The 144179-nt window shown below is 40.7% G+C and overlaps 4 protein-coding genes and 1 long non-coding RNA gene across 6 annotated transcripts; 3 read left to right on the forward strand and 2 right to left on the reverse strand.

Moving 5' to 3' along the window:
* Positions 1 to 16090: 16090 nt before the first annotated feature.
* Positions 16091 to 23375, forward strand: KLF11 (KLF transcription factor 11). Its single transcript, XM_053460806.1, has 4 exons — positions 16091 to 16300; positions 19449 to 19709; positions 21227 to 22178; positions 22996 to 23375. The coding sequence occupies exons 1-4, from the start codon at positions 16259 to 16261 to the stop codon at positions 23292 to 23294; spliced, it is 1554 nt and encodes a 517-aa protein (XP_053316781.1). The 5' UTR covers positions 16091 to 16258; the 3' UTR covers positions 23295 to 23375.
* Positions 23376 to 27390: 4015 nt separating this feature from the next.
* LOC128484434 (uncharacterized) lies at positions 27391 to 35643 on the reverse strand. 2 transcript variants are annotated; one of them, XM_053460810.1, is made up of 4 exons: positions 35493 to 35643; positions 34811 to 35405; positions 29805 to 29857; positions 27391 to 27828 (listed from the first exon to the last, which is right to left on the reverse strand). In XM_053460810.1, the coding sequence occupies exons 2-4, from the start codon at positions 35264 to 35266 to the stop codon at positions 27690 to 27692; spliced, it is 648 nt and encodes a 215-aa protein (XP_053316785.1). In that variant the 5' UTR covers positions 35267 to 35405; positions 35493 to 35643; the 3' UTR covers positions 27391 to 27689. The 2 variants fall into 2 exon arrangements, with proteins under 2 accessions (XP_053316785.1, XP_053316786.1); XM_053460811.1 differs by lacking the exon at positions 35493 to 35643 and having other exon boundaries at positions 34811 to 35485.
* A 4189-nt stretch (positions 35644 to 39832) lies between these two features.
* On the reverse strand, positions 39833 to 41757 carry LOC128484436 (uncharacterized). Its single transcript, XR_008351151.1, has 2 exons — positions 41028 to 41757; positions 39833 to 40490 (listed from the first exon to the last, which is right to left on the reverse strand). It is a non-coding gene; the product is annotated as an uncharacterized LOC128484436 (long non-coding RNA).
* Positions 41172 to 66252, forward strand: LOC128484433 (ribonucleoside-diphosphate reductase subunit M2-like). Its single transcript, XM_053460809.1, has 11 exons — positions 41172 to 41182; positions 62950 to 63113; positions 63216 to 63293; positions 63831 to 63971; positions 64054 to 64170; positions 64604 to 64737; positions 64832 to 64926; positions 65045 to 65178; positions 65258 to 65362; positions 65453 to 65566; positions 65737 to 66252. Exons 2-11 carry the CDS (start codon positions 63027 to 63029, stop codon positions 65887 to 65889), a joined length of 1158 nt encoding a protein of 385 aa, XP_053316784.1. The 5' UTR covers positions 41172 to 41182; positions 62950 to 63026; the 3' UTR covers positions 65890 to 66252.
* Positions 53784 to 56958, forward strand: LOC128484128 (ribonucleoside-diphosphate reductase subunit M2-like). The gene is made up of 10 exons (XM_053460447.1): positions 53784 to 53870; positions 53951 to 54028; positions 54916 to 55056; positions 55139 to 55255; positions 55606 to 55739; positions 55824 to 55918; positions 56034 to 56167; positions 56248 to 56352; positions 56443 to 56556; positions 56727 to 56958. Exons 1-10 carry the CDS (start codon positions 53784 to 53786, stop codon positions 56877 to 56879), a joined length of 1158 nt encoding a protein of 385 aa, XP_053316422.1. The 3' UTR covers positions 56880 to 56958.
* Positions 66253 to 144179: the final 77927 nt, after the last annotated feature.

Consider the following 144179-nt stretch of genomic DNA (forward strand, 5'->3'; position numbering starts at 1 on the left):
TAGGGTTTTATCTATTTCTTATCTGAACCCACTTCTTCCTGTGGTTGAGAAAGAATGGTCATGGGGCTTGATTCATGTATCTAGGGAGGAAAACGAAATAAATTATTTCGATAAATATTGTTTTAAAAATACTCATATCACATGGGGTAGGGATGAGAGGGGAGATAATTCACTCTGAAGATGAATCTTAAAATCGATAACTTGGGTACGGTCCGCCTTTAGTCTGAACTCAACTCTTCCTCTGATTCGGATGGAATGGCTTTGTGGCTTGATTCAAATAACTGATTAAAAAAAAACCAAAAGAAAATCTTTATTTCAAGTTATCCTGTTGCAGAATTAAAATTTTGAGGGTAAAAAACAAAACAAAACACAAAACAAAATGTTAATTACGGATGCATAAGACCTTCTTTTCTTACTTGTATTATAAGACAGGTTTAATTAGTCAAGGTCAGTTGATCTTTCTCTCTTATCTGTTGATCTGTTCTTTCAACCGGAACCAAAAACAGCATACCATTATTTTTCTAGGCATTGTATCTGGATGGTCCCAGGTTTTGATATCCCTTTAAAGAAATCATTTATACAGGTTTCCAGTTTGTCTGGTTACACGTTCTGGAATATTTCTGAATCTTAAATTATTTCTACGTGCTCAGTCTTCAATTTCATAGATTTTAAATTCAAAGTCTTCGATTTTCCTAAGCCCAGGGAATCAGAAAGTTCAAAGTATTTTTCATCACTTATTTTAACCCTATTTCCTAGGGATATGATCTTTTTTTTAATATCACCGGATGTTGCAAGTTTAGCATCTTGACATGCTTTTAAATACTTTGGGGTAATAGCATTTTACTCAGAGTCCCATGAAGTATCTAATTGATCTTCCGCCAATGCTTTGTTTATAAGTGAATTTGTCTCCACCAGTCTTTCAGGTACTGTGTTATGTTGTAGCTTTCAAATTGGATTAAGAAAAAATTGCCTATTAGAATTGCCTTTATCATCCAAAGTACTTGGCATTTGAAAGTTTTTTTTTTTGTTTGTTTTTTTTCCTTACTCGAAAATTAAATTACTCCTCAAAGTAGATAAGTTGTGAAATATCAAATATATTATCAAACATACCCATATTTTTGGTGCAACTGTTCGACTTTTACGGTGAGAAGGACATCAGTGTATATGGCCTGTACGACCTCCATGTAGTCCAAACGCAGAAATACATAAAAATGAGATTTCTTCCTCATTTTCCCTTCTAGTATGAAAATAACCATGGGGTGTAAGTGTTTATTCTTCCAGATACCAAAAATTACCTTCCCTGTTTACACCATCCAATATGATCTGATTCAGTCTACAGTCATACCTCAATACCCCTTCCCCTGAAATATGTAATTCATTTTCTTTTTTCACATTTTGTTTTGTAAATAATGCCCCCCCCCCTATTTTATGAATCAACCAAGAAGACTATTCTGTCTGATTCAGAGGAACGGGTGAGTTTAGATTAGAAACCCTAGATTCAAAGTTATTGGTTAAGATTCAGGTTAAAAGTAAATGAACTCCCTTGCAGCCCTTGCGATATTACTTATGCTGCACTGGCTTCAAAGTATTGATTACAGGCTGGGTGGCAACCCTAGCCTTATTAATGCTGTAATACCATAGGTGTACCCCCTCCCGAATTTGAAACCCCCATCTAAATGTTTGGGCACACTGGGCTCTGCGTTCTGGGGGACCCTTGGTGAATCACATTGCTGCCAGGAATGTGATTTACCACAAAGCCCCTAAAACGGTAGCGTATCTATAGGGGAGGGGCGAGCAGAGAGGCCACCTCCCCTGGGCCGGTCTTAAGGACTACGCCAAGGAAGGAGCAAAATTGCGATCTCTCCTACCAGCCCTACTCTGTGGGCACGGATGAGCAGGGCAGGTTGGGGAAATCACAATCTCCCTCCAGCCGGCCCAACATTAGGGAGCGTGTAAAGGCAGTGTATGGGTGCTAATGGGCAGGTGCGTGTAAGGGCAGTGTATGTGTGTTTACAGGCAAGTGTGTGTAAGGGCAGTGTATGGGTGTATATATGTGTTTATGGGAAAGAGTGTGTAAGGGGGGTGTATGTGCGTGTATATGGACAGGTTTGTGTATGTGTTTATTAGGTTTGTGTTAAGGCAATCTCTGTGTGGTGAGAACAAAAAAAGCTGGGGGCACAATTTTCTATTCTTGCCTCGGGCGCAAAAGGAGACAACTACAGCTCTGCTCAAAACAACCAGGCAGCGAGAGAGCCAGTTGCTCTGTCTCGGCACTTATTTGTAAGCTATGAAGAAAAGCTTTTGATAGTTTTTTTCTCTTTCTTAGGTCTGAAGCAATACCTAAGGAAGACAGAACATTTTTAAAAGATTGTCTTAAGTATTTATAGATATACCGTATTGGCTCGAATATAGGCCGCACTTTTTTCCCCCACTTTAAGTCTTTAAAGTGGGGGTGTGGCCTATATTCGGGGTCTAGCGCCCGACGCCGGGACATGCAGTCCCAAGCGCCGGGCAGGCAGCAGGTTTAGGATACAGATCCCCCGCAGCTGTGCAGGGGACCCGTATCCTACTCTCTAATACGCTCAGACAGCCTCCCCTGCCAGCACTTTCCACGGTGGGGGGGGGGGGGGCGGTGCCGGCACGGGAGGTTGTCTAAGTGCATCTTGCGAACGGTCACCGGCTGCGGCGATGCGGGTAAACAGGGCAGCGGAGGTTGTTTAGCCGCATCGCCGCAGCCGGTGACTGTCGTAGATGTCCCCCGTCGGCCCCGCAAGACACCCGGGAGTCTGCTCTGGTAAGTCGGGGGGGCAGAGTGGCAGCATATTTCGGGGGGGGGGACAGTGGCAGCATATCTCGGGGGAGAGAGGAGGACAGTGGCAGCATATCTCGGGGGGAGGAGGAGGAGGACAGTGGCAGCATATCTCGGGGGGGGTACAGTGGCAGCATATCTGGGGGGGGGGAGACAGAGTGGCAGCATGTTTTTTTGGTGCTTTTTTAAAGAAAAAAAACTTTTTAAAAAAGCACCAAACTTTTAGGGTGCGGCCGATATACGGGGGCGGCCTATATCCGAACCAATACGGTATATATATTTAGTTTTTTCAGTGGCATTATTTAGTGGTGGACGTTAATGCCCCCCAAGTTTTGACTGTGGTATTGTGTGCCCCCCTATATATTGTTCCTAGAGTCGCTACTGAGGATAATTTAATCTTCATAACCTAACTATGATTTGTAAAGTGCAGCTGCAAATAATTTGATATTATGCTGAGTTTATATGCGTGGGCACTATACTCACCTTAGCATTATGTAATTATTAACATCTTAGTAATGGAGACATTAAACACGCCTTAGGGAATTGATAAGCTCCGGTATACTGCCTCTCTGCGCTTTATCAATAGGTATATTATCACATGACTGTCATTTTATGGGTCTCCTTAAATCACAGCTCTAGTATTATGCACTTAGACATCAAACTTCTGTAGTTTAGGAGTTTCACAGATATTCACAGTATAAATCCTTCATAGGGCCGGGCCACCTTCAGAAGTCTTGGGGCCCAGTACAGGCTTAAAGTCGCGGACCCCTGTGCCCCTCTCAACACATATCCATTCCATTGCCTCAACTAATTTTTGTTGCACTCTGCCGCCCTCATAACTAACAAATACATACTAACAGGCAAACCCCACCCTAACACCATACACTTAAATATGCTTTGTTTCTTCAGCTCATCCTCTCCATTTCCCAGGTGCCATTACTGGCCTCATCCCTAAGGCTCCAACAGCATTCCCTGACACACACTCACGATAACAAAATTCATGGACACCCACACACACGTTAACACCAAATATTACACACTCGTGCTGCCACCATACAATAACATACACACACAGACACACAAATACCATATGCTCATACACTACACTCTTAGTCACACACACACACACTATCCATCAACATACACTATAACTGAATCAATTCTGTGCTCTTTATAGGTGCACTAATTTGGACAGCAATCTGCAGCGAGTATCTTGTCTGCCAAATGTGGTTGGGGTCATGTGGCTTGGCTTACCCTTACCAGCCCGCCTTTGTCAGGGTCAGGAGTGTGATATTATTGCACCTTTTCATGGGAAATGAATGTTGTAATAACATAACATAGTGCAGTGTTTAAAGAGTTAAACTCCATGTATTTGTTTTATCTACTTTCGTAGAACAAAACAGTAACAGTTGTACTATGCCCCCCCCCAAAAAAAATCCCCTTAATCTGTAAAGGGTAACCTTCACTGATAAATGGTAAACGTGTACTCTAGGTACTCAAACAAAAGCAAACACTGTGCACCCTATGAATTTTTCACAGAATTCTGCATGTTTGCACAGGGAAAAAATAAGTGCCAGTATCTGTAATAGATATTTTCTCATAATAAATGTATATACAATGTAACACTGGCTATACACCAACTGCCAGAACTCCTCATGCGTGTTCTCATATGCAAATAGGGAGGATATGTTTTGAGTATATTTGTAAACCAGAACAGCTATGCCTTCTTCATCCATTGAGTATTTATAACACAAACTAGCTTGTTTTATTACAGACACTGCTGGTCTTAAGAGTTGTCCGTAAAAAGATTCCTGGTATCAATATCAACGTTGGAAACCTCCTAGGGCTTTCCCCCTGGAGCCCTCCTCCTCTTCTCCATAGGTTCATGTGGGGTGGTAAGTAATAATAGCCACAAACTGGTCGGGGCCAGGCCGGCAGGCAAAGGCAAGTATGGGTAGAACAATGTTCCATCCCAACCAGACATCAAAGGCTTTACCCAGTTACTATGACTCTCAGATCCCCAGGGGCATGCCTGGTGAGTTCTCAGACAGACATACAACCCACATTTGAGTTGCCCAAATGAGGCCACCTTCATTGGGAGATGTGACTGGTAGTGGTGAGGGGTGGGACTGCCTATCTACCTTACCCAAAGAGTAAACAAAGTTCCTGTGTATTAGGAGACCCTGAGGTAGTAGGGGGGCGGCAGCAGCACATCAGCTAACAAGGATAGTGTGAAAACGTGTGAGCTGCATGGAGAACTGCAAAGAGTGTGTGTGTGTATATATTTCTATGGTGTTAACCGTTGGTAGGTGTGTGTGTGTATGTATATGTATGTATGTGTATATTGTTAGAGTAGCTGTGTGAATATCTGTAAATGAATGGTTTTAGAGCAGGCGTGTGTGTATATGTAAGTTTATGGTGTTAGAATAAGTTTGTGTGTGTATGGTGACAGTGTGTTAGTGTATGGTGTTAGCATGTGTGTTGTGTTAGTGGTATGTGGTAGGGGGAATTTAGGGCATCAAGCTTCACAGGACACTGCAGAGACTGGGACACTGGGTACTCCTGCAGGCTGCCTGTCACACAAGTATCACCTCTTTGATATGAGGAGGGAAGCCACAAGCAGGCAAGTAAGTTGAAAATCAGCTGGGTAAAGGTATATAGGGCCTAGGGAATATTTCTTCTGCTATCATTTTAGCTAGTTTAGTTTTACATGTAAAATTATTATGCAATATTTATTGAATATAATTTAACATTGCATGTATATATATATATATATATATATATATATATATATATATATATATATATATATATATATATATATATATATATATATATATATATATATATATATATATAGGAATTGCACAAAAGGAAAAGGAATTGCACAAAAGGTAGGTAAAAATATTGGTGTCCCCCAAACCGACCCCTCTCTGGATACAGGTCCAAACCTTGCTCACAATTTCTAGATCCCTGGACTTTTGTATTATCATGACTGCTTGCTAGTTGCACGAAGACAAATTGATAGCCAAAATAGCCTTAGCCACTAGATGTTCAATTTCTCTCTTCCAACTTTTTTCCTCCTCTTTTCTGTTACAAATATACACTTGGTGTCACACGGTCGAAAAGGTGATCTGGGATCCAGCAGTCAATGTATGTGAGCTAGATTATCAGCCTTACATGTTGTCCCTCTTTATGGACACATACAAAGTTAGATATCTAGAGATGTGGAACGATTTTTGCTTTATTTTATTACACATACAACACTTTTTGCGACAATGTATTAAGATCCTGAATTGTGATGTCAGAGAGACTTCTGATGGTATCCCTTGTGTATGCCTATTGTTACAATATAAAACAGTAAAAGAAAAAAAACAGATTAACGTGTTCGTTAGTTCCTTTTGGGCTTCGGCCCAGATCTTTTGGAACCTAGCAACTCCCTTGCCAAAACACCACACAACAGGAAATGATGTCATATTCTGCATATCCCTCAATGTTTCAGGAGTCCAAATTAGGACACCTGTGTTGGAGGTGTGACAAGGGGGAAGGAAGGACAGGGCCAGAACATGGGGTCAGTCCCAGAACTGAGCAGTGCAGGAAGTGCGCCCAACTGCCTTACACAAACCGCCATCTTGGAACAGGTTGCGGGAGGCAAAGCGGTAGCTGCAGTTTAGGCGTGAGCTGTGTGGGTGCCAGTCCCATATCTAGAATATTGGAAGGTATGGCTTCAACACATGAGCTGGGATATGGCTCTAATTTTACCATGTAACAAAGCGTACACTAGTCTATATACGTATATTAAGTTGATTTATATTGCACTATATAATTTATTTGACTATGCGGCACACACTGTTTCTAGAACAGCTACAAAAATATTTTCAACAAATAGACCAGATAACGTATGTCACATTTCCTAGAAGTAACTGCTCTGTGACTTCTCAAGCTAAAAGCACTAAATAACCCTTTTCATAACATGCAGAAATATGCAAGTTCAGCAAAACATGGCCTGAGCTGTTTTGTCTGACTTTGCTTGTTGACACTTAGTAATGGGAAGAGGCTGATCCTCATAGGATAATGTTTGCACACCCAGAAAAAAAAAGCCAGAGCTTACTTAACCACAAAAACCTGCTAGTTCAGGTTCAGGAGCAAATAACTGGTGCCCTGGAGTCGACTTGTATGTGCTAATACATTTGGGCAGGCTGTTCAGCTACTGTGACCTTTTACCCAAATAATCCCCGTCAACAAAAAAAAAAAAGAGATGTAACGTATTAGCTTTGGATGTACGGAATGCTTATATTACATTCATGTTCAACTGGTGGAGACCTAGACTCATTCCACAATAACCAAAAGCACTTGATATAATTGTAATGGTTTCCAACCACATACACGTTAGTTGGGGGCTTTTTACAGACACTTATTGTTGAAGGACAATTTAAGAAACACAAATCATTCAAACGTGAATTACGGTTTTTAAAGTTTTATTTTAAATACAGTGCTAGTTCCATCTTGAGTGGCGGAAGCTGTGTTTGGAAAATCACTGAACTCTGATACCAGGCGCTGCCATCTTCTGCTTGACAGCAATGTTGGAAGCCTAAAAATCAGGTAAGCTCAGTGCCTAACTAGGAGAACGTACACATATAAAGCCGATTCTAGGTGCAGAAAAACCCGCTATGTAAAATAAAGTTAACAGTTTTAAAATAAAAACTTTTAACAAGCAGTACAAATACAGTTGTGTATCTGTTCCTTAGTAGGTCTAAAAATTAGGTAACTACAACAGATGAACAACACATGGCATATTACACCATGTCATGATTTATGAAAGAAGAAAAAAAAGCCAAAAAGGAGAAGCCATGTGTGAAAACTAAGTACACCCTCACTGCCTCCATAGGCATTAAGATCCTAACTAGCAGACAGGTGCTGCTATTTGATTAACTGACCATCTCTATAAAAGTCAAAGTTTTAGCAGTTTGCTGGTCTGGAGCATGCAGGTAACACAATGCCAAGGACGAAAGACATCAGCAATGACCTTAGAGAAGCGGTTGTTTCTGCCCATCAATCTGGGAAGGGTTAAAAGGCCAATCTTCCCAGGAGTGGACGTCCTGGCAAATTCAACCCAAGATCAGACCGTGCAATACTCAGAGAAAGGCCTCAGTTAGCATGTTAAATGTTAAAGTTCATAACACCACAATCAGAAAGAGACAGGACAAGTATGGTTTGTTTGGAAGGGTGAGAGGGAGAAAGCCTCTTCTCTCTATAAAAGAACATGGCAGCATGGCTCAGAGGTTTGCAAAGTTGCATGTGAACAAACCACAAGACTTCTGGAACAATGTCCTTTGGACAGACGAGACCAAAGTAGAGATGTTTGGCTATAATGCGCAGCATCACGTTTGGTGAGAAACAAACACAGCATATCAGCACAAACACCTCACATCAACTGTCAAGCACGGTGGTGGAGGGGTGATAATTTCTAGAGTGAAACGTAAGGCCGTCTGCCGAACAGCAAAAACATGGCTGAAATTGAGTCATGCAATAGGACAATGATCCCAAGCATTCCAGCAAATCTACAACAGAATGCCTGACAAAGGTGTTGCAATGGCCCAGTCAAAGTCCAGACCACAATCTGATTGAAATGCTGTGGCGGGACCTTAAGAGTGCTGTGCATAAACAAACAAGAACAAACCTCAACGAACTGAAGCAACACTGCAAAGAAGAGTGGGCCAAAATTCCTCCATAACAGTTTGAGAGACTGATAAAGCCATAGAGAAAACAATTACTTCAAGTTGTTGCTGCTAAAGGTGGTTCTACAAGCAATTGAATCAAAGGGTGTATTTAGTTTTTCAAACATGGCTTCTCCATTTTGGCTTTATTTTTGTTGAATAAATCATGATACAGTGTACTATGTCATGTGTTTTTGTATTTACCTAATTTTTAGACCTGCTAAGGAACAGATGATTGTTATGTACTGATTTGTAAAACTATAGAATTCAAAGGCGGTGTACTTTCATTTTCATGTGACTGTATATAATAAAAAGTCTAACAAAAAGAATCAGTCCACAAAAACTTTAATTTAATTATGGCCAAAATCCATATGCACTATACATAATACAGCCCATCTGAGCACAAGAAAACCTGGTTAATGTCTACAAATGATAATTTTCATTGGTGGTGGTGACATTTAGGGCTACCAAACTGTAGCATTTTTACCTTTATTACTTATTTTGCTTTTGAAGACCACTTAAGGAATGAGATTCCTTAAGTGGTCTTCAAAAGCAAATTAAGTGATAAAGCTAAACTCTGTAAGGAGGGGAGAGTTGGGAAGCTTTCAGTCTGGAGGACAAGCCCAGGCAAATGCCCCTTAACTGTCCAAACCTGTCTGGCAGACAATGTGCCCAAATAATATCACCAAATCTGCCACCAACAAGGATCTAGCCAGGGTAAAAACACTGCCTACTGTTTGTAGAAATTTGGAAGTAAAGCACAAAACTGTTAAATTAGGGCATGCCCATGGGGCAATTTTGCTCTACCCTAACCAATTTGCACAATCCCTGATGAGCCCCTTAGAATAATTGGGGGCCCTAAGCAACTGCTTAATTGTTGTTATTGTAGCACCTCTTCTGCTTAGCTCCTTAGATCAAGGTTGGTGGTCTATCAATAAGGAAGGCCAAGTAGATATTATCGACAGGAAACTATTTTTCCTAGGGTGCTCATGGGCTTATGTGGTATTTCGTACCTTATTCGCAAATGTGATTGTGGCCCACAAAATTTGAGACCCACCAGTAGTATTTCCAAGAACACAAGTCGGTAACGTCACCTCCTCAGCCAAGTATGGTGGCAGGTGCTAGAAAACCAAATACACTCCCATGGGATATTCAGTATATGGCTGAAGACATTTACAGTGCTAGTGAACAAATGTAGCAATATCTTGTACCACAAAAACACACACACACAAAAAGCAAGGCGTGTTCAAAGCATGCAGTCTGCCACGTGATGCGTCAGTGCTTTGATATTGTTGCAGACAGGATTGGAAGGATTTGCTGACTGAACAGTCTAGACAATGCACGGTTATGAAAAAAAAGGTGTTAGTGCAAGGTATGGCATGTGATCACCCAGAATCAAAACAAGTCTGACTCATGATCATATTCCAGGACAGGGTGTCTGATTTTTATTTCTGTTTATTTCTCAGCTCTTGGCCTCGCTGCCTACCAAATTAATTCAACCTGCTGGAAATAAAGACTTCTACAGTTAAGCTAATTTACGACACATGCAAAACATATTTTTTTCCCAGCACTATTTCTATCAAAATCTGTTGCCTGATGGAAAAACAATATAAATAAGAATGTATCTATGATAAGTTCCACGATCACTAGTTCTGACTTATTTTGGAATGGAAGAGAAGTTTGACTAGGTCAGCACGCTCAGAGAGACATCAAGCTCTTCCAGGGATGTTTTGAGCTTCCCTGAAAAAGATCTTTGGATATGGCATCACATAAAGGCACGCACAATTTGCATACATGAAGTCTTGCCATGTATCACCCAGAGTTTAGAATGGTAGATAACATTCTCTTTCACGCTAAAAACATTTCCTATTTCCTCAAGTAAAGGCCTCCAGTTATTGATTAAGGAGAAAGGAAACGAGGGAAAACCCAACAAAACCAGAAACAGCCAACATATTGAATGTCCAGCAGTTCTACCCTCTGCTCATTCACAACAGGAATTAGACATTTCCTTTCAGGAACTTCGGTTCATTTAACAGGCCTTAAAGTGTCACACTAGTGTCGGGTGCTTTCAATGAGAGTGAAATTGCTGGGACACCAAAACATTTAAAAACAGTTCTCAGAGGATCCCTAGGAGGTCCATACGTTAGCATTATACACTGTAAGCCACAAGTCCATTAACATGGTCCATAATTAGATTGTTTTTTTATTTAGAAAAAAAGTGTACAGTATAAAGATATCTAGTGAATACTATTACGAGCATCTAAGAGACATCGTCCACATTCACATCAGGATGGTCAAGTTTTGTTTGCAGCTAAATCTTGTGGTTGCTTGGTGGTTGAAGGCTCGTCTAGGCTTTATGTGGCCAGATCCTCTACCTGAAGTTAACAGCAACATGGCTTTTGCCCTGATGGAGAGGGCACTGGTGATAGCCCTGCTATGTTTGCCCAATAAAAGGTATCAACTTTGTCTAAAGACTCCAGTTTCTCTTGGGCTAAGGTACACTATATGGACAAGAGAACCAGGACACCTTACCCAGCATATCAAGACATTTTGGACAATGCTAATCTTCCAACTTTGTGGGGACAATTTGAAGGTGGTCTTTTTCTATTCCATCATGACCGTGACCCAGTGCACAAAGATAGGTCAATAAAGACATGGTTGGATGAGTTCGGTTTGGAAGAAGGTGACTGGCAGCACAGAGCCTCGACCTCAGCCTCATTGAACACCTTTGGGATGAACTGGAACGGAAATTGCAAGCCAGACCTCCTCATTCAACATCCGTGTCCGACCTCACAAATGTTCTACTGGATGAATGGGCAAAAACTCGCAACAGAAACTCTCTTGAAGAAAACCTTCCCAGAAGAGCGGAAGCTGTTATAGCTGCAAAGAAAGGGCAACTACATATGTCTATGTATTTAGAATGTAATGTCACCAAACCCCCTGTTGGTGTAATGGCCAGACGTCACACTATACGGACAAAATTATTGGAACTACGTTTTACTCCTTTAGTAAAAATTGTGCGGACTATGACACGAAAACTGAAAAGGCTATGATAGCTAAGCGTGTTTAAGTGGGCAGATTATTTGCTTCAAGCACTTAAAGGCAGAATTTTCAATAAACAGGATACTTTATGTTCCGCATTTTTTTATAGAACGGAGCACATGGCCAACACAACTATGCCGCCAGCAATCTGCTATTCATTGCAACATCTCCTTTCAGGTTAAACGTGATCCTGGTTGCCAAACATAATATTGATTTCACTTATTTATTGCAAGAGACATTTTTGACCACTATTTTTCGAAGGCCTCGCCTCCTACAGTATGTAATGGAACAAGCCTTTGTACTCCCAAGTGTTTTTTGTAATGCCCACAGCCTGGGGCAGCTACAGATTTATAGAAATCCTATGAAGGTTATTTGGGACCGTAGCTTTCTAAATTCTCGGTTTATTGAGCAGGAAAACAATGTATGCATGTGCGTATGTACGGCAAATTTTTAACGGTCGTTACAACCATAACGTAGTTATCCCTGGAATACTTTAGGAATAGGGAGGGGATAAGAAAGGAAGTAGTAAAAGAAAGAGAACGGCAACGGGTCATAGTATAAAGGCATTATCAATAATCATTCCAGCATATATAATATAAAGTCATGTCAATTGATTTTTTATATGACAGTTATCATAAACAATGTTTTCGTAGCTATGTAATGGTTGGGACCAGCATGTGAGCTCCCAATCGCCCCAAAGCCAAGAAACTCAGTCCAGCAGAACCATTTCAGATCACAGAATTCAGCAGGGGGCGTGGCCTTCCTCTGCGTTCTCTTGTACTGCACAGAGGAAGCGGAACCCAGCAGTCACGTGAATGTATATGACTTGGCATGATTGGAGTGTGATTTCTAACAGTCCCATCATGCCTAGGTTCCAGCATTTACTGGTTGTCTGGGTATGATAAGAGTGTGATTGCTGTTAGTAATCACACTCCTATCATGCCAAGTCATATTGTTGAACTTTTTTGTCCAATTGTGGTGTGTTGCTTACTTTTAATAAAAAAAGTGTGGTTAACACCAAAATTGGACAAAAAAAAACAACAATATTAATTTATATATGATTGTTGACAGTATCATGTCCAGCCAACTAGTATCTGGAATCTGGGTGTAACACACATTATATATATATATATATATAAAACATTGTTATTACATTTTTTGTACAATTTTGGTGTGTAACTTAAAAGTGTGGGATTTTTTTTTATTATTTTTAAAGATGGGGCGGGGGTCATTTTTGGTTTTGAACCCTGACTTTTCAGTTTTTGTCCAGAATTTTCATTTTGGTGTATCCCTAGAATAAATAGAACTATTTCCTTTTTACTTATACAGAATCCTGAATCCTTTCTCGGCCCAGAAATCAGTGAGAGGAAAAGTGTAATTTACTTTATTTTAATCTGCATATTTTATTTAAAGGCCATATTTTCTCGCAGTGAAAAATGAGTGCGGCCCCCGAACATATATAAATGCTGATGAAGTGGCCCACTGCATAAACAACTTGGACACCCTTGTTATAGGAGGTTTCCTGTATCTTACTTTACATGGATACTTGAGATTAGGACTGAATGGGAGTCTCCATCAGGTCAGTTGTCAGCAGGGTAAGCACTGTTATTGTACCTCTGACTATGCCAGGCCCAGAATCTGGGTTGTGTGACAAAGGTAGGAGAGGGCTGAGGTAGGTCGATATGTGTCCCTTAGAAAGTTGTGTCTTCCAGACACGAAACGTGGGTATAACTGTTGGGTAGTGTCAGGTGGACCCCCTTTTACTGTCAGAGAGCCAGACTAAGTAACCCTCTTCAATGAAGATGTTTATTGGCAGGAACGGACCATTATACTATGTTAGATGCAATACCGTCCAGTACCGCTCGATGTCTGGAACCCCCGTCCCGACACAGGTACACAGTCAGGTAAGGCGTACATATGTCAGTCTTGTGTGCCTGCCATACCACATATAACAAGTAATAAGTCCCCTGCACTGCCTGAAGTGTGAACATGATTTAAAGATGGGGCTGGCCTATATCAGGTGAAGGAATCTAGACAAGATATTAATCTTCACCACACTGATTCTACCGGACCAATGAAAACAGGATATTACATCTAACGGGAGATGGATAGTCAAATACGTCAAAGACCTTTTACACCCTCGGAATGGGAAGTCCTATCAGGACCCTATCTTTAACACAATCAATAAAAACAAAATTATTAATAAAGGAATACAATATTTATGAAAACAAATTTATTTAGCAGAAAATCTATTAAGGATTTGGCCCTTAGACCACGAGCTACGGGTTCTTCCATCAGGCTGAGGCTATACTGGGACCACCAGAAGACTGCGTCTGGTGCATCCTACCTGGTAAGAAAGAACATTTTCATACCACAAACAATAAAGTGGGATATTTGGTCAATACAAAATACTGGAGATAAGTTCAATTAAAATGTAATAAGAGGTAAGTAATTAACCCGGACAAAAGATAATAACCGCTTCCTAAACAATAACCCACCCAAATTGTGTCCAGGCTCCAACCTCAGGCATGGCAAATTTTGCTGGGGTATTATCAGCAATGCATATAGGTTTTGTGCTGCCCTCAGGTTAAAGTCTTCTTCATCCACACTTACCCACCCCCCTCCTAAATCAGATTAATCAACCCCCCATCTCAAGTAGTTATTATATAGCTGCTGTTTACATACCACAGTTACAATGTGACACTCACAACCCACCCCTCCACTCCAGGACTGCTGGGTATATGGAGAAGTCAGCATCCATAGATGCGCCGACATGCAATAAATACCCCAGTATTAGACAGGCCTCAAACCAGCGGTGTTAGTAAGTGGAGCCTCTCTTCCTACAGAACATGAGAGAGGTTCAATCTAAAAAGATTCCCCCGTGACAACGTCCTGTTAATTATTACTCACTACACGACAAAGATGGACTCCTACTCCTCAAATCATTCTTACCTGGACGCTTCTCTAACGTTTGTTAATGATTATTCTCATGGAATGCGAGGACATAACATCTGACAAGCATTTGGTGTTTTCAGAAGTTACCCTGATTTGATTTACAGATCAGGTAGTAGAATGGATCAGCTCACATATTGTTTATATATATATATACCCCACTATAAGGACACTCGCAAGTAAGACACAGTTACAGCGCAACCATTCCTGCTACATACTCCGGCTTCGCAAGAACGGACACAACGGCGTCATGCCGGCACGTCCATCCGTCTTTCGAACGTTTCCTGGTGGAAATGACCTGATTTCCTTGCACGACATGCATTGATAAGTAAAAAAAAAAAGAAAAAAAGCAGTGCTTCCATTTCCGTACAGCTTCATTTTACATACATGCTCTGGACTCCATCGTATGCAGCATATGCATATCTGAGAGCTTCTGGAGCCAACCCTTGCGGGACGCAGCAAGAACTGCCCACTGACTTCAGTGGGCATTCCCGATGACATCATGGGAAACACCCCCATTTAGAGAGGCAATGGGCGGGGGCCTGTTAAGACCCCACCCCTGCACCCAGAGGATTCAGGAGTTGACCCGGTCAAACCCAGAGCGTTCCCAGGTACGCTTGTGTGGCACATGACAAAAAAAAATTGTTTTTCCTTCATAGACGGGTTTGTTGTGAAACTTTTGCCTGGACAACCTGCACAATGCTGTCTGCACAGACACAACAGGAAGTAGCCAAGTTTACCACAGAAAAACAGTGTGTGACAACAGATACAAACCATTAAACCCATCTAGACAGCCCTTTTTTTCCTGATGTAAAGACTCAAACCTTAGTCAGTCCATGGCCTCATCTTAGATTCAGGAGCCATATGGCTGTCCCACTCATGTTTAAATAACATTTCTGCTGGGAGGCTGCTCCACTTACTTAACACCCTCTCAGTAAAGTATATAGGATCGTTTAGTTATTTAGCAGTAGCAGACTTCTCAGCGCTGTACAGGGAGATTAAACGTAGAAATAATTGCTGAAGCCAGAACCGTATATAAACACGCTCGTCACGTACACAAACGCTTCTTATGGGAAAGCCTCTCACCGGTTACTAGTTACCGGTAAGTCCAATAAATACCACACCCACAGATACACATTAAAAGGCTATAATGTCCTGGTATATACCGTAATATAGGGGCACCCTGTGGCTTTGCATTACAGCTTTTAATATTTAGAGACTACAAAGGTTTTCTTGTATAACGCTCCCAACACCGTAAACAAGCGCACTCGTGGGCTGGCCGTGACAGGCGGGCCCCGGGCTCCCCGCCAAACTTGCCTCCTCAGCTGCACGACCTTTCCCCCAGTTTCCAGCTCTCGCAGTTCACCGAGGCCGTTGCACACTCAGCCGCCAAGTCACTGGTTACGTCTCAGCCCCGCCCACAACATGCTTCCTCCACGAGCTGATCACGTTCTCAACCTGTCCACCATTGGCTGCCGGAGAGGCCGGCTTCGCTGTGATTGGTCATTTTCTCTCCCTACCTCTTTTCCCTGGCTTGTAGCTGTTGCAGTAAGCGCTATGTCCTCACCTCGCCTCCTCCGCCCCCTCCATGCTTCTGAGTCCCTGCCCTCCCATGCAAGATGACGAAGTACATCCCCAACGCAAAGAAGGGAAGCTTGTTATTGCTGGTGAGCAGCCTGGCTCAGGCAGGCGGCATCTGGACGTGCTGCTGCTACCTTTGTTACATTAGACCGGCACAATGCTGAATGTGGCCCCTGCAGACAGGCAGCACCCAGGAGCTGTAAGTAAAGCTCATATAACCCGGCGTTTATCTTCATTTATTGGGTGCTATGGGCTTATGGCAGGACATACCCAGGGGGTGCTGGTTATATCGCGATATATATTGTACTGGTGAGCAGAAGAATTAGATCGTCCGCTAATGGGTGTGCATTTGGGTTCTGCAATGGAACGTTTCCAATTTTTCATGTAAAGAACTGTTATGATGATCAGAGAGAGGATTGCTTATATCCTGGTAATGGGAACTGGCTGCCCGTCTCCCTAGTATCTCTAGACATGTATCCTGATGTATCCTGTATCTTTACATATATGTCAGTATTGGCTGCATTGTGGGGGAAGGCATACCTGTCCATAGGTCCTTTTATCAGCATTGTATTGTGACATAGAATGTATCTATAGGATCATACTATCTGTGGTGTGTGGAGACAGTCGGGAGGGGGGTCAGTTCTGTTTTAAAGCCCCCTGTGTGTGCCGGCTGATGCATTGGATAATGCTGATATTAACACATTCATTGCCAGCCGCCCTGTATTTTTCGGGGGGGTTCTCCATGGATGTGCTTTTTGGATGGATTTTGAACCTAAACCCTGCCTCCTACATTATGATTCACACCCAGATGCTTCCTGCTCCTCCCCTGCCGGCCCATTCCACGCCCACCTCACATGGCTATTTTAATGCATGACGTCTTGAGAGCTATATTTAGAACCCTTAGCCCCGCCCTGTGGGAGGGTTTAGTCAGTAGGGGGCGTGGAGGCTAATGTTTTGTTAACCGGTTATATTAGGGTGGGGTAAATACCCTTAACAGCTTATTGTCCCTGAATCCCCACCCCCCGCCGAAACTGCAAAAACAACCACATCCTCCTGAGCAGAGAAAGGGGTGACTGCTGACCTCAGCCCAACATCACAGGGTGTGGCTTCTTTCATTAATGGCTATTCTACCTCCCCCAACCTTCCCTGCATCCCCTTTAGAAGTATAATGAGACCGTCCGCCCGCTGTTCTTTCTAGGAGCTTTCTAGCCTTAAGACTAGATTGCAAGCTTATGGGCACAGTCATCCATTCCTGTTATAACTGTATATGCTGTACTTGTTAACCACGCCTCTATGTATTCCGTACTGCGCTTTGGAATATGTTGGCGCTTAATAAATAAAGGTTAGTAATAAGCTATGGGTCTGAGATATAGACGGATTACGTGCATCCGCTCTTCATTTTTATCACTGTACTAAGGCAGCCCTCCTCACCTATTGATAAAAAATGCGCTACTTGTTACGTCGTGTTAACCCACTGTACAGGGCTATGGAATATGTTGGTGCCATATAACTCAATAAATAATGTCCTAGTTTACAGGTTGGGTATTATATCAGTCATTTCTCTATAACAACATGTATTTAGGAAGGGGTTAACATGAGTCTCTTTTGTCTGTACTCGGGTCTCAAAGGTCACATGAGGCCTTTCAGTGTTGGTGGCTTTCTAAGAAGGGGTCAAAGGTGCCAGAAATTCTTGTGTGTCTAAGGCTAGGTTCCAAGGATAACCGGGGCCATTCCAGGATAGCGAGTACCTCTGCGTTCATACAGTTCATGCCACAGTTCATGCCGTCCGTCGCGTTGCCTTCCAGGAAGCAGAGTTACATTTAAATTCTTGTTTGTGTTCATATGAGTAGGAATTGGCAGTCTTTTGGAACAATCTTTGTAGGCGATCCAGTCCTCTATGAGACATGGTAGATGAATGGATCCGCTTCCCAGCCGAAGTGGTTATTTTTTTAACACAATAATTTTTGTGGGATAGACATGTTGCTACCCTAAATCTAAGGCAAGGGCGGAAGGGGTGTTATCTGCCGTCTATGTTTCTATGGTGTCGTCGTATCGCTGTATCGTATGTAATACTTGCATGGAGTTAAAGGGTTGTTTATTAACACAATATGTGTCACACCAGAGGATGTCATTTCATTCAGAGGTATCGCTGCTTGTGTCATAAACACACGTGAAGCGAGCAAAGCCGTGTGAATCGTAGTGTCTGGCAGCGCCATGTTGGGGCAGGTCATCTGAGGACACGCAGCAGCGTGAGCCACAATCAATACTCGCCTGAGACCGCACCGAGCAGCTAGCCCCGTGCCGCCTGCTGCTTTCAGTTCTTTACTTGTTTCGCGGTTTCCGTTTGGCAGACGTGTGATCTGCGTTACTGCAAACATAAAGCTACTTAACATTTACGCAAGCAAAAAAAAGAGAATTTCATGGCAGATCGGCCCCGTTCGGCCCATCTAGTCTGCCTAATTTCCTTGAGACTCGTTAGTCTCGTCTTATATTCAACAGTCATTTGCCTTCCTCATACATGTTTAAATTCCCTTACTGTATTAGCCTCTACCGCTTCTGATGGGAGGCTGTTCCACTTATCTACCCCCCTCTCACTAAAGCAAAACTTCTTTACATTACATCTAAGCCTCCGATCCTTCATATCTCCTCTGCACTTTGTTAAATCCCTTTAAGTGTTTAAATGTTTCAATCGCTTCCGTCTCTCCTCTCATTTGCAGTGCCGTTTGTGTTTTGTTTTTTTATTGCGATATTTATTTATTTATAGTGATTGTCAGATTGATTTTATTGCTGCCATCTGTTTTTGCTTTCTGTGTAAACTGCAAAACAAACAATCCCGCCAGCCGAACGCCCGACTACGCGTGAAAAGCTGAAACAACAGGAACAAAGGATTTAATTAAGACCCTATAATTATGCTAATTTTAGAATGGCGTTTATGGTCGCAAAGGGGTAATCAGCAGGGCAATTTACCCCTTCAGGCTGGGTAATGGCGTGCAATTCGCGTGCTCTTGGAGTGAATTCGGAGCGCTTTGTATACATATAGATATTAAGTGACGTGCCGAAATTAACCAGAAGTTTGCGTTATCAAATTCCTCGACAGAAATCGGGTTTTTATTATCCATTTAGAACAAATGGTAATTATCAGTAATTAATAAGCTGTCACATGGCAGGAAAGTTCCTTGCTTGGCACAGACATCACCAGTAGCTATCTGCCCCTCCTTGGTAGATACGCTCATTGAAGCCTCTTCCAGTAAAACGCATCATTTGGTTGACATCATTTATGGCGTATAATATATATATAAATGTGGATATAGCCGCTCATTTGTACTCTTTGCCCCCCCCCCCCGTAGGTTGATTTCATAGACATGTGCGAGTCAATACTGGAGCGGAAAAGACACGACAGCGAGAGGTCCACCTGCAGCACCTTGGAGCAGAATGACTTCGAGGCGGTCGAGGCGCTGGTGTGCATGAGCTCGTGGGGGCAGAGGTGCCACAGGGGGGACACCCTGAAGATGAGACCCCTCACGCCTGCTTCAGACTCCTCAGATTTCTCCATGACGTGCGAATCGACTGTACAGATGCCGAAAGATTACCACTCGTTCTCTACACTGGTAAGTGTTGTTAACACTTCTTGAAATGACTTCTTGGAACTTTGATGCTACCATCAAGGATAGTCCAAAGCAGCTTGGATTACCTTTTAGTGGAACATGTTCATAGAAGCCCAGTGATCCCTTTTACATCTAAAAAAGAGCCCTCGTGACTTACTCCATGAACACTGGTCTACTAAACGGTGTCACAGACTGCTTTGGAGAGAACAAGGTAGACTAGGGCTTGGGGAACAAACATTTCCATATTGCAGACTCCGCTCTGTTCTAGGTCTGGCCCAGGGCAGCACCTCCAGCCACCTCCTTATATGCCAACTGGGCAAAGCCCCTCTATAGTGTAAAGAGTACAGATTGGGGAGAGCAGAGGAGCAGCGCATTAGGAGGGACTTTTCTTGGCCTAGGTCTAGAGTGGCAGGTCCATGGCGGTGGAACAAAACAGGGAGACAGCTTGTCCTCTTGGATGATCAAACCCCCTGGTATCCCGCTGCTCGATTGTCCGGTTGGATGTAAGTTCTTCTCCACCGTCCTATTTAAGTTACCTGTTGCCCTAGTCCAGGATACGTCACCAAAGCATTCATTCTTTTTGACAAATGGAGTGTTAATCATGCATACGCATTACATGTATGAACCTAGGTAGTTCTACATTTTATTTTATTTTTTATTGCAAAAATGAACGTTGGTATGAACAAATCAAGGTCTTCCTCCACAGTGACATCTTCTGCAAACATGTTTAAAATAACTAAGGTCTGCTTCATTGTTTCCTTCAGAATGGCCATTTAAAAGTCTTGCATTCCATTAAAATATAAATATTTTTAATCTTTGGAAACAGTTGATTTTTAAGCATGGACTTCTGACTGCAAACGCAGAATAAACAGTTGCTATGGCGAAGAATGTTAATTAATGTGTTAATGGCTTATTTTTAGCCCCTGCGTTGTATCCTTGCCTTAGTTACCTCCCTGCAGAGATAAGACCTGGGGGGGGGGGCATTGCATCAGATTATTGCGGGTCTGCTGTTTCACATTTGTTACCTAACCAACTTCTATGAGATATATGGCTGGCCAAGCGTTTCTCTTCTGGAATGCATTTCACTGTTGTGAAACGTGCTGTTGTATAAGCGGCATATAGGGCCCTGTTCTACTAAGGAGTGATAAGGCTTCGTTCGCCAAGGGAGATTTAATAATATGAGGCTAAAATAATCTTGGTAATGTTCCTCTGGGGCCATGAATAACAGATACTGTTAAGATTATCTGCAAAGCTAATGCTTATCACTATAATTATGGTCAGATCTCCCAAGATATAAGCAAAGTCTATTCATAAATATTTTTACAGTTAAAATGTATCCGTATAAAGAGCCGATCTTTGCCATCTCTGTTCAGCTTCTATATGTTTGATATAGCTGGTGAATAAAACAAATACCGTAATTGTATCCAGGAAATATAATTTTTTTGCTATGGTTGAACCTGTATCTGACGTGTGTGCGTTACAACTAAAGAAAAATGCTTAAAATGTGTTTGGTTTTCCAGTGCATGACTCCACCACACAGCCCGGATTTTGGAGAGCCCTCCACAACGCTCCCGCCTGCCTCCCAGGTGACGTATTCCAAAGCCGTCACGGTCACGTCGGGCAGCTTGGGCTGTACCGTCACCTCTTCGGATATTTTCAAGCCGTTGGCATCAGGTGTCCTCAGAGCGTCTTCTCACGGCCCAGAAATGCCAGAAAGTGCCCGGCCCTGCAGGGCAATGGCGACAAGCGTCATACGTCACACGGCGGACAGCCGCTTTTTCCAACACATTCCAGAGACTCCTGTGATAATAAAGGTAGAGTCGGATGAAAGCGCCCCCTGTGGACACCAACATTCCAGACCTTCCAAGGAGATACATGCCCCCGCGAGCCGTTCAAGGAACTCCCCACCACCGCACCTTCCTCGTCCTGATAATTCCTGTTCTAATAGAAACAGAGACAGCCAACAGCCGGTCAGTGCCGAGACACAACTACTAATAAAATGCGAACGTGATTACACGAGTGACACTCAGCCTTTGGTTTCTGTTCCTGTTTCTCACGCCCCGGTTCTCTGTCAGATGATTCCAGTCAGTGGACAAACGAGCGTCATTTCTGCTTTTATTAAGCCCCCTGCTCAGCATGTTTCTGGTGCTGTGAAGCCAATCCTACCCCAATCGACGCAGGTTCCTCCGCCGGTCCTCATGGGAGCTCCGGTGTCTCAGGGAGCTGTAATGTTCGTACTGCCCCAATCCCCCATCACACACCCGCCTCAGCAGTGTACACAGACTCTCATGACCGTAGGGAACACAAAATTGCTGCCTCTTGCACCGGCCCCGGTATTTATCACCGCTGGGCAAAGCAGCCCGCCACAGATGGACTTTTCCAGAAGACGGAATTACGTGTGCAACTTCACTGGCTGCAGGAAAACCTACTTCAAAAGCTCCCACCTCAAAGCACATCTCCGCACACATACAGGTGAGTTCCTCCGGGTGAAATCCTTTTTATTTATTATAATTATTTATTAAATTCCAACGACGCGGTCTGCTTCAGACACATAAATATACAGGTTTTAGTCCCCAACCCGGTCCTTGGCATAGATCAAATTATAAACTTTGTGAAGATTTCACTGAAGCGATGCTTCATGATGTTTGTGATTATATTAATTTTTTTTAATTTATTAAAAAGTAGCAAGTCAATAGTTATCCCCTCCCCCAGCTGCCTCAAGTGCAACCAGGAAGTGTAAGCAGGAAGCATACTTCAGTACACTTCTTAACTCCTTAATGACAAAGCCTGTACATGTACGGGCTCAAAATGCATTGTTTTCCATGGGTTTAGGGACCGCCCATTGTCCTTAAGGGGTTAATGTAATGTATTTGAGGTCAGTGAACCCTCCAAATGATGACGTGTAATGCGTTTAACATTAAAATTCCTTTAAACAGAACCGATCTGGCACACTATTTGCTGGTACATTCATCTTGCTTTAACGCATACACCAAAAGTACTCTCTTGTGGTTAGCTTCACTTTAATAAAAGAAAAGTATTTTAATGATATTTGTAAGATGGAAAGATAGGCTTGATTAGGCATGTGCAGTGTAACAGTTTTTTATATTTATATATTTTTTTTTGTTTAGTGAAGTCTACATAGTAAAAAAAAAAAAAAAAGTACATTTCAAATGTTTGCTTATTAAACATTTCAATCATTTTGGACAGTTAAATTGTGATAATCCTTTACTTAGAATAACAACTTGTTTGTTTTAATAGAGTATCTCTTTTTTTTTTTTCCACTTTGCAGGCGAAAAACCTTTTAGCTGTAACTGGGAAGGTTGCGATAAGAAATTTGCAAGGTCAGATGAACTCTCACGACACAGAAGGACCCACACGGGCGAAAAGAAATTTGCTTGCCCCGTGTGCGACCGTAGATTTATGCGTAGCGACCACCTAACGAAGCACGCCCGGCGGCACATGAGCACAAAGAAAGTTCCTACGTGGCAGGCGGACGTCGGTAAATTGAGCAAAATCGCTTCCCCCGACACATCTAGAAGCGGAGGCCCTTCCCTCGGCATGCTGGTGTCCATGCCTGCCTCCGTTTGAGAAGTGGGCGCATGTGGTTGCACTGGTCAAAAATGATCTTTTCGATACACGTTATGAAGAATTATTGACGTCGAAAGGAAAGATACGGGACTTTTTTTTGTAGTATGCTCATACCAAGGGCCGTAAGCCGTTTTCCACTGTGTTACAGGGAAAAAAATTTAAAATTCTAGATGATTGCAATGACTAAGCCTCTCGGTAAAAACAAGCCATGTGATTCTGGCTCTATACGAGGCTCCGTCACATACCAGCCTTTCAAAGTGTTAGTGTTGTGTATTGCCGTTGTATAGAGGTAACCAGCACAGAATACATGTGGTGACATATTTATTGTTTTATTCACTTTCTTTCAACCCTAGTGTGGATGTAAATTCCAAAAACCAATCCTACACTTTGTCTGTGGCTCACCTTGGACCCCCAAGGACCACCCAAACAATATTTTGATATCGGCGAGGTTCTAAACGCACGTAATAGCTAAAGGGATGCATTAGCAGCTTGTAAAACTGGTTTTCTAAAGGAAACCTGAACAAGTTGGGGCCTCACAAGCTTCCTGGAAATCGGCTAGTTTGTCAGCTCTTCTACAGCTAGAGAACCGAAGGCTGGCTTTACTGTCCCTTTTAATATAAAGCTTACTATAGATTAAAAACTATCACTTCTTGGTCCAGTTTTCCATCGTATGCACGTTTATTTCCGCAAAACCCCTTTTTCACTCTCTTGCACTTTGTATCCTTTTATGGATTAGCATTAAGGTCCTTTGGATCAGCGGTGGTCGGCATACCACGGTTCCCACCGGTATATGCAACGATCGAGGTTCTTGTGGCTGGACAATCATACAATGCAGTTCTGCCTTCTCCCTATCAGTCAGTGTTTACATTGTGATCCAATAGACAAAGCCAGATTTAAAAAAACGGAAATCACATCCTATCTAGGTTAAAAATCAAGTTATATGTTTATCAAAGGGAAATTTGATACAGCTTGTTTAATAAGTCTATTGCACTATTCCTTACATTAATGTTTTACTTTTGTTTTATTATCTTTATATATATTATATAATAAATTTGTATTTTTGACATGCATATCACAGGACTGCTATTATAATGACGTTCGTCTCAAGGCTGCACTCCTTCAGATTCAGAACATTTTCTTTCTTTTTTTTTTTTTGTTTTTTTTCCTTTATATTTCCTTTTTTTTTATTATTCTTTATTTTTCTTATGGAATATTGTATGAATAACCGGGGAAAGCTTGGTTACCGATGCATTTGTTGGCAGTTCCTACTTTAATAAGCACTGATTTCAGTACAATGAAAATGTCCGTTTACTTTACAAAAGAAACAGAAATGTAAGCAAATTGCCTTAAACTGTCCTTAAGGCTGTTCTGGGTAATCATACTACATAGGTGGATCCAGAGGGGGCAATGGGGCAGTTGTACTGAAATCTGTGTGACCATGCGGGTATCTGGCTCAGGATCTGCCCCTGAAAAGAGATTTGAAATACAACAACGTATGTAAAGACTCAAATTGCCAATCCTGCCTTAAAATGGAATATACATTTTATATCTTAAAAACACAAAATCTGAACTCTGCATAACCAACCAAGCTTTTCACCGATTAATCATGTCATCAATGTTGGGTCCTCTGCAGCCTTGTTGCGGCACGGCACGTAAGCTAAAATAAAAAGTTCACTTTAGTCTCACTGTACTTTATATCAGTGTTAATACCTCATTTTTTGACTTTCTTTAATTATGTTAAAAAATTTATGTTTTCCTTGAGACTTTTTTTTTCTTTTTTTTTCCCCACGATTTGAACCCCCACCCCCCCACTGGCCAATGATGCTGTATTACACGTGTTTACACATGTGATGCTGTATTACACGTGTTTGGCAACTTTTACGCAAGGATTCTTGGTATGGGTATTCTAGAACTCTTACATTATATCTCCCATAGACTGCAATAAAGAGAGCAAAAATTCTCAGGTTTAAAAAAACGTTTTTTTCTCAAATGAAATACATGTTTTTGCTTTCACAATACGTAGATTTCTCTCCTATATTAAATATAATGCTAGACTTATATGAGCCAAACACCATGTTTTATAGCTGTTTTTGTATTGAAACATTTAAACAGGAAATTAGGTACATGGCTAAAACATTTGGGGATTGTAAAGTTGGCAGACTCTTAACTCAGTCCCTGCTAGGATTTATCAGGCTTCGGAGGTTATTGGCTCATTCAATATCTTTTTGTATCTTCTACTTGTATACCTGTATACATCTCCCTGATAATGCCGGCTGCTATGACTTTATGTAGGCATATAGCTTGATGAATTATTCTCCCCACTGTGGGTTCTGAGATAAAAGCAGCTCCTATTCATGCACAGGGCTGTCCAACTGAAGGGCCGAATAAGCACCCCCAAAGGCTTTTCTGTAGACCCCAGTCTGCTCTGGTATGTTCCAGTTTGTTAATTTAATGGGTTCTGACAGATTTATTATGATTTCTTTCTTCCATGGTTCTTTGGAGAAGAATGGTTTTTCTGGTGATATGTCCTCCTGCAAAAGAATTATTGGCCACACAGATCTTAGTTGATGGTCGAAGACCTCCAGAGGTGAATTGAACCCACCGACCTAACAGATGCCATTTAAATGTTTGTATAAATGATTTAAAACCCTGACAATCCCCTCAGCACCTTCCATTCCAGAAGAGGCCATCTGGGCAGATGACAGCTGAGGTCACCATTGACCCCGGCCGTCGGTTAATGGTCCATTGAGCAGAGTGTGTTGTAGACAATAATAGCATTCAGGCCATGTAGCACGCTCAGCAAAGTACCTGCACTGCATTTGTTTTATAAACCTCTTTTGATTACGTTTTTTTTCTTTTTTCTTTTCTGTATGTTGAGCCTTTAACTATTTCCTTTTTATTATTAAATGTGTCATAAATGTGTGTTGATTTTGAATACAATTGTTTCATGTCACTTTGTCACTTTTCTGGAAATTATATAAAGTTTATGTTTGCATAAAAATACTTTTATTGTCTTTTTTCTTATTTGTATTATGTGTGGGATAGGAATATGATCCCGAATATAACACATAAGACCAGACCATTACAATAGGTAGATAAATGAGCGGGCCGTGTAAGCCCAAACGGCTTGTATTGGGGTGGAGCATAAAAGTGATTCTGATGCCACATTTGGCAACCGACTTTATCACCATGGTAACCAATAGACTGTTCCTTTTTTTCTTTTCTTTAGGTGAGGGGGGAGACATAATAAAAACCCACTTATACACCCAGAGGAAAAAAGTAAAATGTTTCATTCACGTTTATACTTTAGCAAAGTTATTTATTCTGTACAAATTAATTACAATGGGCAGTAAATAAATAAATGGAAAGTAGCAATCTTTCTAGTTTTGGGTAATTTTGCTTCAATGTAGATAAATGTACGATACGTATACTACCAAACTTCTTGTAGCCATATATGATACATATGGCACCTATTAATTCTGCTCAGTATATTATTATATTATTATTATTATTATATATATATAATATATAATAATATATATTATTATTATTATATATTATCAGCTAGTTTTCAAACAGCATCCATGGGTCGCTGATCTTTTTAAATTCTATACAGTCCAATGTCTACTTATGATAGGAGTACAAGTGCAATTACCGGTCATAACAAGACTTGGGCGCCGGCGGAAAGTTTGTGCTCATTTTTTCAGGGGGGCTATTTGTTTTCGACTAACTTTGTCCATGGGCGTCTTTGTATTAGACGAAATTGCCATGGAAACAAGAAACAAACGCGTAGAAGAACTCATTAAAATGGCGAGATTCCCCTACTCCGTGTTCTAAAAATGGTGGCCGTGGCAATGAATGAATGGACGATGATTTTGGTGTTGCGCACATTGGTTTCTTTTTCTTTGGTCCAATGTTGCGTTTTGCGGACGAATGGACGAAACTGCAAAATGTGGCACGAAAATGAATGCGCAAGTCTAGTTATAATCTCTGCAGCAAAACATTTTCTATCACCCAAAAACTTAATAATAATGATAATAAATAATAAAAAAACAGGACCTGGAAGTTAAATACATTTTTACATAAAACTACCAGAACTATTGCAGTGCACTTGTAATGCACAAGGTCTGTAAAAACAGGCAGGTAACTTAAATGGTGATTAAAATTCTCTGATTACCGGTACATTTTTTTTTTAATGCACATTTTATTTTTACCCTAACTTAAAATGTTTGCATCTTCAAAAATAGGATAGAGGCAAATCCCTTGTACAAGACTATTATATTAACTCCTGGGATGTTATCGGCTGCAACAGAAGTGACGCAGTGATAAGTGTTGAAGAATGCTGAAAATCTTTAAGTTTAATAAAGTGCATTTCTTCAGTGTCCTGCCTTTGGTTTACTTATCCCCGCTGCAGTGAGGCTGGACGTCTTGCTGAGAGTATTCCTCTTCGATACTGTCCATTAATGCTTCTTCGGAATCATCGTATCTTATGACAATCGTCTTTTCAATAGGATCTGTGCATAAGCTTGGAGGCCTGCGTGCCAGAAAACATATATACATTAAATGAGGAGAATATGGTGGTGTCGGGAATCATTAATTTGATTTAGGAACACATTCTCTGTTGTTTAAAGAAATATTGCATTGTGAGTACATCACGGTATTCTACAACCAGGGAAGGAGAGAGGGGCAAAAGGGATTTGAGTACCAAAAAGGGAGCTTCCTGGGGTAGATTTACAGTATAAGAAGGTGAGGCTAGTCCTGCATGGGGCAAGACTACCTCCAGATCACCTTAAGTGAACAGGAATCCGGAGTGGGAGTGGGAGTGGGTGGAGAGGTTGTGGCCAAAAGCTGCTCCCCCGCCTGGGGAAAGAGAGAACTGGCCCAGAGACCAAGGGAAGCACCTCTTGACGTGGTGATTCTGGGTTAATCTCAGGCATGTACATGTTTATTAAGAGCCAGGGCTGAATGTGGAGCAGTTTCCATGGAAACTATGTCCCTGCTGATTTGATCACATTTAGCACTACGTCACAGAACTGTTCTTTGTAAATGCGCTCTTTTGCGTATATCTAATTGGATTCAGGACTAAATGAAGTGTTTATAGCCAATTCAATTGCATTTTTAAATGAGTGTTTTATAGAGTTAATTAATGGCCCAAATCACAAGGAATGTTACCAGCCTGTGCTGGGTTCAAAGTATGGGTTATATGCAAAAGATGGTAATTTTAGTTAAAATTATACGTATGGTGCTCTACGATTAATTACATATGAACTAGACATTGCAGGTTCTTTGATGTAATTTGGGTTGGTCACGATAAAGGAACATACAATTATTTTTAACTATACCATTTAACTTTAAAGAAGTGCTTACTGCGGCATAATCAATGCATTTATTAAAACTATGTATAGCTTGTGCTTTTTGTTAGTCAGTTAGTGTAATTGTTTTATGTCTTATGCCACTGACACCTCCTCTAAATAACAATGCATATTAAAGCACTTTGTGAGCACTTTCATTTGCATTCTTCCAAAATGAATAAATAATACCTGACCATTATCCGACTATTCTTGGCACCGATTGGCAGCTTGATGCAGCCAATCAGTGGCAGGAAAATACTCCCATTAAAATCAATGGCAGCACTTTCTATACACACGCAACGGGGTCCGAACAGTCCCCTCCATGCAGCGTTCAACAAGTCAGCTCTGGAGCTGGCTGGAGGTAAGTATATCGGCTGCAGGGAGGTATGTTCGGCTGAGGGTGGTGGTTGTGGAAAGGTGCAAGTGCATATCACATGCATTAACGTGCATACGATGGCTCAACCACCCAATTGTTGATCTTAAAGGGTCACTACAGCTTTAAAAACATGTTAGAATCACCCACTAGGGTAAAGAAACCTTAATGGGGAGAAATGAGCATTCAGATCCTGAACACAGGACATCATGATGGCTGCCCACAGGGTATCCTGTATTGCTCGTTTTAACCCCTTTTGTGCCAGATACACACATCACAACACACCAGTGCTTAACATAAATCACTCCGGTGATTATGGAAGACTGTCATTGTCAGCGTTCTCTGCTTCTCTCTTCCACACTCCGAGTTGGAGTTAGGCAAAGAAAGTGCCGGGGATCGTCACATACGCATAACACGAACATGAAAGCCGGGCTGAAGACGCTTCCTTCTTTTTCACTCCACAAAATACAGTGATAAAGTCTTGCTACTTTTCCTATGGCTTATAGAATTTATATTAATAAATACATTTCCATGCTAACAGAAACTCAAAATGAATAAGACAGCAGGGTGTACAAATCCGTATATATATTTGCCTAGAGGATAGGTGCAAAGTGGAGAACCTGTTGGGATCCAGAAGATGTTGGGGGCATAAACATGACTTACATGGGGCTCCATTGCTAATACTTGACAGCGCTGCTCCATATTCTGTTGTTTTAGCTTTCTTGCATAGATACATTTTGCCATCTTTCCAGACCTCACTACATCCCACCAGTTAAAGGTACTTACTTGTAAGGCAGGTTATTGTTCTCGAAATCTAGGGGTCCTTTTGCCATTTCAACCTTAAAATACAAAGAAGCAAATGATTCAGATATTATTAGAGTCATATACTTTAATGGTTTTGTCAATAGAAAGAACAAAACATTTTAAAGGGACAGTTTAGGGTCTCTGACAGCCCTTCTAAAGAATAATGTATATTAAGATACTCGGTGAGAACTTTAATATGCCTTATTCAGAAACAACAAAAAAACGTGCTTTAGGTAGAAATTGCAACCCTGCAGCTGCCGTCGTCTGATGATCGGCTGCTCAAATAGGTGTGATGGTCAGGTGTCCGCGTTCTGTGGTCATATAGTGAGCATAAATCTTCTAGTGGCTCACTAAACCTTTTCTCTTTATGCTCAGTGACGAGTCCAGGCATACAAACAGGTACACACAAAAATATGAGCACACATGCATGAATTCACACTCTGGAGCTCATGGAGTAACGCAGCACACCCTCTACTGCAGACACCCCACCACAGGGCCTACACCAGAGGGGTACAACCGCAAGATACCCTCTAGGGGGGCTCAGACCCCTTATGGACCTGACCCAGCCTTATTCCTCTGTGACTCTCTTTCGTGATTGCCTCCAGCTCAGTGAGTAGATCCGTGTAGGAAGCACGAGGTAGAACATGTGATGTCTGCGCAGGGTCTTCAACCACACCATGCTGACATTACGCTGACATCACTCGCATTATCTTGTGCTTCCTGCTGCTGGATGATCATTATACTTGGAAACTCAGGGTCTCCGAGTAAAGGGGCAGATTCCTATTCTACACTGCTGTGATCATATAAAAGACTCCCAATTATAAATTTTGCTAGCAGTATGTTAGGGTTGATACCCCTGCTTGAATGCAGGAGATTCAATGAAGCAAATCTTTAAATACTATTAGGGACCAGTATTAGAGCCATTTGGGTAACATATTTGGTGAGTCACTAGAATCTTCACAACATGCCATTAAAGGGTTAACACGCAAAGAGTCTCTGGGTCAGGGAGTGTGAACAGAACCGCTCCTGGAAACTCAACTGTCAACTCCTGTTTTAGTGGATTAACGGGAACATTTTGTTTTGCTGCTTCCTATTAGTCCATGGACTCAACGGGAATGAATGGCTCCTATCCTATAATAACATAAAACCAGTTTTTTGTAGCATTTCATGTTAGTTATTCCTGTAGAAGACAAGTGCAGGCTGCTTAAACAAATGATATCGCAGACATGTACTATGTCTTAAGTCTTGGGTCAGGAGAAGCGTTATAATGAAAGTCAGTAGATCATCATTGGCAATAAAGCTACTTCCCAGTTCCGGGAGAGATCCGATCCTTTCAACTGGGGACATTCAATTAGGGTGCGAGACAGAATAAGGATCCAAGTTACTTTGTTACTGTTAATGTTGCCATGGAGATGTAAACCTGTTTACATTGTAAAAAGGATGGAAGGAATTTCTACAGCAGAAACACACTGGATGTTTTTCCTTCTACAAGTTCACCAGTTGGTTTTATGCTAGAGGTGTGTGTGTACATCTCAGCAGGGGCTTGCAGATGAGCGGTTATTAACTACATTGTCAGAATCAATAAAACACTGAACAGGAGCAACAGAAAAGCAAACCGAAGACTCATGGGGTAAGAAGAATCAGGTATGAAAGCAGGCCACAAACTGGATTTTTTTCTATAATTGAGCCCAGTGTCCCCATAGAGTCATTCTAGAAACGCAAACTAAAGTATGTTATAAGAACGGAACAGTAAACTGGCAGCCTGATCCGGTCTATTAGCGTTTAAGGATATTGTATCACGGGAGACATTATATTTTAATGGCAAAGTGGCACTGTAATCATCAGAAACACCAGCACGGTGATTGGTTGTGGATAAAAGCATTTGGAGTAAAAGAATCAGGTCTTACAATGGGTTTAAGGTCATCTATAAATTAGAGCGTCGATCTGGTAAGATATAAGCTCATTGAGTAGACCCTCACTCTGGCAGTGATCTTGGGCAAAGAGGACCACAGTCTGCCATAGACATAATGGTCTTTGAAGACATTGTATAGTTTGGGGTAAATGTCTAAGATCTAGAATCTTCAGATGGTGAGTATGGGTCAATGGGGGGGGCATTCCTCCCAAGTGTTGCTTTTTAGGAAGGACAGTATTAAGGACCTAAATCTTTCTGTCCTGATTTCCACCCACTTTGAGTCTGTGAAATGTTGGAGGTGGAATGGCGTCACAGCCCACATCATAAGTGCTAAAGTTCAATGAGACGAACAAAACAGGGAGGTGTTTCCAATACCAAACGGTCTAATTTCCGAGAATTCCCTATGCATAATAAAGAACTAAACCCAGTGAGCTTCTCCTGGAGAATGTCGGCAAAATGAATAGTTAAGCCGGGCCAACTTGGCCTTTCTTGAAGAAGAATGTCACTGAGGTCAGCTCTCTTATACATAAGACTGATGATGAGTTGAAATGTTCATGAAACGAAAGGAAATGCAAGGAAAGAAAAAAGAAACCTGTCAGCAACTTATGAGCTAAACCTCGATCTAGCTTCACTGTAACAAAACTTGGGTTCTTATGATTATTGATATAGCGCCATCATATTCCACAGCGCTGTACAATGAATAAACAGGACATAACAAGCAGCGCATAACATAACACTTTGACTTACAGAAACAAGTGGCCATTTTTTCCAACAACAGAAGAGTTAAAATTACTTTTAGCCGTCCATATTTCTAGAGTCCAGCAGTTAATCATAAAAAGCCGTCGGCTCATTGTATTGCACAGTGCGTTTATGAACACTAGGCTTCGTTTAACCACAAGGTGTTGCTGTTAGCCAGCGTATGCTAAAATGTTATACTTTCCAGTTTAATATTAATTGAATTATATATTTTTCTATTTTCTTCCTTATCTAGGAGATTTTATTCCTTCCTGGTAGAAAATAACGCTTTAACCAGAGATGCAGGTCATGTACAGATGAAGCCACCATCTCATCTCCAGTTGCCTTGTGCTCATAAGGGCACAAACACACATGAATGGGACTGCTGAGCATTCTTTCGTCTGTTTACAGAAGGGGAAGGGGGGGCTCGGCACATTCTTGCACCTAACGGCATGCACTAATAACATCGACTCTGTTGGTTTAGGAATTTAACTTCCTTTGCTAAACATTTACTCTATGGAGAAGGAGAGGGATATTTCACATGTACATATACGCCGTGGACATAACCTCCCAGCGAACGACTGACAAAACAACAGCGCTTCCGGTGACGTCCTTTCCCCTAAACGTTCAATCGTTCACACAAATTTATCGTAGCGCAAAATGGTGGAGCTTCCTGTGACATCGTGTTTCCGATTCTCCAAGAGGATGTCAACAGAAGCTCTGCCAGTTTGGCAGAAGTTCACACGAGGTTATCTTAGGCCAAAATGGCAGAGCTTCTGGTGGCGTCCTCTCAACGATCCTCAGGAGAGACTGTGCGAGAAAGAGCCCGCAAACTTCGGACGGAAATTTGTAGCTTTTTGTATTGACAAAATCTGCAAATTTTATTAAATTTGCAATTCGTACAAATCCAAATGCGCAAGTCTATTAATTAATACTTATGCAAAGGGCCGGCATAATAAGCATATTAAGGGGTTGTGTTAGATCATTAAGATATGGTGACACTGGATACAATATACACATATACGCACATGTTTTGCAGCCCTTGTGGACAAACTTTTTTTTTTGCCCCACCTCACCACACACCAACTGTGGTTGAGGTCCTCTATGCTGAGTGCCAGGATAGGATGTTATATCCCGTTGCCATACATTCAAAAATGCGTGGTCCTGAGTAACTAGAGGCTATGTGGGCCAGTTACAAGGAAGATGTCTGATCTACCCAACTGGTCCAGGGAGCTGTGGCCCATTGGGGAGGCTGATGGAAGAGTATGGCGATATGACCCTGATTATGTGGCAGTGGAGCTGCTGCCCTAGGCCATAATATACCACTGCCAAGAGGCTGGCTAGACTGCCAAGTCCTGTATAGAATTTGACACAATTAAAGCAGAACTCTATGTAGAAATAACATGGATTATGCAGATGGAGCACATCACAATTAACTGTAGTTAAGTATCAGCATCTATATTGTCACATGGCAATAAAACAGAATTTTTTGTCATTGGCACCCAGCGTACACTGCAAGGCAGATCTACCCCAGGATAGCGCCATCTGCTGCCCCAGTCCGCCTGAGGTTCCCTGTTATACGGCAGAGGTGCCCTAAACCTGCCGCCCTAAGCCAGAATATGTTCCTGGCTGATGCTATATATATATGTATCATCAGAACATCTACATTGTTTTCAAAGACAAGATTGTGGAGGAAAGTACAAGCGGTCCAGACGAGGTCTGTTCAGTCGTACCTCTCAACCTTTCAAATGGCCCAAAGGGGTGACTTTTGTTTTTTGGGGTGTGGATGGCAGGAGGGCTTTACGTGTATAATGTATTTCTTTCACACTATTTAATCTATAAACCAATATCTTGCTGTTTCTAAACACATTATTGTTATGTTTAGGTGTGTAAACCACTGTGAAACCATCCTACCCAGCAAACATTCTGACCTCAAAGAAGAGAGGACATCAGGGGAGGAAAGAAGAACATATGGATTTGGGTCGCAAAGAGGGCGCTTGGGAGGTAAGTGCTAAGCCCTACTCTTTCCTCTGCTTCCACTTCCCTCCCAGCCGGCAGACCATGGGACCATGACACAGGTAGTCCTGCTCTCTCAGGGCAGGATCGTCTTATACCTAGAGTACCCACATCACCCTGATTCTGTACAGTGGAAAGTAAAGATCATTACTAGCCTAACACCGGTAACGATAAAAAATCAGTACACCCAACATGATGTTACTGCCAGTTAGCCCATGGAATACACAGCTGTTGCTTTTTACAGTCCTATATAGAATGCAAAGTAAATGCATGTTAGTTTTAAGATATTTCCCCTTTAAACACGTGGAGCCAGCGTTTAACTTACTGTTTTGTTGCAGTTCTCTTTGACAGGGTGGTGTCTACATTGGGACTCTTCCAAACCAGAAGATGACGGCTGGAGCTCTGATGGTTTTTGGAGTTTTCTTTCAGGACCGAGCTTCGGGTCAGGACTTGAGTTGGCATTGTGCGACCTGGATACAGACGTACGCACTTCAGATGTAGGATCTTGCCAGGATAAACAGTCTTCGGACTCCGCCAAGATCTCGTCTAGGAGCTGGAGATCTTGATCTTTAGGCTTTGGTTTGCACCCACCTCTCCCTGTCACCTTACTCAGGTTGTCCTTCGTAATGCTTCTACCAAAGGGTTCCTGTTCTGCCCCCTGATCGTAGGTCCCACTTCTTCCTTCAATGTTTTCTCCTACTGGCACGTCTAGGGGGTTCGTAGGCTGGACAATGTTCACCTTAAGTACTCTTGTTCTGCTCTTACTACTGCAGCTGCCCATCACAGCGCATGAAGAGTATGTTGAATTTCCTTTAAAACATGTATGTCCTCATACCTGCACATTTGCCAGTCCTATACCGGTCTTCAGGCTTCAGAAATTCCACATCTCCATTGTGCATGCGCACTTTATAATATTCTTTCTGAAAAAGAATCACAGCCAACATTGTAATTTTTATTGGGATGTCACATTAGCGCACCGTCACATTTCCTTAAATGCCTTTTATTACCAAAGTCCTTCTCATTCTTTAGAAGCAATCTCACGGTGCAAATGACCTCTCTCTCCCGGTAGAGCCTTTTCAGTGCCGTGATGTTTTATTTGTGATCTCACCACCTCCCTTTCTCTCTCTCGCTCTCTGTGTCACCGGCTTCTCACTGTTAAATATTAAAAGCGTACTTAAACAAAAAAAAAAGAGCCCTTTGCTCTGGAGCCACAGTAAAAAGTTAACTGAGACACAGAGGAGTGTCATGCCTCGTAGAACCAATAAGCACAGCAGGAAAAATTGCCTAAAAAAACACGGCATGGAAAATCTGAAACCTAGGAATCTTGAAAAAGAAGGGAAACTGGGTGTAACCTGTGGTTTTCAACCAGAACAGTCCAGCTGAAGGAAGAATAAGAAAAAAACAAGAATCAGGAACGGTGTGAATTTATATATACTTGGAGAAACAGTGGTACCAAAGCACAACAAAATGAAATGTCTATCATGTCCCCAAACAGGTTTCCTCGTGCAGTTACTTGAGGGTGGCGAAATACATGATTTAAGACTATGCAATCCTCAAGACCCTTTTTTGCCTTAAAATGGTTGTTTTTGGAACACGTCATGTACTCAGTTTTTCATTTATCCATTTCCATAACGTCCTCTCTCACCCTGTCCAACCTTTCCGAAACTGTGTTTTTCTTTTGTTTGTTTTTTTAGCTTTGCACTACAACAATAGATATGACATCATCACCAAAGGCTGAGGAAATGCTTAGGTTCGGTTATGTAATAAGAGAACCCGACAAGGTTACTGCTACAATTTCACCACGGACTACAGTCAGACAGATGAAATGATTTTATATACACATCCAGCAGTTATAAGAGATAAGGTGGTTGAACAGTGAGGTTCCCCAAATACACCAACTTGTTCACTACAGATAATATGGCCACCGAGTCCGTGTGTGTCAACTGACGTTTGAAGGATTACAAGCATTCAAGACAACATAGGTCTCTTCTTCAGTCTGGTTGCCAAAAAGGTATTATCATTACCAAGTTTGCTCTTTCTCTGTCTATGGCACTCTATACCTTTAATGACAACGCCTGAAAATCATTGGCGCCAACAGGACATCAAGGGAAGTGTCTGCCACAAAGGCAGTGGCCACCTACCCGGCTATTACATTGTCCGTCCATCCAAAACAATGGCTGCTGGGTTAATTAAGATGCTGTTTATAGGGCAGTTTCGGTGTATTTTTAATATGTGGTTGACATGTTAGCATTAGTGGTTTTCTTAACAATGGAGAAAACAATCAATCCTTTATCCTAAACTCAGTGTTTGTTCACAGTCTATCAGTCATTTTGTAAGTCAGCCAGAACAAACAAACAAAAAAGACATAATAGTGCATTCATTCACCAGACGTATCATCAATCATTCCAGAGTACAGATGTAGAATTTAAGGAGAGGACAATCGATTCCAGTGCATTACTGGTGGTGTGTCGCTGTACGGTAACATGGAAAGATGGATAAAGCCGTCTCAGACCGAGCGAACAGAGTCTTCGCAAACAGAAGAAAATACCCTTTCAGGAGTTCAGAGGTCCTTCCTTCACACAGAATCTTTCACCTGAAGAAAGGACCCCCGGGCTCCCTAAATCTAAGGCGACTCTAGAGGCTTGTTAGAGTCTTTAAATCTTTTGATAACCCATTGGTGAGCCATTTATTTATTAACTAAAAATGCAATTTAGGAAAACCTGCAAAGAGGGAGGAAGGGTTCGGTCCTGATTTATTCCGCCTGATGTAGAACGAAGAACATTTTTTCACTGATATATGGAAACCCCTATTTGCTGTTTTCTCAGATGAACTAATTAACTAATTTGTCAGGCAGGGAGGGGAAAATAGAATGCATTTTTAATGAAGGTGAATTGGGGGGGGCAAAAGTTAACATTCTTTTGGGATACCTTAGCTAACTGGTTCTTACCCATTCCCCCACATAGTACACAATGGCGTAGTTGCCCCAAAGCTCCGCCCCTTTTAAATACCTAAAGGATGATGGAAGTAGAGGACTGCAATGGGATTGGGATCCCGCGGGACCCATCAAAAAACTGTAATCTGTGAGTGTTTTTTTTTTTGCTTCTTCACATGTTGCAGGAGTGGGCAGGATTGGACACACATGTTGCGGGAGCGGGCACGAGTGGAACACACATGTTGCAGGAGTGGGTGGTAATGGTCACAAATTCAGCGGGAGCGGGCGAGAACGGGAGGGAGCGGGAGGGAGCGAGTGGCAGCGGGATTATAAAAAACAGTCCCGCGCAGGGCTCTAGATGGCAAGAGATATGAACATTGAGACCTCCTTCACACACGCTCATTCTAACACCCCACATGGTCTATCATTGTACACTAACACACATACACTTCATCTCTCTTCTTTCGCTTTATCTCTCCTATTCTTTATCTATCCATATCTCTCTTATTATCTTCCCACCTTTCTTCTTTCTCATTATCTCTTCCTTTCCTCACTGTCTCTCTTCTTTCTCTTTATCTCTCCCCGCTCTCACTCTCATCTACCCCCTTTCTCCCCATCTCTTACCTTTCTCCTTCTGCTTTTTTCTTCATTAAGTGCTGTAGTGAGAGCGTGAGGTCTCTTTCTTCATATCTTGACGTTCAGCATAAATCGCCGGCACACAGTGACAGGGAGCTCTGAAGCAGAGGTCTAAAAAGAACAGACCTCGCGCTCCCTTCATTTTGGGCCGGTTAGAAATTATTACACACGCTACACATGCTTCAGATACTGAAACTGACTTAAGGTGGTTCTATAGAAACTTTACAAATATTTACAGTCTGGGGCCCATTAACAGAGGTTTGCCCAATTCTTTGCTAGTGTAAAAAAATATCTGAGCAACGGGGAAGAGTACCAGATCATGCCTTTAGTTTTCAGGAAAACACAACAGCACATTGCGCAATGGCTATACTTATTAGTCAGCGGCCCACCTGGGGGTTAGTTATACAAAAGAAGTTAATATTAACCAGCAATATGTTCCAGGGAATGTTTTGCTCAGTAAACACAGTTCAGTGAACTGAAACGTAGATCATGTAGACAGGGTTAGTGTTTGGTATGTGAATTTGGAGATACATTCATTTCTATTAGCAGATTGTTTGCTTTTACCCAGTCTATTACTGACATAGCACCTCGGGGCATTCGGACGGGAATGGGAATAATGCAAAGACCACGATTCCTAATTGTTCTTTTCATTTATATTTCAGAATAAGTCCCTTTGTTTCCACAATCATGTAAACAATGGAATTATATAATAGAAACACTTGATAATTATGGCTGGCTTCCAATAACTTGTGACGGCACAACTAGGTCAGAGGTTTCTCGAGGAACCTCGCTAAGGAAGCTGCCGCCATAAGTAAATTGCTTATGGTCACTGTTCCCTCTAAGCTGTGCGCTTGTGCGCGCGCACATAACTTTTCGAGGGAGCGCACACGTTCTAACATTGTGCACACAGTACCTAACGGGGAGCTGGGGGGGGGGCGGGCAGTCCATCCAGGGTGACGCTGGCACTCCTCCAGAGACGGACATTAATGTCTGCCGCTGGAGGAGCAAGCTCGGTTGGGGAGATCAAAAATCTCACCCCAACTGGCTTAAAATCAATCAAGGGAGCGGGAGGTCTGTTAATACAGACCTCCGATCCTGCTCCCTTGCTATGCGCACGGCAACTGATGCTGTGCGTCGGGATTTGATGTCAGATCCCGGCACACAGCACTGAAGCCACGCCCACCTTCTTTACTGCACCGGAAGGACACAGAAGAAGAAGAGTCAAGAGGAAGAACGAAGAGGAGGAGGAAAAGTAACTAACAGAGGAAAGGTAGGAAAACATTAAGTGAGAGTGGATTAGTAAGTGTGTGAGAGTGATGGGTGTTATGCTGTAGTTTATGCTGAATGTTTGTGAATGAGTGTGTGTGTGTGTGTGTGTGATAGCATGGATGTGTAAGGGGGGGGGGATAGCATGGCATAGGGAGGCTGTAATCACATTAATATGATGCCCAGGTTCCAGCATGTACTGGCTGCCTGGGCATGATAGGAGTGTGATTGCTGTTAGCAATTATATATGTATATGTATGTGTGTGTGTATATATATATATATATATGTATATGTATGTATATATAGGTATATGTATGTGTGTGTGTGTGTATATATATGTATGTGTGTGTATATATGTGTATATATGTATATATATATGTATATATGTGTATATATATATATATATATCTGTATATTGTGACAGAATACCCCTTCACTTTGGTACTCTGTCCGGGAATCTTTACTTACACACAGTCTATTAGGCTGCAGAGACGTCTCAAACACGAGGAGGGTAAAATAAAAGGCTGGGCCTGTTTTATTTCGTCGCCACAGGCATTACAGAAAATAAATAAACCAAAACAAAAAGCCTCGCTCTTGTGAGCACTAACTAATACAGGGTAATCCAACCTAACTGCAGTTGGACGGCTTATCCGTTCCAACAAAACAAAATAACACAATTGCAAATTATATTGGCAGCATTCAGTATGTTGGCAGCTCTCTCCCTCTCTCTCTCTGGGAGCCAAATGATCTCTCTTTTGCACTGAGACCAGAAGGCTACTTAACTGCCTCTCCCATTAATTAGTGGATGCAGGTGAGTGCTAGGAGAGTATCCGATAATCTCCGGACTGGATTCCCACCTGCTGGTCTTCGGCTGCTCATAAACTGTGGAGTGGAGCACTGGCCCGCCCTACTCTCCAAATGCTCCACCCCAGGGACCCAAAAACACACAAATAACAACAGACATTAATAATTACATTATTAACAATACATCTCCCTGGGGCTAGTAAACTATTGAGGGTAACCACCCTGCAAAATATAAGGTGAAATATACACTCCCTCCATTATCATTCCTTGCTTTCTGTCACACATCCTCCCCCCCAGCTCAGACCTGATGGGGTGAGCGACCATAGACATCAGCGAGTGCATTCTTGAGAGCCCATCAGCATTCCCCTGTTTGCATCCAGCCCTGTGTTCTACGGAAAAGTGATAGGGTTGCAAACTCAGAAACCAGCGTGTTACTCTACTATTTTTCTCTTTGTTCTGGCACATCCATGTAAGTGGTGCGTGGTCAGTTACCAGTCTAAACTTTCTCCCTAGCAGGTAATATTTAAGATGGTCTACCGCCCACTTTATAGCAAGGCACTCTTTCTCTACAATAGAGTAATTCCTTTCGTGTGGGTTAAGCTTCCTGCTTATGTACAAGATCGGGTGCTCTTCCCCTCGGCTTCCCTGAGAAAGGACTGCCCCCAGTCCAACATCAGATGCATCTGTCTGCAAAATGAATTCTTTGGAGAAGTCAGGGGTTACTAACACTGGTTGGGTACAGATGATTTCTTTCAACTTTTTGAATGCTTTCTCAGTTTCTGGGGACCATTTTACCAACACCGGGGCTTTTGCTTTTGTCAGGTCAATTAAAGGACTTGCAATTGTAGCAAATTCAGAGATGAACCTCCGGTAATAACCGATTAGACCAAGGAATGTTCTCACCTGTTTCTTAGTGGCTGGTTGTGGCCAATTGCGTATGGCTTCTATTTTTGCCTGCTGAGGTTTCACTAAACCCCTTCCAATAGAATACCCCAAGTATTTGGCTTCCTCTAGGCCAATTGTACATTTACTTGGGTTAGCCGTTAACCCAGCATCTCGAATTGAATTTAACACGGCTTGCACTTTTGGAAGGTGAGATTCCCAGTCTTCACTATGTATGACTACGTCATCCAAATATGCAGCTGCATAACGCATATGTGGTTTCAATATCCTGTCCATCATCCTTTGAAAGGTGGCAGGGGCCCCATGTAACCCAAAAGGTAAAACCTTATATTGAAAAACACCGTCGGGGGTAGAAAAAGCAGTTTTTTCTTTCGCTCGCTCTGTTAGTGGAACCTGCCAGTATCCCTTGGTTAAATCAAGTGTAGTGAGGTAACGGGCTTTCCCCAGTCTTTCTACTAGCTCATCAACTCTGGGCATGGGATATGAATCAAATTTTGAGATGGCATTCAATTTACGGTAATCATTACAAAATCTTATTGTACCATCCGGTTTTGGTACAAGTACAATAGGGCTACTCCAATCACTGCATGACTCTTCAATTACCCCAAGGTGTAGCATTTTTTTAACTTCTGCCCTAACTGCCTCCCTGCGAGCTTCAGGTATTCTATAAGGTTTGAGGTAGATCCTTTTACCTGGTTCTGTTATAATGTCATGTTTTATAACATTTGTTCTGCCTGGGTTTGGGGAAAACACATCTTTATTTAATCTAATAAATTCCTTCACCTCACGTGTCTGGTGTACGGACAGGGTTACTGGTATGTTAACCTCTGGTTCAACATTATCCTTTAGGGGAAAGGTAGAGGCTTCCACTGCAACTAAGACTTCCCTGTCCTTCCATGGCTTAAGTAGATTTACATGATAAATTTGCTCAGGCCTCCTTCTGCCTGGCTGTCTCACCCTGTAGTTTACTTCTCCTACCCTTTCAATAATTTCATATGGTCCATGCCAGGTTGCTAGGAATTTATTTTCTACGGTGGGGACAAGGACTAGGACTCTATCACCAGGCTGAAACACCCGAACCCTGGCGTTCCTGTTATAACTATTCTTCTGATCCTGTTGGGCCTTTTCCATGTGCTCTCGTACTATGGGCATAATGGCCTCCATACGTTCCTGCATTTGGTTTATGTGGGAAATGACACTACGATATGCAGTACCTTCTTGTTCCCAAGTTTCCTTAGCTATGTCAAGTAGCCCCCGGGGATGCCTACCATACAATAATTCAAATGGTGAAAACCCCGTAGAGGCTTGAGGCACTTCCCTAATGGCAAACATTAAATAGGGTAACAAGAAATCCCAATTTTTCCCATCTTTATCAATTACTCTCCTTAGCATTGCCTTTAAGGTTTTGTTAAACCGCTCTACCAAACCATCTGTTTGTGGGTGATACACAGACGTTTTCAGGTGCTTTATGTTAAGGAGCTTGCATAACTCTTTCGTGACATTAGACATGAATGGTGTTCCCTGGTCTGTCAAAATTTCTTTTGGGATCCCAACCCTGCTAAACATCATCCACAATTCTTTGGCAATAGACTTTGCAGAGGTTGTACGCATAGGTATCGCCTCGGGATATCGGGTGGCGTAATCCAATATTACTAATATATATTGGTGTCCTCTCGCAGATTTCACCAACGGGCCAACAAAGTCCATCGCAATACGTTCAAATGGGGTTTCAATGATGGGTAAGGGCACCAATGGACTACGGAATGCTTTAAATGGGGCAGTGAGCTGACAATCAGGACAGGATGCACAGTAATTTGTTATGTCTGCAATCACCCCTGGCCAATAGAATCTCCTGAGTATCCTTTCTCTCGTTTTGTCCACTCCTAGATGACCCCCTAAGACATGGCTATGTGCGAGATTTAACACTGTGCGCCTATAACTTTGTGGCACCAACAACTGTTTTGTCGCCTCTTTTTTATCAACTCGATATAATAAGTCATTGTCAATTTCAAAATACGGATAGGTAAGTGGTTTTCCTGGGTCAGTGGGTGCTCCGTTTCTTACTGCAATAGTGCTTCTAGCCACTGATAGAGTAGGATCTGACCACTGTGCACTATGAAAATTACCTGGGCTAACTTCTAAATCAATTAACCCCATGTCTTGATCCTGATTATTCAAAGAATCATGCTGTTCTGGATTATCGCCCACTAGTGTTTTAATGGGGCATGACAGCTTATTTCCAGGTTCCTCATTGCTATTCAGCTCATCTACCAATATGTCTGCAAAAGGAAAGTCATCCGATAAGCTAGATGCATTATTTTCAGAGGACTTCCACAATCCTAAAAAATGTGGGAAATCTCTACCGATTATCATATCGTGTGCTAATTTTGGTACCAGGCCAACTTGACAGTCTACTGTGCCACAATGCGTCTCGACCCGAACCATAGTAGTGGGATAATTATGTATGTCCCCATGTATACATGCGATATCCACCTTATTACAGTCATCAGTACAAATGTCGGGAACCAAAGACTTGTCCAGCAGAGTCACCATACTTCCAGAGTCTAGTAAGGCCTGCACTGTTTTCCCTTCCACTGTTACAGTACACCATGGATGATTTTTCCCACAACCACTTTTGTTTGCAGAACACACAGATCGCGAATATAATGAATAACCATCCCTATTATTACCCAAGTTACATTCCATTGGTTCGATATTATCAGGGCAGTCTTTTGCTATGTGTCCAAATGCCCGACATTTAAAACATTTTATCATTCTAGTGTCCCTTGTAGGTTCTTCCTGCATGAAAAAACCTCTTTCTCTCGGCGTTATGTCCCTGGAATTGTAAGAGCCCACTTGCTCTTCAAAAGTCCCCCTTTTCCCAGGAGCAGTCTTACCATATTTGCTGGGGTTTTTTAGGTTTCGAGGTCGCTCCGCTGCAGGATGTTGGATGACTTCCTCGGCTGCGATGTACCGCTCTACTAAAGCCACCAACTGGTCAGCTGTCTGGGGGTCGCTCTGACTGACCCACCGGCGGAGAGTAACTGGCAAACCTCTCAAAAATCGGTCCATCACTAGTTGTTCCACTATGAAGCTTGATGAATTGACCTCCGGCTGTAACCATTTCCTGGCGAGATGTATCAAATCAAACATCTGTGACCGAACTGCTTTTCCTGGGCTGTACATCCAGGCGTGAAATCTCTGTGCGCGGATAGCGGCTGTAACTCCCAAACGTGCCAGGATCTCCAATTTTAGCTTGTTATAATCCTTCGCTTGGTCTGGTTCCAGATCGTAGTATGCCTTTTGGGGTTCTCCACTTAGAAACGGTGCTATTAAGCTTGCCCATTCAGCCACAGGCCAGCCTTCTCTCTCCGCTGTTCGCTCAAATGCCATAAGGTAGGCCTCAACATCATCTGTAGGCACCATCTTTTGCAGATAGTTACTTGCCCTGATTACCTTGGGACCTTGCAGTCCTTCTGCAGTGTCCCTGGTAATCCTCTCAGATAGGACCTGGATCTCTTGCTGCATGGCACGAGTGGCATTGTGCTGCTCCTCTCTGAGCATTTGATGAGCTTCAGCTTGAGCTAATGCGGCTTGCCTGATCATAGCCTCTGTGTTTTCTTTTTGGGCTAGCACCAGTTGCTGTAGTGCAGCGATATTCTCCTGCTGTATGGTATTCGTCTCAGCTGCCCTTTTGTTAGTTTCCTGCTGCACTGTGGTGCACTGGATAAGTGCTTTAATGACATCCTCCATTTTCTTTAGTCTCTTTTGCACCTTACCGACTTGTTCGTGTGTTGCCCGCATTCTCCACCATATGTGACAGAATACCCCTTCACTTTGGTACTCTGTCCGGGAATCTTTACTTACACACAGTCTATTAGGCTGCAGAGACGTCTCAAACACGAGGAGGGTAAAATAAAAGGCTGGGCCTGTTTTATTTCGTCGCCACAGGCATTACAGAAAATAAATAAACCAAAACAAAAAGCCTCGCTCTTGTGAGCACTAACTAATACAGGGTAATCCAACCTAACTGCAGTTGGACGGCTTATCCGTTCCAACAAAACAAAATAACACAATTGCAAATTATATTGGCAGCATTCAGTATGTTGGCAGCTCTCTCCCTCTCTCTCTCTGGGAGCCAAATGATCTCTCTTTTGCACTGAGACCAGAAGGCTACTTAACTGCCTCTCCCATTAATTAGTGGATGCAGGTGAGTGCTAGGAGAGTATCCGATAATCTCCGGACTGGATTCCCACCTGCTGGTCTTCGGCTGCTCATAAACTGTGGAGTGGAGCACTGGCCCGCCCTACTCTCCAAATGCTCCACCCCAGGGACCCAAAAACACACAAATAACAACAGACATTAATAATTACATTATTAACAATACATCTCCCTGGGGCTAGTAAACTATTGAGGGTAACCACCCTGCAAAATATAAGGTGAAATATACACTCCCTCCATTATCATTCCTTGCTTTCTGTCACAATATATATATATGTGTGTGTATATATGTGTATATATATATATATGTGTGTATATATATATATATCTGTATATATGTGTATATATATATTTATAAATATATATATATATGTGTGTATATATATATATATATATATATATATATATGTGTATATATATATATATGTGTGTATGTATATATATAATATTGTTGTTGGGGGTGTGTTATTTTTAATAAAGTGGGTTTTCAGTTTCGGTCAAGTGATTGCTGAGTTTTCGGTCCAGAATTTTCATTTCGGTGCATCCCTATATACTAAGCCAGACACTGAAGCAGTAGGCCTACACCACATCAATGTTTGGCTTAGTATATAGTGATAGGGGTTATGCTACATTATTGGCAATGTCTGGCTCAATGTATAGTGACAGGTGTTATGCTGTACCCCAGTCAATGTGTGCCTCAGTATATAGTGATATGCTGTACCCCAGTTAATGTGTGCCTCAGTATATAGTGATAGGTGTTATGTTGTACCCCTGTCAATAGTATGCAGTTTTTCCCAATAAAAAAAAATAATATATATATATATTGATCCTTTATGCAGCCCGGAGCCTCCGCTCATGATTCGCTCATAATTAATTTTTGCGGTGAGAATTTCACCTTTAGAATAGACCATGGAGTCGAAAGGGTTGGAAATAAATAGCTCCACCCCCTTGCAATGTGATTTTTTTTTTCAGCTCCACCAACTTTATATGGACTGTAGAAGCATATTGTGCGCACAAAATTTTGGCTCTGGGAAAAATTTTGCACGACAGAAATTTTCTGCGCACATCACCCAAGAAAAATTAGAGGGAACATTGCTTATGGTACCTGATTTTAGAGCCAGTCCTAGCAAAGGGGAGCTGAACCTTTACAGTATCTAAGTACTAAGTACAAATTGCGAGATAACTTTGATTTAGTAAATAAGCCCCTTGATCATTTAAAACAAGTCTGTCCATACCACTGTCACTTGAAGGCCATTCCAGGTATCCATCATTCCAATCATTCCTTGCCATCCACCTACAATGCCTTTATATCAGCTCTTTCCCAAGATGAATCTGTGAATGATATGTTCATATTTCTTGGTGTTCTATCTGGCAAGCAATCCTCACTCACATTACACCTAAACACTTTGTGAGCCATCATCACTTTGTGAGCCATCAATCATCACTTTGTGAGCCATCACAGTTGTACATTGTCAGCCAGTCTGCTTTCAACATCCAAAACTACTGATCAGCCCTATTTTGTTGACCTATTACATCTTCCTGGGTTGCTGTACTCTGGGACATTGTCCACCTCTACTTTTAAACTTTTTACCAAAGAAAACACCAAAAACATACTCAGCACTAATGTATAAAGCTACCATCACCAAAAATGAAAAATTTGATTCATACAAACCAATCATTCTAAAGAAGGGGAAGCAATGAAATAGATATATTTCATTATAGACAAAATAAATGTATAAAAACAAAACGCTGCAGCTTATGTTTATTTTGTTGTATATTTTAGTTGCGGTCTTTTGTTTTTATGAATTTATTTTGTCTATAATAAAATATCTTTTATCGAATTTTTGTGTTAATTATTGAGAGCGCTGCCTTGTTTCTCTTGATTTATATTCTCTATTTTTAAAATATGTTACCCTACAAAAAAAATCTCAGGCTATTATTGATTATTAGCTATTATTAATTAATGACTGTTTCATAAGAAGAGTGAGTCCAATGCACTACTCCCGCAGAAAGGCAGGTAAAGGGTTACACACGTTATAAGGACTATAGGCACCGGAGGACAAAGGCTCCCCTTTTCTATTCTTTAGGTGTGTGAGGGTTGATTTGCTTAAACTATGCAGGGTAATGGGTGTGAAAATATCTTATTCCTCCCACGGGGTATCAAGTGGCCTAAAGCCAGCCATGAAAGCTGCCGTGTGCGTTACAGAAATAATACACAACTTACAGCAAAATGACATCATAAGAAGCCCAGGGCAGATACATTATTATTGGACAAAAGCAGATCTTCTTTTATCAAAACCTTGCAAGAGATCTGAAGACAATGTCTCGAGATATTAATATCTCGCAGAAAGATCACTTTCCAACTTTAAGGTTCTCTGATGACTATTTTAACTTCGGGAAGAATTCTTTATTACAGATAATTTTTAGTATTCCTATGTAACTCATCGTTTTATTGTAATCACAGTATAAATATTATTTTATAATATAGTGCCAACAATTTACGCAGCGCTTCTTACAGTCCATTCATTCAAGGGGTCTGACAAAACTAGAACTGACCGACTGAGACAAACCGGTTACATTAGGTAAAGAGAGCCCGGCTCGAAAGCTTGCAATCTAAATAGACTGTCTTTTTAGTGAAGTGCATTTTGTACTCAGTATCTTCATATATTGCATCTTGGAACTGGAAGATTATCCCCTGTGTGAGACAGAACATAAAACGTAAAAGCCAGAGTGGTGGACAATGTGTTGCGCACTATTCCAGACATCGAGGAGCTAGTGGCACGCATGCATTTAGTAAACATTAAATCTGTACACTATTTTAAAGTTGAGACTTGCTGCTCGTTAAACAAGAGCGCCCCATGCTGTACATGAATGGGAATAGAAGTTCATTATTCAAGCCGAGATGGCTTTTTTTCTTAATATTTGTTAAGGTAAAGGTATAAGTAAATGCAATGAACACATTGGTCGCCTGCAGGGGCCTCCTCTGGCATCAACCAATAAAGGGCAGCTGCCCTTCATTGGTTGATGGCAGAGGAGCTCCCTGCCAGCGACCAATAGAGTCGCTCGTACCGACCTTTAACTCTTGATGGCAAAACTTGGCTTGGGGAGGGAACCTGAGTTAAAGGTCCACGCAAGCAACTCTATTAGTCGCCGGCAGGGGCCTCCTCTAGCATCAACCAATGAAGGGCAGCTGCAGGGACTCCCCTGATGTCAGCAGGACCGTCCACTGAAGTTAGTGGCCGTGTCCCCCAGGAGCCCAGAAGTTCCCAGGCATGACAATTAGTACACACACTGATGTCAAGAATTTGGCCACATAACTAATAAATATAATATGTTCACACATTAGAACCACCAATGGCTTTGCTGCTTTTTATAGTCGCCATTTTTAACAGCCAGTACCTCTTGGACATCTAGTAAAAATATAAACCCAGTTTACTCAGTTTACCCTCATAGGATCTTTTCAATTTGATTTGGTAATGCATTTTATAAATGAAAATAAATGAATAACAGTTAAATGTGTTCTTGTTTCGGGATGGGCTGATGGTCTCACAGCAGATTCAAGCAAATTCTTCTGATAAAAAGATGTGGCTATTAAACATTCCAACCAACGTTAGCAGAGAGATCTGTCTAGCTAAATCTGAAATTTATACTTGATTTGATTGCCTAATAAGTTTGGTGCAAAGGTTCCATCAACATTCTTTTTTAGAGATGCGAATGAATTAATGTCATTTATTTTTACACTTAATTCACACACACAATAGGGCTGTTCTGGATGTGAAAAGCAGGCTGACTCACAATGTATAATTGTGCTATTGTGTCCTGAAGATGGATCAGAAAATATTTGGATGTGAAATGAGGATTTCTTGCCAGACTGTCATAAAATATCTCATTCACAGAATCATCTTCTGCTAGAGCTCTTGTTACTGTAGGTAGTTTGTCATACGTTAAGCAAATGCATAATACTGTCCTAGATAAACATGTGTATGTACAAATCTTATTCCGCATGAATCCAAAAATTCTCATATTTTAAGAAAAGGTGCATTGATTCCATTTTTTGTAACAGTTTATAAAACCAGATGTTTATGATAACGATTCACTTATAGATTGTAAGCTCTTAGGAGCAGATCCCTCTTCTCTTTCTGTACCAGTATGTCTTAATGTAAGTTTGTTATTGTTAATTTAATGGTTATTGATATTTTGGTTTTTTTTTGCCCTCATTGCAATAGTGCTCTTAATATGCACAATTATTTCTCCCCATTATGTTATCCTTTTCTCAACTAAATTGCTGACTGTGATTTATTGGATTAATCCGCCTTTGAGGGGTGAGGACCAGGGAAATAACTCCAGGACAGGAACTTGTTTAGATAATGACATGGATCTAAATTTATATTAAGCGAAGATTTAAAATAAATATTTTGAAAGCAAATACACTCATTGACAAACAAAAATAACAAGTTATAGGTGTTTTTAATTAAATACATTTATCAATTCTAAAAGCTGTGATAGCAACAGTTCCATGAGCCTTCCCCAAGGACCTGTACTTGGTCAGTAGTGATTAGGGTCAACTAGTGGTTGTGATGTGCTGTAAAAACCACTGCTTCTATTCACTCCTTCTGCCCACCTGGGCAAATTGTACAATCAGCTCTAAATGTTAATAAAATAAGTGGTCCTTAGTTATCTGATATATCCTCCATACACCTATATCTAATACAGGTATTTACTCTTTATCTAATGTATCGGTTTGTCTTAGTCGGTCAGTTCTAGTTTTGTCAGACCTTTTGACTATATGGGCTATAGGAAGCGCTGCGGAAATTATCGGCTCTATATAAATAAAATATACACTCTCTGTTGTACAATAAATGTTTTTTTTTCCGTTATAACAGGGCCCTCGTGTGGCCGTTCTTGGAATAGTGCTTATTAAGAGTCAGGTCAATTTTGAAAATGTTATTTAATGTGAGAATATTATTAACCGTCTCTCTTCTGCTCTTCAGGGTGATCGCTGAGCTGTTAGGTCCCTCTTTCTGCAGCATTGGAACTGCAGCTTCTGCGGCAGACGGGCATTTCTGGGTTCAATCGTGAACCAGAAGCATGGGGGAAATGTATAGATACCTAACCTATTCCCCAATATTCCAAATATTAAACATTATTAGCATTTATTAATGGGAATCCCCATATCACGATATTTCTGGAGACCACAGAAAGCTCATTAGGTAAGTACTGACAATGCCTCTGGTGAGCTGGCTGCAGGCAGATCATGTTCCTGTAGACACGTTAGTTCCCTTTTCATTCTTTTCTGTCCTCCAGGAACAGTTAGTTACCTGAAGCAGTCAGCGGACAGCACAATTTGTATCAATTTACTGATGAAAAATGAACTGAAACCTTTTCCTCTTCCAGCACTTGTTAAAATTGGCAGCGTGTGGCACTCGCGGTCTGCTGAGGCATCTACCACTCCTTCTGGAATCGCTCCAATATGGGCCCCGGTCTCTGCACACAGCAAATCTAATATTTGATTGAGGCGAAACACATTGCAGGGCAACTCCCTCCAGATGCCCCTACGCAGGAAGAGCAATTATCAGGATGAACTGCACTCCCTCTGTACATAATCCCAAAGTGTGATATTCACTTGCGCTCCAGTAGACTTGGCCTTGGGAATTGGTGTAGCTGAATGGACAGAGCACATGTATGAGTGGTGGTGGGCATATTTGGGGATATATAGATCTTGGGATATAGGGTGCCTATTGGGTGACCTGGGTCAGTGCCATTTTGAAAAGAGGTGCCACCACAAGCATCGGCATCACTGCAATGATTCCAGCTCCCCCAGAGTAAAGATGGGCAGGCACTGTCAGATAGCATACAAAAAGTGCTTCAATAAAGTAGATCAATAGTTTGCTCCAACTTTTTGGCAAAATGTGTAGGGTGACCTGAAGACCACCACCTCACAAACGGGATGTTCCTGACACAGCTCAACAGCTGCAGACCATTAACAGAGTCCCCAGATCTCCGCTCAGATCTCACAGAGCAGCAAAAAACAGCAGAGGAGAGAAGGTTTGTAAACATATCCAAATTATTCAAAACCCAATTTATTTCAAAGACAGCAAAATGCTCACTTTTACATAGACACCCAGACGCTCCGTTTGCCAGTGTTCACTTTGTGAACCACCGTCAGTCTTGCATTAGCGGGGAACACGTTCTTCTTGGTGTGAGTAATGACGTCTACACGCATGACGTGTTTCGCCCTATCACCATACCTGGGAACTTCTAGGCGCCGCCTACTCAGAGCCTTCCCTTGTGGGACGCGGCCAGGACTGCACACTGATGGCAGCGGTTGGTCCCGTGACATTGGTGGGAGTCCCCCTTGACATCAATGGGAGTTCCCCTGATGTTAGGGGGCGGTCCTGCTGCTGGCAGCGGGAAACACCCCCATTTTAAGGGGAAATGGGCGGGGCGTGGCAAGATCCTGCGACCCGGAGGATTTGGGTCTTGACCCGGAGAACCGGAGAAGAGGTGCTTCACCCGGCAATCTCCAGGTCCAACCAGGAGAGTTCCCAGGTATGCCTATCACAGGGCTTTAAGATGGCAGCAGATCTATGTTTGGGCCAGGAGAAGTTGTGGAAGACGATGGAAAGCCAACCCGTGCAGCAAAAATGGGTCTTACCCCTCCTTGTGCACAAGTGGAAAAGGATATGGGCATATGACAATATTGATGGCTTCCTGCTTTCAGTAATGGCAGGCAGGGAGACATAGACAATGAGTCTAATTTTCCAACTCCAATATGTTAAGAATGCCTTCACCAATTCCTACACATTCGCAATGGACTCCAATAGGCATTTTGCATGAATTAGGTGAGGAATGTTCTTTTACATTAAAAGCATTAATTGCAGTAGTACAGTAAAGCAGGAACACACTGCCAGCAAGACAAAGCAAGTGATCAGCATGAATGTACATTAAGGGACTTCGTAAGGGCTTTAATTCACACTTTTACCTACTACACCCGGGGAATCAGAGAATCCGAACAACCTTTAGTTAGGATTGAATTGTTTATACATTTGCATGCAAAAATGTTTTTAAAAAAATAGGTAAAATATAATGCGACGCTCATATGTAGTAAAATGCATAAACTGGCTGGAGTGTGTATTAAAAATAATATTTAATAGCGCTTAAATGAGAGTCCACTTACGATAAATGATCTAGATTGATACAACAAAAATAAATTGAAAGGATGAAATTTAAGGAATTAATGATGATTCCTCGGAACTCTCTGGGTTTCGCCCTGAAGACTATTGGGGAAGCTCCCCTTCTCCTGGACACCACAGAGAGACCCCACTCCCTGCCCTCTTCCCCTCCAAAAATGGCACATGTCCCGTGACATCAGAGAAACCACCCACGGTGCCCAGCGGTACCGCCCACTGAAGTAGCCAGACTTTCCAGGTATGTTAACCCTACATTCAGGGCCACACTGGTGACCCCACAGCGGTCCTGGCTCTATAAGCCCGGTGGCCCCATGATGAAGCTCGGCCAGCAGCACGATATGCATGGCCACAAGTTTTTATGCTAATTTGTGTGCCAGGTGGCCAGTCCAGGCCTGGCTACATTGTATTCTAATTTTTGTTTTTTTAGAATAGATACATGACCCCACGTGGGCTGGTGGCAGAGAAGCATGAGCTAGTTACAAGCAGGCCATGAGCCACCTGTCAATAAACCTGTGCAAATGCACAAGAATTATAGTGGAGCCCTGCACCAGATACAGACTGTACCATCAGGGGAGGGGGTGCACTTTTTAAAAGCTTGACAGCTAATGACAGCTGTTTGGGTGGTGGGGCTGGGGTTTTTGATGTTTTTCTGTCTTCATTTTTCCTTTATAATACACTATAGTGAACCCTCCAAATGTGGATGTCATGTATTGTATAACCCCTGTAATTAACCATCGTTTCCTGGGAAGCTTGTGTAATGATTTATGACCTGTGTGTCTGATACTGTTACACTTCTGGATATTGAAAATTAGCACATTTGTTGGGACGGACGCTTTACTGCAGGGGTTCTCAAACTGCGGCCCTCCAGCTGCTGCAGGACTACATCTCCCATAATGCTCCTTCAGCTAAGGGGCTGGCTGAGGATTATGGGAGATGTAGTCCTGCAGGAGCTGGAGGGCCGCAGTTTGAGAACCCCTGCTTTACTGCAATTGTAAATCAACAAACGGAAATTGCGTAATACGTTTGTTCTAACACAATTAGATTATAAAGCAGAGGCTGACACTTGCCACGCCTCTCATTGTTTGGTAACGCCCGTTTTATATTGAATTCAGTCCAATCACTGAAAGCCAACCTTAGGACTTCCCTCTCTTCTCATTTTGATTGGCTACAGTGCCCTAGTAGCGAATGCAAAAGTGCTATAAATTCCGCGGAGGCGAGCGCTCAGTCATCTTCCCCTGCTTAATCCAGCATCCTGTTACGGTGATAGCGGCTTCCGGTTAACGTTAGTTCCTGTGGTTTATTTTTTGCTCTCCGGTTCTGTGTTACCTGCCTACCCGGTCTAAACATGCTGTCTCCCCGCAAGCCCTTTGGAGTTGTGAGTGAGAACGTGTCCCCCACTAAGAGCCTGGCCTTGACTGACAAGGAGAGAACGGTAAATCCTCGTGTAACGTCGGGTCTACAGGGACCTTCCGCTCCTTCGTGTAACTAAACTCCCGCTTTTTTTCCTGGCAGCCGCCTTCCCGTAGCAATACCCGGTTCCTGGCAAGTAAAACCGCCCGCAAGATCTTCCAGGAGGCGGAGACCGATTCGGTAAGTCTGAGCTCTGATACTGTTTACTACTATGGAAAGTTGGGTCGGTGACGGCTTAATGTAACGTTAATACGGTGTGTCAATCTTCTCCCATCTATTTGCAGCGGGCCTTCAGTAAATTGTTAAAGGGCCCTCATATGCATTAAAGTACAGGTGATGCCTTTAGTGCCCCTTTAAACGTATTCATTAGACCTGCCTCCAGGAAAACATTCATAAACGTGTTGTGTGGGTGTCACTGTCTGCTTGTCTATGGACCTCTTTATCCTGGGGTTTGCTTTAGTTCATCTCCTTGCCTGTGGGTTAAATTTAAAAAATAAATTGGGAAATGCAAGTGCTGGGTTTGTAAATAAATCTGACTAGTAAAGGCATCTTGTTAACCCCTTAAGGATCAGGCTGTTTATTTTTTTTGTACCCTTTATGACCAAGGCTGTTAACACTTGTGGTAATTTCTTCCTTACCCATTTAGTGTGCCCCCCCAGAACTTATTTTCTTTTCTGGAGAGACTCTCCTGGCAACTAGGCTTTTTAAAATATTTTTTTGCCATCTTGTAAGTGGCATAATCTCATGCAGTGGCAGTTGTGACTGGCAAAAACATGTCCAGGTGTGGGTGTTGGCAGTTTCCGAATGCCTTGCTATCAAGGCATTTCAGCAACACTGTTTGAGTGAAGAAAGTGATCTTAGATCAATTTCTAAGCTTGTTTAATGCCATGATGTGCCAGGCATGTCATTGGTCGTTAACTTGCCATGTTTGTGTGATGTGGTCTTCATAGGTTAAGGGGTTAAAGGAATGCATTGCTTTGTCTCAACCAGGAATGTTGTGGTTCATGTGTCAATCGGTTTGCTTCTGATGCTTAAGTGTAGTACATCACTACTACTTATTCCCAAAGGTAAAAATCCAGGTCTCTTCAATTCATGAGGAGCCCCTCCTGAGGGACAACCCCCATCGCTTTGTCATCTTCCCTATTCGGTATCATGATATCTGGCAGATGTACAAGAAAGCAGAAGCCTCCTTCTGGACAGCAGAGGAGGTGAGTAACGTGGCTGAAGCTGCTCATGGACCTTTTCTTCTGGCACACAACCAGGTGCTTATACAGATTTTGCTTCTTGTAGGTGGATCTCTCCAAAGACCTTCAGCACTGGGAATCGCTGAAGCCAGAGGAGAAGCTCTTCATCTCTCGCGTATTGGCCTTCTTTGCTGCAAGTGATGGCATTGTTAATGAGAACTTGGTGCGTACAACAGTCGGTTCCAGGGCAGGCTAACCTGCACACACGCAGAAATGCATATAATATGTGTATCTGTTAAATATTTACTGATGAATATATATGCTACAATGTGTGGCACGCGTATGAACCGTGAAGAGACTTGAATGATGGCTCCATCTCATCCCAATCATCCATTAGGGTCTTGGGCTTGCTCCAAGAAAACTTCTTTGGTCAGACTCTTGAGTGGTCCTGTAGACAGCCTTGACATTTAGTCAGATAAATTTATAATTTATCAAATAAACAGAAAACGCATGCAGAAGATGGTCCTGTTTACAATCTACTAGGTGGGATTAAATCTTCCTGTGACCTTCTAGGTGGAACGGTTCAGTCGGGAAGTACAAGTAACAGAAGCCCGCTGTTTCTATGGATTCCAAATGGCAATGGAGAATATTCATTCAGAAATGTACAGCCTTCTCATAGACACTTACATTAAAGATCCCAAGGAGAGGTAAGCAAATACATTCTGATCCTTCCAAACTGAATTGTAACGTCAAGGGATTGATGGTAGCTAATATACTGTGTCGCTCATCAGGGAATTCCTCTTCAATGCTATTGAAACTTTGCCTTATGTGAAAAAGAAGGCTGTCTGGACCCTGCGCTGGATTAGTGACAGAGAAGCCTCATTTGGTAAGGATTGAACTACAGAAAACTACTACACTGCATTTAAACATTTTCAATTGAATGCTCCATGGAAACAATTTACTATGCAACATAAGAGTCCTAACACTAAATACATTTACAGGTGAGCGTGTAGTGGCCTTTGCTGCCGTGGAAGGCATCTTTTTCTCTGGCTCATTTGCATCTATATTCTGGCTGAAGAAACGCGGCCTGATGCCTGGGCTCACTTTCTCAAACGAACTCATTAGCCGTGATGAGGTTGGTACCTCCTGTATATTAATGGTCTCTGGTGCCGCTTGTCAATGTTCTGTCCCTCAACATGGCTTTTATTTCTGCAGGGATTACACACAGACTTCGCATGTCTCATGTTCAAGCATCTTGTGAACAAACCATCTGAGGCCCGTGTCAAGGAACTAATTACAGATGCCGTGAGAATTGAGCAGGTAAGCTTACTACTGTCACACTGCAGTGACTGTACCTATTAAACCAGTTAGGCCATATGCCAGTACATTAACACTCCTTTTCCACTACAGGAATTCCTGACGGATGCACTGCCTGTAAACCTGATTGGCATGAACTGCAAGCTGATGGCACAGTATATTGAATTTGTTGCTGATCGTCTGCTGCTTGAACTTGGCTTTAGCAAGGTAATTAACAAGTTCTTATCCAGCTGCGCTCAGACTATCCGCATTCACGATAACTGCAACAGAAAGCAATGCGGCTACATAACGCTTTGAAGCTGACATGGCTTGATTGGTGAATGTATCCACGGTATGTTCTGAAGCTGTTGTGCTAACAATGCCTTTCCTGTACACAGATCTACAGAGTAGAAAATCCTTTTGACTTCATGGAGAACATCTCACTGGAAGGAAAGACTAATTTCTTTGAGAAGAGAGTTGGTGAATATCAGAAGATGGGAGTCATGTCCAAGACATCAGACCACGCATTCACACTTGATGCAGATTTTTAACCCTTGTGGCTTTGATGGATGCAGACTTGGGTATAGTGACTTTTTTGTGTGCAGCTAGGTATCAAACATGAGTTAACTGGACAGTCCTAAAGCATGGATCTCCATTGGTAGCAGTGACTAACTTCTGAAATGTTATGCGTCCACTAGCTTAACCGTGCTCTGACAATGTCCCAGCTCATAGTATGAACCATGTATCATGTTACACTCATGGGTACCCTGTACAGCTTGGTGTGCATGTAGGAGAGGGTGCTGTGTATCCTGCAGGGGAAGCTAACTTGTATATTGGCAGTGTTTTGTCTTTTATATTTGTATGTTTGGATTGTCTATAAAATTCCCGCAGTTTAATTTAAAGAATCTTGTAATAAACTTGCCTCTTAATCATAAACCAGTCTCTGTGACTAAACCATGTTTCTACTGCCAAGTTGAGATGGGGCAGGTTAGATACAATCATGACATGGTTGCAAGAAAACATTATACTGAAGGCTAGCTAATGTTCCACTGGGGGGTTTATTGAAAACTTTAGGTATTTTGTGTATGTGGCTGAAAAGCATACTTTAAACGATTCACATTGGCCTAAGGGCGGGGGCTGACTTTATTATCTCAAATGTCTGAGCATATCATTTGCTTTGCATAAGTAGGCTTGACAACATGTTCTAATGGCAAATGAAATTGCCATAAATTAACATACAAATCCCCCTTAAATCTGATCTGGGAAGTGATCCACCATGATCTGTGGCCTTTGCACGCCACTGTAGTTGTTGGGTGATGTCATACTATGTTCACTATTCGGATGGTCTCTAACCTTCCTATGTCCCCTCAAGGTGCTGCATTTTAAACCAAATATATCTCCAGAACAAGCCGATTTGTCTTTAGAACAAATAGGGTTTTGGAGGAGGATCTACTTATCTAGGTAGGGCAGGGCATAACAAAAGTTTAGAAAACATTGTTTCCCCTGTGTTTTCCTGGTCCACTCTAGGTAGAAGGCCCACCCCTCATGCTCTTGGCGTTCTACATTGGGGGCTTTATTCAAGTCCTTACTACCAGAAGCCCTGTGGTTGGAGGGAACTCTGGGGATACCTGCCATTCCTCCCTTAATCTGTAGCCACATGGTCACAGCTCACGTGAGGCCTGTTTGCCTACTTAATCTTTGTTGGGGGATTGTGTCCACAAGGATGTGGTACTGAAGCCTTGCATTGTACCACTGGTAAACTTGCTTTTCAGCTCTGGTTTCCCTTTAGAATCGGAGGCATAAACAAAGCAGATAAAGACCTCCTCTCTACATGAGTAATGTGACAGTCTGTCTCACTTCTGACATGCTCCCCTTCATTATTGCTTCGGGCTCCCTGGAGAGCTGGGAGGGAAAAGTGAGTAAGTCACACAGCTAACTTGACTGTGTAGGGAAAAGTTCTGGTTCTGTGCAATGAGATTCTTCCAGTGCTGTAGTACAATGCTTAGGCATGGCCCCTGTTGGCTACAGTCAGTTGAGCCACCCCCCTAAGGATATTCATGCATGCTAGGGAACAGGAGATCCGTAGCTAGCTCCTTTTGCGCACAAGGGCGAAAATGGAAATTTGTGCCCCCCCGAGGCTATTTTATTTAAACTGCCTTTACACATGACTGCCCATAAACACACACATACACCGCTTTTACACACTACTGCTCACATACACTGGCTTTACACATACACTGCCCTTACACACACACTGCCTTTACACATACCTTCCCATAAACACACACATGCTGCCCTCACACACTGCCATTACACACGACTGCCAATAAACACACTTACACACTACTGCTCACACAGTTTACACACACCTGCCCATAAACACATATACACATACATTGCCCCTACACGCACCTGCCCATAAACACACATATACACGTACACTGCTCTTACACGCACCTTATACACACATCGTCACATAAAGATGTATATACGCTGACATCATATCCCAGTACTCGCCATCATTTGACTGCATGTAGAGACCACGGAAGTCGAGGTCTGAAGTGACAGACCTCAGGCTCCCTAATGTTGGGCCGGTTAGTGGTTTTGTGATCTCCCCAACGACTGCCCCTGCTGATCGGACGTCTATGAGCCCCCCTGCAGCTGTGCTTGAGGCGAGTGCCTCTCTCGCCTCACCCTTGCTATGGCCATGGTGCGATGTAGTAGAGGAGACTTTGTTGCAATCGTTCTGACAGTGTCCTATTGCACAGGCTAGCTTAGAGGGATTTTATTATTAGTGTGAATGTCGCGTTTACTACGTGTGCCTCAACCCCAAGAGTCATTCCTGCCAAAAACGTCACAACTTTTGCACCCCTGGAACTGTTTCAGATTTCTTACTCTTATGCTGTCTGTTGCTTCCTTACAGACTAAAGTTTAAATGATTGATGGGGCTCTGCTGCAACACACTAACATTCCAACAAATGTATAGGTGTTTTCATGTCTAAGATGAGCTTGTTTTTAATACCGACTTTATGCATGTTATGCCTATATATACTTAGTGAAGTTGTGTGCTCTGCGTCACAGCCTGCCTTGTATATGAAATGTTTGTTTTGTCAAAGAATAAAACTTAATTAAACCCTGTCTAGGCCGAGGTAACAAGCCAGGTGGGTCGCATTGTTTCTTAGCACTCATTAAACCCGACTGTAAGGTGCCTGAAAGCTCTGCCCCTTCATGTTTGCCAAAATCAGGTTAGAAGATGACTCTCAGGGATCCTAACAAGAAGCTTTGCACTTCCTGTTCCAAAGTTAGGTGAAATTTATGAACTGGTTCCAGTCCACTTCTGATTTATTTGGGATCCAAGCTGTTACTTAAGTGACTGCAGCTCCTCCACCAACGGCTTATTTCTCCAAGGAAGAAGCACTTTTTTCTACTTCAAACCCTCAGATACCTTCTTATGATGGCCCTTTGGTTGAGCATTTTATAGGTTGCTGATCTCTGCAGTTTTTTGCGCCTTAGAATTGGAGGACAAGAATATTGATAAAAAGCCAGACCTCTTCCACTGCCATGCCAGGAGGCGTACGATTTCCAGGGCAGCGATAAGATGCTTTTATGGTGTAATGCAACCTCTTTTTTAGTTAACATACTATTTTGCTAAGATGTGCAAGATGAAGCTGGATGCTTCTAAAACTAAATCTACTAGAAAGACAATTATTCCTCTGGAATATGGCTCCAACCTGGTTTGGAAGAGTCATCTAGAATACTCGTTTTGCTGTTGACTTTTTTTGGTGCTACCACTGAATCACGCCTTTGCTTTGCAGTTTGCTGCAAGGCTGTATGGTTAAATTCATGGGCAGCAAATAATGCCTCTATGTGACCTTCACTTCAAGGGGAGTGAACCTTTTTTGCAATGAACTGGAAAACACTTTTGAACAGTTGATAAGAACTTTCTTCCCCAGTCCATTTTAAACCAGGCTCATTTCAAAACTCCAGAGGTCAAGAATCCTCTAAGATCCCATCCAGTAAAAACCCTTCTTAAGAGAAGAGACTGCAGCAAAGAAGGAAAAGTCTACACAAAAATCCCTACACCAGGATGCTTCTTCCCCAAGTTGAGGAAGAGGTAACTTCAGTCACCTGGATCTTAAGGGTGACAATTACTTGCTATATTTAAAGTGTTGTGCAAAACCTTCTTATATCTTTTTGTGAGTGTTGTGGGTAATGCCATGTATGTTTTTGCTGCATCGTTAATATTGTTCCTGCGGGATACTAAATCATTCTAACGCCATTTACTATTGTTGCTGTATTTAGTCATTGGCCAGTGTCATGTCTACAAGCGTACATTAATACTTGTTTGAGAACTCGTGTCTAGGGGTAAAGGTTTTGTGGAAGTTCACAGGAGGCCATGTCCACGGAGAAGAGGACGAAGACAGAAAAATAAGACGGAGGAGAAGGAAACAATTCCTTCTCCAAAAATTAAACAAAAAAATTGCCTGAATAGTTTTTGCACAACTCTATTAAGAACCACATACCAATAAGACTTGCACAATTATCAACCAGTGCCGCAACTTTTCATTGTTCTCAGACTTGGGTGAAGCAACCGCTCCGTTGCACACAACACCTGGAGGCAAAGTTTGAAGATCCACAACTGTGCTTTAAGGGTTATATCCATAATGAAGAGTTGGAGAAAAAGAATCACATCACAAAGCGTTTAATTATGTAAATGTTCCAAAATGAAATTCACAATGAATTGAATAAATTGCTCAAAGCCAAGTAAAAGTAGACACTCAAATACAAAAACATCTGAAAAAAAAACCAGAAGACTGTTACCCCAAAAAATCCTTCACATGCTTCTTACTGGTGAACATGTGTGGTATCACATGTATGTAAAGGAGTATCCGTGTTTAGAATCAGACAACAATGCAAACAAAGAAATATGGCACATGAACAGGAGACTTCTGGTGAAACTGCACCCCTTTGTATTTAGTGAGTCGGCAGATTTTGTAGGGGAGAGTGAGGATGAATAACATTAACACACACATATACATCGTAATAAAGAATATAATATTGTATGCTATAAAGTTTCTGGTATAAATATTAATTAGCAGATATTGGTAAATATTTTTTATTGACAATTTAGATGTGAATCGTGCAAAATCCACGAGTTTTTTTTCCATATCCATTATGCCAAATCTTCGCATAGCGAGCAGTTGCATAAGGGTACTACTGTACACCGCTGCGGAATACGATTGCGCTATATAAATACACACTATTAACAACAAAATACATCTAAGCTAGAATAATAAATAAAATAAAGACTTATTATTCATACTTGAACCGGTTGTGAAATTACTTGCTTTATTTCCACTTCCAAACAAGCGGGAGAACGACACCCTTCCTCATCAAAAATTAGTCATTAAAGAGCAGACGAGGCTTGGAACACATGCTCGACTCCTATTGGTCAATATGTTACCGAGGTTTAACCCACCAGCCAATGAGCGCAGACCACAGCCCCACTAGCTGTTGTTATTGTACCTTTCATACATTTGGCGCGCCAAAAACCCTGCAGTGACAAGCGTTCCCTCATCTGACTTGAGGCGGGAGACCGGTTAACTCTTTGAGTGCCGGCGGTGCTGCATCATTGTAGACAATTTTATTGATTAAATTGTAGCAAAAATACTAAATTAGATTTATCATGATCAAAAAGAAATCTAAACCTGTTTATTGGCCAACACTGACAGTAACTACAGCCAGAACGCTGCATCAGATTTATGCAATTTCTAGTATGTAATACTATACCAAGCCTGCAACTTGCAATCGGGCTAATATGGCCGCTAGTGGGATAATAAAGTACATGTTTCTTCCTCACAGAAAAATAACTCATATAACCCAATATTACCACCACCGTGACATTACTTTGAGTATCATTGCAATTATGTCCTGATTATAAAACGAGGAAAACCCATGGTTGTGTAAGGGACATCTCAACACCGCACATACACTCAGCTGCTTGGACATTATATATATATATATATATATATATATATATATATATATATATATATATATCAAAAACCACTGGACTAATACGGCTACAATATACATATACATACACACAAACTGCTAATGTATATTCGGTTTATTTTATTAGCAAATCAATAGTCCCTCCCATGCAAGAAAATAGGTTTCATAACAGGCGTAAATCTGGTTGTGTAACATGCAGACCCCCTCCCCCCACTCCTATTCAGGTTATAGGAATATCATATTTTAAACGCACTCCGGCTTTGAGAGAGTGCCGATTTCATACACTGATATACTTAATCCAACATACATGTCTTTATATTTATTTTAATACTAACTCCGTCGTGCGATATAAAATGCCGGTATTGTGTTAAAAAAGGCGCCTTTTTTTGGGGGGGGGGTAACAGCTGGTCTTCTTTGGAGGCCTCTGATTGGCTGCGAGATATTTCCAAGTACGCTTCTAGTTGAGCCCCATCCAATCACGATACGACTGACCTCTCCCTCTTGCGATTCTGATTGGTTTAAGTTTCCCGGCGCCAAATGCAAAAAGAATATAAATTGCGCGGACGCCCACAGTCTCTCGTCTTCCCCTGCTTGGTTCAGCATTTGTCTTGTAGGCTTAGCTGCCTCTAGCGGTTAACTTTTTTGCGCTCTTTTTCTGTGTCGCTTGCCTATCCCGCCTAAACATGCTGTCTCCCCGTAAGCCCTTTGGAGTTGTGGGTGAGAACGTGTCCCCCATGAAGAACCTGACCCTGACTGACAAGGAGAACACGGTGAGTCCTCGTGTAACGTTGGTGCTCGGTCTGGGGGTTCGCATTAAATTCCTCTCTCCTTCATGTGACTAACCCCCCCTTTTTCTTTTTTTGTCCTGGCAGCCGCCTTCCCTTAGCAACACCCGGATCCTTGCGAGTAAAGCCGCCCGTAAGATCTTTCAGGACGTTGAGACTGATTCGGTAAGTCAGAGCTCCCAGACTCGCTTTCCACGGTAGTAAGCAGTATCTCATTCATCTAAGCCTCAGCTATTCCAGTATTTTATCTTCTGTGCAACCGGTAATAACGCGTTTCTAGTCCACATATGATCCCGGTGTTTATATTCGAATGTAGAGCGTTCTTGCTGCCGGTTTCTAGTCGGGTTTCGTTAAAGTGCCTTTTCGTCATGCTAGGCGCCAAAAGCAGTCAGACTGATGGGGGATGGGAGCTGCCGGCCCTGACATGCTGGCTGCAAGGCAGTTTGTCTCTAGAGCTGCGCTCCGTTGGGAAGGGCTGGGTGACTGGCGCTTTAAGGACTGAGGTTACATATGTTGGTAACTTCTTGCCAACTCGTGGATTGCAGAATTCTCTCCCCCCCCCCCCGTAATTACATGGGGCCCACTGCTTCCCGTCTTCATATGCAGTTATGTTCTTAATGGTTGAACTAGCTCTGAGTATCCGAGGGTTTTCTTTGCCTTCACTGACTACGCTATAACGGGATTCTATTCTTATATCTAAAGGTGAAACACAAAGATTCTTCAATTCACCAGGAGCCCCTCCTGAGGGACAACCCCCATCGCTTTGTCATCTTCCCTATTCAGTATCACGATATCTGGCAGATGTACAAGAAAGCAGAAGCCTCCTTCTGGACAGCAGAGGAGGTGAGTAACGTGGCTGAAGCTGCTCATGGAGCTTTTCTTCTGGCACACAACCAGGTGCTTATACAGATTTTGCTTCTTGTAGGTCGATCTCTCCAAAGACCTTCAGCACTGGGAATCGCTGAAGCCAGAGGAGAAGTTCTTCATCTCTCATGTTCTGGCCTTCTTTGCTGCAAGTGATGGCATTGTTAATGAGAACTTGGTAAGTAGGACTGCTCCTTGTAATAGAATACTAAGCAGCATTGCTAGCACAGACTGCTAATCTACTGTGTGAATTTATACTATATTTTAAAAGTGTTTGCACCATGCAGAGCTATTTGTGCCCCTATCTCATCAAGAAATCTACCAAAAGATTAATTTGCCTAATTTATTGGCCTTCATCGTATGGCTCTGGCCATTGTGGACTGTCATGCAACATTTTGGTTCACCGTTCATGTTAACAATTGCTAGCAAAATGCTTTTGTAGTACCCTAACCAGACTCTATTGTGTAAGTACTTTAGGCAGTGAAAGGCTTAATAGACTCCCTAACTTGACAGAACTAGAGGGTCCTGCTATTACGAGTTTTGCCTTCTAGCAGGTGAGTTAGGGAGTGTTTAGATTTAAGAAAAGGTACTAACTTCTTGTGACCTTCTAGGTTGAAAGGTTCAGTCAGGAAGTACAAGTAACAGAAGCCCGCTGTTTCTATGGATTCCAAATTGCAATGGAAAACATTCATTCAGAAATGTACAGCCTTCTCATAGACACTTACATTAAAGATCCCAAGGAAAGGTAAGCAAATAGATTCTGATCCCTCCAAACTGCATCTGCTCCTTGAAGCATAATGTGGCTGAAAGACAAGCTAACATGTTGTATCCATCTTCAGGGAATTTCTCTTCAATGCTATTGAAACTTTACCTTGTGTGAAAAAGAAGGCTGACTGGGCACTGCGCTGGATTGGTGACAGAGGTGCAACCTTCGGTAAGAATATGATGCTCTAAAGTGCTCCATAATGCATAGTTGCACTTAATGTATTTCTAGTAGAATGAAAGCATCTGCATCGGTTCTAACCAATTCCTAACACTAAATACATTTACAGGTGAGCGTGTAGTGGCCTTTGCTGCCGTGGAAGGCATCTTTTTCTCTGGCTCATTTGCATCTATATTCTGGCTGAAGAAACGTGGCCTGATGCCTGGGCTCACTTTCTCAAACGAACTCATTAGCCGTGATGAGGTTGGTACCTTCCTATATTAATGGTCTCTGGTGCCTCTTGTGAATGTTCTGTCCCTCAACATGGCTTTTATTTCTGCAGGGATTACACACAGACTTCGCATGTCTCATGTTCAAGCATCTTGTGAACAAACCATCTGAGGCTCGTGTCAAGGAACTAATTACAGATGCAGTGAGAATTGAGCAGGTAAGCTTACTACTGTCATACTGCAGTGACTGTACCTATTAAACCAGTTGGGCCATATGCCAGTACATTAACACTCCTTCTCCACTACAGGAATTCCTGACGGATGCACTGCCTGTAAACCTGATTGGCATGAACTGCAAACTGATGGCACAGTATATTGAATTTGTTGCTGATCGTCTGCTGCTTGAACTTGGCTTTAGCAAGGTAATTAACAAGTTCTTATCCAGCTACCCTCAGACTATCCGCTTTCATGATAACTTCAACAGAAAGCAATTCGGCTACATAACATTTTGAAGCTGACGTGGCTTGATTGGTGAATGTATCCACGGTATGTTCTGAAGCTGTTGTGCTAACAATGCCTTTCCTGTACGCAGATCTACAGAGTAGAAAATCCATTTGACTTCATGGAGAACATCTCACTGGAAGGAAAGACTAATTTCTTTGAGAAGAGAGTTGGTGAATATCAGAAGATGGGAGTCATGTCAAAGACATCAGACCACGCGTTCACACTTGATGCAGATTTTTAAACTTTGACTCTGGATGCAGTAGGACTGGTGTATGACTTGTTTTATTGTGCAGCTAAGTCTCAAATGTGAGACAAGCCTACCAAAGCAGATATTGGTGGTGGTGGCGACTAGAATTAATGAAATGTCCCTGATTCAAGCACATCCACTAGCTTAGCCACTCTGCCAATGTCCTAGCTCATGGTAGGAATCATGTTACACTCATGGGTACCCTGTACAGCTTGGTGTGCATGTAAGAAAGGGTGCTGTGTACCCTGCAGGGGAAGCTAACTGCTATAGCAGTATTTTATTTAGTTTACTTTTTATATTTGTCTTTTAGTCTGTAAATGTTGCACTTTAACTTATAATAAACAATCTTGTAATGAATTTGTGTTTGTAATTCAGTTATGAGTTTACAGCCACTAGCATATGCCTTGCATAAAGTATCTTTTGCTTTCGTAAACCGGTTTAACCCCGTGGCTTGAAGGGCATCAGTTTTTGTGGTTCAGAGTTTATACTGGGGTGAAGTGGAGCAAAAAAAACTAAGGAGGCAAGAGAAGCAGCAGTAGTACCCCATTTTGTATTCAAACTGCTGCAGAACCAAACAAAAGTGTGTGTGTGGGGGGGGGGGCAATCTAATAATTATGGCAGCTGCTGGGTCCCTGGATGACCTCTCCCTAGGAAGAGTGGACATCTAAATAAAAAAAAATTTACCTGATCACTTGTCAGTGACATTTTAGGGCAAAACCTGGTCAATGTCAGTGACGTGAACTTGTCACTGACAAGTAATCTGATAATAAGCTATAAAAAAAATCAAAATAGTTAATAAAATGCTTTGACTATTGATTAATGACCTTTTTGGTCACTAAATTGATCCATCTCACTTCAATAGCCAGGAATGGCGAAGGATCACTGACAACGTATCCTTATTTTCCTGCCATACAGTGGCAGTACGACTGGGGTAGTGTTCTCTTCCTAGTGGATAAGAAGCTAAAAGGATTTAAAGGGTTAAGTCACGGAGAACTCCTCCTACTTACCCATAAAAACCGGCTTCCCCTGAACAGCCCCAGTTTTCTTCTTGTCCCATACAGGGATGGACTTGAAGCTATGCTGGGGAATTTCCCCCCGAAGATCAGAAGTCTGGTGAGGCACATGGGTTGTTGGCTGGGGGTTTGCAGCCTCCGATTGCTCCCCGGGTGGTGAGCAGAGCGAGGTCCCCACCGTAACGTTGGACGTTACGGAGGGTTGTGTCAGTTTTTTCTTCGCGGCTGGCAGAGGAGCGTGCGCAGTAGGTGGAACGCACGCCTGGGTGGCGTTGCGTTCCACTGAAGATCCGATCGTGCTACTGAGGGCGCCAAATTCAAACATTTCTCAGCACAGGATACCGTGTCACCAGCCCCCCCCACACGGTTCTGAGGATTTGGAGGTAAGATTTTTATCTTTTCCTTCAATATTCTCTTCCTCCAGAAGATTAAAAAAAAAAAAAATTATATAAAATTTTTATTTATGCTTGTATTTTGTCTTTAACCAGATGTCTAGTCCGGTGTCACCTGGAGATAAAGACAAGAAATCTGCTCCCATTCCTAGAAAGTCCACTTTTAAATCAAAGCATGTGGCTTGCTCTGAGTGTGCTACTCCTCTGCCGGATGGATGCAGAAAAAAAGATGTGTAATGCCTGCTCGGCAGAGCAACTCACTAAAGACAAACAAAAGGACTTGCAATCCTTCCTGGGATGGTTTCAGGAAAACCTAGCACAGACCTTTGAGGCGTTCCAGGTCTCTGTGGCTCAAGCTCAGTCGAGGGTTTCGGGTAAATCAAGGGTTTTACTATACTTCCCAAGTTGAGACAGCTAATGGAAAGAGAATGGAAATACCCAGGGAAGAGGGCTTTTCTCTCCAGGCATTTTAAGCATCTCTTCCGGCTTCAAAGTGAAGAGCATTGGGATGAACCCCCCAAGATGGACGTTCACATAGCCCAGCTGTTGAAAAAGACGACCATTCCCATTGGAGGTGTCTCAGGTCTGAAGGACTCAATGGATAGAAGAGTCGAGACTTCTTGCCGGCGCATATTTCAGGCAGCAGGTGCACAATGCAGAGCGGCAGTGGCCAGTGCAGCAGTGTCTAGAGCACAGAGTTGTTGGATACAGGCCCTGGAGGATTGTTTACCGGATGATCAAGATTCCGAAATCTCCAGACTACTAAAACATTTCCGATTATCCAACAGTTTTCTTACAGATTCCTCTCAAGTGTTGGTGAAGATATCCGCTAAGAATATGGGGTTATCGTCTGTGGCTCGTAGATCCTTATGGTTGAGATCCTGGACGGCGGATACAGCCTCCAAAGCATCTCTATGTGACTTACCTTTTGAGGGGAGTAAATTGTTCGGAGCACCATTGGAAGATTTAATCAAACAAATGTCGGAGACCAAGAGGGCTCTTCCTCAGGATAGACGTCCTAGATGGAATAGGAGAAATCCGTACAAGACAACCAGGCCTTTCCAGACGTCTTCCAAATCGCAGAATTTTCAGAATTTCTATGGAGACAGAAAGTTCCAGGACCGTCCCAAAAAGCAAGAGAAAAGAAAGTTCTGACAAAGTGGGAGGAAGGCTGCAGCAGTTCAAGCATATTTGGGAACAGACTACACACAACAGTTGGATTCGGAAAATCCTTTCAGAGGGGTACAGGATCGGTTTCTTCTCCCTTCCCAGAAGTCAGTTCCTGATCTCTTTATATCCTTCCTCGGTGAAAAATTTAGCTCTACATTCGGCGAGCCTATCTCTCCTATCAAAAGGGGTTATAGAGAGAGTTCTGATTTCGCAACGCTTCCAAGGAGTCTATTCCAGACTGTTTCTAGTCTCAAAGCCGGACGGATCCTTTCGACCCGTTTTGGATCTAAAAAGAGTCAACAGCTGCATCCAGTATCGCCACTTTCGTATGGAGAACATTTCTTCAGTCACCCACCTTCTTCAGAAGGGAGACGTCATGGCTACTTTTGACCTGAAGGACGCTTACCTTCACGTCCCAATTGAGGAGATTTCCAGAAAGTTTCTCAGGTTTGCAATCCATATAAAAGGAAAAATTCATCATTTCCAGTTCAAGGCCCTTCCGTTCGGTCTGTCGTCGGCCCCAAGGATCTTCACAAAGATTTTGTGTCCCTTGACGGCTTCTCTACGGGAAAAAGGGATTTCCATCGTTCCTTACCTGGACGACTGGCTCATCAAGGCCGAAGCTTCAAGGGAGCTCCGGGCGGATCTAGTCACCACAATGCACTTGCTGGAAGTGCACGGCTAGATTATCAACCGCAGCAAATCCAACTTCATACCTTCCACCAGGATCCAATTCCTAGGCCTAGAAGTGGATTCGATTTCCCAACGTATATATTTCTACCTTCCGAAAAGATCAGGAAAATCATGAGAGGTCAGATCGCTTCAATTACATCCGACTTGCTCTACCAGGAAGGCCATGAGCGTCTTAGGTCTACTGACAGCCTCCATCCCAGCGGTCAGGTGGGCAAGATCTCAACTACGTCCCCTTCAGTGGGATATTCTTCGGTGTTGGTCCAGGCGAGAGGACGACCTAGACCGGGACATAACTATCTCGAGTCAGGTCTTATCCCAACTTTCCTGGTGGAGGACCTCTTCTCATCTTTCAGAAGGCCTTTCTTTTCGTCCTTGCAATTGGATAACTCTTACCACGGATGCTTCCGGTATCTGTTGGGGCCCCATTTAAGTTATCACTTCAGGCAAGGAATCTGGTCTCCGGAAGATTTGCTTCGTTCGTCCAATTACCGGGAACTAAAAGCGGTTCTTCAAGCACTAGTAGCCTTCAGGCCCCAATTGGAAGGTCGTTCCGTGAAGATTCAGTCAGACAACGCTACAACAGTCGCGTATGTAAACAAACAAGGGGGTACACGAGTAAGGAGCCTGCAAGTTCTTTGTTCGGCCATAATGAGTTGGGCCCAGCTTCATCTGGAAGACTTATCGGCTACCCAGAGGCTGTGACAATTGCATTGCAGACGATCTAAGCAGGCTAAGATGGTCTCAAGCAGAGTGGTCCTTGACCGAAAGAGCCTTCACCTCCCTGGTGTCAAGATTTGGCCTTCCGGATATAGATTTGATGGCCTCCAGGCGAAACAGGAAGGTACCAATGTTTGCCTCAATCAACAGGCAGGATTCGCCCGACTTCCTGGACGGTCTGTCCATCAAGTGGAACTTCCATCTGGGATACGTGTTTCCGCCTGTCGCATTAATTCCCCGTGTCCTCCAGAAGATTCGTTCGGACGGGGCTCGGGTATTAGCCGTTATCCCATACTGGCCGAACCGCAGTTGGTTCTCCCTCCTAAGTCAACTGAGTCTAATGTATTGGGAACTACCTCCCTCAGATCAATTGTTGGACTTCGGCAATCTTCCTCCAGATCATCTCCAGATGTTCAAGTTGACGGCCTGGCTACTGCAAGGATGATTCTTCGTGATCAGGGTGTTACGGAGGATCTTTCTGACTTGCTGTTACGATCTGTCAGGGGCTCTACTTCAAGAATTTATTTTGGGGTCTGGAAGAAGTTCCTGCTCTGGTATGCCGCTAGGGATGTTTCGGTTTTTCCTCCTTCCATCAGCTCCATTTTGATGTTTTTAAAAGATGGTTTTTCTACGGGCCTTAGTGTCTCGACTCTAAAGGGTCAGATATCGGCTCTAAGTCATTTTTTTCTTGAAGACCTGGCTTCTCATGTACTGGTTAGACGTTTTTTTAAGGCCATTACAATTCAACGTCCTCCGAGAAGAACTCACTTCCCGTCCTGGGATCTTACCGTAGTAACGTCGTATGCTCTGCTCCGTTTGAACCTCTGGAAGAAGTGTTGTTGAAACTCATCTCGTTAAAGACTGTGTTCTTAGTGGCGATTACATCCGCCAAAGGTGTAGGTGAAATCCAAGCCCTCTCATCCTCGGACAAGTTTACCATCTTCCATCAGGATAAAGTTGTTCTTCACCTGCAGCCCTTCTTTCTTCCGAAGGTTTTGTCAAAATCCACTATTAATCAGCCCTTGGTGCTTCCATCATTTTTTTGTCTCCTTCCTCTTCAGATGAAGCTAAGTGGCACATGTTGGATGTTAAGAGAGCCCTGGAGTTATATATTGCTAGGACTTCCTCCATCCGTTCCACCGACCAGCTTTTCGTTTCGTGTTCGGGTAAGGCTGCCACTAAGGCTACCTTGTCAAGATGGATCATGGAAACAATTCACATGGGCTACCAAGTCTCTGACCTACCTTTGTTATCTCCGGTTATGGCCCACTCCACCAGGGCCGTGTCTGCTTCATGGGCTGAGAAGGCTTCCGCTTCTCCAGAGGACACTTGCAGGGCAGCTATGTGGTCATCATTCGATACATTCGTTCGTCACTACCGGCTAGACGTCTTCTCATCCTCGGCAGCAGATTTTGGGCGTAAGGTGCTCCAAGCTGTTGTTTCCTGAGGTTTTGGTTGCCCTCCCTTTCTTTCGGGATCTTGCTACATCCCAGTCTTACTGCCACTGTATGGCAGGAAAAATGGAAATTTTTTACTCACCGTAAATTCCTTTTTCCTTAATACAGTGGCAGTACGGATTTCCCTCCCTTTTTTACCTAATAATTTTTGCAAGCAAGTTGTGTGTTCTTGTTACTTACTGGGGCTGTTCAGGGGAAGCCGGTTTTTATGGGTAAGTAGGAGGAGTTCTCCGTGACTTAACCCTTTAAATCCTTTTAGCTTCTTGTCCACTAGGAAGAGAACACTACCCCAGTCGTACTGCCACTGTATTAAGGAAAAAGCAATTTACGGTGAGTAAAAAATTTCCTTTTTTACGGACTTACATCTCCTATATTTTCATGTTACCATGGAAGCAGATGTATTTGACCTTTATAATATAGCTTAATTATAACTGCAGAATATCACAGGAATTACATCAGATTTTTTCCGTAACGGGGGCACTGAAATAGTTTATTCCTCTTATGATACATTGGCTTTTTAAACATTTCCACTCTTCAAATAGATTTTTAATGAGGAGTCTTAGTTAATGCGTGTAGGGTATGCAAAACCTGAAGTTCATCTTGTTACCTAAGCACATCCACTTTGAAGCTAATATCCTTTCTTGTCATGTATCATGGTGTATCCATTTATTTGAAGTTAGAGATTTTGTATCACTCACACAGGATGTTGATAATCAAACTATGGATTTCAAAGTGTTCTCATTCCTGAGCATTATTACCCTAGTTTTGTTGATGATGGATTACAGAAGTGTTAGCAAGTGTGGATTATCTAACCCCAGACCCCTTTGCTATTTATGGGTATTGGTCTGGGTTTTACCAAATCCAAGAAGCTGTTATACTTTGTAAGTGAGAACTTTCTCCAAGGTTAGCTACAAGATCCTAGCAATAGGGGGGCTGGTCACATTTAAATATAGGTCTCTGTCTTTTCTGTGTTACTTGCAATTCCACATACGGCCACCAGGGCCTACAATAGCAAGGTTGCGTCTAAGGGTGAATTATTTTGTTCTGGACATGCACTGCATTATCATCGTTGGTCTGTGTGGGGTGTTTATAACTACTCCATGGCTTTCGGCAAGGATTTTATTAATCTATTTTTATCTAAGCATACAATTTACATAATAAAATCTCTCATGATTTTACCTTAATACTGCAACCTGTAAGCAGTGCATCGATTTCACGCCAGCGCTACAAATGGTATTAATGCAAACCTGGGTAAATTAAGCCCTGAATGTTAAATATGTACTTTATCAACTAGTTATCTGAATTTTCCAATTTTCCTTGTTAAGTGCCCTAAAGGTTCGTATTGGCAGATTGTGTCAGTGTATAATCTCATTTTGTTTTACTATCTCTTTTTTACTTGAAGTTGGTTGATGCTGTGTATTTTATTCCTCTGGTTGTCCACCCTGATGGGGAAAAGCATTATTAAATATACATTTGTATTTGCGAAGGTGTTAGCTCGTCATCTCCGAAGGCATCTTGACATGGACAGAAGGTGTTGACCACTGTGCGAATTTATTGCTCGTAGATATAAATAATTTAGGAACCAGCCAACTGTGAAATCCAAGTTGCTGTCTCTGAAAAGTGGCAATTATTTATACCATATAGCTAGTCTGTAAATATTTATTGGGGGCAGCTGGAGGTTAGTCAGGTATGGAATCTGAAAAGAGAAAACTATAAATATTTTTTTTATTCAGAAGCCAAAATCCTACTTGAGACCCTGACTGGGTAAACCCGCCAAATCGTGCTTCCTTCTGCCGAGACGCCAGTGGTTAACCCTTTCAGTGCTAGACTAGAGCTGGCGAGACAAAGCAGAGCAGCAATCTAATGGAGTCATGCTGGCACTGTAGCTAGCGAGACCTTGGCTACACAGTGCTAATACTGTCCTGAAAAGGACAATAAGTTGTCATAGCAGCCCACCCCAATCATCAGACATAACTAATACTGAGATGGAAAACACAAACTCAGTTTATTTGGAACAAGCACAGCTATTTATATACAAGAACATAATTAGATCAGGGGTATAATCCCATCACTTCCAGACAGCGCCTCCATACAGTTCTTTGCTGCTGTTGAAGGAGATGCTCCATGGCCAGCAATGCCCACCGGGCAAAGGGTCACTATTTCAGGGTGATCCCGAGGGAGTGGCATCAATTCCGAGGTACCAATGTAGAGCTCATGGTCTGAGGATGTTTTGTTCCAAAAGCTTCTTGATCCAAGTGATGACGGGGCCCTGAGCGATGGCGTCGGAAACGTTCCAGTAAATAGCTGAGTTCCATAGCCGCGGCTGGGTAAACTCCGGTCCTAAAGATGGGTAATAAAACAAGGGTTCTCAAAAAAGCTCCCTCTCCGTTACCAACTCAGAGAATTGCCCACCACGAGCATAGTGTCAGTACCAGCTGTTAAAGAATGGTGAGGAAGAAGAGGGAAGGTCTACTGTTGCCAGGGGCGGGCTGGGCCGGCGGGCTGGCTGGTCGGCCGGCAGACGAACATTCATGGCAGCCGCAGTTCAAAACTAAGCGGCTGCCACCGGGACTGGCCACCGTGCCGGTAGCGTACCTGGCGGGGGACGGTCCGTCTGGAGTGCCACTCACTGTCGGGTGCCGGCACGCCTCCAAAAACGATGCGCGCGGCAACTGTGGCTGTGTGTCGGGACTTGATGTCAAATCCCAGAGCACAACGCTGAAGCCACCGTCTTCCGCGCTCTCTGCACCGGAAGAACGGGACGAAGAAGAGGAAGAACAAAGAGGAGGAGGAAAAGTGACAGTGACAGAGGAAAGGTAGGACAATATTAGTAAGTGTGTGAGAGTGATGGGTATTATGCTGTAGTTTATGATGAATGTTTGTGAATGAGGGTTTCAGATTGCATGGAAGTGTGGGGGGATAGCATGGCAGAGGGAGGCTGTCTAGGCATGATAGGAGTGTAATTGCTGTTATCAATTTTTTTTTTCCGTCCATCTGTGGTGTGTTAACAACACTTTTATTAAAAGTAAATTACATACCAAAATTGGACAGAAAAATTCAATAACAGTATTAATATATATAAGATTGCAAACAGCAATCACACTCCTATCATGCTAAATCAGCCAGCACATGCTAGAACCTGGGCATGATAGGATTGTGATTGCTGTTAATTATATATATGTATATATATTAATATTGTTATTGATTTTTTTTTTGTCTAATTTTGGTGAGTTACTTTTAATAAAGTATTTTAAAAGGTTTTTTTTTTTTCGGTTTTGGCCAAATGCTGAATTTTCAGTTTCGGTCCAGAATTTTCATTTCGGTGCATCCCTACTATGTACTAAGCCAGTCACTGAAGAGTTAGGCCTACACCACATCAATGTTTGGCTTAGTATATAGTGATAGGGGTTGTAGTGCAGTATTGTCAGTGTCTGGCTCAATGTATAGTGATAGGCACACATTGACAGTGGTACCGCATAATCCCTAAGTATATAATGATAACAGTTATGCTGTACCACCGTCAATGTGTGCCTCAGTATAGAATGATAACAATTTTGCTGTACCCCTGTCAATGTTTGCCTAACCATAGAAACTATGCAGTTTTAAAGTGTGTGTGTGGGGGGGTGCCACACACAGGATCTGCCACAGGTGCCAAATACTCTAGGTACGCCCCTTGCATCGTGCGGCAGTCAGGCCCAATGGCCATTCTTCAGCTCTTCGTCCCACGTTTTAAAAGGGGTGGGATAAAGAGCTGAGGCACGGCTATTGGGCGGCACGGTGCGTGCACGCCAGCCGCTTTAATTTCATTAGGCACCGGTGGAGTGACTGCCGCACGATGGCCGCTTTCAATGTCGCTCGCAGACGCTTTGGTGGCGCAATGGGCCACTTGACTAGACTTGCCCCCCAGGCCTTAGGCTGTTGCAGCAGGAGTGGACCTTACTCCACCTTCTGCCCAGGTGGAAAAGAATATGGCCATCTTCAATGACTATGTTGTTGATGATGACAATGACCTGGACTTAGATATATGAACCAGACTTAGAGGACTCAAGCAACACATCTTACACCAATAATTTGTCTGTAAAATGTGTGGCTCCTTCCAATCTTCAGAAGCAGCAAACCTATGCCAAGGGTTCCCAACATAGACAATCATCATGAACACAATTATGGAAGAAAAAAGCCCTTATACCACTGTTACCTCATCTGGTGGGCAACGTCTTGGTAAAGTGTGGGAGTATTTTGAGGCTTGTGCAGTGCAATATGCAAGTTGTGGTGTAAAAGGTAGTAAGCAGGGGTAAAGTGAAAGGATATTTACCAACTCTGGGACGAATCAACACCTATGTACACAGCACAGTGCAGCTTTGCATCACGTGGAAACTAAAGGCATTGACGACAACAGCAAACCCAAAACAGCTGCCACCAGCAGCAGCTGCCAGGGCAAAGGGCTTGGTGCAACCTCAGCCTTCTTGAGGAATGTTACCGACTCCCAGAGACAGGTATAGACATTCACTTAGTTTCTGTTTGTATCAAGGGGATCTGGACACATTTGTAATGGCAATTTTTATTGTTTACTTTGAGGCGGTTTAGTCACTACGCATCCTTTACTATTTTAATCCAGCTGCAGCCTTTGTATTGTTTTCCTCTTTTTTATAATTCTTTTATAATTCGTGCTATTTCATACCACAGGGAAGAACCGTTCTCATCACTTGCATTTTCACGTCAGCACAGACAGATAAGAACATTGCATTTCTCTTATTTGCCAGAACATTGGCTTAGTATTACCCGCAGTCACTTGAGCCGCCTGTTTGACATTATCATTTGTCTAATTACCAGCTCTCTCCAAACAGCATCATTAAAAGGGAGAAGAGTCATGGTTATGTGTTCTGCAACCTCCAATTAGCAATGTGGAGTAATAAATACATTCTGTGTGTTGTTTTTCTGTTGTTGCTTTAGTTAGGTAAATATCCAACACAATATTACTGTACGCTGTATATTACAACATAAGGTTAATTTTATTGGGTGACTATGCCAACCCTATTTGGCACAGCTGCCTTAGAAATGGTACACAGAATGAAAGCACTTTTCTGTGATATAATTAGAGTTTGATGAAGCTTAGAGCGTATTCCTTTGCTGATGACTGCAGATAAGCCATGCCAGCGCCACACGTAGTAAAGCAACTTGTGCTACTCACTGAGAAGTTACTGCGGTTCATTCTTCTATAACCTGTTGTAATTTAGTTAAGGGTCTGGGAAAGAGGGTATAATCCATGAGAGTTGATAATAACCCCGTGTCTTCCAGTGCCAGGAAGGTACGTGTGATCATGACATCCCAAATTGTTGGCATTTTGGCTAATAATATCACTTCACAGGCAAGAATAGCTTTAGTAGAAAGAAACAGTGTAACGACTTCAATCAAAGTCTGTTTGGCATTATTTCATTAATAAGATTTATGTAATACCGGTGATATGTCGAGAAGTTTGTGTTTCTTTAACTTGTTGAGACATTTAGGATTTGACAGGAGGGTCTCCAAGAGAGTTTGCATAATCGTTGTGGACCAGCCAAGTTCTTCCTACAGCAGAGGTTTACTGGTGTAGAATGTATAGTTAAGTCAGGTAGATGCCTTCTCACTCATTTAATTATACATTATACAGGGCTATTATACAGGGCTAGCTCAGTTCTTCATGCTGTAGAAACTCACAAGTGTTGGCCGTTCTTAATGAATAGTGAAGTGAGAGAGTTGCAACCACAGCTATTATTCCAACTATCCTGCAGACTCTCATCACAAATCTGCCTTTAGTGAATAAACCTGCCTGCATTTCATGGCTATCCGAATAAAATATTAATGAGCGGAATGGAATTGAGATGTCACCACATTGCATGTCGACCAAAGCAACAGCTCTGTAAGAGTCGGTTATCACCGTGGGAATATCATCAGTCATTTATAGCCCTGAGCAACTAAACCAAAACATGATTAAATACTCACCCTTTCCACAAAGTTCCACAGTATGTTAAACAGTGTTAAAACTGGTACTGATGGAAAACACTTGAATTAATATACTGGAGTTAATCAGATTTCAAAGACAATGGATGAGAGCATCTGCAGCAACGAGGTTGTAGCTTCTAGGTCAGGTAAGTTCAGGTAAGTATTTCATTCATTTGCTCATTCATTCATTTTGAAGAATCCATATTACGGGACTCATAGAGGGTTAGGGTTACTTAAAGATTACTTTAATATTCTTTCATCTTTAATGGGGTGTCATTGACCAAACACTTAAAACTGGAGCATGTGTTAAATAGTGGATTTTTGGGGGGAATGAGTATTCATTTCTCGATAAAGATTAATGATACCTTTCAGTTTTTCTTTTCTTTTTTATTTAACCAAGGTTTTGTAGACCTTCTGAACATGAAAGTTCTTTATAAGTTTATCTAATATACCGATCTCTACCCTAATTTGTATTTTATGTAAATGATTTGCATGCAGTAAAGTGCACTAGAACTCCTGTATGCATTTAACATAGAAATAGAACTTGGGTGCTAAAGGGGAGCTCCAATATAGTCTCTTAAAAATATTACTTACAAAAAATCTAATTCCATCCTTTTCAACGCGTTTTCTCAAAAGAATGCGAGAAACAAATACAATTGAATAGAACATCTTATGAGCAAAAATGCCATTACTAGATATAAATATGATGTAAAAGATCTTTTTTTAACATCTTAAAAGATTCTAAGTGTGATGTAGCATCATCATGGGTTCATGGAAACATCTTTCATTTAATTTCTTAAAATAGCTATGTATATGAGTTAGGTCCTTAAACATTACATTATTAAAGGTGCTATTCCACTTTAACTGAACTCTAGCATAGAAGCACATTAACCTTAGCAGATGTGTATGATGACAATTATGTGCATGACTAATTTGTCACATTTGAATGAAACATTCCGTGAAAATGTATGAATGAGGAAAGGTACTGGGTGTTAAGCAGGTGCTAGGAATGATGCTTCATACAATACATATATTGAAGGGGTCTGACAAGACGAGAATTGACAGACTGATATAAACCGATATATTAGGTGGAGAGAGCCCCGCTCACAAGCTTACAATCTGGCAAATGCTGCATGGTGCACACTACTCTTAAAATGTGGGGCAGTACAGGGTGTAGAGGTGGCAGAAATGGCTGAAATGGGCATTGTCTGAGCCAGAGCCTGAGATAACACAGACTCATCCACCGACGACGCTGCCATGTCTCATACTGGACACGCATGAGGTTTCTCACCTGCTCAAGCATCTCTCGTTCCGATTGGCCAACACCAGCTTACATGTTGTAAGAATCTGTATTTTAGTATTATAACAATATATATTATTTTTCGTTAAGCTTATGATGAGACTTTAAAAGATCTTTAATTTAATGTTTAATTTTTATTATATGTTTTTCAAATTGTAGCGCAGATCATGTCATTTGAACCCAATAAGAACATGTTGTTACTGAGTTCAATGGGTCTAAAACGCTTAGTCACAACAGTCAAGTTCAGGCAAGCTTTACCTAATTCAAAGTATCTAAGCATGAATAAAGTTCAGATCTGGTCTGGCGAGTCTATATTTTACAATATATAATTTTAAGCATTCTCTTTACAATCCAATACGTTGTGTTCAAGGAAAGTCTATCTCTACACATTTTCGGGCCCCTTTATTTAACAGATGATCTTTGATGAGGTCTTGTATTAAAATTGAATCAAGAAATATTAGTCCTGGCATTTGGACAGGAGGCTGATCAATGGATGTAGTTATGTTTTAAATTTTAAGGATGCTATTTTTTATAACGCATTTTTTGAGAGGTTACGTGGGCAGGGAAAGTAGAGCGCCTGCTTCAAGTGTTTAAAATGAGCATTAAAAGGGTTTGTTCATTAAATAGGTAGTTGGCAGTAGAGTTTGCAGAATAGTTGTGGTTTCCAGTACTTGAATTCACTATGCATTAAAAAGGGCCATCATTAGGAAATTCTCTGCAAGAATGACTGGCTGGCCCTGTATAAGGCATTGTTCAATCAGCGAGGTTTCTGTAAGAAATCCCACTGATTTAAATGTGATTTAATGAGAAGCATACTCAATGTTCTTGGAGCTGAATCACACTCCGAGTGAAGTCAGGGAGATGAAACTACAACTTTCCTGCAAACTCAACTCCAACTCAACTCGCGAGTAAACCCCATAGACTTATTTAATAATCTTTTATGGGACTTAAAATATCATCACCACTAGGGGGCAGCAATACAACAAGCAACAAATAATGGTTTCAGAGAATCATTATAATAAATAGTTTTGAGGCTATGAAAGCACACCATATGTTCAAATTTAACAAAATCATTCTTTGTAGACAGCCATACAAATTCTTAAGTTAAACGATTGTTAAAAAAGTGCTAGGAATATATATATATATATATATATATATATATACCGTATTTGCTCGATTATAAGACGACCCTGATTATAAGACGACCCCCCAAAATCTGAATATTAACTTAGGAAAAAAAGAAAAAGCCTGAATATAAGACGACCCTAAAGGAAAAAAGTTTTACCAGTAAATGTTAATTCATGTAAACTATTTTTTTTAATAAAAGCTATGATTGAGAAAAATATTTTTTTTTTGTTTTTATTTCTTGTATTTTCCAACCTGTCCCCCAGTTACACACATCTGCCCCCAGGCTTGCCACACCAATATGGCACTGTGGCCCATGATATGCCTTTTAACCCTCTATATGCCACTGTGCCCCATGGTATGCCTTTTGACCCCCTATGTGCCACTCTGCCTCCAGAAATGCCTTATACCCCTATATCCCATTCTGGCATTTAGGGGGTTAAAATGCATATTATGGGGCAGAGTGGCATATAGGGAGGTATAAGGCATTCCAGGAGGCAGAGTGGCATTAAGGGAGTTAAAAGGCATTATATAGAGCACTCTGCCTCCAGAAATGCCTTATACCCCTATATGCCACTCTGGCATTTAGGGGGTTAAAAGGCATATTATGGGGCAGAGTGGCATATAGGGAGGTATAAGGCATTTCAGGAGGCAGATTAAATGCCCCCTTAACGCCACTCTGCCTCCTGAAATGCCTTATACCTCCCTATATGCCACTCTGCCCCATAATATGCCTTTTAACCCCCTAAGTGCCAGAGTGGCATATAGGGGTGTAAGGCATTCCAGAAATGCCCTACACACACACACACACACACACACACACACACACACACACACACACACACACACACACACACACACACACACACACACACACACACACACACACACACACACACACACACACACACACACTTACTTACTTACCGGTGCTTCCAATTTCCTGCTGTATTGCCGGGGCAGCGGGTTGACGTCTCATTCCGCGGCAGCCGGAAGGAGGTGGAGTTGGCAGCGGGGGTTTGTATGCGTCCGTCGCAAATACCTTCCCCGGCTGTCAGAGATCAGGAACTCTGGAACTCTGATCTCTGACAGTCGGGGAAGGTATTTGCGACGGACGCATACAAACCCCCGCTGCCAACTTCACCTCCGGAAGCACCGGTAAGTGTGTGTGTGTGGGGGGGGGCGACGACAGGAGGATCCAGGTCCCCTGCAGCGGTGCGGGGGATCTGGATCTTAGTCTCCTAATCAGACCTCTGTTTGAGGTCTGATTAGAAGACGACCCCGATTATAAGACGAGGGGTATTTTTCAGAGCATTTGCTCTGAAAAAAACCTCGTCTTATAATCGAGCAAATACGGTATATATATATATACACGGTATATATAATAGACATAACATCTTTGGTTAAATAACACTTTTCAGAGACAAAGTTTGAAAGGAGAAACTGATTGGTTTATTGTGTATCGGAATAAATCCAGTAGTTACCTTTGCCAATAAATGTACGCCACTTTTAGTCATCTATCTGACACTCTGGACTATTTTAAATATTCTACTTGAATAATTTATATTTTTCTATTTTTTTTTTCATTTAAGAAAATATTGTATGTGAACTAAATATAGATTATATTTACCTAGCATGGTTTTCACTAATATCTTAATTTGCTATTGGTTCTTGTTTTGTCTTGGAAACGCAGAACGCCCAGTCCCGCTGTAGTTTACCCCAATGTAATGCTTCAAACCATACATTAGATAAAGAATATTGAAGGCTTTGTAAGAGGAACATAGACAAAAATTACGGTGAGGGTGGAGAATACTTGGACAAGGTCCAAAAAAAGCTAATGTTAAAACTTTCTCTTTTTTGTTTTCCCTGTTGAGCCCACCCCCCAAAACAAATAAATTACATTCTAGACATATACCTACTTTGTGTTATGGGGAGCCCAGTCCTTTGCCCCAATGGCCTCCTATTATAATCAGGGGAAGATGAAGGTTGGGTGGCATCCTGGTGCAACACTGTTACACGGGGCTCCCTCCAGTATTATATATTAGACTTGTGCATTCGCATTTGTATGAATTTTGACAAAATTTGCAAATTTTATTGAGTTGTAGGAATGTTTGAAAATGAGAAAGAATAAGAAAAGGCAAGACAAGAAGAAGAGCCGTGTCAAAGGAGACGTGCAAGCGGAAGTGGCAGGCGGAGAAGTTATGGAGAAATTGCCTTTACAAGGCAATATGCATAAACACACATAGACATATTATTATGTATATATTATTATTATGTATTGTATTATATAGTAATATAGTAACCATAAAAACCAAAACATTGGACACCGGTCCTTAAAAAGGACATTATGGAATTAGAAAAAGTGCAAAGGAGGGCTATGAAATTACTAAGGGAATTGGGAGATACTGGTTATGAAGAGAGACTAAAAAAGTTAAAATTATATACTAGAAAAACGGCGTCTCAGAGGGGATATGATAACATTATACAAATATATGCAGGGCCAATATAATGAACTCTTCAGTGACCTGTTCAGTAACAGAAATGTACAAAGAACAAGAGGTCACCCTCTGAGACTGGAAGAGCGCAGGTTTCATAGACGACAAAGGAAGGGATTCTTTACAGTGAGGACAGGGGCGTACCTAGAGTATTTGGCACCCGGGGCGGATCCTGTATGTGGCAACCCCCCCACACACACTTTAAAACTACCTGGCCGAAACTGAATATGACCCCCCACACACACACCATAAAAACACTTTTATTTAAAGTAAGTAACACACCAAAAAAGGACAAAACAATTAAATAACAATATATATATATATATATATATAATTGTTAACAGCAATCACATTCCTATCATGCCCAGGCATACCCAGTTTCCAGGAGACACTCGCAGACTTGGCATGATAGGAGTATGATTGCCCTATCTACCCCTTCTCGCTCCCTTCTGCCCTATCTACCCCTTGTCACTCCCTATCTACCCCTCCTAACTATCTACCCTCTCCCTCTTTGAAGTTCACTTACCTTTCAGGAGTCCTGCGGTGGGGGTGCAAGGCCTCTGTCTCCCAGCTCTGCCACTGTACGGAACAGTATAGAGTGATGGGAGTTATGATGTACTTTAGAGCATAATTATATAATGAAAAATACATTGGAAATGGTACAGCATAACACCCATCACTCTCACACACTTACCAATCCACACGCATACCAATCCACACGCATACCAATCCACACGCATACCAATCCACACGCATACCAATCCACACATATACTAATCCACACACATACCAATCCACACACACATACCAATCCACACACACATACCAATCCACACACACATACCAATCCACACACACATACACCAATCCACACACATACACCAATCCACACACACATACCAATCCACACACATACCAATCCACACACATACCAATCCACACACATACCAATCCACACATATACCAATCCACACACATACACCAATCCACACACATACACCAATCCACACACATACACCAATCCACACACACATACCAATCCACACATACACCAATCCACACACACATACCAATCCACACATATACTAATCCACACACATACACCAATCCACACATATACCAATCCACACACATACCAATCCACACACATACACCAATCCACACACATACACCAATCCACACACATACCAATCCACACACATACCAATCCACACACATACCAATCCACACACATACCAATCCACACATACATACCAATCCACATACCAATCCACACATATACTAATCCACACATACATACCAATCCACACACATACACCAATCCCCACATATACCAATCCACACACATACCAATCCACACACATACCAATCCACACACACATACCAATCCACACACATACCAATCCACACACATATACCAATCCACACACATATACCAATCCACACACATACCAATCCACACACATACCAATCCACACACATATACCAATCCACACACATACCAATCCACACACATACCAATCCACACACATACACCAATCCACACACATACACCAATCCACATACCAATCCACACACACATACTAATCCACACACACATACTAATCCACACACACATACTAATCCACACACATACCAATCCACACATACCAATCCACACATACCAATCCACACATACATACCAATCCACACACATACACCAATCCACACACATACCAATCCACACACATACCAATCCACACACATACCAATCCACACACATACACTAATCCACGCACATACCAATCCATGCACATACCAATCCACACACATTCCAATCCACACACACATACCAATCCACACACACACATACCAATCCACACACATACACCAATCCACACAAATATACCAATCCACACATACCAATCCACACACACATATACTAATCCACACACATACCAATCCACACATACCAATCCACACACATACCAATCCACACACATACCAATCCACACACATACACCAATCCACACACACATACCAATCCACACACATACACCAATCCACACACATACACCAATCCACACACATACACCAATCCACACACATACACCAATCCACACACATACCAATCCACTCTCACTGTATGCTTTCCTACCTTTCCCCTTTTCTCCTTACAGCTCCTTTTCCTGCTCTTCGCTCCTCTTCTTCTTCAGTTCTTCTTCCGGGTCAGAGGGCACGGACAGCGGTGGGCGCAGCTTCAGTGTTGTGCGCCGGGATCTGACAACAAACTCCGGCGCACAACAGCTGTTGCCGCGTGGATCGCAAGGGAGCGGTATCGGAGGTCTTTAACAGACCTCTGGCTCCCTTGAGTGATGTTAAGCCGGGTTCAAGGGAGATCCTTGAACCGGCTTAAAATCACTCAAGGGAGCCGGTGGTCTGTTAAAGACCTCCGATACCGCTCCCTTGCGAGCCTGCTCCTCCAGCGGCGGACATTACTGTCCGTCTCTGGAGGGGTGCCGGGTGCCGGCAAGTTGGCACCCCCCTGATGAGCGGCACCCGGTGCGGACCGCCCCCCCCGCCCCCCACTAGGTACGCTACTGAGTGAGGATAATAAAGGTATGGAATTCACTGCCAAGGGAGGTGCTGTCATCAAATCCATTAGATGCCTTCAAAAGGGGTCTCGATATTTTCTTAGAAAGGCATGACATACAGTGATATAAATAGAATAACATTAATACTTTAGAGCTTCTTGATCCAGGTAGATACCCGATTGCCTCTTGGAGTCAAGAAGGAATTTTTTTCCCCTGATGGCAGAATTAGAAGTAGCTTAATTAGGGTTTTTTTGCCTTCTTTTGGAACAAGAATAGGAAGGTTAGGTAGAAGGGACTTAGGTCTTTTTTCAACCTTATGAACTATATATAGGGTAATATTGTTAATCAAATATACACAATAAAAGAGAATAAATGGTTAAACTCACAAAAACAGCTCCAGTTATAATGTGGAGCTGCGTGTTAAGGTGTTTAAAGGAAGATCGGATCTTCTTCAATCCATTGGATAAACAGCTTTAATCAAATCACATAAACACATACAATAGACCGCCAACTAGACTGTGAAAAAAGGCCTTCTGAGACGTCCGAATGCCGTTAGTAGCGTTTCTCGTGTAGTTTGGGTGCACGCCATCTTTGGACACCTTCGATATGCTGAATGGCCACAGCTCCTTGCTTGCTGCATTTGTTTTGTACCTTTTGCAGCATTTTGTGACACCCGTTGTGTTATTTCACAGGATGGGCTCCCCCACCAAGAAGAAACAAGGCCTTTTTAACACCCTCAGCGACAACCAGATTTAAAAAAAGTCCAAACCAAGCTCAGTGAGATGCACTCCATTTATGAAAAATAATCCCAGGACAAAAGCCTTCCAGTGCCAGATACCTGACATCCCATCACCTCCCATTACCTGGCATGGCGCTAGTTTGAGCCTGGGAACCCTTTCAGACCAAATTAACTTAACACCTGGAACCAACTCCAACAACCGACCCCCATCCCTCCTCATCCTCCATAACAGCTCCCACTGAGACGTATCCCCCATGTCATTAACCCTGGCATGAACAACCAACATAGACAGCACCCTCTAAACTCAGACGCCTTGTGACCGACAACAAAACTCCTTCCCACAACATGCCCCGCACAAGAAACCTTCTCACACAGACCAAGCCCATGGGGAAGCCCAGCTGCAGACTGTTGACCCTAAATGCAGCTCGCTGTTGGGCCCAGCATACATAAGAATGGCCGATAATCCAAACAAAGAAGCATGGCCCTGAATGAGTGGTGGTCATTACATTGCATCCATGTAATGCATAGGACACAATGGCTACTTTTCAGAATGCGGCAGAAATCAATACTCCCGTTTGGTCATCGATGGAGTCTCCGTTGAAACACATAATATAAAATATAACACACATGTAAAAAAACATGTCAAAATATCTGTATAATAATCTGCAACATATATCTATTTAACCTCGTGAACTAGATCACCAAGGAAACCATAGAGAAAATCCCAGCTAGAACTGGTATGTAAAAATGTTTTTCCAATCTACGCTTTTTTTTTTCCTGGAATAAGTTGAATAAAACAAGCTGCAGCCAAAACCTAAAGTTAATTAAAGTAATTTTATGATAAACAATTTGTTTATTTCCATCTGTGACTAGTCTGGGAAGGATCTAAAATCCCCATATAAAACTTCATTAAACGCTGCACAGAACGGAGAATTTCTTCCCAGTCATTTCTTTAGAGTATTTAATAAATCTGTGATCTAAATTGTTCCAATTATTTTATCCTTAAATGAATGTGCATCTAAAGGAACAGACTATAGAAGTGTTTCGTCTAGCAGGCATTCCTAAGGTTTGTGTCATTCTTGATTACTTTCATTATAAATAAATAAAATAAGAATATTAAACAGTTTCCTATCAAAATAGCTCTGCTTCGGAATCATTAATGTGCAAAAGAACTTCTTTCTTTGCCTCTTCCCGGATTAAGTGTTATTTGCTCAGTGGATTCAGTAATGTAATTAGGTATAAATTCTCCAAGACATTATTTTCTTAGTCTTTATTAGCATAACAATGTCATGTTTATGAGAATGTTTTCTGGCATGCCATTAAAATTTGCTTAAAAGTTTGATCTTTGGAGTAGTTTTCTCTAAAAAACAAAAAAGTTATATTTACCAAGATAAATAAAAACAACCATTCTCTTCGTATGTCTTTATAACAAATCAGGCAGATAATGTCTGTGTGTTGAGGCCCTATGGATACGTCCCTATTTACAATTACATGAAGTGCTATATTTTTTTGAGTGAGAATACTGATGATCAGTCACAAACTCTATCTGTAAGGATAAAAGTAAAGAAACAAAGTTGGTACATGGGTCAGGCAGCCTGATATGGCTGCTTGCTACCATGGTTACCTCTGTGTTTCCTGTTTATATTGTTTAGCTTACTTGTTATATGTCAGACTCGCTTGTGTCTTCTGTATATAATTCTAACTCTAAATGACCAGAGGGACAATCTTATTTCGGGGGGTGGCTTTGCTAGGGATAGGCTTTGTTCTGACTTTTTATATGCTGTTATGGCCTATTGATGTATTTTACACAATTTAATAAAAAGATTTCTGTACGGGCATGTACGGGCTCAAAGTGCATTACATTGATGCAAATGAAAAACAAATAAATCTTGTTATTCTTGCCAAAGCAAACCTCCCCATTTTTTGCAGTCTCACTAATAACATACACCGACGCACTTAATGTATCCGTATAAATGTATGAACTAGTGTACCAAGCGTGATTCAGAGCACAGCTGTTTTGTGGGATAAAGTGCTTATCCTGGAATAGATATTTTGACGGCAGAAAAATGAATAAATGCATTGCCTTTTTTTTTTTTTAAACTTAAGAAATAATAAAGTTCCCGTGGCACAAGAGAGATGTGGAATAGAAATCTGAAGGTCTGAATCACTCAGCGACCCAATTATTCTATTTTGCTTTAGTTAAATTTGCCTCCATTATTGCCGGTTGAGTGTATTTACTTCATTTTAATTAATTTGCTGTTAGTAAGCAGAACTAATAGCACAGAGAGGCACAAACAGCCCATTAAACAAAGGTTAAAATAGGTTATTTATAGGAAAGGAACATTTTCTATGTCTGTGATGGCAATAGGTAACGTCTGGAGCTGCGGGTCTTAATGACTGCAGCTCCCATGAAGGACCACTAGCTAACTAGTTACAGAGATTCAGAAGCGTTTTAACATAAAGCAGATTTTAATAACAGAATCACAAATGTATCAATATTTTAATATTTAATATTGGGGCTGTTTTTCAGATTTCTTGATATGAAGACCAAAATTGTCATCTAGCCACTCTAGTCACCAGAGGAAAATAATACTCTGGTAAAACCGTTATAGATTTATTTAACCAGTCACTATTGGCAGGAGTAGTTCCAGTAGAATGGAAGTTGGCAACCGCAGTACCACTTCACAAAAAAGGTAGCATGGAAAACTCAGCCAACAACAGACCAGTAAGACAGTAGTTGGGAAATTGAAATTGTTCCTCATAGAGAACTCCTAAATAAATTGCAGTGTTTAGTTTTGGATGTTAAAATAATTGAATGGTTGAAAGAAGATTGTAGTTAATGGTGTGTATTTAGAGGAAGGTCTTGTTACAGGGCTGGCCCAAGACGTTGTGCTGCCTTGGTCCCAGGATGACATGCTGCCCCCCCACCACAGCCGTACCCACCGAAACTACACCCACATCAATTATGTTATATTATTAATACATTTATCATGCTCTCTCATACTCTTACTCACACTCTCATTCATGCTCTCACTCTCATTCACCCTCACTCATACTCTCTCACAGTGTCTTCCTACCTTTTCCCCTGACAGCTTCCATGTCCCAGTCCCCTTAAAAAAAAAGCAAGGTACACATCCATACATACATACTCACTCACTCACTCACTCACTCACTCCCTTAGCTCAACCGCAACTTTCCTTCTGGCTGTGAGCAACCTTGCATTTAACCACTGCTCATGTAACCTTGTGTAACGTGACCTCACTATGGTCTGCATCTCTAGTTCCCCCCCGCAGTATGCCTGTGCTCCTGGTGCACTTCCGCAAAAGGGCGGAGCTTCCGGGCACACCCTCTTCCTGCCTAATGGAACTCGGAAAGGCTGTCCCTGTGGCTCGGCCTCTTTTGCAGAAATATACAAGAGCCCAGGATAATGTAGATAGATTTGCGAAGAAAGAGAGTTGCAGAAAAACCTTTATTTCTCTGCTAATCTATCTGGAAAGAACATGTCTTAGGGTGACAAATTGCCCCCCTAAAGTGCTAATGGGGTCCCATTCGCATTCATTTTTTTAAGGCATTGACATTGTCTCTCTACAAATTAGGCAGTGCCAGATAATTCAGCAACAAGCATAGTAAGGACACAATACTTTATTCTGTACATTGTATTTACAGCAGAAGAATGAATATTTTGCAAGTTTCATCTGAAAACAAATGTGTTCTTTTTCCAGTTTCTTTTTACCAGGTTGAGTAATGAAAAATGTCATGTAATGTTTTCTACTGTCTCTGTCACCTAAGGGGTTAAGTAGCTTTACATTGATATTACTGCATGTTTTACAAACGCTATCTCAAGGTTTACGATTAAAGAGAGAAAACAGCATCAAATGCAGCTCTTGTAACATTCATGAGTCAGCTTGGTCCCACCATCGTATGTTTCCAAGGGTTCTTCATTAGAAGGGCTGACAGCTTTTGCACAGTAATTGGAGACTGGAGCAAAGTGAAGAATGCTAAACTGTCACAAGTTGTCACCAGTACTTCGGATCATGATTTAATCAACTAGAAACCTTATAAATTATTGATGGCATGATGGTCAGCAATTCCTTCTTACAAATAATGTGATTATGTTCTTAGACCTGGGTTGACTCTTTCATTGGGTGGGGTGGCAGTGGGTATTGAAGCATGTACAGAAAAGGTAAAATTATACTATGAAGCTCACCATAACATTAATAAACAATAGAAAAAATACTTTTTGTTATGTAATTAAAGAACAAATAAATAAACAAAGCCATTTTTAAAGATACTTCTTTGTCTCCTGAAAGGGGCCATCACTATGGTGATCACATTAGAATTATTATTTCTTTATATTTTGTTTGCTATTTATGAAGCTTAACAAGGCTTACAGCAAACAGGGAATGGGGTACATGTGGAAAAAACAAGATTTAATGAGGGTTATCAGCCAATCTAACTTTCTGTGTTTGGCCTCTACCTAGTTATTTTATTGACATCAGCTGCAATAATATAATATTATTATCCGTATTATTTATAATAATTATATTGTAAACATTCTATAAAAGGCAGCAACAGTTCATGTGATGACCCTTAGGCACCATATCTTTAATTATTTCCAGTTTATTTGCTTATTAACAAATGGCAGACCACCGTATCCTTAAAATTACATTCATTTAAAATTAATCTGCAACCTGTGTTCTCCTACTTTGATTCTGACTCCAAAATGGCACAATGGTATAATTAAGTCTCACATTTTAGCAAATTAAAACCTATATTATGTTCAAGATGAAAGCTTCATCACGGCAGCCATTTAATTATACTTCATTGAAATTGAAACACACTAGAATTTTTCTGTCTATAGACCTATTCTGTAAAGGGACGGTTTACAGAAATGTATTTAGCACATAAAAACCTCTGATACACCTAATACCTCTGGGATGTAAATATTATTTAGAAATGAATTTGTATAACCAATGTACACCAAATAATGCATCAATTTAATCTCCTACTAGGTGGCATAGCGAGTTACAAAAAATAAAGAGAGGGCAGAAGAGTTGCTTGCCAGTAGCCGTACCTAATCATGGTCAGATTCAAATTTCAATTCTGCACCCCTTTATACAGCTACTACAAGTTTATTTTTTGATGCATGGGGTGGCCAAGCATTGTGTACCGGTCCATATCTCAGCTCCATGCCTGGTCACAGTATTTATAAGATCTTAGACCTTCTATTCCTTAGTAAGCGTTGACTCACCAGCATTAGTCTGTGTCTAACGCAAAAAGTCTAGAACTAGAATGTCTCGGCAAGCATATCTTGAATAATAAAATTATTATCATTATTATTCTCCCTTGACTACTGCACAGGGGACAGAAAAAGTGAGACAGTGAGAAGCCCAAACATTTTCTATCACAGGATTAATATAGGAGTTTGACTCTTAATCGAGGTTCACTGACTGTAGATGTGCAAATATATACCAAAACATGTATTTGTTTGTCACCGGAGGTAGTTGGATGATGAGTTCTAGCGTCCCCTCTAAGCATGTCTTACTTTATGACGATGGGGGCTGTCTTCTGCAAATTCCTTCATGTGAGTCAATGTAAGAGCAGGGATTAGTTGACCTTCACATGCCCTTGTTTACTTGCGGTAGAACTCAAACATGAACTTCCAAGATATGACAATTGGTGTTCTCCAACTACGCATGTACATGCCTTGTGATCGTCTTACAGTCAATCACGGTATCCGATAGGCCATGTGTATTAAGATACAGAGGTATATTTGGATGTTGTACTATCCATACCCAGTGACAGGACATGCTCTATATTATAATGACAGTATTGTATATTAATATGTTGGTCCTGATTATAATGACAGTATTGTATATTGATATGTTGGTCTTGATTAAAGATCTTCTCCCTATCCCGTGAAGGTCTACTGTACAGCCCTGGCCCTTTGGCTCACTACCAACAGATAAATCTAGAATAGCTGATTGATGTAAAGTGAGTTGTGATCAGCCCTCTTTATATTGAATTTTAATTTGGTTTGTATAATTCTCGTTCATTCAAAATAATGGACAAACTCAAGTGAATGTGTGTTCCCCTATCATAATGAACAGTGATGCCGCTAAAGTTTCTGGCTCCCTTGGTGAACTGTTTTCTGTATACATTTGCTGATATAGAAATGTTTCCCCCGATAGCTCAGCACCTTAGGCTACTACCTAGTTTGCCTATATCATAAAGTTGGCCCTGGAAGGGAAACCCTACAGTATGGAGCTGGACATTGCATATTTCATCCAACTTCTGTTCCTTTTACTTCGGGGAACATTAAAATCCGAAGAGTTTTAAGATCTTGCCATTGGCACAAATCTGTTTTTGAATACATTAAATTGTAACGCCAATTATTATTTATACAAAAAAATGGTTCAGCGCTGGGAGTAGTCTTTGAACGGAGGTGTAGGCGGCAACACAAACCGTGCCAGGAATCTCTCCTATCTGGCTTGAAGGTAGGATCTTTGGGATGGATGTGGCGGTCGCGCCTAAGGGTGTGATGGCTGTAAGCCATACCCTTAGGCGCAACCGCCAATCATTATTTGCTGTGTAAGTCGTACAGAGAAATGGTACATATGTCCTGTATAATATGATACTGAATTATCACCAATGACCCAATTCCACTTTCATCGTCCATTGAGCAAAAGGGGATCGTTAGCGCCTATTGAGTCTTTCCATGGTTTTCATTGAGAACTATTTGAATTATTTACAGGACAGATGGTCGCGCTGTATCTTATTTATTCCCCAGGAAAACATTATCATCAATTACAGCGACAGCTCACTGACACATTGCATAATCTAACATGCATTTTCATGCACCGGCTCTGTAACTCATCAGAACATTTTATGTGGATTGTATTGTGTGACCAGGAATTCCGGTGATCGGGACAGCATCGTAAGCAGGTGGTACAATTTATTCCACTTTTATACATACACTTACGCTTATTGAAATTTGAACATACACAGGAAAGCATTCCTTCAGATTTTTTTTATATATAAAATATAAATTACGCAAATCCACCACTTGTTCCTAACACTATTACTATCGGGACAGCTATTAAAAAAAGCAGGCGGGCATTTATACTCATTATTCAAGTGAAAATAACTTAAAAAGTGATGATATATTTAAGACTATCCTCTATGAAAGTCAGGGTTATTCATAACAAAATGATTTCATGTTTCAGTAATGCTTTTCTGCTTCCATTAAATCTAAATTCATCTCCTAAATTAAAACATCATTTCGCCCGAAATAAAATGGTATTTTTTTTCTTGTGAATTATCTCAATTATAACAATGTGTTATTATAGCATATCATTGCTGCCTAGGAGTTTGTTTAGACTCTAGTATTGTTTTGTACTTTGTTCAGTTACGTGTTCTCATACAAAAAGTTTTGTAAAATAATAATACCAGAAGTGTTCTGGAATATGAGGGGGCATCGCTGGAACATTGAGATATTTGGATAAATATTGATCGTATGGGCTGCCATACTACCGAAACACTTAACATTATGCTCAAAACTTTAGGTGCCAGCATCATCGACGTTTTAGAACGCATGGTTTCCTCACTCTTGGGATTTACTGGAGAGAACGAGAAAATTCAGTAACAGCGAAAAGTACTTTATCACTCTATTAGTGATGGAGAATCACTGAAACCAAGAATATAATGGGGGAAATACACGCGAGGGGAAATTTTAACGGTTAATATAACTTAGGAACACAAACGGGTAGGTTTTAGAACTTGCATTTAAAAAAAAAAACAACACAAACTTGACATTTTCTTTAAGTGAATAGGGATAGATGTACACCCTAGATTTACAAACCAAACATGGCTGCCTGGGCTGATCAGGGCACTAGCCCAACAATCACTTGTCAGGAGTGTCTCATTGCCAATATAGGGCAGGGCCAGACTGGGGATAACGAGGCGCCCCTGGCATCTTATTTAGCTACCGGCCACACACTGCAGCACCTGATGCTTGATAGCGCGTTGCTTGGTTGGCCAGATGATCAGGCTGGGCCTGGCCCAGGCTAACACTTGCAGGCGTCTGGCTTATCAATGCGGCGAGCATTTGTGAACTAACCCAACATACTGTATATTATATTTCATTACGCTCCTTTAAGTAGAGTAGTTGTTTTTTGGTGACTGATCTTTTTTAAGTCAGAAGTTTGGTCTGGTCTGGTACAAATTTCAGGTATTACACCGGAGAATTAAAAGCAAATAGAGACAAACACCGGTGTTCACTGAACTAGCACAATAAACAAAGTCAAAATGACACGGAGAGCGCCCAGTTATAGATCAGGGACCTTGGGAACGGCTAACTCCAACTCACAAGCTTCACGGAAAGTTGACATTTCCCAGTTATCATCCAAGTCATTTTTTACAACGGAAGAGATGAGTAACGGCTGAACGTCAGGTAATGCGATACAGACAAAATAAAAAAAGTATGTGGAAAGAAATCTGGTTTTCAGTTAAATGGTGCATTTTCCCGGCATTTCCCAGGCTAAATACAAGAAAATGATATCTGTGGTAAGGATTTTATTTAACCTTTTTGAAAAACAGTTTACCAGCAAACCAAACGCTGGCTGAGGAAGATACATGGTGTCAACCACTGCAACCAGAAAGCCAGAAGACACCATTTGCTTTAATCCATCCTGGGAACATGGGAACACTTAATTTCCAAAAGATGTTTCTGTGCTGAGAAGGAGGGCCTGTTCTAGAGCAATAACAAGTCCTTCTTCTAAATTGTTGGTGAACGGAGGTCTGATCTAAGCCAATCCTTCACCATTACAACGTGTCCAATTCCAGGCAGGGACACGTGCAGAATGTCCATGCAGAAAATATTCTCTTTAATGTATATCAGATGTGTTCCTTTCACAAATCGAGGAAGGCATACACTTGATTATGTAAAATTATATATATATATATTTACTGGTTATATCACTTTGAAAACAATTTTTAATTAGCATGAAATTAAAAACGAAAATAAAAATAAACGAGATGCTGATAAGAAGAACCTGATTTCAAAGAGATACTGTGATTATTAGTGTTCAAAGCCTTATCTTATCTCACCTACTCAATAACCGCATGGAAACTCAGTGGGCTAGTTCTTCACAAGTTCTTCGAAAAGCAAGAAACTTTCTATAAGGACTTAAGCCGAAGTCAATCCTACCATCTTGCCACCGATTTTTTAAATACATCATTAAGTGCGTAATCCATACTTTCAATTTGTTTTAAACCTTTGATTTCTTTTACCTTTTCGTAGGAACTCTTCAGTGTCTGTTCCTCACCCGGAAGCCTCCTGGAGCTCAGAACACTGCAGTGATGTCTTCTCATGCAACATAGCAGGCAATGCCTTTGTGTAAGTGTGGAGGTTGCGTTTTGTCACACATCATGGTTTTATTTTCAGCAATATGTGGCCTCTTGCAAGGGGTGCCTGATGTCACTTGCCACAAATATTGTCCGCATCCCATACAGAAGTCGCATTTTGACAAAAAAATCAGCAAACTGCGACGTTTTTTTCTGCAATATAAACATACCTGGGAACTCTCCGGGTTTAGCCCAGAGACTCCAGGTACTGCGTTGTGGTATGGCCCACTCTCCACCCACTTCACCTCAAACAATGGTGTGTGTCCCACGACATCAGTGGGATCGCCCACCGACATCAGCAGGACTGCCTGCAACACCAGCGGGACCTCCTACCCGCATCCCGCAATGGGGACTCCAGGTAGCCAGAACCAGAAAGTTCCCAGATATGAATACACGACATCATCAGAGGATGTCATCATCCTTCTTGGTCTTTGTATAGTGTATAGGAGAGATGACACTGAAGTGCCGGTGAAGGCTGTGACTAGCTAGCTGAGGACACAACACTCACTACTCTACTACCTACACCACTATACAGTCTGTCTGTAGAGGATAGCGTTATGTATCAATTTAAGCCAGGACCAGACTGACCACCTGGCACATCAGGCAAATACCTAGGGGCCAATTGGGCTGCATAATTAACAATACTGGTGCTCCAGCAGCAGACTGGGTCCTGCAGCGTGTGACCTCCGGTAGGACACGCGTGACCGCACGCTGCGACTGCATGAAAATGTAACGTTCAGCGGCGCATATCCAGCCTGCAGCCACACGAACCTCATTTGGCAGCCTCCGGCCTTAAAGTGCCAGCGACGCTTAGACATCCCCAGTGTAACCCCGATACACACCATTATTTCCTTAGCTAATTGGTTTATCTGTAAATGAAAAAGTAATATCCCAGACAGAACATTTATAACAATACCGAAAAGCCACCCAAACATATTATTTGTTTGCGTCTAGCCTGCCTGTGAATGCCTTGTTAACGTAGTATTTTCTCTCTAGTTTAGTAACATTCTTCCTGTAGTTGTATTAGTTTTTATTAGCAATTAGCCTTCTTTTAGAGAAAAGTAAAGACTTTCATACAGGCAACAGCCTGTTCTTATGATTACTAACCCTCAATTCGACCCCAGAATGCGGCTGTAATGCCAGCCATTAGACTAATGTGTGTTTTATTTATTACAGTGGATTGCTTTATAATGGCCTCATTCGCTGGAATTCAATAGCTGTATGAATTGTACTTTAATTTCATTCATTGACTGCACTCTGTGTCACATTTGTCCTGTAAACTATAGCAATAAAGTTGTTATCGAATTGGTTTCCCGACTACAAAGATATAAGTTCTCAAGAATGATTAGTTTTAGCTTTTCTTGCCTTTGATCATGGGACGACCCATGATATATTTTTCCTATAAATAATAATCAAAAAGTGTAAGTTTGTTGACAATTTCCTTTTGGTAATGTTTACCCAGTTATTTTATTGTTATTACGGTTATTTAGATATTTTATATTATATGATTTTACAGAGTTGCTGGGTAACGTGACTGTTATGTTAATATTATGGCTTTTTATACATTTTAGTATGAAAACAGGGGCTTTGCGGAGGGTTTACAGGAAAGATGCAGTTTCATTTCACTAAAAACTTTATATACGTTAATTGCCAACCCCAGTGAGCTTCAGCTTCAAGAATTGCTTAGATAGCCCTGTATAAAGTATATTTAAATCTGTGAGATATCTTATCAGTCTCCTCATTAGCAATCTACCACTTCTGCTTGGAGGCTGTTCCATTTATGTGCCACCCTCTCGGTAAAGTAAAACTTCCTTATATTACATGTTAACGTCTTATTGCTGGACATTTTCTCTTAAACTTTTTGTATCCTGTACGATCCTGTGAGAAATAGGAGGGTCCTGCCAAATCACCCTAAGAAATAGCGTGATGCATTCTGTCCCGGCACATAGATCTCCCGGAGACTCCCAGCCTGACCTGCAGTCCTCGTCTGCTGTGGATGATACCCTTTGTCTTGGTCTGGATTGCGTTTTCTGATTTAGGGCTGGTACAAAATACAATAATAACACATTCACAGATACATCTGGTTTAGCAACACCCACTAGTGAACGTCTATCTTCTGGTCCTCTTTTTTTTCCTTGAAGCCCGAAGAGGGAACCCACTCTAGTCTTCAAGGAGGGGTGGTGGCCAAAAGGCACAGCCTATTCTACCCACGAAAAACCAATTCTTCGGGGACCCTGCTCCATCACCTCTCAGTTAATTTATTTACAATAGCTTGGGTTGTCTTCTTACTAGTCCTGCTACTAGTGCAGGACACTTTACCAAGCACAATTTATACAGGCAATAAAACGGCATCAGTTAACAAAACATCTAAATCTGTGTACAAGTGATACAATTACTAAATGTTTACAGACTCGTTTACATCCCAGTGGTCAGCGACCAGCTTCCTAGTGAAAATGATTTTAGTGTAGTATCTGCATATCCAATTTTAAGATGAGTCCATGCACTGTTGTCTTTTAATGATAGGCTAGTAATCTGTGTGGTCCAGCTTGCAGAAAATGTCTTTACCTTCCATGTTATGCTTATTTTTTTTTAAAAAAATATTAAGTATGAGGAAAATCTAATTATCTTGTTTTTCAAGAGAATTTTCAATCAGCTGTTTTCATTAAAAATGTCATATACATAGGGAATCAGGGACACCAGTAGATGGTGGTAAGTGGCTCAGTAGGTAATCTGCTGTTCTGGAAGAAGGCTGATGGGGGCAAAGGTGCAGGAGAGTGTTAGATGTGCAGAGGAAGAGGTAAAAAAAAAAGTATACATACAAAGTGTACACATATATATATATACTCACCTTGCTAGTACCGGGTTGGACCCTCTTTTGCCTTCAGAACTGCCTTCATTCTTCGTGAAATACTTTCTACAAGGTGCTGGAAACATTCCTCAGAGATTTCTGTTCAGATGGCATCACGCAGTTGCTGCAGATTTGTCATCTGCACATCCATGATGTGAGTCTCCCGTTCCACCACATCCCAAAGGTGCTCTATTGGATTGAGGTCTGGTGACTGTGGAGGCCATTGGAGTCCCATGAACTCATCGTCATGTTTAAGAAACCAGTTTGAGATGATGGTTTGTGACATGGCGCATTATCCTGCTGGAAGTAGCCATCAGAAGATGGGTACACTGCAGTCATAAAAGGATTTACATGGTCAGCAACAATACTCAGGTAGGCTGCCAAGTTTAAACGATGCTCAATTGGTACTAAGGGGCCCAAAATGTGCCAAGAAAATGTCCCCCACACCATTACACCACCACCAGCCTGAACCGTTTATACAAGGCAGGATGGATCCATGTTTTCATGTTGTTTACGCCAAAGTCTGACCCTGCCATCTGTCACAGCTGGAATCGAGACTCATCAGACCAGGCAACGTTCTTCCAGTCTTCCATTGTCCAATTTTGGTGAGCCTGTGCGAATTGTAGCCTCAGGTTCCTGTTCTTAGCTGACAGGAGTGGCACCCGGTGGGATCTTCTGCTGCTGTAGCCCATCTGCTTCAAGGCTGGATATGTTGTGCGTTCAGAGATGGTATTTTGCATACCTTGGTTGGAACGAGCGGTTATTTGAGTTACTGTTCCCTTTCTGTCATCTCGAACCAGTCTGCCCATTCTCCTCTGACATCAACAAGGCATTTTCGTCACACAACTGCCGCTCACTGGATATTTTCTCTTTTTCGGACCGTTCTCTGTAAACCCTAGAGATGGTTGTGCGTGAAAATCCCAGTAGATCAGCAGCTTCTGAAATACTCAGATCAGCCCGTCTAGCACCAACAACCATGCCACGTTCAAAGTCGCTTAAATCCCCATTCCCCATTCTGAAGCTCGGTTTGCAAGTTGCCTTGACCACGTCTACATGCCTAAATGCATTGAGTTGCTGCCATGTGATTGGCTGATTAGCTATTTGTGTTAACAAGCAATTGAACAGGTGTACCAAATAAAGTGGCCAGCGAGTATATATAATTATTTTTTTCCTTGAAGGTTACACAGCCTACTAAACCTACCTATGATATGACAATCATGTCTGACTAGTATGGGGGATTTTTTTTTACATATCATTATAGTAATCACGCTTACCTTACATAACAAAATGATTATGTAACTGCTGTGTATATGATAGGCCAGAAAAGCTTTTATGATTAGCATCTGTATTAGATCAGGATTTAAAGTAATACTGAGTCAGTACTGGAGATAATATCACGCTGCAATAATCAGCCATCAGGATATTTTTGTTCTAGACACCAAATCATCCACAGCGGCTACTGGGCACATCATCGACTTCTTTGTGATTAAAGCTCACTGTAAAACATTGAGAACATGCAATAGAAAAACTGAAAGAGATTGCCTAAGGCGATCACTGCAGGGGCAATTAGTGGTTGTCGGATACCGGCGGATCATTGTCTCCCCGGGCAGGCAGTGCCAGTCACCTCGAGATTGCAGCTTCAAGTTTTAAAATAGAAGCTACTTTCTGAAAATGTTGGCAACGTCATAAAAAAGAGGCTTCTTCAAAAAGAAGTTATTTTTAACGTATAGCAGCACATTAAGTATGCATTATGCTTTATTTCATCCACGAAACTGTTCTACGTTAACATGATGACTTCTAGGACAGGGAGTCATAGCAAACAAGCTTCTAATGGAAGTCAGTTATCTTGTAGCTTAAGGCAAAAAGTCTGATTGACGCCAAAATCCTCCTTTTTGAAACTATTCAATATGAACTTCATGCCCTTTCCACTGGACAGTAACTCATTAGATCTTTTTAAAGGTCTTTTTCTCTAGTGTCGCGCAAACCAGGATGTTTCTGTTCTTTTTCCACTGACAGCTAGTGATGGAAATTCATTCTCTAATTATTTCTGTAATTTTAGAACATTATAATATCTCATAGCCTGGCGGAATATTGTCGGGATGGTAGGCATTCACAGCTCTTGTTTGCTTCGTTATACGGATATTTTTTTTTAAATCATTCTTACCATTGATGGATATGTGCCATTATTGCTGTAATTTCTAGCATTTTAGCCATAGTTACAAATGAAACTGACAATATCATTAAATAAAGAAGGTTCTTGTTTATGTTGTACATCTTTTATAGTGTTAAGATATTAAAAGCATTCTAGAATAGAATGATACTTTATGTCTTTCTTTTTCTTATACTTGTTTTTGGGAAAAAAAATGGAGACAGCTTTAAACTTCTTAAACATTGTGTAGGTGAGGTATAGGAAAAATGGATAGACTAGGAGGGATACCATAAATGTTTGTCCTCGCCTAGGCAGGGGTATAACCATTTGTCCCCTTATCTCTATAATTTATCCATACATACCAGTCTAAATAGTGAAATAAATATTTTCAGAATTGTGATGTCACATTGACGGATCTCTGTATGTTAGCAGGGATCAGATATGTTTTCTGCATGCTAGCCAGCTGATATACTGCGAGGGCATGCTACTGGCACTTTTTTTACCGTATGTTGTGATGGTGGTAAGTGGAAGTCTTGCATGATCATTACACTTAATAACACATCACTTCCACCCGAGGTAGTAAGACAAGACACTCCAGAAATTAGATGTGTGGTTGGCTCACAGGGTCCGCTTTGTCATGGTCAACAAGTGTAGTTAACTATTTATTTATTTTTTTCTAATGCATATAGGGATCCATTTTGTATGGTCTCCAACTCCAACCTTTCTGTCTCCGGCTACCCAGAGCCCCCTTGTGAGGTAGGAGGGCCAGCTGAGGTCGCGGGAAGTGCTGCTGATCCCAGTGGGCGATCGATGACGTGGCGGGACACACGCCATTCTTGGAGGGGCAGTGGTGGAGAGTGGGGCGCTCCTCTCGCGTGTTGGAGTTTCCCCATAGTGACCCAGACAATTCCCATGAATGCCAATGTAATGCATTCAGTTTGCATCCATTTGATTGGCTATTGTTACTCCATTCAGCGGGAGCTCAGCTGCTTATGTCCTTTGACCTTTTCAGAACCAACCAGCGGGTATAGGAGGAATTTCTAAGAGGAGAGGAGGAAAATGAGAGATAAATAACTCTGGTTAACTAAAGAATGCATGCACCGATTTGTATTCAGTGAAATGCATTGTACAGCATGCAAAATGAACGTAAATATGCACAAAAAAGAATTGTTTATTTAAAGAGCTAATTAAATCTCCCCAGGGTTGGGCAATCGCTTTCTTTACATGAATAAAGGTGGTTATCAACCGGCGAAAGTAGCTGGCTTAATGAAATGCATCGTATGGATCTGAGCTTAGAAAATCCGCCTCTGGATCATTTGTAGAATCTGTCAATTTTTCCTTGAGTTCCCCAATGGTTTCCTGGCAACCCTCTCTGATAAGTTCACTTGGTGACCTTTGACTTATTTAATGCGATTGCTGCTTGAGTAAGCATAGCAATTTTACTTCAAATGAGAAGTCAGAAGAGGACAGGTGCTCTACGTGAAACATATTACAGAAATATGTTTTAGAGTCACATTTCCGATGACCTGATGCTGTGAATTTCCCCCCCAAAGCTTTTATATTAAATAAACCACATAAATGGACTAAGGACTAAATATTCCTGAAAAAAAGTAAAAAAAAATAAATAATTTTTTGTTTCGAGTTTATACGTATGATCCTAATGTGTTAGTTTCAAAATAAGGTTGCTTCACTATGGAGAAGCCTCACATCTTAGAAGACAAGCAAGGGATTTGCTATTGCTTTCCAGAAGAAGCATGAAAGTCTTTGTTTAGTTCCGCAGCAGGACGTCCAGTGGGTCCCCAGCATGAACCCGTGGTTTACCAACAGACAAATCGTTTTTCACTTATGACATTTTTGGAACATTTCATTCTCTGTGTTCCGCATTCTTTAAAATTGTGTTACCTGTGAAATTATCTAATATATCAACACTACAACATTCTGGTACGGAGAAGCGATAGTTCGGCTGAGCGATGTAAGAATCTAATGAACAAGGACCCCCTTCCTGCGTTGGTAAATGGAGCGTGCACTTTTAGAAAACAACTTTGTTTGTTTACAGTTCTGTATTTCTATTCTATATCGTTAGATGTGTAACCAATCCCCCGCAATACTCTGCAGAGACCCAACTCGTACGAGACACACAAGGCTTCTTGGGTGGCTTAAAGGAACACTCCAGCCATCATAGTCACTTTCATGCATATGATAGCTAAGCGGTCCATTGGAATTTTAATTCTGCCCCTCTGCCTCCTTGTACCCCACTAATGTGATGCGATCTCAGTGGGAACGCTTTCCTTCCATTGATTGCCTGATTGCCTGCTTTAAAATGGGGGCAGTACAGCTCTGGAGCTACATTTATTTATTTATTTACAGGATGAAGGATGTTTATGAAATTACTTACTTTGTTAACGAGGTTTCCCATCGGCCAGTAATGAGTCGTCATGAGTTATAAAACCTTTTATTGCCAGGCATGCACATCATGAAAGATAGCATCCTGATCCAGCCCCTCTCTCTCTCTCTCTCTCTCTCTCTCTCTCTCTCTCTATATATATATATATATATATATATTCCCTAGTCATGAGATACTAGGGGTAAGGCCATCGCCCTAAGTTTGGTTTATTACTTTGTGTTACGTCTGTATTTATAGCAATACCAGCTGCGTTGGGTTTTCAGGTTTAACATTATATAAATGTACAGAAAAATCTAGACATGATAGTAAGAAACACAGCATTAAACATGTGTAACTATATCTTTTACAAAATACCTTTTGTAGGCACGGTAACTGAATGAATTATTATGGGTGAATTCGCAGAATTTCTTTCAATTATTTCCATGCTGCTTCTTTCTGATGTAACTCTTTTTTTTCCGATTCAATCCATTAGAAGTTTCTGTTTAACTCCAGAAATCATTGTGTGGCACGCTACAAGCTAAATAGAGTCACCACCACCATGTTATGCCACCACTATGCGACAGAGGTCTGACCGGGGATTTAAGTGGTTTTTTGGGAGATCTACATATAATACACCAAAAAGTTAGTTGCCACCATCAACACCCCCACTTGGGAGAGCTACATATTTAGGCTCACTCGTAATCCTGCCATCAAGGGCAGTCTAGAACTGAGACGCAAGGCAAACGACCCCAGGCATACTTTCCGGTAATGGTTTTAATGGTTCTTTGTCAGGGAGGTGCAGTTGGTGTCACTATAAGTACATTTAGTGAGAAAATGTCTCTGAGTTAGCTATAGAGCGGCATTTTTAGCAAAGATTGATAGTTTATTTCTACCTCCCTGTGAAATGTGCCAAGAATACGGTTACACTTCACAGTGACAGGCTTCTCACAACCCTTGGTCTCGATCCTCTCTCTTGTATGAAATACGTGGTGGAGACCCCCAGGCCATGATACCCACTTAACCCCTTAATGACAAAGCCTGTACATGTACGGGCTCAAAATGCATTGTTTTCAATGGGTTTAGGGACCGCCCATTGTCCTTAAGGGGTTAAAGTCCATGTCCTTAAGAGGTAGGGCATCCAGACATGACATTCTGTCCTGATCAGGGCCCGATTAAGGCATGGGCTGGTGGGGCTGCAGCCCACAGGCCTCGACCAGCTGAGGGGCCTCGACCCATCTAGGGTTGCCGTCCATACAATTAAAAAAGATATATCATTGAGAGCTGCTTCAAGTATGTCTTGTGCCCAAGACTTTTGCCCAATCCCATATTACTGGGGGGGCCTCACAGTACCTGTAGCCCACGGGTTTCCACTGTCTTAATCCGGCCCTGGGCCAGGCACAAGGCAGCGACCCCATTAAATGAAACCGCTGAACACATCCTATAGGAATTCTAGAAATGATTGATAAAACGATGGCGGTAGATTTCCCGTTTCAATATGCATTTCTTTTGAGATTATGAGAGCGACATGGTAATTATTCCAAATATAATTAAAGTGATGCTATAGTGCACTTAGAGATGCTTGAAATATAATAATGCCTTCAAGTTTTTGTAATTCTCTTTATGACAGTAGGCTTTAAGCCAAATTATATTAATGCTTTGTAAGGACACCATTCATACGTAAATCCGCTAAGTATTTTTAATCTTTTACTGGATCTGGTATTACATTCCAATCAAATGTAGTAGTTTTGCTACATTATAATTACATTTTCTGGTCTTCTGATTTTCTTCTCTTTGATTTTTTAATTTTTATTTTGCCAGGAGGAAGAAATGCCCCGGCAAAACCAATCTAAAGTAAATGTAAACTAAATAACGTGCTGCTACTTTTGTACAAAGGAAAAAGGAGGGAAATGTAATTTCGGCCCTGACTGATACACAATTCTCATCACACAGAGGTTCACAGCGCTCTGTCAGAGGTTTATCAATTAACTTATACATTTCCTCCCCGCTGCAATTTGGATTTAATTTCCTATTGCTGGCTTTGCACAAATGAAAATGTGCAGGTGGCTCGGGCATTAGTACAAATACCGCGTTCAGGACAGTGCGTCATTTATCATGTAAATGTGAGCGTTGCCTCTACAAGAAATGATGAAATAGCACGGCTTCGGCCGCTGGGCTGCCATTTCAAGAGAGGAGAGTTAAATAATTGACAATATGTGGGGATTATAAGTAGAATGTTAAAGGGACACTTCAGTCATCATATGCACTTAAATAGCTACGTTTAAACTTTCATGTGATCCTATTTGCAAATCCCCCAAATGCATTTGAATCTTTCCCTGCCGCACCCCCCGCTAAATGCAAGCGATGCATTTGCACCACAATTGCGGACATCTTTTACTCTACCCTCTTTCTCTCTTTTTTTTTCTTTTATCTTGCTTATCTGCCTTTACATTTTTCATCCTCTTTCTAACTTCTATTCTGCACCTCCTCACACATAAACACACACCTATAAACACACACACTCATACACACACGTACACACATATATACATAAATGTATACATACACAAGCACATATACTATATGTAGATATATCTGCACACATACAGACAGTACTTAACACATCCTCGGCTTCCCTCACCGTGCTGTGCACCCGGACATTACATTACTTCTCAGCACGCAGTGTCAGTGAGGGAGGATAATTCGCGGGACCGGATCTGGCTGCCGCTTCATCGGTCAAATAAGAGTCCGGCCCTGGGACAATTGCCATTAATCTGCCCTGGACCCACCAGTTTCCGTCAATTCTGCTTAGTAGCAAAAAGAGCGAGGTGGTCATACCATGTTACCAGTCTCTAGCCAGCCTTCACCTAGAGTATTGTGTACAGGTCTATAGACCCCCATCTCTAGAAGGATATTGACATTCTACAGAGAAGGACTACTAAAATGATGAAGGTGTGCGGGATAAAAAATATCAGGAAAGACAAAGGGAGCATTAAAGTAATAGAAGCATTTAAATACTTAAAGGGTTTTAACAAAGTACAGGAGGGCATTTTATTTTAGAGGAGGAGGAATGTTACGACCAGAAACCATAGTCGCAACCTAGAGGGTAAGGAGCTTATTTGCATTAACCTCAAAAACTTCTCCTGGCAGATTGTTCCTCTTATCTAACACCAGTACAGTAAAACTTTCTTATATCACATTTAAGCCTCTGACTCTCTAGTTTTAGTTTTGACCACTAAAAATGGATTTGAACTTACTATGACTTCTGGCATCATTTACATTATAGTCCAGACACTTCTAAATGATTTAATGTAATTAAAGGAATTACAAATTACAATTACAAACCCATCTTAGTTTTAGGATTTGTCAGTGTTACACGTATGTATGTATGCATATGTATATATATATATATATATCTTATGGGTTTGAATCTGGGGTAATTCAAAATAGATTTCACTTATCCAAAATGTGACATTTGGCAGTGTTTACAATGAGAGCGATTATTACAGACTTCTGATATGTGCCAGTCTAAGGCTTAAAATCATCAATAGTGGATAAATATTTAATGCAAGGCTAATTGTATTGATTTAACAACCATAACTTCTGTGCACATTTCATGGCAAGGCTACCCATTTCTAATTAGCTTGCCTCTAGGTACCGTGAGTCCAGGGTCATCCTTAAAGGGCTACTTAACTTTAAAAATGACTGGTTTCTTTTTAATAGATATACATACAATGACCCAATAATTTTTTTCTTAGCTCAATTCAAATATCCTTGAACAGGCAAGTTTCTTTGCTTTTCATATCAACTTGTTGTGAGTTGGAAGTCAATTCCACTCTAACCGTAAAGTTGGCTTTAGAATTTACTTTAATGACACTTTTTTAAAGCTAATTTTGTCAACACAACTTGAATATTGTCAGTTTTCTGCCTGGTTGGGTCAGGCTCAACAGAAGCGAAGTTCTGCTCAACAATTGTCTGATCATAAAGCCAGCCAGTCTAGTTGTTTTTACGGTTTGGGGGGGGTGAGTCTATATGTGTGTCTATCAGTCGGTGTCATCAATGATCCAGTTGGTGGTTGAGTTGATTATCAATTGGGGATTCCCTACTGAGTTTAATATTGTTCAGGGTCAACACTGAAGCCCTTCTTTTAGATTGGCTTCCAACTCAATTTACGTATCTACGTACTGATACTTTTTTAGTTGTAGTAGACTTGGCAGCAAAGTTCACATCTTAATTTTCAACCTATTCGACTTTGCTAATAAATCCCTAAGGTATTATTCCATCTGCTCTAGTGCAGAAATCCTTGTTAATAAGATCCCACTTTTAAATGTACAGCCAAATGATGAGAAAGGTCAAAAAGCCTCCCCCATGAGCTGAATCAATGCACTAAGCATTAACCGGATCACAATGATGCTCTGGTAGCGATGCAATGCAGCTGTTGGGTATGAGTAATTGTCAAGTGGCAGCAAATCTTCTTGTTATTAGTCAGCCGGTTAGCTTTTTTGTCAATATATATTCCTAGCTACTAAACGCTTCTTCAGGCATGTTTACCAAGGCTCAAATCTATACATATATAATATCATTGCATTTTAAAGTACATCTGAATGTCCTTCTATAACTATAAATGTTAAACATATGGACTAAATGCATAGTCTCATTGAAATAACAAAAGAATACAGAATAAATAAAAAAATAATAACAATATCACCATGCCAATAATTAAGTTCCAGATCTGTGGTTTACAGTAGTCGTTGGACAATTAAGTTGTTGTGTTATGTTCTCAATTCTTATTGCCATGGCCATAGCTTGGTATGGAGTCCTTGTTAAAGGATGGAGGCTGCCTTTGGGAAATAAAATTGGCTGGAGCAGCTGCTGATTTCCTCCCAGGATGCTGTCTCCATCAGCTACCTGCTGTGTTGATGTCCTCCTGTATAATGTTTACGTTGCAGGAACATAGTTTTCATTCACACTTGAAACCCATTGTAGAACACGCAGGCCAAGTAGCAGGATATTTAATCCCCTGACATCTCTTCCTTGGTTCTCAGTCATTTCTTGTTTCTCTGGCCCTGACTGTAGCCAGATCCCCTATCCTGCTACCCGTCGCAGCCCTTATACCCGCTCCTGCCTGATTCGTATCCCGTGTTACTTGACCTTCACACATCCTCAGTGTTCTTCTGGTTTAGACCTTTAACTGTTTCCCCAGTAGGATACACCTAGGTGACCGGAATCAAGCAGGGCGATATAGATTTTGTTATGGAACAACTTGAGTCACTCAATCAGAGAGAGATACTCATATTCCATCTGAACACCACTAGGTTCTTTCATCCAACAAAGAGCAGGCATACCCTGAAGCCCAAACATGATCTTCCGCCTCTAGTTTTGGTTCTTAACGTGGGCTCTAAAACTTTAGATTTTGTGAACAAAACCACTAAGAATTATACCTAGAATATGAAACTAAAATGTCTAATCTAAATACCCCCCCTCTCCACATGCTGCACTCATCACAGAACATCGGAAAAAAAAACCTAATAAATACTGCGTATATTTGATGATTAGGTACAAATAAGTAGTCCTTGACTGTCAAAATGAGTTTGTGAATATTTAAGATACAGTAAAAGAAAATCAGCGTATGTCATTTTCACATATTGAATTATGCATGAAACTTGATTTGTGAAATAGTAATGACATTTGGTAATTTTAAACCTAGCTTACTGCGATACATACTTAAGATTACAGTTTTTTTCTTTTCTTAATATATATATATATATATATATCATCCTGTGCTTCACATATTAACTCTTTCAGCAAATAGGGGATCCGCAGCTCACTTCCAAGCAGTTCCTCGCACATGCCTCTAAATCTCCAAGTGTTAATTTCATTTTCCATCTGCTGTTAATTAGGAAAAAGTCGCACCATAGATCCCTATCAGCTGGCACTAGACTCTGTATTAATGGTAAAACATCTCTTCACTTGGTCTCTCGTTTAGAGAACCTACCAAAGTGAAATGCATTCTAATAATGTATTAATTCCCACTATATATTCAAATACTGTCTGACATTTTGATGTTGGATTATTAACCTCTCGTATGATTCTCAAACAGCCCTTGACATAGAGATTTCAAGTTTTATAACACAAAAATAATATTCTGGAATTTCTTTTTGCCATCTACCAGTTACTAGATTTTAACACAAAAACTGGATAGTTGCTTCATACCAAGAAAATTAATTTTTATAGTATGGGTTTTTAGTAACATGAGGCTTGCATGGATTAGGGTACCAAACAACAATAGAAGTATATGATGTCATATCATAGTGATGTCATAGACTGGGTGAGTGACAGTAGAGGCACGGATATCCTGCTTTATCCCTGCCAGATATCAGCAGTAGGGGTGATTCTGCACCTGCGTATGTATGCATGTAGTTTAAAAAAATAAAATGTATAGTTGCAGTATTTGTGAGTCGGTATTCCTTAGTATTCTTAGTATTTTGATCAGCAGATAGGAGGCATTTGTCCTACTCCTACCCAGTCTTCCCATTTTCTTAATTTGCAAACAAACCTTAAATCTTGTCCTTGGAATCCTTGTTATTTATCCTCCTAAGGACAGAGGACATAAAATGACATCCCTGCAGAACCATCTCTTAAGTCCCAGGGATTTTATGATATATCCAACGATGTTCCGCATCAGTAGGGAGATCTCTCTGCTGATAAGCAGAGACCTATGAAAGATCTACAGTACGATAGTTCTTCTAAATTCAGACCTCATCCAGCACTCTTGGCCATTAGAGTTATATCAACTTACAACACGACAAAGAAAGTTACCCGCACATCACAATATTATTTATAAAAGAAGACCTTTGCCTTTTGGACCAATTCATGGAGAAATCAGTTAACCCAATGTTAACCATTGGCGATAGCCCATCTGCCGCATAACAGGGAACCAATAGCCGTCTCGGGAGATCAGGCTTCCTGTAGCAATGGGCCAATTAAAAGGAAGATCAGTGATCTGCTCAACTGACCCACTCAGACTATGGCGGATTGTGCCGAGTTGGTACGGTTTCCATAGCTCATTTCTGCCTGATGCTTAACAGGCAGGTATGACATCATATCCTGACACTTAACCATGGGGACGGCATCACGCAGGGGTCTGGTGGCAATGCCCTTGATTAAGCCTGGGGCAGTACCGGAGGTGCATACACCACTGATGTTACCTGTACCTTTATATACACTGACCAGCAGCTAAGGAGATCCAAATTCCCAGTACCCGGATCCTCCTTGGACTGTGTTGTAGCTGGACCCTATCCTTTACATTTACACGCCAGAAAAGTATATTTAGGGTTTCCTCAGTAAACAGCCACAAAAACTTTGCGCCCTTGTTCTATTTTACATTTTTGTCATTGTCAGTACTGACAGGTAAGTGACGATAACACATTTTACTGCTAGAATGAAAATGTCTCAGCTGTGCACGTTTTTAAACTTTAATGAAACTACCAAATATGTTTGCGAGAATCCAATTCATGCGCGGATATATAAAATAAACAATGAGTTTACACCGCCGCTGCCAAAATCCACGCAGCAAACTGAAATGGATGTATCTGTCAAACGACAAACTCTACAAATGAAAACCTTGAGGCTATAAATGTTTCTGGTAAGCAGACAATGCACCATCCTGTAGGAGTCACAGTCCGTCAAATAAATCACAGATTGCTTTGCTGCATATAATCCGTAACATCTGCACAATTCGTGTCCATTTTTTGGGAACAAGCTGCGCCGTAGATAAAAGAAAAATGCAATCAGCAATGAAATAGGAAGCTATGAATTGTATGAACCGATGCTACAGACGCCAACGTAAACGGCAAAAAGATCTATCAAGATAATTTTGATTTCAAGAGGATGTCCTTTAAGCAGGAAAGGGAAAGCAAATAGAACCTTGTGGACTGTGATATAAAAACGTATTAACGGATCAAGGGCCAAATAAGGCTGTCAAATTTTATGTTCCCTTCTGTAAAATTCTATCATGAGGGTGGTAGATAAACGGAACAGTCTCCCAGCAGAAGATGTAGAGGCTTATACAGTGAGGGAATTTATGGCTATCCCGCACCTAAGACAAGACCAAGGTCAGATTAAAGTCTGCGTCTGTATGTCAGGAACGATCGACAGACTGGATGGGCTGAATGGTTCTTCTCTGCCGTCAAATTCTGTTTCTATGTTAAGCTGTGAGGACTTTTAAGAAAGTAAATAGACGGGCTAGATGGGCTGAATGGCCAAATGGTTCTACTCTGCCATTAATTATTATTAACTATTTGACTTGTTTTCACATTGTTCTGCACAAACTCAGTGAAGAAATCATGTAACTGATGAAGACCCAGGAACTCTTTAATTAAAGTATACACGTGAACTTTCATAGCATTTCGGTCACAAAAACAAATATAGTAAGAAAGTCGGCAGTAAAACCGTATTGAATGCCACACATTTTTAAGATGAAAAGTGAAATTGGGAAAAAATAATGTATTTGATGTTTGGAAAATGTATTCTTTTTCAGACCTTTACAGACTCATTAGTGTCTTAGCAGAAAGAGGGGGTGTTTCTATAGATTATCACAGCGGGGATTGTGGTGTTTGCAATAATTTCAAAGAGACTGAGTATCAAACATGCAGGGAGTAAACATTTCTAGGGAAGCACATCTTGAATTCTAATTAATATGAATTTCCATACAAAACAGAATGTCTAAGATATCAGCATAAACTTGGAGATTACAGCCATTCGTTTTCTTAAAGGGAACTGTCACTTCTTGGAGAAATTCATAATTAAATTCAGCACGGAAAACTATCTATCACTTGGATTTACCTTTATTTCATGTACCATACGTCATTCATATGTATATTGTTCAGCTCTGACAACCATGGGATTTCATTCACGTTTTCCTTCATTAAAAACGAGCCTTCCTTTAAAACCTCCTTTAAGTCTTGCTGTCAGTGCAAGCAGGCAGTTGAGAAGATGACAAACAAGAAGATGTGGAAATGGAAGCAGAAGCGGAAGTGGTCGGGAAAACATTCAGGCAGGGAAACATTCAGAGAGCGTGAGAGAGTGAATGATAATGAGTGTGAGTGAATGAGGGTACCAGGCAACAAATTTAATTCCCAAATTAAAAATGCCCCCCTCCAATTTTTGTTGAAACCGAATGGGCAGAGAACCAAAATGTGTTGCCTGAAAAAGGAGGCCTAAAACAAACGTAAAAATTTGTGTGAATCGTTTTTGGCCCAGTTGCATACGTATAACTATTATGGCACGATTGTTTGGGCAAGGCTACAATTTAAAGGGAAACTCTGTCCAAGGCAGCCTCATGAACAAAGAAAGTACTTTAAAATTTATTCTTTAAACCTACAAATAATTTAATCTCACCTTAAAGAAAAGCTCCAGAGCTGCAGTGGATTCATCATCCATGGTCCTAATCCATGGTGGCAATCAGTGCCAGGAATGCGCTCCACTTGGTGACAGGAACGTGCCCCCATTAAAATTAATGGAAGCGCCTTGTGGTCATGGGTTTGGGGGTGCTCATTAGGCCACCACTAAATGCTTACAAAAACCATGAACAATTAAAGAGATCACTCAGATGTCAAATGCATTAAAGTACATGTAGAAAGAAACTCCATTCCCCAGAAGGGGCTCTATGGGCTTCCCAGAGGAACCTATTGAAGAATTCACTTTAATGAATTTAAGTATTATTTAATTTAATTTCCGCACATATTGTGGTGTCGTTTGTAAATTTTGCACAGCACTTTTTTTCTTTGTTTTGTGTATTATCTTTTACACACTTGTGGTCAGTGTGTTGGTTCTGCAGCACCAAGGTATTATAATTGTTTAAGTTGTGTCATTACACCAGATATCTGGCATTTTATTTTAAGCGCTGAATATCACTCTTTTCTTTTCATTAAAGTACATGTAATGGCTGGGGTGTCCCTTAAAAACACGTGTGGCAGTAACAATGTGGCACCTCTCACATCCAGCACAACGAAACAAATAACAAAGATGACTTAATAATTAACGTGCTGTGTATATGTACAGGTCTAAGGATTGGGGATAATCTTGAATGTGACAGCATCCCTTTAACCCCTTCATGACGCATTGTTTTTAATAGGTTTAAGGACGACTCATTGTCCTTAAGGGGTTAAAAATGTCACTAATTCTAAACATACTTTTTGGAAGAAGTAAGAGATTCAACAATAACAATGGAGTTGTTTCTTCCTAGAAAATGAGCTTGGGATACACAGTCGTTCGGAACACATTCTTTTTTTTTCCTTTATGAAAAGAACTACAACAAGCAATCATGTTCCTAAGCTGTGTGACTTGGTACCCATTCAACGCAAACTAATCTTTCCAAACCTAGCTGTGGTGCCAGTGGATTTAAATTTCTATGAATAATGATTTGTGATTGAAATGCAAACCATTACCTACCTGGCTTATCAAAACACTTTACATTTCATACTACATGGAAAAAGAAGGCGGATTCCTACAATTCCCGATCCATTGAAGTCTAATAGTTCAAAATAAAACCTTATAAAAGTAACTGCGGAGGATATAAGAGAAAAGCATAAAAAAATAAACATTTGTTATAAAGCAAAATCAAAGTATTTTCAGTTCTACTGCTGCTGAAACTACCAAGAGTGAAAGACTTTGGAAGTGCAAGAGAAAACAAACAGAAAAGAAGTGTTGGATGGGACAAAATCCACGGATTTTCATGCAAATTTTTCATTATTAACATAAGCAAATAAAATTCTATTCTATTAACATCGCATACAGAATAAATATTACTTTTTACCCACCTTCCCTCACTTTCCTGGTGTAAAAATATCAAATCACAGTGCTTAATTTTAATTGAATCCACAAGTCTATTCATTTGTCTTTTATACATGCTTTAAAAGTGACCACAAATGCCCCACAGGATTTTTATATAGGGAATATAAATTAGCATTAATAAGATCTGCATATCAGGCTTGTAGGTTTGATACACTTTACTTTCCAGCAGGAGCTTCCCTTTACTTTACGAAAAATACCCAGGATATAATTTACAATATCTTTATTTTATTTTCTAAAGAATATAATATTTTTACAAACCATATATTATAAATAAATATTATTGATACTTCTAAAGCTTTTTCCTTGTTGGTCCCGTTGAACGTCGTCTTGAAACACATTCCCTTTATATAAATGAAAATTCCAACGCTGTCCGTGGTACTGAAACTATAATTCTGTAGGTCAGATTCACGCAATGATACCATAAATACAATGGTTATTTTAAAATGGAAACACCATTACATATGTTTATGGAATTTACAAATCCGGAGAATGTAGTGACAGATCCACTGTAAATAAAATCAACCCATAAATATCTATCACTTAGCTTTACAACATTGGAACTGATATGCATTTCAGCACTTCCAGTAAGAGTGCCCAAAAGCAAGATATATCCCGTCACATATGGTGACCAATGTTATAAAATCTTCTTACAAGGTTGGCTAAGATGTTTCGCAGGCAACTTGCCACAAGCGTTTCATACATACAGTACATAGGCATTCTACAATTGTAGTACAGGTTGAGTATCCCATTTCTGAAATGATTGGGACCAGAAGTATTTTGGATAAGGGATACTTTTAGATAAGGGATCTGTCTTCTCTCCTATGTTCAGGCCGTTGCGCTGGGGAAGCCTGAGCAAGGAACCGGAAGCGCACTCGAACCTCGGGGAGTAGCCTGGACAATGGAGCGGACAGCAGGGAGAAGCCGAAAAGGAGCCAAGAAAGGATATACTGACTACAGGAGAGGTCAGAAAACTCAGGGATTTTTCCTTATATGAACAACCCTTATCTGAAAAAAATTCTGATCATTTTGGGTAAGAGATTTTTGGATAAGTGTAACGTTTCACCCTTTGCTGGCTGGACTTGTTCAAACTTTGTGTTGCTCATTTCCGTTTCCAACCACTAGTGGCCGCCCTTGCCACTCTGAACCACTCAGAGTGGTTATCATGTCCGGCTGTTGTTTATTACCTGATCAAGCCAGCCTATATAAACCTGTCCAGCCCTTCAGTCTGGGCCTTGACATTGACGTTATAGGACTGCCTGCTTTGGTTCCTGCTTTGGTTCCTGCTTTGGTTCCTGCTTTGGTTCCTGCTTTGGTTCCTGATCTGTTCCTGTGTTGCGGCCAGCACCCCACAAGTGGACACCCAAGTTGAATACCCTGCAAGAGGGCTTCCTGCCGTGTGTGCCCCATCCAGAGGGCTTCCTGCTGTGTGTGCCCCATCCAGAGGGCTTCCTGCCGTGTGTGCCCCATCCAGAGGGCTTCCTGCCAAGAGACTTTCTATAATTTTATGTTGTTGTACCATTTGCAATACAACTCTTATCAGCATCTTCTCTCTGTGGTTTATTTCCTCCGCCTGTCTGTAACAACCCCAAGCCATCATGCATCGTGGGGTACAGACAGAGCCCCTCGTTTCCCCTGCACCTGGGCTCCTATTAGACCTGCTCACCCGGTCCGTGACAATAAGAGATACTCAACCTGTAGTAATTTTTAGAATAACATAACTTATATGTAAGCCCATTTTACTCTTTGGATAACTACCAAAGTCATATCCAGCTTAAAAAAAAAAAAATTCAACTATCTAATCCTTTAAAATGAGTAACAGATGTAATTACATTAATGTAATGTTTGTAAAATAACATAAAATAACATTAGTTCCCCCAAAGCCATGGATTTCTTCTATCCATATGAAAGGCTCATTTTAAAGATAATGTCAAACAGCCACTGCACACTACTACTGGCATCTATATCAGCGCATTGAAGGCGTTATGGTTATAATTACAACAGTTTCCTAAATATAATATATCTTGTAAAATAGGCATTCATATCCAGAGAGGTTTATCAAGGCAGCTGACAAAATGAAAATTTGAAAGAATATTCGTCTTGGGTTATTTAGTAATGTTTTGAAGGAACTTGGTCCATCATGGGGCTACACCTGGAATTTCTCCAAGTTCCTACGAAGCTCTCCAAATTGTTTTAAACCTGAGTACAATTAATGGGTTTTTTTGTCCAAAAATGATGCTCTACTGTTTCCACGTAAAATCTTTACAGAGCCCCTTAAAAATATCCAAAACTGCACTGCTTCTTGAATCTGGTAGACGCTAATGGATACAGACAGACATGGCATTTTGCTAAATCGTCTGTATAGTAAATTTGTATTATTATATGGTTCCTCTCAAATAGGCTATGTCAGCATTTTTAGTTATGGTACTACTTATAATGTTATTTATTATTATTTGTTATTTTGCTTTGTTATTATCTTTAGATGCCTTGTGAAATATAATAATATTTATGCTGTATCTGTAATCATGGTTTCTTGCCATATTATTAAACACATATATAAAAAATATCCTACTTGAGACAAAGTGAAATCTCTCCCCTTCTTGCAGTCTACATTGGGCTTATATTTGTTTATCAGAAATCGTTTTTTCTACAGGTTTCTTAATGGTGGAAAACATTAGACATATTCTGTAAATACTCTCTCACTGTTGTTATTGGATTAATATATATAATATATGAGCTGCGAACAACAGCACATATGGAACGAGACATAACTGGCAAATTCTTATTATGTTTGCTTTTTGCTGTGTTTTTAATATTAGTTATATTATTATATCATGTAGAGATGTATTTATTTTAACTACTGTTGTAGTTATATATTTTATATTCATATAAGTTAACTGGAATTACCCACCACATATGCCTTAAGTGGGCAAATAAATCACATTTATCACAAATAGCCTCTTGACCAAAGCAAACTAATTTTATCAACTTTTCTTTGAATAAGACAGAAATTACCCCAACAAATCAATATAGAGTATACTTTTAATTAGAAATATCACATAGCTGAGAAACAGATAAACAGACTATATCTGAATCCTTCAATGATGGCTTGGTTTGTTGCCAACACTTGCTGGAACATTGAGAACAGTTTTACTCTGGAAAGACATGCAGTTCCCCTGATCCCGGAATGAAGCTTCAAACAGCTAGAACTCTTGGAGGACTCAACATTTTGTTTTTTCTATGTCTAGCTTTACAAAAACTGTTTCTGCAATATGTTTGGATCCAACAGGTGCTGTAACTTAAAATTTACATTACTTATATAATTAAATGTAAACAAAATGTGGTCAACTCAAAATGAGAGCAAAGAAATAGTACATATATATACAGTATATACAGCCATGAGAAAACGTACACCCTCTTTGAATTCTATGGTTTTGCATAATAACAATCATCTGCACCTTAGCAAGTCTAAAAATTAGGTAAATAAAACCTCAGTTGAACAACATGTGACATATTACTCAACAAAAATAAAGCCAAAATGAAGAAGCCATGTGTGAAAAGCTAAGTACACCTTATAATACAATAGCTTCTAGAGCCACCTTTAGTAACAATATCTTAAAGTAATCTTTTTGTAAGACTTTATCAATCTCTCACTTAATTGTAGAGGAAATTTGGCCCATTCTTCATTCATTGTTCATGCACAGCTCTCTCCTGCCACAGCATTTCAATTGTGTTGAGGTCTGGACTTTGACTGGGCTACTCTAAAATCTTGATTATTTTCTTTTTCAGCCATTCTGTTGTAGATTTTTCTGGTGTGCTTGGGTTTTTGTCCTGTTGCATGCCCCTATTCCAGTCAAGCTTTTGCTGTCAGACAGGTGGCCTCACATTTGACTCTAGAATACTTTGGTATATAGAGGAGTTCATGACTGCAAGGTTTGCAGGTCTTGTGGCTGCAAAACAAGCCCCTCCACCACTGTGCTTTATAGTTGGTATGTGGTGTTTGTGCTGATAAGCTGTGTTTGGTTTTTGACAAACCTGATGCTGTGCATTATGGCCAAACCTCTCTGCTGTGGTCTCATCTGTCTGAAGGTCATTGTTACAGAAGTCTTGTGGTTTGTTTAGATGCAACTTTGCAAACCTGAGCCATTCTTCCATGTTCCTTTTAGAATACTGTCATGAACTTTAACATTTAACATGCTAACTGAAGCCTGTAGAGTCTGAGATTTTTTTGGCAATTTCTCTGAGCATTGCAAAATCTGACCTTGGGGTGCATTTGGTGGGATGTCCACTCCTGGGAAGATTGGATTGTTTTTCACTTGTGAGTAATCTTTCTTACTGTAAAATGATAGAATTTAAATGGCTTGCAAATAGCCTTATAACCCTTCCCAAATTGATCGGCAGCAACCCTTCTATAAGAGCATTGCTTATATCTTTCCTCCTTGGCATTGTGTTAACAAACACACCTGAATGCTTCAGACCAGCAAACAGCTAAAACTTTGGCTTTTATAGAGATGGTCACCCTTGCGGATCACCATTTTGATTTGCAGCACCTGTCTGCTACTTCTTAATTCCTATGGAACCAGTAAGGGTGTAATTAGTTTTTCATAAATGGCTTCTCCATTTTGGCTTTATTTTTGTTGAATAAGTTATACCACAATGTTATATGTCATGTGTTGTTGTTCATGAAGTTGCATTTCTAGACCTACTAAGGAACAGATGATTGTTTTTATTGTTGATATGTAAAACTATAGAAATTAAAAAGGCTGTACTTTTTTTGCACAACTGTATGTTACAATATAGTTTTTATTTTCATAGAATAAAAAATAAAATGTAATAATTTAAAGTTGATAATACATCCAATATATATATATATATATATATATATATATATATATATATATATATATATATATATATATCTATATATAGATAGATAGATAGATATATATAGATATATATATATATATACACTGCGGCTTAATATTGAAGCGACACCAGCATTAATTACACATATAAACTCATGTTTTATTGGGAGAATTAAGAAATGTATGATATGCTGCCTGGGGGGATCAAAAACACCAGGGCCCCTTCTGTAAAATTATGCCAAAAGTATTATGTAGGTTGTGCCAAGCCTGTCCACTCAGGCTTCTGACAACTTCCACCTATGCCTTAGGAAAGCTTGCCATCTGCCTTAGTGATTAACATATGTTCAGCAATACTCTTTGGAGTTTTGTGGTTTTTTTTGTGGATAAATAACGTTTTTTTTAAATTCCACAATTAAAACTTTAATGGCATATTTGTATTCACTATATCTTGAGGGACTCCTCATGGCTCACGTTGAGTTTGACATTCTGTTGGTTAAGATTAAAAATTCTGTCCCATTAATATTTATCCTTATCTTATAAGCATATTCATACTTATATTTAAGATAAAATATAATTTTCAAGACATTTTAAAAGACACACAATTTATTCTATTCAGGAAAAGGTGATGGAATTCCATACTTCGCTACAATTAGTTTACAATTATTAGGTTGCTTACTTCTCTTGTACCCAGATAGTTACAAATGAATAGTATAATGTCAGCTTTAGCAGTCACCCAGAATGGGGGCGTAATGCAATTATAGTAGATGGCTGAATTATAGCAAGCTTGTTAGCTCCAACTGTCAACCTTTTGAAACTTAAAGAACATTGGGTGGAATGCATAATAAGAAAGCCAATTGTAACATTATACATTATCCCTTTAGTTCACTTTCTGTTGTCTGTGTGCCTGTATGATATGATCTGGCTTTAAGCCTTAAGTATTGCTGTTAAGTTGCGCTGGGTAAGCAGACTACTAAGTAATAATAGACTACTAATCGTTATCCACTACCCAAGTGAATGTTCAATATTAAAGCACATTAGGACATACTATTAGGGCTAATTCACTAAGGTGGGAGTTCTCAGGAGAGTTTTCTAACTCATTTTACTGTGCATTTTTGCCCTGTATAAACTATATTCAATATACATAAAGTGAGTTAATAGAACAAAAATGTAAATCAAAGCAATATTTGGCGTGACCACCCTTTGCCCTCAAAACAGCATCAATTTTTGTGATGTACACTCACACACACATGGAACTCAGCAGTTAGATTCTTCCAAACATCCTGGAGAACTGACCACAGTTCTTCTCATCTCGCTTCATGTAATCCCAGACTAGATGATGCTGAATTCAGGGCTCCGCGGGGGCCGTACCATTGTTTCCAGGACTCCTTGTTCTTCTTTACACTGAAGATAGTTAATACCTTTGGCTGTGCAGTAGGGGTCGTTGTCATGCTGCAGAATACATTTGGGGCAATCAGATGCCTCCCTGATGGTATTGCATGATGAATAAGTATCTGCCAGCATTGAGGAGACCATTAATTCTGACCAAATCCCCAGCTCAATATGCAGAAATGTACCCCCAAAATTGCAAGAAACCTCCACTTTTCTACATAGATAAACTGAGGCACCAAGAGTAGATTATCTCTGTTATCTTTACTGAGGTTCACAAAAATTGCCTTGTGGTTCATAAATCAAACATGAAAAATGCAGAGGACCTTCTGATAATAACACAATGCTGATTAATATCCATATAACAGAACTCTGTGTTCGCTGGGAAGTCAGTCAACTGAAGGTGCCATGTGTCAAAAAGCAATTGTCTTGATTAACTTTGTATTTAAACCCCAGCTAATGGAAGTTAGATAATTCTTCTCTGTGTTTTTCAGCAGTTACTAAAATGTGCCTATAAATATCTGACATATGCAGAGCTTCACGGAGGATTTTTTTTACATACAGTAATTTATCTATCTTGTTTGGAAAGAGGAGCAATATACAGAAAGAGCCTCATGATTGATATAGAAGTGAGGATCAGCAAATCGGAGATGGGGTTGAATCCTCAAGTGAGAAATGTGAGAAACAAAGAAAACAGAAACCCCATAGGTTCCGAGCCACAGGCCAGCTCTAAACTTGAACCAGGTCAAATTAGTTATTCCTAACCAAAAACCCACTCGACCACGTGACTTTACCAATCTAGCTCGGCCGCTGTAACAAAACGGGGGAAAAACAAACCAAAATGAATCAACGTAACAATAATGTCAGGTCTGGAAAACAGGTTTCTGAATCCACATGCAAAATGGCGCCCCTATATATTTTGGCCCATCTCCTTGCTCTGTCAAGGCCCATTCCATGGGCTACATTATCACCTAGTATTTCATATATTTCCAGCCTCAATGAAATTATTGTTCATGTGAACACCTGCATAAAACTAAATAATGGCTCGGAGGAAACATTCACCCCCCCAAGCATCCCATATTAAAGAGGTTTTGTGTTTCAGGTTTTAATGTCTGCTTTATTGTTGTGTAATGTGCTTCTGTGAGTTTATTTCATACACTGCTACGGATAACAATACATTGAATTAATAAACAATACTAAGCTCACCCAAGGTTTCTATAATTTATTATTAAATGTCTATTATATTCTACCATATGGGTAACTCAGCAAATTTATTAAAGTGGTTATTGGTTTAATTGTATGCGCTAATTAAATATTATTAGGCAATTAAATAGAAAGCCCTCCGTGATTCTGATATTACAAAATAAGAGCATTAACACTCCTCACAGGCTATTGCTCTTGCCCGCTATTTTTACTTCTCTTATAATTATACTGTTATTACCTAGAAACCCTTAGCGATATAGTCTTGGTCTTATCAACATAGCAACCTATTGAATGAATGTTCCTGATTATTGGACCATTCAACATACTTGTAAACTAGAACTAGAATAACATTTTATATGAAACCTCCACCATGTTTACAATGAAACTCGATGCTTAGAAACATTGGTGAACAGAACGGTCTTTCTGCATGACACCTGTTCCATTAGTGAGAAGGGCCATTATTGGTAAAGTGTAAGACTTCCCTTTGTCCGAGTCATTATTTTGTATCAAAATAATTCTGAGAGTTATGTTAAGAAAGGGCTTTTGGAAAATAATGGCTGATTAATGTAAGGTTGCTGTTAATGTAAGCCTACATGGGGCAGCTGTTGAAAAACACATTTCACAATGAGCTGAAAGGGTTTAGAAAAACAAAGCAAAAAAACCGTGCAGAAAGTTGTAAAAAGGGAAGTATTTTGAAGCTCAATAGTAGAAGACCTCTGATATCCTTCAAGAAAGCATCACTGTCAAGACCTGGGCAAGCAGGTTGGGTAGGAGCCCAGTTGCAGGGGATACCAGGAGCTCTGTCTGCACCCCTTGATACATCATAACTGGTAGGTAGGTACAGACAGGTACACAACAGACAGAAAAAGTAGGACTGGAATCGAAGAATAAAGGGGAACTGCGAGGACAGGGGAAGTGTAGCAAGGACAGGGAACTCAGACTAGCAGGTCCCACGGTTTAGAAGCCCTCAGACAGGGCACACAGCTCGGAAGCCCTTAGGCAGGACACACCGCTTGGAAATGGTTGGGCAGGTAGGTAAATCTGGGACACGCCAGGGTCTGGTACACGAATCTGGATCATGAACCTAGCCAAGGTCATACACAGGAGATCAGAATGAAGTACACAGAGCTATAGCTGCAAGCAGACTAAAAGGAACCCAATCCAAACAATGCAAAGGCCCAGACGGGTAGAGCAGGTATAAAAGGGCAGGGCTAAACTCAGATAACGTGGCTCAGCTGTCCCAAGTAATTAGAAACGGGTGCTGCTGAGAGGGAAGGGTGGCCACTAGTGGCTGCAGGTAGACATGACAATGAATAACTATCGCATAGTCCAGGCTGGCAGGGTAGAACCCTGACAACCTGTAGGAAGGAGAGCATCGGTGTGACATGACCTTCCGGTGCTCCATCGTAGAAGCCCCGGCAGAAGTGCCGGGCAGCACCAGCTGCCCCCACTAGACACCAGGGAGTCTGGAGCATGGGGGCAAGTCTAGGGATATATTGTTGAGTCTGGGGGGCACATAGGGTGGTATAAGACATATCTGGGGGCAGAGTGGCATATCAGGGGGTAGAGTGGCAGGCCTGGGGGCAGATGTGCATAACTGGGGGGAGCAGGTTGGCAAATAAAAGGAAATAAAAACAAGAAATGCATTTTTCTCAATCATAGTTTTTATTAAATATAAAAAATGTTTACATGTGAATTAATATTTACTATTAAAACTGTTTTCCTATAGGGTAGTCTTATATTCTGGGTTTTTCTTTTTTCCCAAATTAATATTCAAATTCAGGGGCGGTCATCTTATAATCGATCAAATACAGTAATATAATATACCTCCAAGTAATTGTTTTGGAGAGGACCATTATGAGATCCTTTTTGTTGCCACCATTAATAAGATTTTATGTTTTTAGTTCATGATTAAGGTCTCACATTTAAAGAGATTGTTTCCATGTCTAACATGCCATCCAACAAGCAGAGGCAACGGCAAGTGGCCCTGTGATGGTGTCTCTGCGGAACACGGGGAGACTGGGAGGACGTGTATTTCTCATTACATGGACCAGCCAGCGTGCCTTTAACCTGTCCATTCCATCTCCCAGTAATGAAAGGAAGCACACTGCTTCATGGTTATCAGACAGCGGCGGTGTGCGCTCTGAATTCTAACAGAGCATGTGAGTGAGATTTATAGTCCACAGCAGTGTTTGCCTTCGCAAACATTTGTAAATGATAAGGCAGATGAGATTTTTTTTTTCATTGAAGTTGACATTTAGAAGTAAAGCAAACGACAAATAATGTAGTCTGTTGTTTGCGCAGAAAGAAGGTGTCAGTCTTTAGGTTTTTAATTAGAAGCGACCCATCTCGTCTAATTGCACAGCTCAAGACTTCATAACTTATCCATGAGTGATTATGGGTTATTGTGTAATAAATGGCACGCAGTTATAATAAAGGGCAACTTTCATTAAAAATGCTACTTCTACCGTTGCTAGGCTAACATGGGATTTTATATAATTGTGGAAAGATACAATAAAAAAAACTGCTTTTTATGACAGGGTCTTTGAGGCTGGGTTTGCAACAAGGTAAGTAAATAATGATCACATATATAGATCTGAGACAAATTCTGACATTCTTTGGCCCAAGTTGGGCCTCCAATGAATTTGGTGGGACTCGTGTCCAACCTCTGCATCTGCTTTTAAAAAAAGTAGTTGACTGGAAATGTTTTCCCTGTGACTTTTGGGCGTCCTGGCTCTATTAGCAAAGCTTTCATATAGTACCCAACATGTTATAAAGAGGAATACAGACTCTTTCTATGTCAGACTACACTTGGGAGACAAGTTAAGGGAACAGAGGTGTACTTGAGTTCCAAAGTATATGTCCAGCTGGGCTGGTGACAGTAAAACTTTAATAACAGTGAACGGTGTTTGTGACTGGGAACCAGCTTATCTGGCCACTCCTTGGTAAACCAGGAAAAAATGATGTTTAGTATCACATAAAAAATATTAGGTTTTTGTTTGTTCTCTTTCATAATTCCTGTTGCTTCATTGTGGCTTAAAGGGATAGTAGACTAAAAATGACACTAGGTATCTCCCCACTGCCCTTAGAAAGCGGAGGGCCAGGATATGACATCATATCCTGGTGCTCAGCAGTAACGACGCCAGTTGGTGGCGCTGTTCTAGGTTAAGCCTTGGACCTTGCTAAACCATAAAGGATTTTTATATACATATATATATATTTACTCACCAGTACAATAGAGTGGTATGGGATTTAGATACTATCGCCTAAAATGAAATAGGCTATCATGTAATCCCCAACAGGAAAAATTGAATTCACTGTGGAATCGTTAAAAATCATTTTCTCAATAAGTGGTGTTTTGTCTCCAACAAGCAATACCTTGATAAACATGCTCACGCACAAAAGAATACGTTTTCTAACGAGTCCCTGGAGACGTTTAATCATCTTGTTAACTTGAAATTGACATTTTATGGGAAAAAAGAGTGATAAACCTGCTGAAAGCAACAGAAAATATGATTTAACAAGATCACTTTGGAAAGTGGTGAAGGTATAGTGTAACGTGTGTGTAAAAACGAGGGTTTCCTGCCAGGGACTGGAAAGAAAAGCTAGGCGAGGTATTATCGAGTAACAGCTTAGATAACCGCACTGCTACTATAATAAACATTTGTTACGGGTACAATGCAATACAAGAAATAGAAAGCAGTCTGATATAAAAATGTGAAAGAATAAATTGCTAGGGATGTATTAGCAATGAGGCAAATATGGTATTTGCCCCAGAGCCTCTGTTGGCAAGGAACCCAGCAAAAATTCCAATAGAAATATTTCAAAATCTTGTGGAAAACCTTTCCAGCAGAATGGAAGCTGTTATAGCTGCAAAAGAGGGGACCAACTACATATTGATGTTTAGAATGCAATGTCATAAAAGTCCTTGTTGGTGTAATGGTCAGGCGTCCCAATACTTTTGTCCATAAGGTGCATCTTTATCTATGCACCAAATATCTGTGATGTAAGTAAAGAGGCCATCTCTCATTGAGGCAGAAAACCTGTCAAATGGCTCACGCTACCTTTCACCCTGTTACATATTGGCCGTGTATGCCTATTAAAGTTTATTTAATTATAATCGTTAGACTTGTGCATTCGTATTTGAATACCGAATAAACTAATATGGCAGCGGGTAAACGTACACGAAGGCGAAAAAGCACAACACAAAGAATCTTCGTGTTCATTTCGTTAATATCTCCTACCTAATCTCCCTGGGCCCTTTCCGCTGCCTCTAGCCTACCTCGTCTACGTAGCATCGCAGGGAAACAGGAATCCGTAGGATCGCGCCCAGGAGTTAAAGGTCCGTGAGAGCGACTCTATTGGTTGCCGGCACAGGCCTCCTCTGGCACCAACCAATGAACAACAGCTGCCCTTCATTGGCTGATGCTAGAGTAAAAGGGTAGGGGTGTCCCCCTCTTCACCTTATAAACCCCTTAACTTAACATTGTTGAGCCCACCCAGCTGAAAGGGAAACTGCTGGCATGCCCACACTATGATCTAGACCAGCAGTCATATTCCCCATTGCCTAATGTCCAAGGGGGTCCTAGAATTCTCTCTTTAAAATTCTCTTCTTTAGTGAAAATGTCCAGCAGTCCAATTCACGGAGCCACACTGGGTTTCATAGGAAACCAACACAAGGTGAATAATTCATTAAGGATCCATTCATATGGTTATGAGGAAACCTTCTGTTCAATGTGTATGTAAAAAAAAGAAAATATCTGTAGACGGCCTACTGGGTTTACTTTCATCCTATGTTTGATATTTAAATGGTATGGTTTGTGTAAGACACTAATGTCATGTCTCAGGAGAAATGAAGCTAGAATAAAAGTATCTCATGCTCCATGCAGAATACTGGGGAGATTTATGGTCTAGCATTATACTTACTTAGTACAGAATATATCTTCTTAGATAAATTCACACAGAAATATGTATTTTTCCAATAGCTGTATTTTTTTCCCAGTAACATTTTTGACGCTTTAGTGTTAGAAACCCCTAGAGAATCTATAATAGTCACAGTATGTTTGGCAATAGCAGTTTGTTGCCTTTACATAGAAACTCCATTTACAGCACTAAGCGGAAAGGTGAGATTAAGGATACCAAAGTATGCGTCACCCACAGAACACAGACCACAAATAACAATATTGCAGAGAAGACATATTCCTGACTTTATTGGAGTCAAATACAGCATATAAGTTATATATGCCATTCCTGTTTATCTTTATGCAATTAACTTATCTAATTGTTATAGATATTATCTAATTGCTTGATGGTATAGACTTGTTTGTCACTTGAAGATATGCTTTCACTCCACTACGGTGAAGTCTAGATCACTGATGAGTATACATTGCTTAAACTCAGGCTTCCAAAGAAGAATCTTATCACACATAGGTGACAATAGGTTTTGTGATAGTTGACCATGTAGCCTCTGTATTATTATCAGTTCTAAAATATGTTGATTAGAAAAGAATCTGATGTTCAAATGATGCTCCATAAACACGAGTCTCAGTCTGGGTTTCGGTGAAATATCTAACTTTCCTGCAATTTCATTAATGTTCCTCTAAAAACAGTAAAGGTGCAGAAAACGGCTCGGTATGGATGGTTTTGTATTGTATGAAGAATCCAGAACATTGTAGAATGATTATAGGAATTAATTCCCAACAGGAGCAAAGAGTCGTCACTAAGTATGGACGTTCACTCTTGTGTTCCTTGTTTTTATACTTTTTTTTTTAATTTTAGGTTGATCTTTGATATAGAAGTGCTAACCGCTTCTGGAGTGTATAAAGCACTGAACCAACGCGTTTACAAATATTCCACCATACGGAATGGGAAAAATACACAAACTGCATAAAACAGTTTTTTTTGTTTATTGTCATGGCGCCATGTCAACAGTAATAGTTAAACTGTCGCATTTTCATTACCTATTCTGTTCTGCCTCTTAGCCAAGGAAGTAACCATCATTGAGTCACGTTTCAAGACGATTTAGATTAGCAGGCACAATCATCTGCCAATGTCTGATTGCTATCAGGCACTTTAAAAGTTTATCCCTATTCCTTTCAGTTGAAACAAGATGTATAGATCGGACAACAGAGAAATAGCTTCTACTCGACAAATTAAAATTCCATGCCACCTCTCCTTGAATAAGAATCAGTATTGTGACAAACGATTTGGCTACCTGTTTTGATTTGTTTTCTAAATGGAAGTGGATGAGTCAGTCAATTACTGAGTCTGAAACACAGCTGTCTTAAAAAGTAAAATAATACAATTATTATCAGTTTTGCCCAAATATTCCCCTACAGAATACAGAATGATGAGCTTGCCAATTACTACTTATTGACAAATCATGATATTTTGATATGGGTTAACCAAGAACAAGACTGTCTTTGGAACAAAACAATCACAAGGGTCCATCTTCAATATATCATATTTGCAAACAGGGAAAAGAAAAAATGTCGGTGCGCTAAGCTAGTCTCAGGCTCAAATAATACAAATGTATAATATGAGGCCTACCAAACAGGTGTAAGCATGCTGCAAAAACAGTGTATTGGCTGTACAATGTATACAAAAAACAAAAACTGTCTGCGCTTCTCACACTAATAAAGTTGGCAACAAATATATAAACATAATATAAATGAGAGGTTTTGGTTATATGAATTGGCCAAAGCATAATTAAGCTCACTCGCCATGTCAAGGCACACTCTCAATAGGGTGAGAACCTCACCTCCTACATAGTGGGCACACAAAGCAGTTTATACTGCTACCAAAACCTAAGGTGCCCACTTTGTAGGAGGTGAGAGTAGGTTCTCACCCTATTGAGAGTGTGCCTTGACGTGGCGGGTGAGCTTAATTGTGCTTTGGCCAATTCATATAACCAAAACCTCTCATTTATATTATGTTTATATATTTGTTGCCAACTTTATTAGGGTAAGAAGCGCAGACAGTTTTTTTTTATTTAATATATTATATTTGCATATTGTGACAGGAACCCTGAGTCTCAGGGTTTTTTGTCCCAATGTCAGGGTCTCGGGGTGGACGGGCAGATTCATAGGGGCTGTCACTATATTGGAGACTCCAACGTTGTGCTTCTGCTATCGGCACATTATGGTACATTATATATCCCTGCTTGCATGCAGATGACTCAATTAAGTGTATCTTTAAATAACGACAAGTCAAGCTTTACATGGGGACCAGTATTAGAGACACTTGGCTCTACTTGGCTTGCTAAACGTCATAGTTGCCAAAGCTGGATTGGCCAATACTTTTGTCTACTGTGTGCCAGTAAGGGTCCACCACACCAGGCCAACCTGCTTTCTTTGACCTTGTGTACACGCCTGGGTTTGGCCAGATAAAAAAATAATTACCCTGAGCGGATTAGCAACCTAAACTTTACTATTTTCCGGCAGAATAAAATAATTTTAAGACACCAATAGTCCAAAGAAATGGTTTTGTTTTGCTTTCCATGGATTCTGTTTTTTTTGTTCTAAGGAAAACAGCATTTAAAGTCATTGTTTATTATTAAATTATATGTTCTATATGTACAATATTCTATCAGAAGGAAAACCTTTAATTTACATCTTTACCCAGTCTTAACATGCATTAAGTGTTCAGTGTATAGATTACTGGCTTCTAAGCATTAATATATATATATATATAGTCTATATAGAGGTCCGACTCCTCACGGATATCATTGTATCCATCATTTTTCATTTCTTGCACTGGGTAAGAAAGAAAAAGGAAAAAAGAAGTTTATTTTTATATATCATTTTATTTTAATAACATTAGTATAATATTGGCATTTGTGCTCCAGGGGATGTTTGAATAGTATTGTTTGCGTTAGCTGGCGCCGTTAGCTAGGTAGGCTTCCATTTTTATTTTATTGTGGTGAGTCACAGCAGTTGGCAGCAAGTTAAAGAAATCTCTACCTCCATCTGTTAAATAGAAAAGCTTGCATATTGTGGAAAAGCTGGTGTGAAGTGAACAGCTTACAGTCACGTAAGATTCCCTTTATGCAGTAGACGAGTGGCATGTAAATGTTAAATCATCTTTTATTATAGAATCTATTTTTTTACATACAGTAACAGAAACATTTGGTTGAAAATAGTTCCTTTCTTAAACAAGGACTAAAAGAGAGAATGAGAGTTCTCTGTAATTAATATACTAGAAAAGTAGAGGACACAACTAATGAGACCTGGGTACCTATAGCTCCTATGTGTCCTTGGTTAGAAGAGGCAGTTACCCTTTTAGTATCGAAAATCATTCTATACTAGGCCGGTGTCGCTCTTTGATAGCTTAATACGCACTGTACATTAATGAGTTCATAATGTTTGTGGGATTAAAGCTTATTGCAGTGTTCTACGGTCCTAAAAAGTCCATGTGTAAACCGCAGCGAATGGATTTAGACAATCAATTATGTAAAAAAAAAATATTATTTGTCTTGTAGAGCACATGCCATAATTCTTTTCATACATAGAACTTACATAAAAGGAAGAGTTGGCCATAGACCAACTGGCCCTCCAGTGAAGAACACTCTTTGCCACCCTTCCTGATATCCCTGGTCACTAACTATACTGTTGAGGGCATCTCGCCCCCACCTTCTCCAAGTGAAGCTATACTGGGGTAAGACCTCAGCTTTGGTAGGTGGCCTCAAAGTCTTGAGGAACAGGACCTCCTTTCATTGTGTTAAAGACTTCATTTCTTGATTATATTTGCCAGGCTGTTTTTGTTACATCGTGTTGGTTGTAGAGTTCACTTTCCATTTTATTCTTGTAGGACATTAGTGTCACGGAGCTTCTGAACTCTGACACTGAGCCGCTTATTGTTAAGTATATCCAGAGATTCTTATTTGACTTGATTAACATTTAATATTTTTGTTTACCGAGATGGTCCCAAAGTAATAAAATTAATAAAAATGAATAACCAACAGGCAACCACAAATCTATCTCCACATGGGAATCATGTGTTCGTATATGTTTGTAGAGTGGTAATTTGGAATCTTTTTTTTACTGTATCCTGGAAATTGTCCTATGTGCCCTGGAGTCATCTTGTGTAACAATGTATGAACTGTACACAATATAAATTTTTATTGCACGTTATACCATCTGGTTCTTCAGCCATAAATTGCAAACTGATGTTAATTAAGGTCACTGTTATTTATCAACAGGTTACAACAGGTTAAAAAAGCTAATGGTGAGAATTAGTGGAGGCCCAAGTATTTCTTTATAAAACATATTAGTCTTTGAGAAAACAGAGTCCTCTGTGTTTGTGTTACTTTTTAAGGGGTCATTTGGCTGTCCATATCTGAACAAAAATATTCATAAAACTTCTTTAAAAAAAATGCAAATCACTCAGACACTCAGATGCTGATTTTCAAAATCAGGTGATACATTTTTGCTTTAACCCTGCTTTTTAACCCCGATTCTGAAACGCGTATTGTGCAGAAATACAATTTTAACAACAAGAATAAAGATATGATAATCATTGGCATTTATTTATAAAGTGGCAACATTCACACAGCACTTTATAGCATGATTATGACCTACTGAAGCTGATAGACAAAACAAATTGATATGTAAGGTAAAGATGACTTTGTACTCCAGACAGAGTGTGCGGCCTCTCTTGGAAATAATACCAATAATATTATTATTATTATTATTATTAAGGATTTTATTCAGCTTTGGTGAAAACAGGTAAATGAGAAATCTCCATGACACACAGACATGTGCCTCACAAATGGATGGATGGTTGAAGAACATAGAGTATTTTGCTTCTAAAAATCTAAAATATTTTTCCATAGGAAAATAAAAAAATATTCCATAGCCATGCCATTAGTCTTTGTACTTATGAGAAAGGAACTTGAATCTACTAATCAACTAATTGGATAAGAAGGCAATACAGACAAGACAAGTAGAAGGAATAGAACATAAGTAAAAAAAATAAAATATACAAATACATTGAAATAATAGAACAGAAGAAATTTCATATTTCTGAAGTGCCCTGGAAAGTGGCAATTTTTGGCTGCGCAGCATTTATTAACAAGACATTTTTGATGAAGCAAGCAGAAAAGTTTATGATATTGTGTAGGTTGGGGTGAACCAGGATCTTAACGCTTTACTCTTACAGCACTTCCTGAGAGATTGGTGACTCTCATCCTGGAACAAAGATCGTCAAAGAAAATATGAGACATTCCCCCCAGCAAAAATGTGCCCTATCCATTAAATCTACAGCTCCGTCAGAACATGGCTCTGGGCTACCTGATTTTAATGCATGAGCTTAAATGGGAATATGTGCCATTTCCCCTGAACAACGCGTGAACCAACCAGCTCTAAGTCGGAGATGTCATTAATCATAAACCTTACTTAACATGATTGTAGGGAAAGTTAATATTCTACGGAACCGTTATTATACCTATAAAAGATCATCCATAAATGATGAGTACTTGTCATTTTGCTTTTAATAGTGTTACAAATATTAAGTAGAGTTTACATTCCGTTTATTTATAGCAGATTCCGTAGAGCTTTTAAAATGGGGGATAGTGACCATATCCCCCCAAAGACAATTTAAGATTGACAGTAACTTAAACACACGTTAAGACACATCTACTGATGGTGAGACAGTAGGAGAGGACTGCCTGGCTGAGAATGAGATGAATATAGCGAGGATTTTCTGGAGGACTCTGTGTTGAGTTTTTGGATGTGAGCATGATGGATGGCTTCTTTTGGATGCTGATTGAGAGTATAAAGAGGATAGATTGTAGGCTTCTCTGAATAGGTGGGAGAAAGTAGGAGAGAGTCTGAGAGAACAGGGTGGGAATCTCAGAGAATTGGTTTAGAACGGGTGAAATCCTGAAGAGAGACACGGGAAGTCATGGGAAGAACAAAGGGGGATGTTTTCGGATATTATTTGGATATAAGCGTAGATATATGACGGAGCAGAGTTGTTAAGGACTCTAGATCAGGGTTAGGGTTTGAATGTAATTTTGGAGGGTATAGGATTATAGAGGGTAGATCAATCAGTACTGTTAAATACTGTAAATACCCCACTCACCCCAAAAGGATTAAAACTTTGACTTCCTCTTGAGATGGGTCTACAAGGGGTATTGGAATCTCCAAACATGTTCTATGAGATAGAGAAAGTAATCTTAGATGCTCTGCCCTTGCAGACTTCAGCTCCCATCATGCGAGGTTGTTTCATTATAATGGGCATTTTAGTGTCAGCCGGCTGACCATAGTTTGCTTATTCCTCGCTATCCTGTAACAGCTGCTATAAATAGAGACAGAACTGTCACGGGACGACTAAATTATTAAACAATCTGGTTTCCCATTATTGCTAGTGAGCCCAATCTAAAAAAATCACAGGGGCAAAGTATATTAATTCATGGTATTTGTTATATCACCTACCCATAATATATTGAGCAAAAAATTAGCATTTAATTAGCATTTGGAGGAATTTTTTACACTTTGACAATTGGGTCTATTCAGAGCCATATTTACCTCACGTTTTGGGCACTGTCTTTAATTAGCATTAGTCTTGACTTAAATATAACTCTTACGTCTGTCGTGATGTTATTAGTATGTTCTTTTAGATTAATATCCCAGTTATGTGAGACCAATTATCTCGTGATTGTTACAGAAACAAGATGACAAAGTGGCAGAAGCATAAAAGGCTGTTCTGTTCACCAAAGTGCCAGCAGTCATGCAAACAAATAAGTTTACTTTCTAAAGGTCAAGGAAAGCTGGGTGATACCCCGGAGAATGTATAATACATTGATTAGGGCCAGCCACTGGGTATGATGTCAAGACATGTCACAAGTATTACACGAGTCTACTGGGACCAGTGAAAAGCCACCAGTGTGAACGTTTCACTGTTAATGAGTGACTTAATGTTTGAGATGACTACGTTTTGTTCTATACATACACACCAGCTACTGTTTGCCGTCTATTTATAGACAAGAAACTCAATTTACCTTTCACTGGCTGTCAGCATTGATTCCCATATAGTTTAACCTTACCGAAGTGCAAGCAACAAGGCATTTTCTAGTGCTCATTAAAAATGAGTGTCATAAGGTTTATGAATTTATGGAACCTTGATTAACAGTGTGTTTTTTTTTAAATAAAACAGAATAAAGGGGGGGGGAGTATGATACTATTGAATATTAAACCAAGTTGGATGTACCACTAATAATAGAAACCTCAAAACTAAAGCTTGAACATGAATATAAAAAATCTAAATAGAAAAAATACCCCCCACAAAAACAAATGGAGAATGGTTAATATGATATAAACCCCATTCAGGACAGTGGGAGGCAAACTGCCAACTGTTCCAATGTATATCCATTATCAGCTCCACTCGCCTTTCAATGTACAGAATTCATGCCCTCCTCAGCTGAAGATTACTATGTGTCAGCACATCACGGCGTTCAGACGTGGATTACATGAATGCATTAAGAGAAATTAGGAGAAGAGAGCGCCGTAGCAACAACAATGGCCTGATCGTGACTCTGTACGAGGTTGGCAATGAAAGTGTTAAATCTTGAAATGCTATAGACCTGAGCGTTCTGAGCTAGCCGCGAGCCGCACTGTATCGTGACCGCATCTTATCCATTTTGTTTAATATTAAATTCGATAATGTTCTTCACAGGGGGCTCATCTTTTAATATCATCCAGAAGAATGATAAACGGATACGCTGTTTCTGTATATCTGCTGTAAAGGGCTAGTAAAGTAATTATGATAATCTTGGTCCGCTTTCTTAATAAGAACAATCATTTCTTATCATAATAGCTGAATGGCTCTTTTCTCTCCCTCTTATTCCCACAATGTTCCACTAGACCCGTGGCCAAGGAGCACATACAGTTTATTTTATTTTTTTCTTTTATTGTTTGCTCTCAGATTTTAATTTTCATTGGTGACCATTATTTCCTCATCCTTAAGCATTCTTATACTTTTTTTATTAAATTTGCCTACAAAAAATATAAAAATATGGACAAAAACTGATTAGATTATATTGCGTCCATTTATTATATACTAAAAAGCAGTTGGAGACTAACAAACATAAAAACACTGAACTGACTATTGTATTGCTAGGCACTTACTCAACATACGGAACTGTATCGATCCATTGCCATTTTAACACATGGTATGCCAGAAAGACCTGTTATTGTAACTATTTAGGTCTTGAAGATTTGTATTCCTCCACTCAATCTTCTGTTACGGTATGAAACTCTATCGCTTGTTACTCATTCTCAGCTGGATCAATAAACAATGTCATTGTGAATACAACAATCATACATTTGATTTCGATCTAGATAGAGTGATTTATTTTTTTTGCCTCCTAGGGAGTAGTAATAACAGATATCTGAAGTACACTGGATGATATTGGTGGGGCATATAACTACCCTAGTTAAAATTTCTAGGCTTGATGTTTGAAGTAGGTCTGTCATCTCGAAATCCGGAAGAAGTTCTGTGTGCGTAAACTTTCTCATATATACGGCATCAGCAACAGTCAAGCACCACGTTTGGGTTATTTTATTTCCATAACCATGAATTACAAATTACTTTACTTTATTAACCTATTTAATAGTCTATCATACATATTCTGTTGTGGTGACTCACTAAAGGCCCTTACCAGGAGTTAGAAATGAAGTCTTCTGCATTCTAGCAGGGATTTAAGCTCTGATGAACCAGTGAGCAAAAGTACAAGTTGTGATGCTCAGATAACATCTCTATCATAAGGAAGACTTGGGTAACTAAGTAATGGGAGGCGGAGCCAAGGAAGGGGCAGGGCAGTATGTCATTGCATGGTTTTCCAACAGAAAAGCTCAGTAATGGCTTTTTAAAGTTAAATAAACAGCAAACACCAACTTATCTTTCAAGTAAAATACGCTGTTTAATATAATTGATTAACAACCAGTTTAAAAGAATTTTGCCCTTACTTCCTTCAGCCAATTTTACTGGAGTTTTTACTGTTATTAACCCTGTAGGCTAAAAAAACATTGGGGATTGCCTTTACCTGGGGATTTATGATTGACGTAACTTGTCCCGAAAAATATTTTCTAAATAATTACATTACATACAAGATGGTGACTTCAAAAAACATATGGTTTCTTACGGTACAGCTAAATTGTCTAAATATCCACTTCTTGTAGCCTACCACAAAATACATTTTTTCACTTAGTGGTTTGGTTTCGTTGCTGACTTCATAAGTCCTGGTCACTGGGTAAACTGACATTTGTCTGTCTCTAATACCCTGTGTTGGGATGAATCTGCACGGAGCACATTAACAGGATTCATCCACTTTTACTTCACTGCAAGGGATTTGTTCTAATACCATGCAATATCGAAGTACGCCAAGCAAGCCTTCCTAATCTCCAGAGTATGTGCCAGGGCATTAAATAACAGGCAGGGATAGCAATCAGTGTATACTTCTGTTCCAGAAAACACGATACGCTCGGATCATAATTGTAGAACGGGCGAAAACAAGTAGTCATTTGTCAGATATCATCAGGGCCAACAATGGAAGGTTGAAGGTTTTGAAAGCTTCTCCTAACATTCTCAATAATATCCTAAACTAATAATGTATTATATAATGACTGATCATGTAGTAATGTACTGTTTACAATGTCCCGTCATACAACATAATGAACCAATGAAGATCATTTTAATCTCAATGTGAAGGTTCATTCACTAATCTTCATAAGGAACATCTCCCTAAGTACAGGTTAAGTCCAGCTGTTCTGCTTCAGTATAGCCATGTCAAGCCATTTCAATTTTCATATAGATAGGCAGACGTATCCTTGACTGACCAAGAGCTTACATTTCATTACATGAAGTGGAACAGGAGTATGAGGGCTGAAACAACTATGATCCACATTGACAACTCTGTTTAGAGTATAAATACAAAGGGAAATAGGATAAACTTAGCCGACTCATTTATCTGAGAATGTGGAAATCTGCACTTCATCTAATCCACAAATCTGTAATTCATTAACCAAGGTTTTAACCACAGGTGTTATTCATATTACTGGAATTATCATAGAGAGTCTCCAGGGCCATTGGGGATATCTATAGCAGCCAAACAGAGAATCTGCACAAACACCGCAAATTATGAATAGTTTAAACACCTGATTCTGGGTAATAAGGAACAGCTGTCTTGGGTATGTTTTGATATAATTACAAATGTCAGTCTTCTGTAGGTCTGCTTATCTCGGTAATAATAATAAAAAAAAGACACGGCATTTTTAGTGTAAGAACTACTGATATGCAGATGGGTAACAGGAAAATATAAATTATCTTTCATATGATTCGTGAAAATATGTCTCTGTTGGAACTCTAAGAGAGATAACCAGAAGATTGGCTAAATTGTGTAGGTTCCAGTTGGTTCAAAAAATCCCAACTGTGCCAGTGTCCCAGAAATGTAAAATGTCTTAGAAATCTATCTTTTTACTGCAGACAACAAATAAATGTTCAGTGATGTATTCTGGTCTATGGCGGCAGGTCCAGGGGGGCCACAGCCACCTCGCTGCCCTCTTGGGCGATCAGGGCCCCCCAGTATCCCTCTGTTCAATGAGCCGGTTACAGGGGAGATCTTTGATGCCCTCAACTAGCCCATTTACACTATGGAGGCTCAGCACATCCCCCATAGTCTGCATTAGAAGGCACGTCTTTTAAGGCAGCGCAGTTTAGGGTTAGGAGAATGGTATGGCCCAAGGCTGTCTTAAGAGCAGTGTAGGCCCTGGGCAAAGCAGTGCACTGGGACCCCTACTCACCCCCCCCCCAAAAAAAAAGAAAACATGATGTGAACCGAGGATTAATCAACAGAAACTTTTGAACGTTATCAGCCTTGGAAAACACAAATATTTCAACATATAAATGATAATTAGTAAAATGTACAGTATGAATTAATGAATGAATTATTATTAACCAACACAAACATTTGCAAAATCTTCTTTGCTTAAAGTCAATGGTCTTCAGAAAAGTCAAACAGGCAAATAAAGGTGTAGCTTACCTAAAAGAAAGGTGCAAAACTACTTGCAAAACAGAGCAAATTATTCTTTAGGGGTAAACATGTGCAAAACATGTGTTAAACTAAAATTGCAATAGTCCTAATAACTTTAATATTCTAACTATTAAATACTAAATTCATATCTAAGCAGTATTGCAACAGTTTAAAACCATTTATAGGTCAAAATATGCAAATATCTTTGGCATGGCATAAAGTAGGAATGCCTTGTAAACAGCATAATACATTTGGAGATGTGCCAGTGTTGTGCACCCCTTGCAGCAAGCTGCTTTTGGAAGCCAAGACATAAATAATGGTGCCGTTGGGATAAGGCCTGTAGTAGAGAAAGGCAAATACCATTTGCTCTGGGATAAGCAAGGGCCAGTACAACAATTACATATTTGGAACAAAACAAACGATTGATTAAACTGATGGACTGGATGGTCTGCGTTGCCATACTGACGTCCCAGTTGGATGCTGGTCTGCTCTTGTAATTCAGCTTGGGGACACCGCTCCAAATTACATCAGAGGCGTACAATATGCATATATGTGTCCACTTGTAATGGCGAGCAGGGTAGGGCTAGCTGCTTTGAGTCCAGCGGTCAAGCACAGGCAAATGGCCCAGATGTAGGGTTGGCCCTGCCATGGCACTTCGTGGGAGGAAGCATTGGCGGGGGAGCGCCTAGGCAGGTGCACTCCGCAGTAGCAGAGCTTGCACGCTGCTGCTGACCAATTGAGAACTACATAGAGATCAACTGAATAACACGTCCAAACCCTGCATTAAGGGTATAGATCAAATAACAACCACGTGGGAATCCTGCATTGTGGGTATAGATCGGCACAGATCTCTTTTACAACTTAATCAGCTACCGCAAGACCGACGGTGATGTAAAAATTGTTGTTGAGGTAAAGAGAGATGGAAAAAGTCTTCATGCTGTGGAAAAGGAAAGGAGATTGGGATAATGCTAGGATAATGTAAAGCAGAATGTGGGGAGTGGAGATAAAAGGGAAACACAATGGAGATTTCTTGTACAAGGACATGCAGGGGAAAGGCGTGTGGGGAGGGACGAGATAAAATGAAATGAAAAGAGGAAGAGGGGATGATGGAAGTAGACATTATTTTGCCACAAAATGGCGCCACATAAACCATTATTTAGTTCACATAAAAGATATACAACTTTGGGTACCAATAAAAACAAAGACCATACCAAAGATATACAAAATGGCGCTTACTATAGGCCTGTCTAGCTAACAACTAAACTAGCTGATGAATAACTATATTGTTTATGTTAATAATTTTAATCACAAACATCAAATTTATTATAAGAACTATAAACCCATGTGGAATGAGAGGAATTCTGTTTTACTGAGGTATTTACAAGCGATCCAGTGGTATAGTTAGAAAAATAGCAGATGAAAAAGCACCATGGTTATACCCACATGATGAATTTATATTACTGTGTTTAAATACCCAACTCTCAGATAAGAGACATGCAGTAATGTGTAGAAATATATGTTAGAGGAATTACCTTGAAAGTATGTTTCAAAGCCCACTCAATTTTGCGTTCCACGTTGCATACATTTTTAGTAATCACTGATGTAAATTCTGTCATCAATAAGATTTCTTTTTGTTGTACTCCCACATACTCATTTATATTCATTGCTTCCTTTCAATAATGTATATAGGTTATGTTCTGAACTTGGCATGATGAAGCCCAAGGGTGGGTAGGTGAGTTTGCTGTTTATGGGCGAAGTTAGCCTCAAACTCTTTAATTTTATATGGGATTGGAGGGGAAATGGGCAGGCAATAAGGTGTGCCTAAATATTTTCTCCCATCACCCAGATAACTGGAGAAAAGACACCTGACCCTGAGTCCTCAATCAAAACCCAGGGAGTTGCCAGGTATGCAGATACCATGAGGCCTTACATAGACCACCAGAGGAGAATTAGGGAATTTTTGCTGTCACCCAAATACCTTTGGCAACCTTTTGAAGTTATCCAGCTTGGATGGTCTTCTTGGGTATTTTACAGTGGGGTCCAGAGAACTTTATGATCTGCCCTCAGTGTGATTTTATGATATTTAGGATGACAGGCACGATTTGTGAAAGGTAGCAACTACTACTACTACTGGATCTAACACTTTTGTACTTATAGACGTCTCAATAGAAACATCATTCCTAATTCTGCCGAATACTCAAACCCAGAAATAATTCTTTAATCGTGGAACATGTGCCAGGAACCGTTCTGAAAAGCAGGCGATGATAGGATATTGCCATAACAACAGAAAGGCTTCTTAAAAGTTTCTGGGTTGTTTTATGTGATTAAACCTTCAGAGGAAACAATCAAATGGCAGACCTGGTAAGGTTTATTTGCTTACCATATTAGACAACACAATCCATGTTTTGTCTAATAAGCAAGTTGATATTGAAAGTATTTTTTAAATTATGTGAAGACAGGAAGAAGGTTGGAAAATTTTGACACAATGCTTTTAACCGAGAAAGGTAAACAAATTAATCTGTTGACTGAATAAATTTAAGTAGAATTTTTCCCTACGAGGTGCAATAAACACGTTATGACAAGATAAACGGAAAAAAATGTGTTTCCACTGCTTGATTAAAAAGCTATTTTTGGCGGCTTTGTTCCAACGCGGGTGTCATTGTCCAAGGCAATCTTTTAGTGGAATCATAGGGGGGGCATTTCAGTGTCACGTCTCTCTCATTTACTGTGTCAGACTCCAAATTGAAATGTTTTGTCATCAGTTTTTGTATACCGACAATGGTGGGATTCAAATGACTACTGATGCACGGTATCAAGTGGCTTCTGTTAGAAACCGGCTTATACATTAAAAAATAAATATCCTCCTAACCTATCGAAACCTAACATGCCCTATATAATGGTATATAACATGCTTTATTTCCAATTATAAACCAATCTGACTGTATGACTTCACTGACTATATGACATCACTTCCATTTCTCTATTTTTATAATTACATAAATTATACATTTAGACTGTAGGCTAAGTTCTCGGGGTCAGGGTCTGTTTTCCTAATGTATTTACACCTATTGTACTCCATACGTAAGATCTGTTTGATCCCTATACTTACTATATGTACTTAGCACTTAAAACATAAAAATAGGCATATATACATGTTTGAGAGAGAGAGCACTTTAAGGCATTTAGAAATACTTCATGGGATAAATAAAAAAATCAATAAAAATATGCCGAAAACAGTGGATATAACGGATCTCCGCTGATGTACGGTAGATGGGGACTGTCTAATTATCGAGCTTTTATTTACTCTTTGATAAAAAATAAAAAAATAAGAATAAGAATTTAACTCCTACCCCTTCAGCTTAGTAGATCTGATTTATACATAGGAGTCAAAGAGACTATTGATCAGAATTACAAGTGAGACACTTTGCCACGGAAAAGGACAGGAGCCCGAAGCGATAGAGAAATGTGTGGTGATTCCTGTCAATAGTGATACATGGGGCTGTGTAGCTGTGAAGACCCTGCAAGTCTTTAAAGTAGAGACGGGAATATCTGGAGATTGCTGTAACCAGACAGACTGGCAGCAACTTAACAGTATGATGTTTTATGGAGAATAATCATCTAGATGCTCAGAAGAGGAAGCTGAGATGGCTGCTCCCGCAATATACACATAAGCTAGGTTTTTAATACATATATTACTTATTTTAACCTGTAAGCACCTTTTTTTACTGCGTAGAACTTTATAATATATGAGTTGGGGAAGTGACATGGCCGCTTTCATGTGTTTCTTAAACAAAACCATAGCCTTCAGCATTTCAGGTGTCCAACCAGGGATACTTTCATTGGGGCAGGCAGGCAGGCATGGGTGGGGCTATAGCTAGGCAGGGGTGGGACAACAGACAGGGCCAAGAACACCTATCTTACCCCTTTGCCAAATAGTAAAGCTGAATACTAGGACATCACATCATATCCTGGCACATAGCCTCATTACTTCACAATGTGGCCATATGAGAGGTTTAAATGAGGCCTGCGCTGAAACAGCACAGTCCTCCATAGCTTTTCCAGGTCCCTGGGTGTAATGCTGGAGGGGCCCATGGTGCAGGAACCGAATAAGTAATACAGTCCAGACAGCAATATCAGGTGAGCTAGACACCTGGATTTTTACTTTGGTCCTTTTGTCTCCTGGGCCACCAGATGAAACGGAATAATAAATGACATGGAAGATGATGTCTGTGAGTCTGCCAGAAAACCTCAAGGACAACTTGCAGTGGCACAACATCTAAGAGGGTGCATGTCCTTTTAAGAGGGACCGCACGGAACCCGGAAGTGCCACGTTTCTGTATGGCTAGGAGTCAGCGGTTGGAAACGCGTGTGGGGGATGTCACACAGCCATGGAGGAAAGATGAAACGGTTCCTGTACTGAATTTGAGAATTTACCAGAAGCCACATACTTAGATTCCTTAAGATATCATAAAACTGAATATATATCAATACGATGTCTAAATGTGTGTGGGATTCTTTGGTAGCTAGGAGTTTATTCACTATGAATAGACAGTGAGTTGCAGTGCAATGGAAATTTCTATATCATTACATTAAAAACCCAATTGGCATCAGCCCTTCGTGAAGACTAATGAATGAGCTGATAAAAAATAGTTTTCACAAGTTACAGCACTGTGTTTAGTAAATAAAGTCTGTACAGCATGACATTTTTTCCTCACAAGTATCATATACAATATACACGGTGCCTTATAAAAGCACATGTAGTGCAGCTGTTTCTAGCTTCAAACATGGTTCAGATCAGAGTGATTGTTGTGTAAAAGTCATTAGATATCATAGCTAAAGTTTCAACGCCAACGGCTAGAACAAAGAAAAACCCAGGTATGCATCAGTCTTTCAACTTTATTCCCTGGTGAAGCAGCTCGCTTTACCTGCACGCTTTACCTACACTCCATGATGGCTAAGAGAGCATAGAATTCACACATGTTTTTCAGCTCAGAAAGTTTACCCAGTGGAGAGCTGGCAGGTTTCAGCATGTCAACAAACACATACGGCATATAACATAGAGCCCCCTGATACTGTCTGTATGTCTACCCATTCTCTACTACTAATTAGACTGTGAGCTCTATGGAACAGAGACCTCTTTTCCTAGTGTATTTATACATGTTGTACCACCATCCTAAAGAAACCGCCAGGCGAGAGTATGGAGCAGGAGGGGAGCATAACTGTGGGGATGGCAGGTAGGCAGCCCCCCCCCCGCTTCCTGTTTTGCAGAGAAATCTGCTTAGTCATGTTTGAGGGCTGTCAGTCAAGGAATGATTGGCAGCCCTGAGCTAGTGGGTGATAGGCATGTGTCACCCCTGTGGGCTTAGGGGGTGGGTGTCTCTATATATATGTTAGCCCACCTCGCTTAGGTCACTAACTAAATTGGCCTGGGAAAGCTTTGCCTCCCTCCCACCCCCTTTTTTAAGTTACTTTTCGGTTGGTTATTGGGCTGGCACATGTTTACAAGTGGGTCACGTGGTGCGGCACGTGCATTGCCATATTATATAATGTTTTTCATGTGTTTTCAAATATTGTATGTTTGCACTATAATAAAGCTATTTTTATATCTGTGTCACGGTGTGGAAGGCGAAAAGCGGACTGCACCGTGGCCAAAATTATAATAAAGCATTGTTATATTACCTTGGTGTTTGGTGTCTTTATTTGGGGGGTGGGGGCGCATTGTCGCTACCTCAGTCATGTTATTGTAGGACTACTTTCACAGTTACATGATTGTTTGTATTGTATTACCCATTTCCTATACTGTAAAGTGCTAAGTACAGATGTTAGCTAAACTAAAATATTCATATTATTCATTCCTATCCAGCACACATTTGGAAGAAGCTATGTAAAAATCACGGAAGTTAATCAGTCAAGATGTAAATGCTGTTTAAGTGAATTAACTAAATGAATCTAAACACACTGACATCTGTGTTACAAAATAGAAAGGAAAATGTATGAATATAAAAAAATGGAAAGAAGAAAAATTATTGCCAGTGGCCAAATTAAAATCAGCTAGACTGTAATGAAAACACAATAAAGGGCTGTATTAATGATAAGAACATGATGGGCATGTCCTTCCCCATAGTCCATTCTAAGTAGCTTGTCAACAATTTAAAGTTATGGTCTTTTTTTTCAAGGCATGACTCCTTATAAATGAAAGGGTGCAGGGGGCCCTGGGCCACTCCAAAACTTTCCAACAACTTCAACCCCCTCACTCGCTAAAGTGGGAATGCGGCAGGGTCATGTGAACTCACGGGAAAAGCACAGCTGCTCACACACAATGTGTGAGAAAAAAGTGTCCAGGAAGGTAAGGGTATGAGGGGAGGGAGATGTGCATATGGTGGAGTGTGTGTGTTAGCATGAGTGCATGTTAGCATGAGTATATGTGTAAGCATGAGTGTGTATGTGTAAGCGGGTGTGTATAAGCATGAGTGTGTATATGTAAATGTGTGTTAGCATGAGTGTGTAAATAAGTGTTCAAGTGTGTGTTAGTATATGTATGATTGTAACATAAGTGATAAGTGTGTATGTATATGTGTGTTAGTCTCAAACGGTGTAAAATTTAGTAATTAGTACTACCCAAATTCATTTTACAATGGATATCAGGCCCTCTTTCGTTACCAAGGGGATAATGAGAGAGATACTTTAATAATAAAATATGCATAATACATAATATAAATACATCGCAGATTTTGCCCCAGACATGATAAAGAAAGCAAATGACATGTACTTTTTTGATCTTTTGTAACACTAGCATAATTTACCCAGCTAAAGTTTAGAAATGCTTAATTATTTAGACCAAAAGAAAAGGCGTATTCAGTTGTATGCCTCTTCATCTACTTGATATATTGAGAAGCATGTATATCAATTTTTAATCACTGTGTAGAATGACCCAAAATCAATGATAGATTCAGCAGATTTCCCATATGTTAATTTCAGATAAGGAATAAATAAAAACATACCTCATTTGTCTTCCTTTATCTAAGTCAACACTTTATAATATAATGTTTCAAGTTAATTAATAAGAATAATGCCATCTGCCTGTGGTATGAAAGTTATCTTTTGATCAGAAACTTTTTTTGGAGACGTTTTGTGTAATTATATAAGCAATAGGTTATCTCCTAAAAAAGCTTAATTAATGCAACGCTAATAAGCTAACATGACTAACAGGTCATTCTTTCGCGTGGGCTTGATACGTTGGTGGATAGTTTTATTTCTACAATATATTGCAGATTAAAATAGAATAACATCTTGTACATGGTTAATGAGATAATCAGGTAATTACTGGCATCGGTATACGACTACATTTCAGATTGGACACTAATGTGTCATTTTCCGTAAATAATGTCAAACACAAAAATACTCTTTTATAATATAATTATTATAATATAATTCCACAGCATTTATTTTTATTCTCGCCCTACAGAGCGCCTAAGAGGAATAGTCAATTCGCCTTCTGTACCGGTATGTGTTAA

This window comes from Spea bombifrons, chromosome 3 (genome assembly GCF_027358695.1).
Source record: "Spea bombifrons isolate aSpeBom1 chromosome 3, aSpeBom1.2.pri, whole genome shotgun sequence".
NCBI lineage: Eukaryota > Metazoa > Chordata > Amphibia > Anura > Pelobatidae > Spea > Spea bombifrons.

What these genes read in the sequence shown, in the direction of transcription:
- LOC128484128 (XM_053460447.1), top strand. Translation starts at nt 53,784, where the DNA reads ATGCTGTCTCCCCGCAAGCCCTTTGGAGTTGTGAGTGAGAACGTGTCC. An exon ending in ATTAAAGATCCCAAGGAGAG is followed by an intron (nt 55,740 to 55,823) that starts GTAAGCAAATAC and finishes GTCGCTCATCAG; the next exon opens with GGAATTCCTCTTCAATGCTA. An exon ending in ATGCCGTGAGAATTGAGCAG is followed by an intron (nt 56,353 to 56,442) that starts GTAAGCTTACTA and finishes TTTCCACTACAG; the next exon opens with GAATTCCTGACGGATGCACT.
- LOC128484433 (XM_053460809.1), top strand. Translation starts at nt 63,027, where the DNA reads ATGCTGTCTCCCCGTAAGCCCTTTGGAGTTGTGGGTGAGAACGTGTCC. An exon ending in AGGACGTTGAGACTGATTCG is followed by an intron (nt 63,294 to 63,830) that starts GTAAGTCAGAGC and finishes TTATATCTAAAG; the next exon opens with GTGAAACACAAAGATTCTTC. An exon ending in CCTTCTGGACAGCAGAGGAG is followed by an intron (nt 63,972 to 64,053) that starts GTGAGTAACGTG and finishes TGCTTCTTGTAG; the next exon opens with GTCGATCTCTCCAAAGACCT.
- LOC128484434 (XM_053460810.1), bottom strand. Translation starts at nt 35,266, where the DNA reads ATGGGCAGCTGCAGTAGTAAGAGCAGAACAAGAGTACTTAAGGTGAAC. An exon ending in AAGAGAACTGCAACAAAACA is followed by an intron (nt 29,858 to 34,810) that starts GTAAGTTAAACG and finishes TTGTATTTTAAG; the next exon opens with GTTGAAATGGCAAAAGGACC. An exon ending in AACAATAACCTGCCTTACAA is followed by an intron (nt 27,829 to 29,804) that starts GTAAGTACCTTT and finishes TCTGGCACGCAG; the next exon opens with GCCTCCAAGCTTATGCACAG.
- KLF11 (XM_053460806.1), top strand. Translation starts at nt 16,259, where the DNA reads ATGCTGAATGTGGCCCCTGCAGACAGGCAGCACCCAGGAGCT. An exon ending in ACAGGCAGCACCCAGGAGCT is followed by an intron (nt 16,301 to 19,448) that starts GTAAGTAAAGCT and finishes CCCCCCCCGTAG; the next exon opens with GTTGATTTCATAGACATGTG. An exon ending in ACCACTCGTTCTCTACACTG is followed by an intron (nt 19,710 to 21,226) that starts GTAAGTGTTGTT and finishes TTGGTTTTCCAG; the next exon opens with TGCATGACTCCACCACACAG.